General features: G+C 49.1%; 1 long non-coding RNA gene across 1 annotated transcript; it reads left to right on the forward strand.

The window, feature by feature from the left end:
- The first annotated feature begins 4,762 nt into the window (after window positions 1–4,762).
- Window positions 4,763–115,051, forward strand: LOC119962228. The gene is made up of 3 exons (XR_005459831.1): window positions 4,763–5,103; window positions 65,651–65,689; window positions 114,408–115,051. It is a non-coding gene; the product is annotated as an uncharacterized LOC119962228 (long non-coding RNA).
- The last annotated feature ends 29,128 nt before the right edge of the window (window positions 115,052–144,179 follow it).

Genomic DNA, 144,179 nt, shown 5'->3' on the forward strand with positions numbered 1-144,179 from the left:
TGAGACTAATGTCGGTAGTAGGGAAGATGCTGGGGTCCATTATCAAGGATTTCATAGCACAGCATTTGGAAAGCAGTGGTGTAATCAGACAAAGACAACATGGATTTACAAAGGGAAATCATACTTGTCAAATCTACTAGAATTCTTTGAAGATGTAACTGGTAGAGTTGACCAGGGAGAACCAGTGGATGTGGTTTATTTAGACTTTCAGGAGGCTTTTGACAAGGACTCACATAGCAGATTAATATGTAAAGTTAAAGCACATGGGATTTCAGGTAGTATCGTGAGATGGATAGGAATATGGTTGGCAGACAGTGACTAATGGGGTATCACAGGGGTCTGTGCTCAGACCCCAACTGTTCACATTATATATTAATGATTTGGAATAGGGACCAAATGAATTATCTCCACATTTACAGGTGATACAAAGTTGGGTGGGAGGGTGAGCTGTGAGGAGGATGCAGAGATGCTTCAGTGGGATTTGGACAGGCTGAGTGAGTGGGCACACGCATGGCAGATGCAGTATAATGTGGATAAATGTGAGGTTATCCACTTCGGTAGCAAAAGTAGGCAGGCAGATTATTATTTGAATGGGTGTAAATTGAGAGAGGTGGATACTCAGCGAGACCTTGGTGTCCTCGTGCATCAGTCGCTGAAAGTAAGCGCGCAGGTACAGCCGGCAGGAAAGAAGGTAAATGGTATGTTGGCCTTCATAGCCAGAGGATTTGAGTACAGGCATAGAGATGTTTTACTGCAATTGTACAGGGCCTTGGTGAGGCCACACCTGGAGTATTGTGGGCAGTTTTGGTGTCCCTATCTGAGGAAGGATGTTCTTGCTATGGAGGGAGTGCAGCGAAGGTTTACCAGGCTGATTCCTGGGATGGCGGGACTGTCATATGAGGAGAGACTAAGTCAGTTAGGATTATATTGATTGGAGTTCAGAAGAGTGAGAGGGGATCTTATAGCAAATTATAAAATTCTAACAGGATTAGACAGGGTAGATTCAGAAATACTTTCTGATGTTTATGTATTTGTGTGTGTTCATGGATGTGTGTTTGTGTGCATGTGTGTGTGTGCATGCGTGTGTGTGTTTGCCAATTGTGAAAGGAATATATATGAAGGACATGTTTGCATCAGATTGCGGAAGGAAATGCATGTGGAGAGTGCCAGGGCATTGGGGAGGGGTGTGTGGAGCCAGGTTTCCTCTGCACCACCCAGAGTTTAATAGTTTCAGACAGACTGTGTATTTGTGCGTGTGCACAGCAAATGGAGAGATTGGCGTTGAGCTACTACCTGTTAGATCATGCAGACGCAGATGAGCATTGCTGTACCAGGCAGCTGTCAGGTCATTTATCTTTTCTGGACAAAGTTGTTTTCTTTGCATCTCATTTTTCTCAAACCTCAGAGAATCAAAGCAGCAATGCGCAGGCATCAATAGATGGAAAAGATAGGGCAGCACGGTGGCCTAGTGGTTAGCACAGCTGCCTCACGGCGCTGAGGTCCCAGGTTCGATCCCGGCTCTGGGTCACTGTCCGTGTGGAGTTTGCACATTCTCCCCGTGTCTGTGTGGGTTTCGTCCCCACAACCCAAAAATGTGCAGAGTAGGTGGATTGGCCACTCTAAATTGCCCCTTAATTGGAAAAAATAATTGGGTAATCTAAATTTAAAAAAAAATAGATGGAAAAGATATTCCCAGATTCGGCCGATCTTTCTTTGGTTGAACCTTGAATTGATCTGCAATTTTATAATGGATCTCGGGATTATCAACGAGGCAAAGCGGAGTATGAAATTGCTTCCAACACTGCAATGTTTAATCAGCGATAAGATCTGGCCAGCTCTCACATTATTAGCAATCAATATTTTGTCGCTCTCTACTTCTCTTCCTTCCCCTCTTTATTCCAGTGTCTCTCGCAAATAAAGCTCAGGAGGCTGCCCTCTGATTGCCCACCAATGTCCCATTCTTCATCTGTTTGTGCACAAAGTGAATGTTGGCAGATTATTCTTTATCATAGAGTCAGAGAATTTACAATGCAGAAAGAGGCCATTTGCCGAGTCGGAACCGGCCCTTGGAAAGAGAACCCTACTTAAACCCACACCTCCACCCTATCCCCGCAACCCAATAATCCCACCAATTTTTTTTTGGTCACCGCTAAGTCTCATTATGACCTCCAGGGATCACTGGACAGTGATCGGGAGCTGGAACCCTGGCTGATTTCCCCTCTCTCTCTAACCCAGGGGTCACTGGACAGTGATCGGGAGCTGGAACCCTGGCTGATTTCCCCTCTCTCTCTAACCCAGTGATCACTGGACAGTGATCGGGAGCCGGAGCCCTGGCTGATTTCCCCTCTCTCTCTAACCCAGGGGTCACTGGACAGTGATCAGGAGCAGGAACCCTGGCTGATTTCCTCTCTCTCTAACCCAGGGATCACTGGACAGTGATCAGGAGCAGGAACCCTGGCTGATTTCCTCTCTCTCTCTAACCCAGGGGTCACAGGACAGTGATCAGGAGCAGGAACCCTGGCTGATTTCATCTCTCTCTCTAACCCAGGGGTCACAGGACAGTGATCAGAAGCAGGAACCCTGGCTGATTTCATCTCTCTCTCTAACCCAGGGATCACTGGACAGTGATCAGGAGCAGGAACCCTGGCTGATTTCCCCTCTCTAACCCCATACTGAGGGTATCTGTAATCTCTGTGCAAAACCTGCCTCCGATTGGCTGACTCACCACACATGGAGCATTGAACCTGGTATCTTGTGGTTTCTACTGACTGTTGTGTTATACTTCTTCATGTAGCATAAGCTGCTTCCTTGATGTATGCTCTGACAAAGGAAGCTCCTGACTCGGAGATAGGTTTAATGAACCTATCATTTATTGAACAGTTAACAATTCCCCTACTTGAGTTCGACTCTCCTGCTAATCCATCTATAGTAACTCAGTCTAACTAACCAGTCTGCTCTAATCCATGCGGTGGGTGTGATGCTTCTGATCTGCCCCTGTCCTACTCTCTAAATGTCTGTCTAAAGAAAGAGACAGAGCATGTCTGCCCTGTCCTTTTATATGGGTTGTGAAGTGCCCCCTTGTGGTAGTGTCACCTCTGGGTGTCCTGACTGCCCATTGGTCGTGTCCTATTCTAAGTGTTCATGAGCTGCATGTTTGCATATCCCTCTAGTGTTTACTTAGTTGTAGTGTATTTACATTAACCCCTTGTGTATTTACAGTGATGCATATCACCACACTGACTCGGATCTATGTTTTTTAATTCACTATTTAGAGAATTGATTGAGGCTGAATGTGCTGAGGGTTGGGTCTAATATTCTGTCCTAACTGTAGGAGAGACTGTAGGGAATGAAGCTTTACCTTCCTCTCTTCACCCCAACCTTCACGGTGCCTTCATCTGATTGGGTTTTCCATTTATAAACCCACTCCTCCCCTTTCTCCTTCCCTTGGTCTCTCTCAAATGTCTGCCCCCCCCCCCCCCCCCCCCTCCTCTCCACTCTTCAGCAATGTTGTTATTCAGCTTTCCTAATCCCTCCTCATGGGCGAGATTCTCTGCAAATGCGGAGAATCGTAAAGGCTGCCGTGGGACAGGCCGTGACCCACGGCAGCCTTCACGGCCACTTCCGGGGCCGATTCCCCCCCCCCCCCCCCCGGGCGGGGCTAGGAGCGCGGCCCCATGCGTCACGGCGGCCCATCGGCCTCGGAGAATCGCTGCGAATCGCGGTGATTCGTGGCATGGGTCGGGCGTGGGGGGGGGGGGGGGGAGAATAGCGGGAGGGCATGAAAAATGTCGGGAGGGCCTCCCGCTATTCTCCCACCCGGCGTGGGGGGCGGAGAATCGCGCCCCATGGCTTTTATAATATAATAATGTCACAAGTAGGCTGACATTAACACTGCAATGAAGTTACTGTGAAAAGCCCCTAGTCACCACACTCCGGCGCCTGTTTGGGTACACAGAGGGAGAATTCAGAATGTCCAATTCACCTAACAGCACGTCTTTCAGGACTTGTGGGAGGAAACCGGAGCACCCGGAGGAAACCCACGCAGACACGGGGAGAACGTGCAGACTCCGCACAGACAGTGACCCAAGCCGGGAATAGAACCTGGGACCCTGGCGCTGTGAAGCAACAGTGCTAACTACTGTGCTACTGTGCCACCCACCTGCCCCGCTGAGGGTCAGTAATGGGTATGTTTATTGATGGGTAGAACGTCAATTTGGGAATCTTTGTTATTTGTTGTTCTCCTGTCAATTCTTTCTCTCTGATTCTCTGTCTCACTCTCACTCTGATCCTTTCTCTTTCTGTCTGTCTCTCCAGTTCCCTCTCTGTCTCACTCTTTCCCTTTCTGTCTCTCTCACTCGTTTCTTCACTCTTTCTGTCTAAGCACCCCGCTCTCTCTATCTATCTGTATCGTTTTTACTTTCTTAATCTCTGTCCATCCTCTTTTTTTTGCCTGTGTCTGTCTCCACTTTCCTCTCTCTGTTTCTCTCTCCCCCCCTCTCTCTCCAAGTGTTTCTCTCTCTCCATATTGACCTTGCTGGGATATTTCTGAGTGCTGAATGCTCTCACAGCAGGAGGCTGGCAATGTAAATATTTAGCTCCATGTAAGGGGAAATGGAGTGAAGTTCAGTTCAATGTTCACTGACCCCTGAAAACATTTCCAAACGCAACAATGAAGTAGTAATTTGTGTGAACGGTGTGGGATCTGTGGGTGCAGTAATCGCACAGACTGTGCGCAGGGGCTATGTGGCTGTGACGGGCTGCCCCAGGTTTGGATGCAGTGCCCAGCTGAAACGAGACACAGTGCCAATCCAGTGTGAATGCTTTAACTGCTGTGCACTGATTTGCACAGGCCTGGACTCGAAGAGAGGTTTGAGGGATCACTGAATCGAGAGCTGGGAGGTGTTAGAAGAATTCCTAAATACTCTTGAGGCTTATAAATTCAAGTGAATGGATTTACAAAGCCCCAGCTGAGACCTGCGACAGACCTGACACCCTGCAAATGCTGATTGCTCCTAACTTGGAATGGATTGAAATTGAAATAGATCGGACTGACTTTTTAAAAACACACAACACGCACAGCAAGATTCCTCAAATAAAAGTGAAGTAAGTGACCAGATAGTCTGCTTTTGCAATGTTTCTGGAAGGGTAAATCTTAGTTCCGGGACTCAGGGGAGGACTCCCCTTCTTTCCTATAACGTTGTGACCTCTTACAATTGCTCTCCACTATTGTCCAGCTGGGAAGGACTTTGCTCTTAACTTGTTCTGTTCTTATCGCTCATCGTAGCCACAGAATCACTTTCAATGGCTTCACTCCCTGTTCCCTCTGCTGTCCTGCTAGAATCTATCGTTTGCCCCTCCCCATTTCTAACCTACTTGCTGCCCCTTGGTGACATCATCTGAAAACACAACATCGCTTTCGCTCTCTCTGATTGATTGATTTATTGTCCCATGTACCGAAGTACAGTGAAAAGTATTTTTCTGCGGACGAGGGAACGTACACAGTACGTACATAGTAGACAAAGAGAATAATCAACAGAATACACTGACAAATGGTACATCGACAAACAGTGATTGGTTACAGTGCGGAACAAGGGGTCAAACAAAGCAAATACATGAACAAGAGCAGCATAGGGCATCGTGAATAGTGTTCTTACAGGGAACAGATCAGTCCGAGGGGGAGTCTTTGAGGAGTCTTGTAGCTGTGGGGGAAGAAGCTGTTCCTATGTCTGGATGTGTGGGTCTTCAGACTTCTGTACCTTCTGCCTGATGGAAGGGTCTGGAAGAGGGCAATGCCTGGGTGGGAGGGGTCTCTGATAATGCTGTCTGCCTTCCTGAGGCAGCGGGAGGTGGAGACAGAATCAATGTGGGGGTGGCAAGCTTGTGTGATGTGTTGGGCTGAGTTCACCACACTCTGCAGTTTCTTGCGATCTTGGACCGAGCAGTTGCCGTACCAGGCTGTGATGCAGCCGGATAGGATGCTCTCTATCGCACATCTGTAGCAGTTTGTGAGAGTTGATGCATACGTGCCGAATTTCTTTAGCATGTAGGAAGTAGAGATGTTGTTACGCTTTCTTGATTGTTGCATCAAAGTTGCTGACATCCAGCTCTACCTCACCGCCACCTCTCGAATCCTGCACTCAACTGCATTTGTTACACGGCTCGTCTGACATCCAGTGCCATTCCCTGTCCCTCAACGCTGACTCCATCCTTCCCCTTGGCCACTGGGTCAGGCTGAACCAGACTGTTTACAAACTCAGTGTCAAATTTAATCCTGATCAGAGTTTCTGACTGCATACAGATGTTTTAAAGAATAGAATCATGGAACTCCCACAGTGAAGAAGGAGGCCATTCGGCCCATTGAATCTGCACCGACCCTCCGAAAGAGTACCCCGCCCAGGCTCACTCCCCACCCTAACTCCGTAACCTCACCTAACTTTCACATCTTTGGACTGTGGGAGGAAACCGGAGCACCCGGAGGAAACCCACGCACACACGGGGAGAACGTGCAGACTCCGCACAGTCACCCGATGCTGGAATTGAACCTGGGTCCCTGGCGCTGTGAGGCAGCAGTGCTAACCATTGTGCCGCCCTGCCGCCCATATCCTCTCAATCACCACGATCGCCCACCTTCTTCCACAATCGCAACATTGGCCACCTCCGCTCCATTCAGTCCATCTGCTTCTGAAACTCTCGCCCATAGATATGTCACCTCCGGAATTTATCCTTCCAATGCTCTCTTGGTCAAGCTCCAATCTTCCAGTCACCATGAAATCCACCTCTTCCAAAACATAGAAGGACCTGGGGGGGATTCAATAGGGTGAATTCTGAGTGGATGTTTCCGCTTGTGGGAGAGACTGGAACCAGCGGACATAGTTTAAGAAGAAAAGGTGTGAGATGAGCAGGAATCTTTTTTCTCAAAGGGCAGTTAGTCTGTTGAACAAAGAACAAAGAAAAGTACAGCACAGGAACAGGCCCTTCGGCCCTCCAAGCCTGTACCGACCATGCTGCCCGACTAAACTAAACTCTTCCACACTTCCGTGGTCCGTATCCCTCTATTCCCATTCTATTCATGTATTTGTCAAGATGCCCCTTAATCGTCACTATCATCCTTGCTTCCACCACCTCCTCCGGCAGCGAGTTCCAGGCACCTACTACCCTCTGTGTAAAAAACCTGCCTCGTACATCTCCTCTAAACCTTGCCCCAAACACCTTAAACCTATGCCCCCTAGAAATTGACCCCTCTACCCTGGGAAAAAGCCTCTGACTATCCACTCTGTCTATGCCCCTCATAATTTTGTAAATCTCTATCAGGTCGCCCCTCAACCTCCGTCGTTCCTGTGAGAACAAACCAAGTTTATTCAACCGCTCCTCATAACTAATGCCCTCCATTCCAGGCAACATCCCGGTAAATCTCTTCTGCACCCTCCCCAAAGCCTCCACATCCTTCTGGTAGTGTGGCGACCAGAATTGAACACTATACTCCAAGTGTGGCCTAACTAAGGTTCTATACAGCTGCAACATGACTTGCCAATTTTCATACTCAATGCCCCGGCCAATGAAGGCAAGCATGCCGTATGCCTTCTTGACTACCTTCTCCACCTGTGTTGCCCCTTTCAGTGACCTGCGGTCCTGTCTTCCCCAGAGAGCTGGGCAGTCTACGGGTCACTGAATTTAGTCCAGACAGATTTTTGATGGACAAGTGAGTCAAGAGTTATGGAGGAGGAAGACAGCAAGGTTGAGTTCAGACCACAAACCCATCTTAACTTTAACTTCAGTAGAAACAAAAATCTTGGCAATGGAGGAGTAACTGGCCCAAGATTGACATTGAACCAAAAGAGACATTTGGAGGAGTTACACGAAGCTTGGGTTAAAATGCTGTGTTTGAGGAAGTGTCTGAAAGGAAGACGAACGGCCGAGTGAGGGAATTCCAAATCTGAGGGCCCAGACAGCGAAAATACAGTCACCAGTTGTGAAGAAAAGGGAGGGGTAATGCATGAGGTCAGGGCTGGAGGAATGTAGCAATCTCAGAGTTAGAGAACGAGAAACGTTTACAGAAGTTATATATATATATATATAGATATGTATCAGACAACAGCAAGTGATTCAGAAGGCAAATGGAATGTTGGTGTTTATTGCAAACAGAAAGGAATATAACAGCGGCTGTACAGGGCTTTGGGAAGACCACAACAGAACACTGAGAACAGTTTTGATCATCTTATATGGAAAAATATATAATTGCGTGAGAAGTCGGTCAGAGAAGGTTCACTCGACTCATTCCCGTGATGAGGAAAAGATTGAACAGTTTAGGCCTGTAGATAGATAGAGAAATACAGCACAGAACAGGCCCTTCGGCCCACGATCTTGTGCCAAACTTTTGTCCTAGGTTAATCATCGAATTTTGGACACTAAGGGCAATTTATCATGGCCAATCCACCCAACCTGCACATCTTTGGACTGTGGGAGGAAACCGGAGCACCCGGAGGAAACCCACACAGACACGGGGAGGATGTGCAGACTCCACACAGACAGTGACCCAAGTCGAAATCGAACTTGGGACCCTGGAGCTGTGAAGCAATTGTGCTATGCACAATGTTACCGTGCTGCCCTTAAAAAGAAGTTAATCTACACTCCATTATTCTACACTAATCCATGTACCTATCCAATAGCCGCTTGAAGGTCCCTAACGTTTCCGACTCAACTACTTCCACAGGCAGTGCATTCCATGCCCCCACTACTCTCGGGGTAAAGAACCTACCTCTGACATCCCCTCTATATCTTCCACCATTTATCTTAAATTTATGTCCCCTTGTAATGGTGTGTTCCACCTGGGGAAAAAGTCTCTGACTGTCTACTCTCTATTCCCCTGATCATCTTATAAACCTCTATCAAGTCGCCCCTCATCCTTCTCCGTTCTAATGAGAAAAGGCCTAGCACCCTCAACCTTTCCTCGTAAGACCTACTCTCCATTCCAGGTAACACCCTGGTAAATCTCCTTTGCACCTTTTCTAAAGCTTCCACATCCTTCCTAAAATTAGGTGACCAGAACTGCACACAGTACTCCAAATGTGGCCTGACCAAGGTTTTGTACAGCTGCATCATCACCTCACGGCTCATAAATTCAATCCCTCTGCTAATGAACGTTAGCACACCATAGGCCTTCTTCACAGCTCTATCCACTTGAGTGGCAACTTTCAAAGATCTATGAACATAGACCCCAAGATCTCTCTGCTCCTCTACATTGCCAAGAACCCTACCGTTAACCTTGTATTCCGCATTCATATTTGTCCTTCCAAAATGGACAACCTCACACTTGTCAGGGTTAAACTCCATCTGCCACTTCTCAGCCCAGCTCTGCATCCTATCTATGTCTCTTTGAAGCCGACAACAGCCCTCCTCACTATCCACAACTCCACCAATCTTCGTATCATCTGCAAATTTACTGACCCACCCTTCAACTCCCTCATCCAAGTCGTTAATGAAAATCACAAACAGCAGAGGACCCAGAACTGATCCCTGCGGTACGCCACTGGTACCTAGGCTCCAGGCTGAATATTTGCCATCCACCACCACTCTCTGTCTTCTATCGGTTAGCCAGTTTGTTATCCAACTGGCCAAATTTCCCACCATCCCATGCCGCCTTACCTTCTGCATAAGCCTACCATGGGGAACCTTATCAAATGCCTTACTAAAATCCATGTACACAACATCCACTGTTTTACCTTCATCCACATGGTTGGTCACCTCCTCAAAGAAGTCAATAAGACTTGTAAGGCAAGACCTACCCCTCACAAATCCGTGCTCACTATCCCTAATCAAGCTGTGTCTTTCCAGATGCTCAGAAATCCTATCCCTCAGTACCCTTTCCATTACTTTGCCTACCACCAAAGTAAGACTAACTGGCCTGTAATTCCCAGGGTTATCCCTATTCCCTTTTTTGAACAGGGGCACGACATTTGCCACTCTCCAATCCTCTGGTACCATCCATGTTGACAGCAAGGACGAACAGATCATTGCCAATGGCTCTGCAATTTCATTTCTTGCTTCCCATAGAATCCTTGGATATATCCCGTCAGGCCCGGGGGACTTGTCTATCCTCAAGTTTTTCAAAATGTCCAACACATCTTCCTTCCCAACAAGTATCTCCTCGAGCTTACCAGTCTGTTTCACACTGTCCTCTCCAACAATATGGCCCCTCTCGTTTGTAAATGGGATAAAAAACGGCTATTGGATAGGTACTTGGATTAGGGTAGAATAAGGGAGTGTAGGTTAACTTCTTAAGGGCAGCACGGTAGCATTGTGGATAGCACAATTGCTTCACAGCTCCAGGGTCCCAAGTTCGATTTCGACTTGGGTCACTGTCTGTGTGGAGTCTGCACATCCTCCCCGTGACTGCGTGGGTTTCCTCCGGGTACTCCGGTTTCCTCCCACAGTCCAAAGATGTGCAGGTTGGGTGGATTGGCCATGACAAATTGTCCAAAATTCTATGATTAACCTAGGACAAAAGTTCGGCGCAACATCGTGGGCCGAAGGGCCTGCTCTGTGCTGTATTTCTCTATCTCTATCTAAATACTGAAGAAAAATACTTGTTCAAGACCTCTCCTATCTCTTCAGACTCAATACACAATCTCCCGCTACTGTCCTTGATCGGACCTACCCTCGCTCTAGTCATTCTCATATTTCTCACATATGTGTAAAAGGCCTTGGGGTTTTCCTTGATCCTACCCGCCAAAGATTTTTCATGCCCTCTCTTAGCTCTCCTAATCCCTTTCTTCAGTTCCCTCCTGGCTACCTTGTATCCCTCCAGCGCCCTGTCTGAACCTTGTTTCCTCAGCCTTACATAAGTCTCCTTCTTCCTCTTAACAAGACATTCAACCTCTCTTGTCAACCATGGTTCCCTCACTCGACCATCTCTTCCCTGTCTGACAGGGACATACATATCAAAAACACGCAGTACCCGTTCCTTGAACAAGTTCCACATTTCACTTGTGTCCTTCCCTGACAGCCTATGTTCCCAACTTCTGCACTTCAATTCTTGTCTGACAGCATTGTATTTACCCTTCCCCCAATTGTAAACCTTGCCCTGTTGCACGCAACTATCCCTCTCCATTACTAAAGTGAAAGTCACAGAATTGTGGTCACTATCTCCAAAATGCTCCCCCACTAACAAATCTGTCACCTGCCCTGGTTCATTACCAAGTACTAAATCCAATATGGCCTCCCCTCTGGTCGGACAATCTACATACTGTGTTAGAAAAGCTTCCTGGACACACTGCACAAACACTACCCCATCCAGACTATTTGATGTAAAGAGTTTCCACTCAATGTTTGGGAAGTTGAAGTCACCCATGACTACTACCCTGTGACTTCTGCACCTTTCTGCAAAATCTGTTTCCCAATCTGTTCCTCCACATCTCTGCTGCTATTGGGGGGCCTATAGAAATCTCCCAACAAGGTGACTGCTCCTTTCCTATTTCTGACTTCAACCCATATTACCTCAGTAGGCAGATCCCCCTCGAACTACCTTTCTGCAGCTGTTATACTATCTCTAATTAACAATGCCCCCCCCCCCCCACCTCTTTTACCATCCTCCCTAATCTTGTTGAAACATCTATAACCAGGGACCTCCAACAACCATTTCTGCCCCTCTTCTATCCAAGTTTCCGTGATGGCCACCACATCGTAGTCCCAAGTACCGATCCATGCCTTAAGTTCACCCACCTTATTCCTGATGCTTCTTGCATTAAAGTATACACACTTCAACCCCTCTCCTTGCCTGCAAGTACTCTCCTTTGCCAATTTTACCTTCCCCACTGCATCACTACGCGCTTTGGCGTCCTGAATATCGGCTTCCTTAGTTGCTGGACTACAGATCCGGTTCCCATTCCCCTGCCAAATTAGTTTAAACCCTCCCGAAGAGTACTAGGTGCCCCTCTGGTTCAGATGCAACCCGTCCTGCTTGTACAGGTCCCACCTTCCCCAGAATGCGCTCCAACTATCCAAATACCTGAAGCCCTCCCTCCTATACCATTCCTGCAGCCACGTGTTCAACTGCACTCTCTCCCTATTCCTAGCCTCGCTATCACGTGGCACCGGCAACAAACCAGAGATGACAACTCTGTCTATCCTGGCCTTTAACTTCCAGCCTAACTCCCTAAACTTGTTTATTACCTCCACACCCCTTTTCCTACCTACGTCGTTGGTACCAATGTGCACCACGACTTCTGGCTGCTCACCCTCCCCCTTCAGGATCCTGAAGAGACGATCCGAGACATCCCTGGCCCTGGCACCCGGGAGGCAACATACCTTCCGGGAGTCGCTCTCACAACCACAGAATCTCCTATCTATTCCCCTAACCATTGAATCTCCTATTACTATTGCTTTTCTATTCTCCCCCCTTCCCTTCTGAGCCCCAGAGCCAGACTCAGTGCCAGAGACCTGGCCGCTGGGGCCTTCCCCCGGTAGGTCATCCCCCCCAACAGCATCCAAAACGGTATACTTGTTTTGAAGGGGAACGGCCACGAGGGATCCCTGCACTGTCTGCCTGTTAGTTTTCTTTTCCCTGACTGTAACCCAGCTACTCTTGTCCTGTACCTTGGGTGTGGCTACCTCCCTGTAACTCTTCTCGATAACCCCCTCTGCCTCCCGGATTATCCGAAGTTCATCCAGCTCCAGCTCCAGTTTCCTAACACGGTGTCTGAGGAGCTGGAGTTGGGTGCACTTCCCGCAGGTATAGTCAGCGGGGACACCCGTTGTACTCGTTGGAGTTTCGAAGAACAAGGGGCTGATTTAGCACAGGGCTAAATCGCTGGCTTTTAAAGCAGGCAAAGGCAGGCCAGCAGCGCGGGTTCAATTCCCGTACCAGCCTCCCCTAACAGGCGCCGGAATGTGGCGACTAGGGGCTTTTCACAGTAACTTCATTTGAAGTTGTGACAATGAGCGATTTTCATTTCAAGAGGTGATCTTATTGAGACATATAAGATCCTGAGGGGATTTGATAGGATGGATACGAACAGGTGTTTCCACTTGTGGGGGAGACTAGAAGCGAGGGACACAAAGAGGTTTAAGATGGAGATGAGGAGAACTGGATAAGATACGCCTCTATCCCGGCATGAGTCCCATGTCCTGCACTACTAGGGAATTCCGCTTGCCGGACCTCCTCAGTGCAGAAGGAGATTGGGACGTAATTTTTAAACATTCTCGTCATTCCCGACACATCCCCCAAATTCCCCCCACAAGCCCCAACTCCCAACCTCGAGTGTGCAGGTTCCTGACCAGGGAGGGTCGTGTTTAGAGTCTTGTCCTCATCGCCAATTCTCCATGGTTATGGGATCTGGTAGAGGTCCAGCCCTAACATTGTTTAACGTGGGGACCTGGGGGCAATGTCATTGTCGCCACAATGCTGATGGGTTAATGGTCAGATTTCAATGACGAGGGGGAGGAACCGTAACTGTCTGCTGCTTTTGCTGCCAGTGAGGCAGACGCCTTCGCCTGTTCCACTGTTGGAGAAGACTTGGGACAGGATATTGCCTGCACCACACACTGCCCTCATCACCCTCGGTGGCCTTACCAGGAGCAAGGAATCTCTGATGGTATTGTAGCAGAGATCAGCAGAGTGCACAAGCCTCTCCAGCACATCAAGGAGCGACCCTGGGAGAAGTGATTGGCAGTGAATCCGGGGTGATAGCTGAGGAGGATTCGATGTGGATTAGGATACGGGCAGCAAGGAACTAGACCAGCTGAAGGAAAGAAATCGGCAGGATACTTGTGGGCAGGACGGAATGGAGTTGCAGCTTGTTCCTGTACCCAGGCCAATCCTTCACTCAAGATTTAAGGAGCAGCTGGTTCCAGATTAAACTGAAGTCCGACGAATAATTACCCTGGCCTTTAACCCAACACATCGGGATTCCAGAACAAACCTCCTGCTGGGGTACAACTTCACTTGGAATTGATTCATGTTTGAAGGAGGTTACCAGCTCTGCACTGCCGTTTCCGCACAGGTCCTTATAAGTCGCAGCACCACAGCCCGAGCACAAACTGATCCACATCCTTGTAAGGAAACCAGACAGCTTGGTTCATTATTAATCTGGAATAGGAACTCAAGCAACAGAATCTGACAGAGCAATGGATAAAATAGAACCAGAGAACAAACAGTGACTCTGCACAGTTACACAGTGAGTGGTTCTCCCCCTGAATAAACAGTGACACTGTGCAGTTACACAGTGAGTTACCCTCACCCTGAATAAACAGTGACTCTGTACAGTTACACAGTGAGTGACCCTCACCCTGCTGAATAAACAGTGACTCTGTACAGTTACACAGTGAGTGATCCTCACCCTGCTGAATAAACAGTGACTGTACAGTTACACAGTGAGTGACCCTCACCCTGCTGAATAAACAGTGACTCTGTACAGTTACACAGTGAGTGATCCTCACCCTGAATAAACAGTGACTCTGTACAGTTACACAGTGAGTGATCCTCACCCTGCTGAATAAACAGTGACTCTGTACAGTTACACAGTGAGTGATCCTCACCCTGTTGAATAAACAGTGACTCTGTACAGATACACAGTGAGTGACCCTCACCCTGCTGAATAAACAGTGACTCTGTACAGTTACACAGTGAGTGATCCTCACCCTGCTGAATAAACAGTGACTCTGTACAGTTACACAGTGAGTGATCCTCACCCTGAATAAACAGTGACTCTGTACAGATACACAGTGAGTGATCCTCACCCTGCTGAATAAACAGTGACTCTGTACAGATACACAGTGAGTGATCCTCACCCTGCTGAATAAACAGTGACTCTGTACAGTTACACAGTGAGTGATCCTCACCCTGAATAAACAGTGACTCTGTACAGATACACAGTGAGTGATCCTCACCCTGCTGAATAAACAGTGACTCTGTACAGATACACAGTGAGTGACCCTCACCCTGCTGAATAAACAGTGACTCTGTACAGTTACACAGTGAGTGATCCTCACCCTGAATAAACAGTGACTCTGTACAGTTACACAGTGAGTGATCCTCACCCTGAATAAACAGTGACACTGTACAGTTACACAGTGAGTGATCCTCACCCTGAATAAACAGTGACTCTGTACAGTTACACAGTGAGTGGTTTTCCCCCTGAATAAACAGTGACACTGTACAGTTACACAGTGAGTGACCCTCACCCTGCTGAATAAACAGTGACTCTGTACAGTTACAGTAAGAAGTCTTACAACACCAGGTTAAAGTCCGACAGGTTTGTTTCAAACACGAGCTTTCGGAGCACGGCTCCTTCTTCAGGTGAATGGAGAATTCACCTGAAGAAGGAGCCGTGCTCCGAAAGCTCGTGTTTGAAACAAACCTGTCGGACTTTAACCTGGTGTTGTAAGACTTCTTACTGTGCTCACCCCAGTCCAACGCCGGCATCTCCTCATCTGTACAGTTACACAGTGAGTGATCCTCACCCTGAATAAACAGTGACTCTGTACAGTTACACAGTGAGTGATCCTCACCCTGAATAAACAGTGACTCTGTACAGTTACACAGTGAGTGATCCTCACCCTGCTGAATAAACAACGACTCTGTACAGTTACACAGTGAGCGACCCTCACCCTGCTGAATAAACAGTGACTCTGTACAGTTACACAGTGAGTGATCCTCACCCTGCTGAATAAACAGTGACTCTGTACAGTTACACAGTGAGTGATCCTCACCCTGAATAAACAGTGACACTGTACAGTTACACAGTGAGTGATCCTCACCCTGCTGAATAAACAGTGACTCTGTACAGTTACACAGTGATGATCCTCACCCTGAATAAACAGTGACTCTGTACAGTTACACAGTGAGTGATCCTCACCCTGAATAAACAGTGACTCTGTACAGTTACACAGGGAGTGATCGTCACCCTGCTGAATAAACAGACTCTGTACAGTTACACAGTGAGTGATCCTCACCCTGCTGAATAAACAGTGACTCTGTACAGTTACACAGTGAGTGATCCTCACCCTGCTGAATAAACAGTGACTCTGTACAGTTACACAGTGAGTGATCCTCACCCTGCTGAATAAACAGTGACTCTGTACAGTTACACAGTGAGTGGTCCTCACCCTGCTGAATAAACAGTGACTCTGTACAGTTACACAGTGAGTGATCCTCACCCTGCTGAATAAACAGTGACACTGTACAGTTACACAGTCAGTGACCCTCACCCTGCTGAATAAACAGTGACTCTGTCCAGTTACACAGTGAGTGATCCTCACCCTGAATAAACAGTGACTCTGTACAGTTACACAGTGAGTGATCCTCACCCTGAATAAACAGTGACTCTGTACAGTTACACAGTGAGTGATCGTCACCCTGCTGAATAAACAGTGACTCTGTACAGTTACACAGTGAGCGACCCTCACCCTGCTGAATAAACAGTGACTCTGTACAGTTACACAGTGAGTGATCCTCACCCTGCTGAATAAACAGTGACTCTGTACAGTTACACAGTGAGTGATCCTCATCCTGAATAAACAGTGACTCTGTACAGTTACACAGTGAGTGATCCTCACCCTGCTGAATAAACAGTGACTCTGTACAGTTACACAGTGAGTGACCCTCACCCTGCTGAATAAACAGTGACTCTGTACAGATACACAGTGAGTGATCCTCACCTTGAATAAACAGTGACTCTGTTGGCCATGCTAAATTGCCCCTTAATTGGGAATTAATAATTGGGTGCTCTAAATTTATTAAAAGAAAAGGGATAAGGTCCTGAAAGCAGACTATCGGGAGTTTGGAAGGTCTCAAAGTTAGTGATCTCAGGACTACCAGTGCCACATGCTAGTCCCTCAGTACTGACCCTTTGACAGTGCAGCACTCCCTCAGTACTGACCCTCTGACAGTGCGGCACTCCCTCAGTACTGACCCTCTGACAGTGCAGCGCTCCCTCAGTACTGATCCTCTGACAGTGCAGCATTCCCTCAGTACTGACCCTCTGACAGTGCAGCACTCCCTCAGTACTGACCCTCTGACAGTGCAGCACTCCCTCAGGACTGACCCTCTGACAGTGCAGCACTCCCTCAGTACTGACCCTCTGACAGTGCGGCACTCCCTCAGTACTGACCTTCTGACAGTGCAGCACTCCCTCAGTACTGACCCTCTGACAGTGCAGCACTCCCTCAGTACTGACCCTCTGACAGTGCGGCACTCCCTCAGTACTGACCCTCTGACAGTGCGGCACTCCCTCAGTACTGACCCTCTGACAGTGCAGCACTCCCTCAGTACTGACCCTCTGACAGTGAGGCACTCCCTCAGTACTGACCCTCTGACAGTGCAACACTCACTCAGTACTGACCCTCTGACAGTGCAGCACTCCCTCAGTACTGACCCTCTGACAGTGCAGCACTCCCTCAGTACTGACCCTCTGACAGTGCAGCACTCCGTCAGTACTGACCCTCTGACAGTGCAGCACACCCTCAGTACTGACCCTCTGACAGTGCAACACTCACTCAGTACTGACCCTCTGACAGTGCAGCACTCCCTCAGTACTGACCCTCTGACAGTGCGGCACTCCCTCAGTACTGACCCTCTGACAGGGCAGCATTCCCTCAGTACTGACCCTCAGTATGATACACTCAGTAAGTGTATGATGAACCCACGAGCTTCGCTCTCCTGGACTAGAGTTACCATCGAGTTACGGCAAACCCTTCTCAAGGGAACTGGAGAGGATAATTAATGCTGGTCCTTCAGTAATGTCCACACCCCAAGAATGAATAATAATTTCAACAGCCTAATTGATGTTGTACTCCTGTTGTGGCGAGTCCTGTTTCTCAGCATCTCCTTTTGCCCCCAACCTGGGTGAGTTAGCTGTGTCACAAGAGCAGCTGGTTTTACTCCTGGACAGTGAGATCCCAGGATGGAATCCTGGTGTGGGAATCCTGGGTGGGATCCTCCAACCCGCTCGCCGGCCAATGGGGTTTCCCCTTGTGGGCACCCCAACGCCGTCGGGTAATCCCCTGGTGTGAGCGCGCTGCCGGCAGAACGGTGAATCCCGCTGACGGACAATCCAGCCCCCTATCTTTTATCTTTTGTTCAGAGGTGTGGAGTAACAGAGTTGAAGGATTGCCAATTAACCTTTAACAAGACGATGAAACACTTGTTAAGCACTATCAGATTGTCGATAACACAATACGCCTTGACTTGCATTGCACCTTCACAGATATGTACAGGTTTATAACAGTTACACCAGTTACAAAATCTTTCTCGTGCTCTAATGTTCACAGTGAGTACACAGTCCATGAAAACCAACAGGTGACATATGGTCAGATGCACATCACTCTGAAACTAAGTGACGTCCGTCAACACATAACTTCTGTGCTGGTCTGACTGGAACTCTGACTTTCACTCTATTGTCCACTCACTACACTCAATCAACTCATTTGAAATCCTCTCCTACACCACTCTTTCTGTCGCATATTTTCTGTTCCGGCTTGGGTCACTGTCTGTGCGGAGATTCTCCCCGTGTTCTCCCCGTGTGTGCGGGGGTTTCCTCCGGGTGCTCCGGTTTCCTCCCACAGTCCAAAGATGTGCAGATTAGGTGGAGTGGCCATGATCAATTGCCCTTTGCATCCAAAATGGTTGGGTGGGGTTACTGGGTTGTGGGGATAGGATGGGGGTGTGGGCTTGGGTAGGGTGCCCTTTCCAAGGGCCGGTGCAGACTTGATGGGCTGAATGGCCGCCTTCTACACTGTAAATTCTATGATTCTATGATACGTCCATCAAGGATCCACTTCCAGGATTTCAGTCTCTCCTCTTAGTATCCCTTGGCCCTGGATCTCTACGTGCATCATAGCTTCCACACGATCTCTCAGGCGGCCAGCTACGCTGACATAACACCACTGCATCACAGGCTGGATTAAGGGGTCTCCAATCTTTGTGTTATTTCAGATGTCTGGCTTCTCATTAGCTGGCTTCATCTGGTCCTCACCTATCAGATCTGCCTTTAACTGAGAGCCTTTCTCTCTGCTGCCTTGTTTAACGTCGGCGGACAGTACCTTCTTCACGTTCTGGTTCCTGTCCCTTTGACTTCAGTCGTACTGGGGCTTCTCATTCCCTGGTGTCTGACTGACCTTCAGTTTCTGGCGCTTGTTTTTTGACCCTTACTCCATCGTGCTGTCTGTACTGGCAGCCTCTGCGAACAACGTCTTGATTCTTGGGTTAACTGGTCCCAACTGAAAACATTGAATCTAGTTTTCAGTGTGGGCCACCTGTTGTTAAGCAGCAGCTTAGGGTTTTCCCCCATCTATAATTGCTTTTACATCACAAACCCTGAATGAGAAGGCAGGTACAGTTTTAAGTGAAACTAAAAACTACAGACAGGCAGGCACCTTTGTTTAACATGAAGCTGAGCTGAAGTTTTAACCCTTTATTCGCTCACACGGCCAGGAACATAAATTAACTATCCACTGAAGCATACTTTATTTCTAAATCACAAACAAGTAAATATAAATTGTCAGTAACAAGTCTATTTCCTAACCCGTGGCACAGGGGAATGGAGTCAATGGCTAATTATAAGAATGAATTCATCTACAATAGATGAAGACCTCGCCAACATTGAGGGCATTTAAAAGTTTATTGGATAAGCATATGGATGATAATGGCATAGTGTAGGTTAGATGGCCTTTAGTTTTTGACTTCCCATGTCGGTGCAACATCGTGGGCCGAAGGGCCTGTACTGCGCTGTATCGTTCTATGTTCTATGTTCTAAGACATGAGGTAAGGGGAAGGCTCCAGTTCTGAAAAGCTTGGAATCAGAAGTTATTTGAAGCGGTGAACAAGCTTCCATGTCTTCCGCTCCTGCCTGGCTTTGCTGATTTCTTGCCCCAATACCTCCTCTATCTCCTGCAGTGCACTCTGATTGTCGAGGAGTGCTGATGGCTTTCAAAACAGTCTGATTACGGAGCAGAGTGCGGAGGAAACTCCAGGTTTCCTGTTTCAAGATGATTGCGGCCCAAGGAATGTGAGGAATTCTTGAGGCAGGAAAATGCTGCGATTAAGGTTTAATTAAAGTGAAAAGAAACGTAAACAAACAGAGCGAGGGCTGTGATCTGAAACCCTGCTTCTGCACACACATTCACACTTGCCCCAGTCCTTGGCATTGGCAAAGGAGAGCAGTGTGAAATAGCAGGAGGATTCCCAGGATATTTAACAATGTGACATGAAATGAAATGAAAATCGCTTATTGTCACGAGTAGGTTTCAATGAAGTTACTGTGAAAAGCCCCTAGTCGCCACATTCCGGCGCCTGTCCGGGGAGGCTGGTACGGGAATCGAACCGTGCTGCTGGCCTGCTTGGTCTGCTTTAAAAGCCAGCGATTTAGCTCAGTGAGCTAAACCAACATTCCACACTTACCGGACACGAGTATCCAACTGAATGTTAGTTCAGGGGCCAGAGTAGGGGTTGACCCTAAACCTCCTGGTTTAATGGCTGCCATGGAGCTCTCGTGGTTCAGTAACTCATTTGTCTGTCTGTGAACCAGAAGGTCTGGGTTGCAAAGAACAAAGAAAAGTACAGCACAGGAACAGGCCCTTCGGCCCTCCAAACGCATTCCGACCATGCTGCCCATCTAACCTAAAACCTTCTACCCTTCCTGGGTCCGTATCCCTCTATTCCCATCCTATTCATGTATTTGTCAAGATGCCCCTTAAACATGACTATCGTCCCTGCTTCCACCACCTCCTCCGGCAGCGAGTTCCAGGCACCCACTACCCTCTGTGTAAAAAAACTTGCCTCATACATTTCCTCTAAACCTTGCCCCTCGCACCTTAAACTTATGCCCCCGAGTAATTGACCCCTCTACCCTGGGAAAAAGCCTCTGACTATCCACTCTGTCCATGCCCCTCATAATTCTGTCGACCTTTATCAGACTGGACATAGAAAACTAAATGGCAGAATTTAGTAGGGCAGCACGGTATTACAGTGGTTAGCACAGTTGCTTCACAGCTCCAGGGTCCCAGGTTTGATTCCCAGATCGTGTCACTGTCTGCGCGGAGTCTGCACGTTCTCCCCGTGTCTGCGTGGGTTTCCTCCGGGTGCTCCGGTTTCCTCCCACAGTCCAAAGACGTGCAAGTTAGGTGAATTGGCCGTGATAAATTGCCCCGTAGTGTCAAAAAGTTAGGTGGGGTTATTGGGTTACAGGGTTGAGGTGGAGGTGCGGGCTTAAGTAGAGTGCTCTTTCCAAGGGCTAATGCAGACTCGATGAGCCGAATGGCCTCCTTCTGCACTGTAAATTGTATGATTTTATAATGTTAAAGTGAGACTGCGGGGGCGGCGAGGATGGGGTGTACACAAATCACTGAAGGTCATGGGATAAATTGGGAGGCTGTGAAAAATGATAACTTATATTATTAAGAGAGAGAGGGTAATCAAAGCAGTAAAATTACAGTAAACCCTTTCAAAATCACTGGTTAAGTCCAGTTGAAAGATTGCGTTAAAGGCTGGACTATTAACACCACTGGAGGCCCTCTCAAGGGACCTCTCACTGGGATACAGTTCCACACACACTGACTCTCACTGGGATACAGTTCCACACACACTGACTCTCACTGGGATACAGTTCCACACACAGTGACTCTCACTGGGACACAGTTCCACACACACTGACTCTCACTGGGATACAGTTCCACACACATTGACTCTCACTGGGATACAGTTCCACACACACTGACTCTCACTGGGATACAGTTCCAGACACACTGACTCTCACTGGGGTACAGTTCCACACACACTGACTCTCACTGGGATACAGTTCCACACACACTGACTCTCACTGGGATACAGTTCCACACACATTGACTCTCACTGGGACACAGTTCCACACACACTGACTCTCACTGGGATACAGTTCCACACACATTGACTCTCACTGGGATACAGTTCCACACACATTGACTCTCACTGGGATACAGTTCCACACACACTGACTCTCACTGGGATACAGTTCCACACACATTGACTCTCACTGGGACACAGTTCCACACACACTGACTCTCACTGGGGTACAGTTCCACACACACTGACTCTCACTGGGATACAGTTCCACACACACTGACTCTCATTGGGATACAGTTCCACACACACTGACTCTCACTGGGATACAGTTCCACACACATTGACTCTCACTGGGATACAGTTCCACACACACTGACTCTCACTGGGATACAGTTCCACACACATTGACTCTCACTGGGACACAGTTCCACACACATTGACTCTCACTGGGATACAGTTCCACACACAGTGACTCTCACTGGGACACAGTTCCACACACACTGACTCTCACTGGGATACAGTTCCACACACATTGACTCTCACTGGGATACAGTTCCACACACACTGACTCTCACTGGGATACAGTTCCACACACATTGACTCTCACTGGGACACAGTTCCACACACACTGACTCTCACTGGGATACAGTTCCACACATACTGACTCTCACTGGGATACAGTTCCACACACACTGACTCTCACTGGGGTACAGTTCCACACACACTGACTGGGGTACAGTTCCACACACACTGACTCTCACTAGGATACAGTTCCACACACACTGACTCTCACTGGGATACAGTTGCACACACACTGACTCTCACTGGGATACAGTTCCACACACACTGACTCTCACTGGGATACAGTTCCACACACACTGACTCTCACTGGGTACAGTTCCACACACTCTGACTCTCACTGGGATACAGTTCCACACACTCTGACTCTCACTGGGGTACAGTTCCACACACACTGACTCTCACTGGGATACAGTTCCACACACACTGACTCTCACTGGGATACAGTTCCTCACACACTGACTCTCACTGGGACACAGTTCCACACACTCTGACTCTCACTGGGATACAGTTCCACACACACTGAGTCTCACTGGGATACAGTTCCACACACACTGACTCTCACTGGGGTACAGTTCCACACACACTGACTCTCACTGGGGCACAGTTCCACACACACTGACTCTCACTGGGATACAGTTCCACACACACTGACTCTCACTGGGATACAGTTCCACACACACTGACTCTCACTGGGGTATGGTTTCTCTGTTACTCCCTCCCTTACTCTGGTTACTTGACCTTCAGTCCCTGCACTCTGGCTGTACAATTATTGTTTCAAATGTCAATTTTCCTCCTTTTCTGCTGCTGTTTCTGCCTGTTTGACTTTGTCTCTCTTCCAAGCTCTCCTTCACTACGTTGCTCCTGGATTTTATCTCTGTTCTTGTTTGTTTGTCTCACTTTCTGTTTCCTTCTCTGAACGATCTCCCTGCCTCTCCCTTGCCCTCTCTCCGTTGCTTTATTCATACCCATATATAGTGTTTTGTTGTAAAATCTCTCTCCGGGTGCCAGTATGCAGCTCACTTCCAGTAATCCTGGTGTGAGAGGCTGCATCACAGCAGAGACAACTCAGGAGGGAGGGAAGCTCTCACTGCACAGACGGAGAACCCTTTAAACCAGTGGCTGGGATCAAGGTAGGGTAGAAGCTGCTGGTCGGTGAGTGTACACCATGGCTGATCTGAGCTCTGTTCTCAGCATATCGGTGATCTTTCAGGTTTAGTTGGTGCAGGTGAGGTAAGAGTTCGGGGATGTCTGTCCGCAGCCTTTTTGTTCTGTCAGTCTGCGTGTGCAGTCTCGCAAGTGATTGTCTCAGTTTGGGATTGGATTTGGGAGATGGTTTTATTCATCGTGCTCTTTTGCAGGGTGGACTCCAGCACTGCCCCCTCTCCCCAGCAGCCTTCCCTTCATTGCTTGTCAGCTTTGGAGAGTGTGGGGCAGTTCCAGCGTCCACAGCTCATGGACACAGGATTGGGACTGGATTCATGGCTCACTTTGAAGGACACAATCCCTTACGCTTCCCGGTGGAACTACAGGAACGGATTAATTGGACACTGAGGGAATCAAGGTCATTGGGGAAGTTGAGTTGGGATCGATGATCTTACTGAAAACTGGAATTGGGTCAAGGGGATTACTAGCCCCTTTCTGCTGCTATTTTCCCTCTTCTTGTGCTTCCATCCTCCCTGTGCTGCACGGCATAACATGTTACCCAACCACTCCTGGATGAAGGGGATTGGGAGAGACCGAGGAGGTGGTTCCCCAGCCTGTCCACTCAAGTAATTGTGACCACTTGTGGAATTGCACTGGCCATTCAGCCGGTTATCAGTCAGGAAGCTGCCCGATTGCCCCCAAAATAACCATGGTGCAGCACCCAAATATCACACAGTCAGGTCAAGCACCTGGGTCACAAACTGACCTTTTGCGTCTGGCAGCTGGGATCAATTGTAGACGAGGTGAAGGGCAGGACAATCTCCTCACTCTAACACCAACAAAGACCTGACAGAATGGGAGTCTTTGGAGAAAAGCACAAAGTCACTCTGAATTGAATAGTTCCAATCAGAGAGACAAAGGGTTCAAAAAGGGGAAAGATCACTTTGTAGCACACGTCATATTCCAGATACTGGGCTACAGAGACAGTGTAGAGGGAGCTTTCCTCTGTATCTAACCCCGTGCTGTACCTGTCCTGGGAGTGTTTGATGGGGACAGTGTAGAGGGAGCTTTACTCTGTATCTAACCCCGTGCTGTACCTGTCCTGGGAGTGTTTGATGGGGACAATGTAGAGGGAGCTTTACTCTGTATCTAACCCCATGCTGTAACTGTCCTGGGGGTGTTTGATGGGGACAGTGTAGAGGGAGCTTTACACTGTATCTTACCCCGTGCTGTACCTGTCCTGGGAGTGTTTGATGGGGACAGTGTAGAGGGAGCTTTTTTCTGTATCTAACCCCGTGCTGTACCTGTCCTGGGGGTGTTTGATGGGGACAGTGTAGAGGGAGCTTTACTCTGTATCTTACCCCGTGCTGTACCTGTCCTGGGAGTGTTTGATGGGGACAGTGTAGAGGGAGCTTTACTCTGTATCTAACCCCGTGCTGTACCTGTCCTGGGAGTGTTTGATGGGGACAGTGTAGAGGGAGCTTTACTCTGTATCTAACCACGTGCTGTACCTGTCCTGGGAGCGTTTGATGGGGACAGTGTAGAGGGAGCTTTACTCTGTATCTAACCCCGTGCTGTATCTGTCCTGGGAGTGTTTGATGGGTACAGTGTAGAGGGGACTTTACTCTGTATATAACCCCGTGCTGTACCTGTCCTGGGAGTGTTTGATGGGGACAGTGTAGAGGGAGCTTTACTCTGTATCTAACCCCGTGCTGTACCTGTCCTGGGAGTGTTTGATGGGGACAGTGTAGAGGGAGCTTTACTCTGTATCTAACCCTGTGCTGTACCTGTCCTGGGAGTGTTTGATGGGGACAGTGTAGAGGGAGCTTTACTCTGTATCTAACCCCGTGCTGTACCTGTCCTGGGAGTGTTTGATGGGGACAGTGTAGAGGGAGCTTTACTCTGTATCTAACCCTGTGCTGTACCTGTCCTGGGAGTGTTTGATGGGGACAGTGTAGAGGGAGCTTTACTCTGTATCTAACCCCGTGCTGTACCTGTTTTGGGAGTGTTTGATGGGTCAGTGCTGAAAGTACAGTAAAAAGTATTTTTCTGCGGCCGAGGGAACGTACACAGTACGTACATAGTCGACAAAGAGAATAATCAAGAGAGAACATTGACAAATGGCACATCGACAAACAGTGATTGGTTACAGTGCGGAACAAGGGGCCAAACAAAGCAAATACATGAGCAGAGCAGCATAGGGTCCGTGAATAGTGTTCTTAGAGGGAACAGATCAGTCCGAGGGGGAGTCATTGAGGAGTCTTAGAACATAGAACATAGAACAGTACAGCACAGAACAGGCCCTTCGGCCCTCAATGTTGTGCCGAGCCATGATCACCCTACTCAAACCCACGTATCCACCCCATACCCGTAACCCAACCCGCCCCCTTAACCTTACTTTTTTTTTAGGACACTACGGGCAATTTAGCGTGGCCAATCCACCTAACCCGCACATCTTTGGACTGTGGGAGGAAACCGGAGCACCCGGAGGAAACCCACGCACACACGGGGAGGACGTGCAGACTCCGCACAGACAGTGACCCAGCGGGGAATCGAACCTGGGACCCTGGAGCTGTGAAGCATTTATGCTAACCACCATGCTACTGTGCTGCCCCAGTAGCTTGTAGTTGTGGTGAAGAAGCTGTTCCTATGTCTGGATTTGTGGGTCTTCAGACTTCCGTACCTTCTGCCTGATGGAAGGGTCTGGAAGAAGGCAATGCCTGGGTTGGAGGGGTCTCTGATAATGCTGTCTGCCTTCCTGAGGCAGCGGGAGGTGTAGACAGAATCAATGTGAGGGTGGCAAGCTTGTGTGATGCGTTGGGCTGAGTTCACCACACTCTGCAGTTTCTTGCAATCTTGGAGCGAGCAGTTGCCATACCAGGCTGAGATGCAGCCGGATAGGATGCTCTCTATCGCACATCTGTCGAAGTTTGTGAGAGTCGATACAGACATGCCAAATTTCTTTAGCTTCCATAGGAAGTAGAGACATTGTTGGGCTTTCTTGGCTGTTGCATCAACGTTAGTGGACCAGGACAGACTGTTGGTGATGGTGACCCCCAGGAACTTAAAGCTATCGACCATCCCCACTTCGGAGCCATAGATGTTGATGGGAGTGTGTGTCGTGCTGCGCTTCCTGAAGTCGATGATCAGTTCCTTGGTCTTTCCGACATTTAGAGAGAGGTTGTCTTCGGTACACCATGCAGCCAAGTGATCTATCTCCCTCCTGTAGTCTGATTCGTTGTTTGAGATACGGCCCACCACAGTCATATCATCTGCAAATTTATAGATTGAGTTGGAGTTGAATCTTACCACACAGTTATGTGTGTACAGGAAGTACAATAGAGGACTGAGCACACATCCTTGCGGGGCCCCGGTGTTGGGGACTATTGTGGAGGAGGTGCTGTTGCTGATCCTGACAGATTGTGGTCTGTTGGTGAGGAAGGATCCAGCTGCACAGGGAGGGGTCAAGCCCAAGGTTGCAGAGTTTGGTTATTAGTCTTGTCAGGATAATGGTGTTGAAGGCGGAGCTGTAGTCTATGAACAGGAGTCTGACATAGCTGTTCATCGACTACAGGCTAAACCAGCTGTCCTCGTTGAGGCTGGTTTAGCACAGTGGGCTAAACAGCTGGCTTGTAATGCAGAACAAGGCCAGCAGCGCGGGTTCAATTCCTGTACCAGCCTCCCTGAACAAGTGGCGGAATGTGGCGACTAGGGGCTTTTCACAGTAACTTCATTGAAGCCTACTCGTGACACAAGTGATTATTATAATTATTATTATTGTTGTTGTCGAGGTGTTCGAGTGTTGATTGTAGGGCCAGGGAGATAGCGTCTGCTGTAGACCGGTTGTGGTGATGGGCAAACTGCAGCGTATCGAGACCGTCTGGGAGGCTGGCAGTGATCCGTCTCATGACGAGCTGCTCGAAGCATTTCATGATAACAGACGTCAGGGCCAGCGGTCGGTAGTCGTTGAGGCAGGCTACCTTGTTCTTCTTTGGTGCTGGTATTATGGTGGCCTTCTTGAAGGAGGTGGGGACTTCAGAGCAGAGGAGTAAGGTGTTGAATCCACTCGCCAGCTGGTCTGTGCAGGCTCCGAGTGCTCACCCAGGGACTCCATCGGGGCCCGTCGCTTTCCGCGGATTCACTTTGAAGAAGACAGCTCTTCCCCCTGAGGCTGTAATAGTGGGTATGGCAGCTCTTCCCCCTGAGGCTGTAATAGTGGGTATGGCAGCTCTTCCCCCTGAGGCTGTAATAGTGGGTATGGCAGCTCTTCCCTCTGAGGCTGTAATAGTGGGTATGGCAGCTCTTCCCTCTCAGGCTGTAATAGTGGGTATGGCAGCTCTTCCTCCTGAGGCTGTAATAGTGGGTATGGCAGCTCTTCCCCCTGAGGCTGTAATAGTGGGTATGGCAGCTCTTCCCCCTGAGGCTGTAATAGTGGGTATGGCAGCTCTTCCCTCTGAGGCTGTAATAGTGGGTATGGCAGCTCTTCCCCCTGAGGCTGTAATAGTGGGTATGGCAGCTCTTCCCTCTGAGGCTGTAATAGTGGGTATGGCAGCTCTTCCCCCTGAGGCTGTAATAGTGGGTATGGCAGCTCTTCCCCCTGAGGCTGTAATAGTGGGTATGGCAGCTCTTCCCCCTGAGGCTGTGATAGTGGGTATGGCAGCTCTTCCCCCTGAGGCTGTAATAGTGGGTATGGCAGCTCTTCCCTCTGAGGCTGTGATAGTGGGTATGGGTGTGCCCAGGGCTATTGGGGTGGGTGGCACTGATACATTGGCTGACTGCTCAAATCGGGCATAGAACTTGTTCAGATCATCGGGTAGAGATGCCCCAGCCTCAGATATTCCGCCTGGCCCTGCTCTGTAGCTGTGATCTCGTGTAAGCCCTGCCAGAGACGGGTTAGTGTCGTTGGCCTGGGACTCTAGTTTGATCCGGTATTGTCTTTTTGCATCCCTGATGGCTTTCCATACGTCTTACCTGGATTTCTCATATAGGTCAGGGTCGTTGGACCTGAAACGCCTCCGTCCGGAACTTTAGCAAGGAGTGAACTTTTCACTCTGTATCTAATCCTGTGCTGTCTGGAAGGAGATTTACTCTTGATTTCACCCTGGTTGTACCTGGCCGGGGGGGGTATTTGATGCCTATATTAGATGCCATTCCCAGCACCGTGATTCCTTTCCCTGATAAAAGACATATCGGGTCTGAGCACATCCAGAATATTTGACACAGCAGATAAACAAGTGAAGCAGCATGTTGAGGAATGCAGCAGGGAACTGGACTTGATCACGTTGCTCAGCACGCTGAATGTTCTCTGTGGCCCACCCTCAGCAGGCTGTGGGTACTTACCGATCAGTAACAAGGAATTGCCACGCCAGTCACGCCTGTTACGGCCATTTGAAGGGGTTTTGAAAAAGTCAGAAGCAGATGTACACCCTGCTAGTCAGGGTAACATTCACCACAATCCCATTACATACATCAGGTATTCAGCACAAACTCTTTGACCCAACCACACCATGCTGCTGCTGGGGCTCCACCCCCTCCACCTTTCCTCACCTATCATGGTCACCCCTTATTCCCCTCTCCTGTATGTCGCTTAATAATAATCTTTATCAGTGTCACAAGTAGGCTTACATTAACACTGCAATGAAGTTACTGTGAAAATCCCCTAGTCGCCACACTCCGGCGCCTGTTCGGGTACACGGAGGGAGAATTCAGAATGTCCAATTCATCTAACAACACGTCTTTCAGGACTTGTGGGAGGAAACCGGAGCACCCGGAGGGAACCCACGCAGACACGGGGAGAACGTGGAGATTCCGCACAGACAGTGACCCAAGCCGGGAATCGAACCTGGGACCCTGGCGCTGTGAAGCAACAGTGCTAACCACTGTGCTACCGTGCCGCTTGTCTAAGTTTCCCTTAAATGTATCGTTATTATTTTCTCCAACCACTCTCTGTGGCAGCGCGATCCACTCTTTGGGTCAAGAGTCTTTCCCCTGTGTTTCCAGATGAATTTTTTGGTGACTATCTGTGCACCCAGATACTGGGCCTGGTTTTCCGGCTCGTGTGAATTTGTGAAGAATGGCCACTTGAAACGAGGCACTGGGTTGCTGTGATTGCCCCTGAAACCTCATTGGCTGCAGGGGGGGCGGGGGGGGGGGGGGATGTTCTTTTTCCCTAGGGTGCAAGCGATGGAACTTTAACACAACGTTCCTCTCCCATTATCAGCAGCTTCACCCCAGCTGGTGCATTTCTTACTGAGACGTTGAACTGCTCCAGGAATATGCTCCTTCTCCTTCACATACCCCAGTGCTCCCAATTTTAATATTGAATAATGCAACTCATGGTTTGGTCACAGTAGATCATCTTGCTCACTCCCAATGTATAGGATCCCAGAGGATCAAACCCCTTCCAATTAATCAACATCGTATAGAATTCTCCATCGACCAAACATCTTCCATTCGTTTAATTTTTCTAGTCATGGTGCTTCACATGAACAATTATCCAACAATTGTTGTGGCCGAGCCCCATCAAGGTCCGGCTGGATTCTCCGTTTCAGGGACTATGTCCCCCACGCCGTCGTCAAAACTGCGTCTTTTACGCCAGAAAAACTGGCATCAAAAGGCCACCGATTCACCGTCTTGCTGGGGACGAGCAGGCAGCTGTCGTGGAGCTCACAGCTCCAACAGCCGATACGGCCCCCGCACTTCTGAGTCAGGGTCTGCGCACGCGCACGGTGGCAGCCTCCAGCGGCCGCGTGTGCTCCATGGCGGATTCAGCCCGCGGACCTGGACCGTGGAAATAGTGCCCCTGATCGTCCGCTCGCCCGACAAGGACCACCTGCACGAAAAATCCCCGGCCCAAATGAGCCCCCCCCCCCCCCCATCCTCCGACCGGCCCTCCCCCAACAGTGGCATCCCAGGACTGAGTCTGCAGCCTGAGAAGCATAGAATTTCCAGTGCAGAAGGAAGCCATTCAGCCCATCAAGTCTGCACCAGCCCTCACAAAGAGCATGTTACTCAAGCCACGTATCTAGATGTTTAGATGTTTTCAGAAGAATAGGGTGGGAGGTAAAAGAGGAGGGGGAGTGACACTGTTAATTAGGGAGCGCACCACAGCTGCAGAAAATGAGGTAGTTGAGGAGAGTTTGTCTACTGAGTCAGTATGGGTGGAAGTCAGAAACAAGAAAGGAGCAGTCACTTTATTGGGAGTTTTCTATAGACCCCCCCAATAGCAGCAGAGAGATGGAGGAACAGATTGGGCGGCAGATCTTGGAAAGGTGCAGAAGTAACAGAGTTGTTGTCATGGGTGACTTCGACTTCCCTAATATTGACTGGAACCTCCTTACTGCAAATGGTTTGGATGGAGCAGATTTGTCAGGTGTGTACAGGAAGGATTCCTGACTCAATATGTAGATAGGCCAACTCGGGTGGAGGCCATATTGGACTTGGTGCTCGGCAACGAACCAGGCCAGGTGTCAGATGTCTCGGTGGGAGAGCATTTCGGTGACAGTGACCACAACTCCTTGACCTTTACCATAGTCATGGAGAGGGATAGGAACACACAGTATGGAAAGGTATTTAATTGGGGGAGGGGAAATTATACTGCTATTAGACAGGAGCTGAGGAACATAAAGTGGGAACAATTGTTCTTGGGGAAATACACAACAGTAATGTGGGGATTGTTTAAGGAGCACTTGCTGTGAGTGCTGAATAGTTTTGTCCCACTGAGACGAGGAAGGAATGGTAAGGTGAAGGAGCCTTGGATGTGGAGCTTCTAGTCACGAGGAAGAAGGAAGCTTACGTAAGGTTAAGGAAGCAAGTATCTGACTCGGCTCTAGAGGGTTACAAGGTAGCCAGGAAGGAACTCAAAAATGGACTGAGGCGAACTAGAAGGGGGCATGAAAAGCCCTGGTGGGAAGGATTAGGGAAAACCCCAAGGTGTTCTACACTTATGTTAGAAATAAGAGGATGATCAGAGTGAGAGTAGGGCCGATCAGGGATAGTGGAGGGAACTTGTGCCTAGAGTCCGAAGAGATGGGGGAGGCCCTAAATGAATACTTTGCTTCAGTATTCACTAGAGAGAGGGACCTTGTTGCTCATGAAACAGTGTGAACCAGGTTAATAGACTCGAACAGGTTGATATTAAGAAGGAGGATGTGGGGGAAATTTTGAAAAGTTGAACATGTATAGTAAGACGTTAAATAAAATCGTGTTGCATCTCATCAAGTGTAAGAAGTCTGTCTCTCACTACACTGCATCAAGTGCAGTCCACGTCGACCCAGCCTGCCCAACACATCAGGACCCTGGCGCTGTGAAGCCACAGTGCTAAACACAGTGCTACCGTGCTGCCCCATTGATGAAGGTCAGGCAGTGGATGTGGTGTATATGGATTTCAGTAAGGCATTTGATAAGGTTCTCCATGGTAGGCTCATTCAGAAAGTTAGGGGCATGGGATACAGGGAAATCTGGCTGTCTGGATACAGAATTGGCTGGCCGAAAGAAGACAGCGAGTGGTAGTGGATGGAAAGTATTCCTCCTGGAGGTCGGTGACCAGTGGTGTCCCGCAGGGATCTGTTCTGGGACCTCTGCTCTTTGTGGTTTTTATAAATGACTTGGATGAGGAAGTGGAAGGGTGGGTTAATACGTTTGCCGATGACATGAAGGTTGGGGGAGTTGTAGATAGTGTTGAGGGTTGTTGCAGGTTACAACAGGACATTGACAGGATGCAGAGCTGGGCTGAGAAGTGGCAGATGGAGTTCAACCTTGATAAATGTGAAGTGATTCATTTTGGAAGGTTGAATTTGAATACTGAATACAGGGTTAAAGGCAGGATTCTTGGAAGTTTGGAGGAACAGAGGGATCTTGGGGTCCACGTACATTTTTCCCTCAAAGTTGCCACCCAGGTTGATAGGGTTGTTACGAAGGCGTATGGTATGTTGGCTTTCATTAACAGGGGGATTGCGTTTAAGAGCTGCGAGGTTTTGCTGCAGCTTTATAAAACCCTAGTTAGACCACACTTGGAATATTGTGTCAAGTCCTGGTCACCTCATTATAGGAAGGACAGGGGTGAAGGACTTAGATAACAGAATTTTGGATGGCCTGAGGTTTATGGAGGGTAGAATGTGGGAGAACAGCCAGGAAAGCATTGGATTAATCAAATTCTGAGCTAACAAATGCTTTGGATGTGAGTTTCAGCAGCAGATAAACTGAATGGTGTAGTCAGGCAGCGCAATGGAGTTAGGAGTTGGCAATGTGAGTGAATATGTGATCAGAGGATTATCTCAGCTTCAAATATGACATTGAAGTTACAAACAGTCTGATACGGCCTTGTATAGTCACCGGGGAGAGGGAAGGGACCAGGGGCAATGGATTCCCTCTTCCCACGATTTAGGTGGGTGGCTAATGAAGGTTTGGTATCCCCTCGCTCTCTAGTGGGTGGAGAGAGAAAGACAATTGGCTGAGAGACACCAATCCAGATCCAGCATGAGGCAGCATGAAGAGACGGTGCCCAGGTCCACCTTAGCCACATGCCAATTGGTGGTGTTACTTTGAACCTCACACCAGCCGTCTGGCCAATTAGGTAGCCAACCCCTCTGCCACTCTTTATTTGGGGGAAAGGTTTGCTTACCAAGCCCGACATGTCAGACAAGCAGGCCGATAATTTCATGCTCGTGGAGAGGTTGGTGGGGAAGGTGGTAAGGTAGAGCTGGGTGTTGTCAGCGTTCACGTGGAGAGTGATGTGTTGTTTCTGGATGGTGTCACTCGGAGGGAGCGTATAAAGGTGGTGTGAGGAGAGAGGTCATTGCCGGGGACCCAATGAAGCAAACTCTTGGCTTTGACACACACTGTGCAGACTCCCACTGGACAAAATCTCTTCACATCCATTTGCATTTTACAGAATCCCAGGATGCCAATCTCCTCCTATTCACTCCTTTTTCATTTAATTTGGATTTTGTTTATTGTCATGTGTACCGAGGTACAGTGAACAGTATTTTTCTGCGAGCAGCTCAACAGATCATTGAGTACATGGGAAGAAAAGGAAATAAAAGAAAATACATAATAGGGCAACACAAGGACCACAATGTAACTACATAGACACCGGCATCGGGTGAAGCATACAGGGTGTAGTGTTAATGAGGTCAGTCCATAAGAGGGCCGTTTAGGAGTCTGGTAACAGCGGGGAAGAAGCTGTTTTTGAGTCTGTTCGTGCGTGTTCTCAGACTTCTGTATCTCCTACCCGATGGAAGAAGTTGGAAGAGTGAGTAAGCCGGGTGGGAGGGGTCTTTGATTATGCTGCCCACTTTCCCCAGGCAGCGGGAGCTGTAGATGGAGTCAATGGATGGGAGGCAGGTTCGTGTGATGGACTGGGCGGTATTCACGACTCTCTGAAGTTCCTTGCGGCCCTGGGCCGAGCAGTTGCCATACCAGGCTGTGATGCAGCCCAATAGGATGCTTTCTATGGTGCATCTGTAAAAGTTGGCAAGAGTTAATGTGGACATGCCGAATTTCCTTAGTTTCCTGAGGAAGTATAGGCGCTGTTGTGCTTTCTTGGTGGTAGCGTCAACGTGGGTGGACCAGGACAGATTTTTGGTGATGTGCACCCCTAGGAATTTGAAACTGCTAACCATCTCCACCTCGGCCCCGTTGATGCTGACAGGGGTGTGTACAATACTTTGCTTCCTGAAGTCAGTGACCAGCTCTTTAGTTTTGCTGGCATTGAGGGAGAGATTGTTGTTGCTGCACCACTCCACTAGGTTCTCTATCTCCCTCCTGTATTCTGACTCGTCGTTATTCGAGATCCGGCCCACTATGGTCGTATCGTCAGCAAACTTGTAGATGAAGTTGGAACCAAGTTTTGCCATGCAGTCATGTGTGTACAGGGAGTAGAGTAGGGGGCTAAGTACGCAGCCTTGCGGGGCCCAGGTATTGAGGACTATTGTGGAGAAGGTGTTGTTGTTCATTCTTACTGATTGTGGTCTGTGGGTCAGAAAATCGAAGATCCAGTTGCAGAGGGAGGAGCCAAGTCCTAGGTTTTGGAGCTGAAAAGATCAAAGCTGTCAATGTGTACAATTGCCAGCTTCCCATGTCGAAAACTATGAGTGAGTGATCCAGTTTACAGAAATCTAAGATCTGCTGCTCAGTGCGATTCAGCACTGGGGAGGGTAGAGGGCAGAGATGGCAATTTGAACCCCTTCCTCAAACCAAAAAGATGGTCATTTTCTCAAGAGGATTAATGGGAGCGATCTTTCCTCTTATACCTTGCTGGTATCTGATCATTTGGCCTCATTCTCTGTTGAAGTTGTTGGACAGTTATTCCAGTGAGCCTAGCCGGGTATAACTATGTCAGACTGAGCCTGATTCTCAGAAACGGAGAGGTGGCTTTATATTTTATTCCTCATTCTCAGGGTGTAGGCATCTCTGCCAAAGTCGGCATTTATTGCCCATCCCTAGTTTTCCTGAGAAAAATGGGGTATGGTCGCGGAATGGTTCTGTTTCTGGGCTACAAAACCAGATCGAGACTAATGATGCACAGACGTGAGCAATCAACGTCAACATGGTTTTATGAAAGGGAAATCATGTTTGACTAATTTAGATATCAGATATAAATTTGCCTTTTGAACAGGGAGAAAGTTGTTTCCAGTATTATAGACAAGTCACAAGGCCAGACGCTTGTCAGAATTTGTATTTCTGTTCCCAGGTCCATTTTTACACATGGACAGCTTTATGTCGCTTGTCAAGGTCTTGGTGAAAGAGTAACCAGAAATCCTGGATGTGATGAGGTGCCGTCAATAGATTCTAATTCGACGGCAATTTTCTTTGCAGGTCTCTTGGCACTATTCAGCGTAAAAAAGTAAAAGGCCGCTTTCAGGCGGGTTTACGGAGTGTTTCCCGACCGTTACAGCGCCGGGAGTCACTCTACTATTCACCGGCACTTTGCCGGGTGTTTGGCTCTCTGGGAGTTATCATAGAATTTCATAGAATTTACAGTGCAGAAGGAGGCCATTCGGCCCATCGAGTCTGCACCGGCTCTTGGAAAGAGCACCCTACCCAAGGTCCACACCTCCACCCTATCCCCATAACCCAGTAACCCCACCCAACACTAAGGGCAATTTTGGACACTAAGGGCAATTTAGCATGGCCAGTCCACCTAACCTGCACATCTTTGGACTGTGGGAGGAAACCGGAGCACCCGGAGGAAACCCACGCAGACACGGGGAGGATGTGCAGACTCCGCACAGACAGTGACCCAAGCTGGGAATCGAACCTGGGACCCTGGAGCTGTGAAGCAATTGTGCTAACCACTGTGCTACCCCAATCTCTACAAACCCTTTCGGTTCCCCCCCCCCACTCCTCCAACCTTCGCGAGGCCCCGAGAACCCCCCCCTCACTCCGCTCTCCAACCTGGCACCTGGATTCCATGGCACTGCTGGCCTGGCTCCCTGGAGATGCCAGTGGCAGTGCCCAGGTGCCAGGGGAGTGCCATGGTACACCCTTCCCTGTCCCCGACCACGTGGTGGTCGCAATGGTCTGCGAGCCCCCCCCCCCCCCGCCCCCCCCCCCCCCCCACCGCCCCAAGGTGTCAGCATGCCTGATGTTGACTGATGCCCTGGTGAAGTCTAACAAACGCGGCCGTTGATTCCCGACACATACGGCGTCTGGTTTTAGAAATGTGCCCAACGACCCATTTAAATATGCTGATCTGGATCATGCTCAGCGAGGGCGAGATCCAGATCATGCCGAGTGGAGCAAGTCAGGTGACTCACGATTGGCTTGTTAGCCATGGGCGGCACTGTACCACAGTGGTTAGCTCCAGGGTCCCAGGTTCGATTCCCGGCTTGGGTCACTGTCTGTGCGGAGTCTGCACGTTCTCCCCGTGTCTGCGTGGGTTTCCTCCGGGTGCTCCGGTTTCCTCCCACAGCCCAAAAAATGTGCAGGTTAGGTGGGTTGGCCATGATAAATTGCCCTTAATATCCAAAAAGGTTAGGTGGGTTTACTGGGTTTCGGGGATGGAGTGGAGGTGTGGGTTTGAATCGGGTGCTCTTTCCAAGGGCCGGTGCAGACTCGATGGGCCGAGTGGCCTCCTTCTGCTCTGTAAATCCTGTGATTCTATGATTTGGGGCTTTCGCGCGATTCACCCGTTGCCCCCGGCACAATGTGGTCGCTGAATCGTGCCCTCTGTTTGTATTAAATTGGAGATGAGGTGAAATGTTCTCTCTCAGAGGGTCGTGAATCTCGGAAACTCTCTTCCTGAAAAGGTGGTGGAAGCACAGAGTCTGCGAATATTTTTAAGGCAGAGTGTTGTGTGTTCCGATTCATTCTGAGTTGGAACAGGGTCACTTTAAGAGTTCAAACACGTGACACACTCACAATATCATCGGCAGTTTTGGGTGGGCTAACAGTGAATCTTCACCAGCACCTGTGTGACAACCCCTTCCCAATAAAGCTCTTGCTTGTACCTTTGTGGCCTGCAAGCTTCTCTTTTAAAATACCAAAAGAAAAGTGGCGACGAGGTGGTCGGAATCCACACAGCAGACACCCGGAGGAGAACAGCAGAAATCTGGTGGATTGAAGAAAATCATTGATGCACACTGCAGACATACAGCAAGGATTAAGAAGATGAAAACATCGATGCAGCAAAGCTGGCAATGGAGAGATGGCAAATAATAACAGCAGCCATTGAACGGACCAAAGTTGATGCTCAGACTTCAGAGAAAGCGGCAGCAGAAAAGGAAGCGTTGCCACGTGCTCTGATGGAAAATTCCGGAACAGTCCTCAAGTGCTCCCTCTACTTAATTGCGAGCAGGGGAAAGGAACAGGGTTGGCTCAGGATTACCTTGTTTGAAAAGAAGAAACGGGGTTATGTTACAAACTTCATCTCACATTTGTGCTAATACAAGCCCTTCCCATAGAAAAATGGTGGCAGCTTTTGGCACCGTAGGGCTGTATAATGAAAGCATAGAGAGTTGGAGCCTGGGACCCTGGTGCTCTGTGCCCGGCGGTGCTAACCACTGTGCTACCGTGCTGCCCATTTGGATGTGGCTGTGGATCAGGAGCATCATTCGACTACGACTCCGGATTCGAACTGGTATTCCGCTGCGTCTCGAGGTTTAGGGCTCGGGTGCAGTTCCTGGTGCGGTTCAGATTTTGGGTGCTATTCTTGATCGAGTTCAGTTTTTGGGAGCAGCTGTTGATCTGGTTCATATTTCTAATGCTGTTCCGGATCAGCATCTGATTTTGGGAACAGTTCCTGATCTGGTTCAGATTTCCGGTGTGATTCCTGATCAGGTTCAGATTATGTGGCACAGTGGTTAGCACTGTTGCTTCACAGCTCCAGGGTCCCGGGTTCCATTCCCGGCTTGGGTCGCTGTCTGTGCGGAGTCTGCACGCTCGCCCCGTGTGTGCGTCGGTTTCCTCCGGGTGCTCAGGTTTCCTCCCACAGTCCAAAGATGTGCGGGTTAGGTGGATTGGCCGTGATAAATTGCCCTTAGTGTCCAAAATTGCCCTTAGTGTTGGGTGGGGTTACTGGGTTATGGGGATAGGGTGGAGGTGTGGGCTTGGGTTGGGTGCTCTTTCCAAGAGCCAGTGCAGACTCGATGGGCCGAATGGACTCCTTCTGCACTGTAAATTCTATATACTGAGAGATTGGAATACTTGTCCAGGCGAACACAAGTTCTGAATTTCCTGAGCACGCTGGGGCGGGCAGGGGGCTTGGGGGAGCTTTCAACATCCTGTGAAGTCTGATGCAACCAGAAAATCCAGGCTCGGAAACCTGTGATGGGACTGTGGAGATATTGCAGCATAACCTCTGGCCTAAACCTTTGAGAGGCCCAGGTTCCATAAACAGAACCAACGAGAAGGTGAGTCGTCAATCACACAGTTCATACTGAATACTGTGAATTTGGAGATGCCTTGAATGACACAATTGGAGACAGACTTGTGTGTGGGCTAAGAAGCGAAGCAATCCAAAAAAGACTGTTAACAGAAAGCAATTTAAACCTGAAGAAGACTTTAGAAGTCGTGATCTCTATGGAACTAGCAGCTAAGGAAGCGTACCGATTGAGCTTGAGCATTAAAATCCATAAAATATCAGCTGAACCCCGAACACCGGCACAGGTTCGCAATTCCCATCGATGCGCAAAAACTGGGCATACAGCACACAGATGATTACTGAATCCCCCCGGCAGAGGTGCTATTTGGTCTGACCTCAGGACACCCCTGGTCTCAGTGCTATTTGGTCTGGCCCAGTGATGACATATTTTGATGGACGTGGCTGACAGCCAATCGACTTCTTTGATTTCCTTGGGCTTGACTGGCTCTCGATGATGATTGGTCCTGGTGTTCCGGAATGTTCTACCAAACTCAGGCAGGCTCCATTTTGTAGACACATCCTGTACATAGTAACCATATCTTGCACATGGTACACACGTCGTGTAGATGGTACACATGTCCTGCAGATATTACACACATCCTGTAGATTATACATACGTCCTGTGCATTACAACCCGGGGCTGTTTAGCACACTGGACTAAATCGCTGGCTTTTAAAGCAGACCAAGGCAGGCCAACAGCATGGTTCGATTCCCGTAACAGCCTCCCTGAACAGGCGCCGGAATGTGGCGACTAGGGGCTTTTCACAGTAACTTCATTTGAAGCCTACTCGTGACAATAAGCGATTTTCATTTTTCATTTCATTTTCAATCACCCCTCCTAACCTTTTTTGGTCATTAAGGGCAATTTAGCATGGCCAATCCATCTAACCTGCACGTCTTTGGACTGTGGGAGGAAACCGCAGCACCCGGAGGAAACTCACGCAGACACAGGGAGAACGTGCAGACTCCGCACAGAGTGACCCAGCGGGGAATCGAGCCTGGTGCCCTGGCGCTGTGAAACCACAGTGCTATCCACTTGTGCTACCGTGCTGCCCTTAGTACACACATCCTGTAAATGGGACACACATCTTGTAGATGGTACACACTTCCTGTAGATGATACATACATCCTATAGATTGTATACACATCCTGTAGATAGTATATGCATCCTGTAGATGGTATACATATCGTCTAGATGGTACACACATCCTGTAGATGTTAGACACATCCTGTAGATAGTGCACACATCCCGTAGATACTATATGCATCCTGTAGATAGTGCACACTGCTGCTACTGTGTGTCGGAGAGGCGGCGTGCCAATCAAGTGGACTGCCTTGTACTGGCTATAACTAATCTGTGTCTCTTTGGGTTGTAATGCAGCAAAACCAGCCAGTGGATACCTTTGAGGGCCATCCAGTCAAATCTGATACAAAGTCTATTTGCCGGAACTTTCCGATCTTCCTCTCCGGTGGGATCTTCCAGCCCCACCGACAGCGCACCCCCGCACTGGGATTCCTAGCGGTGAGGGATGCATTCATCGGAAAACCCCGTTGACAATAGCACGACCAGAATATCCTGCCACCAGCCAATGGCAGACCACCTCCGCGTAACCCACGGCCGGTGGATTGTACAGGAAAGTTTGAAGAGGGAGGACGGGATATGGGAAACCTGTTGAGCTCAGTGAAGCTCCCGTGGTCAGTCTGTCTCATTGTCTATGTTCAGGCTGCAAGAAAACACCTTCAGTTCCAGAGGAGGCGAGAACACTGGAGAGTGAATGTGGATTGTTAGTGATGTCAAACCTTGGCGAACATTCAATCATTCACCCAGCCACTCAGTGTAAACACAAACAGGAAACACACAGCACACACTGTGCAGCAACCTGATTAGATTCCTGATAACAGATAGTACACTGCAAATTCAACTCATCCAAGTTTGCTTTTAAATCCCAAGTCACTGTATGTCAGGAATTGGACATTCTTTACAGTGAATGGGAAGAGGTTTGATCGATTGGGATTGCGTACAATGGCAGTGAATGGGAAGGGATTTGATCCATTGGGATTGTATACAGTGCGAGTGAATGGGAAGGGGTTTGATCCATTAGAATTGTGTACAATGGCAGTGAATGGGAAGGGGTTTGATCCATTGGGATTGTGTACAATGGGAGTGAATGGGAAGGGGTTTGATTCATTGGGATTGTGTACAATGGGAATGAATGGGAAAGCGTTTTTCGATTGGGATTGTGTACAATGGGAGTGAATGTGAAGGGGTTTGATCCATTGGGATTGCGCACATTGGGAGTGAATGGAAAGGGGTTTGATCCATTGGGATTGTGTACAATGGGAGTGAATGGGAAGGGATTTGATCCATTAGGATTGTGTACAATAGGAGTGAATGGGAAGGGGTTTGATTCATTGGGATTGTGTACAATGGGAATGAATGGGAAGGCGTTTGTTCGATTGGGATTGTGTACAACGGGAGTGAATGGGAAGGGGTTTGTCCAGTGAGATTGTGTACAATGGGAATGAATGGGAAGGGGTTTGTCCGATTGGAATTGTGTACAATGGGAGTGAATGGGAAGGGGTTTGTCCGATTGGGATTGTTTACAATGGGAGTGAATGGGAAGGGGTTTGATCCATTGGGATTGTGTACAATGGGAGTGAATGGGAAGGGGTTTGTTCATTGGGATTGTGTACAATGGGAGTGAATGGGAAGGGGTTTGTCTTTTGGGATTGTGTACAATGGGAGTGAATAGGAAGGGGTTTTGTCCATTAGGATTGTGTACAGTGGGAATGAATGGGAAGTGGTTTGATCCATTGGGATTGTGTATAATGGGAGTGAATGGGAAGGGGTTTGATCCATTGGGATTGTGTACAATGGGAATGAATGGGAAGTGGTTTTATCCATTATAATTGTTTACAATGGGAGTGAATGGGAAGGAGTTTGATCCATTGGGATTGTGCACATTGGGAGTGAATGAGAATAGGTTTGTCCGATTGGGATTGTGTACAATGGGAGTGAATGGGAAGGGGTTTGATCCATTAGGATTGTGTACAATGGGAGTGAATGGGAAGGAGTTTGATCCATTGGGATAGTGTACAATGGGAGTGAATGGGAAGGAGTTTGATCCATTGGGATTGTGAACAATGGGAGTGAATGGGAAGGGGTTTGATCCATTAGGATTGTGAACAATGGGAGTGAATGGGAAGGGGTTTGATCCATTAGCATTGTGAACAATGGGAGTGAATGGGAAGGGGTTTGATCCATTAGCATTGTGAACAATGGGAGTGAATGGGAAGGGGTTTGATCCATTGGGATTGTGTACATTGGGAGTAATGGGAATGGGTTTGATCCATTGGGATTGTGTACATTGGGAGTGAATGTGTAGGGGTTTGATCCATTAGCATTGTGAACAATGGGAGTGAATGGGAAGGGATTTGATCCATTAACATTGTGAACAATGGGAGTGGATGGGAAGGGATTCGATCCATTAGGATTGTGAACAATGGGAGTGAATGGGAAGGGGTTTGATCCATTGGGATTGTGTACATTGGGAGTGAATGGGAAGGGATTTGATCCATTAGGATTGTGAACAATGGGAATGAATGGGAAGGGGTTTGATCCATTGGGATTGTGTACATTGGGAGTGAATGGGAATGGGTTTGATTCGTTAGGATTGTGAACAATGGGAGTGAATGGGAAGGGGTTTGATCCATTAGGATTGTGAACAATGGGAATGAATGGGAAGGGGTTTGATCCATTGGGATTGTGAACATTGGGAGTGAATGGGAAGGGGTTTGATTCGTTAGGATTGTGAACAATGGGAGTGAATGGGAAGGGATTTGATCCATTGGGATTGTGTACATTGGGAGTGAATGGGAAGGGATTTGATCCATTGGGATTGTGTACATTGGGAGTGAATGGGAATGGGTTTGATTCGTTAGGATTCTGTTCTTTGGGGTTTGATCTACTTAAGTTCTGTAAATTTTTGCAGGTCCATTTTTATTCATTGGTGAGTGGTATTTATTATAATTTATTAAAGTCAATAACATTGTACAAAGTACAGATGTAAGCAGAAATATCTTGGGCACGTTTCAGCAAACATAACAGAAGGAATGTGAAGTATGCCAACCAAGCCCTTCAGGGCATGTAGTTAAGATAAGGCAGAGAGAGCTTGCAGTGCCTGCCCAGTGTTTACATCTCAGTGGATTCGCAACTCCGATCAGGAGTATGAACTTCTGCTCCTGTCAGAGTCAAATGGAAATATATAATGTGAGGCTCTTTCCAACCCGTGTCTGGTGAAAAGTTGTGATCCTGAGATCAGTGCGAGGCAGAATCTTCGCCAGGGCAGTCTGATATATCTGTGGACCATGCCTGTTTCTGGTGAGTTTACACCATACCTCAATCTTTTAGTAGCTTCAATATGTAACACTCTCCTCTCACTCCTCCTTGCACTGAACCTGTGGTGGGAGAGCTTCTGACAACATCACCAATGATGAGTTGTAGCTGGCTGCAAGGAGTTGTGTCAGAACTGACCCACCTTTTAATCCGCCCCTCGTTTCTCCTTCATTTTCTCTCCATCCCTGACTTCCCCTCATTCTGCCCTTGCCTGGGATTCTCTGCTTGTCTTCTGAATGGTAAATCCACCAATTTTACCCTCACCATTTAGTTGCCTCTCTGGCCTTCAAGCTTTCTCTCTGTCCCGGGTTTTGCTATAAGTGCAATTCCACCGTGGGACAGGGAATCGGAATCATCTATACATTCTTTCTATCCACCCACTTCCCGATGTTTATCTGTCCATTGAACTCAGTGCTCCTTGGCAAACCGAGGTTTCTGACCCTGATCATTGCCCAGTGGAAGTGTGAGAACATCCAGTGACTATTCCATCTGGTTAAATAGCCTTTTGACAGCATTCTCTTTCCCAGCAATTCAGGGCTGACACCAATCCATTAACACGTTGTTAGTGAAATCTCGGTCACTACCTTTCAATTCCAGATTTTATTAATCGAATTTAAATTCCTCCAGTTGCCATGGTGGGATTTGAACCCATGTCCCCGGGACATTACTCTGGGCCGCTGGATTACCAGTCCAGTGACGTGACCAGTACATGACCGTCTCCCCACAGACCACAAAAAAAAACAAAGCACTTGGGTTAACGTCCGGTGAGACAGAATTGGGAAGCTGAGAGGTCACGGGGGCGATTTTGAGCTCGCACTAACTGTGCGTGAGGTCAGCGGCACGTGCGGAAAGTCCTGCGGGAATCGGGAAACGTGATTCTCTCCGGCGTTTCCCGGTTTTCCCCAGCCCTCGCCGCTGACGTCACGAGGTTCACGCCGTCATTTGAACAGATTTCCATTTACTGTAGAAGTATTAACCAGTCCCTCGCCACATGGTATCCGCTCAATTTTGTTTTCTCTAAGAGACTCAATATTTGGAGAGAAAACTGGTCTGTGCAACTGGAGAGTTACACGTTAGCTTTGTGTCTGAGCCGGACACTGCCAGACCCTGGTGAGATCTCCACTCGAGGTTAAAGTTGCAAAGAAACCTGGATCAACCACACTTAGAATAATGTAAGCTGTTCCCCATGTTATAAAAAAGGATATAGATAAAGTCCCAGAGAAAGTGAAAAACAATAATTAAATGAGACCAGAACTGATCGGTTATATTCAAGCGGAGATTGAACAAGCAGAGTCTCTTCCCTTTGGAAAAGAGAAGACTGAAGGGTGACCTGGTGGAGGTCATTTGGATTTTAGAAGGAGTTTAGAATGTAGACACACAGAAGGTGTTTTCATTTGTGCGGGAAGCCAGGACGAGAGGCGGTAGATGCAAGATATTCAGTAATGAATACAGAGGGAATTCCGAGGAAACTTCTTCATCCCGGGAGTGGTGTGAATGTGGAACGCGCTCCCACAGGAAGTGGATGAGGTGAATGGAGCAGAGATACATTGAAGGGGAAGCTGAATGTACCCATGAGGAAGAAAGGAAGAGAAGGATATGTTGTTGGGATAAATGAAGCAGGAGAAATGTAGAGCACAGCACTGACAGTTTATAATAGGGGCAGACTTATTGAATGTTGACACAAAGCAGGAGCTTCAGAAGAATACTGTGATGGTGGGGACGGCTGTGGGGATGGCTGGGGGGACGGATGGGGGGATGGGAGGGGGGGTGGGTGGCAACATTATTCTGGCTATTACTCAGGCCTGACATGTCATTCTGTATGGACTGGTGCATGATGCAATGGAACCCAGTGAAGTTCCAGATCATAGCCCGAAGGTGAAGTTCATCAAAGGTCAAGTACACGGAAACACATTCTGCTCCCTGACATTTGACCTGTCTGTTTTGACTGCAAGTATCCTCTGAGTTTCTGTTTCCTTTTCAATTCATTTCTTCTGAAGGTTGACTGTCCAGTGTAGGCAGAGCTTCACTCTGTACCCAGCCCCGTGCTGTACCTGTCCTGGGAGTGTTTGATGGGGACAGTGTAGAGGGAGCTTTACTCTGTATCTAACCCCGTGCTGTACCTGTCCTGGGAGTGTTTGATGGAGACAGTGTAGAGGGAGCTTTACTCTGTACCCAGTCCCGTGCTGTACCTGTCCTGGGAGTGTTTGATGGGGACAGTGTAGAGGGAGCTTTACTCTGTATCTAACCCCGTGCTGTACCTGTCCTGGGAGTGTTTGATGGGGACAGTGTAGAGGGAGCTTTACTCTGTATCTAACCCCGTGCTGTACCTGTCCTGGGAGTGTTTGATGGGGACAGTGTAGAGGGAGCTTTACTCTGTATCTAACCCCGTTCTGTACCTGTCCTGGGAGTGTTTGATGGGGACAGTGTAGAGGGAGCTTTACTCTGTATCTAACCCCATGCTGTACCTGTCCTGGGAGTGTTTGATGGGGACAGTGTAGATGGAGCTTTACTCTGTATCTAACCCCGTGCTGTACCTGTCCTGGGAGTGTTTGATGGGGACAGTGTAGATGGAGCTTTACTCTGTATCTAACCCCGTGCTGTACCTGTCCTGGGAGTGTTTGATGGGGACAGTGTAGAGGGAGCTTTACTCTGTATCTAACCCCGTGCTGTATCTGTCCTGGGAGTGTTTGATGGGGACAGTGTAGAGCAGGGGTGGGAAAACTATGGCCCGCGGGCCGCATGCGGCCCGTCAAATGTATTTATGCGGCCCACCAAGTCATTAAAAAAAAAAAAAAAAATTTTTTTTAAAATTGTTTTTTTAAAAAAATGTTTTTTTTAAGGTTAATGGGGGGGGCTGTTGGGTTACTTACTGGTATAGGGTGGATACATTGACTTGAGTAGGGTGATCATTGCTCGGCACAACGTCGAGGGCCGAAGGGCCTGTTCTGTGCTGTACTGTTCTATGTTCTATATGAGGCGCCCAGAATCATAACCGGGTGAAGTAATTATTTTACTTAATATACTATGCGGCCCTTTAAAATTGTGAATTTCTGAATGTGGCCCTTGCACGGAAAAGTTTGCCCACCCCTGGTGTAGGGGGAGCTTTACTCTGTATCTAACCCCGTGCCCTGTACATGTCCTGGGAGTGTTTGATGGGGACAGTGCCGAGGGAGCTTTACTCTGTATCTAACCCCGTGCTGTACCTGTCCTGGGAGTGTTTGATGGGGACAGTGTAGAGGGAGCTTTACTCTGTATCTAACCCTGTGCTGTACCTGTCCTGGGAGTGTTTGATGGGGACAGTGTAGAGGGAGCTTTACTCTGCATCTACCCCCGTGCTGTACCTGTCCTGGGAGTGTTTGATGGGGACAAAGTAGAGGGAGCTTTACTCTGTATCTAACCTCGTGCTGTACCTGTCCTGGGAGTGTTTGATGGGGACAGTGTAGAGGGAGCTTTACTCTGTATCTAACCCCGTGCTGTACCTGTCCTGGGAGTGTTTGATGGGGACAGTGTAGAGGGAGCTTTACTCTGTATCTAACCCCGTGCCCTGTACCTGTCCTGGGAGTGTTTGATGGGGGACAGTGCAGAGGGAGCTTTACTCTGTATCTAACCCCGTGCTGTACCTGTCCTGGGAGTGTTTGATGGGGACAGTGTAGAGGGAGCTTTACTCTGTATCTAACCCCGTGCTGTACCTGTCCTGGGAGTGTTTGATGGAGACAGTGTCGAGGGAGCTTTACTCTGTATCTAACCCCGTGCCGTACCTGTCCTGGGAGTAGAATGGGGAAAATCCGCATGGATCAATGGTGACCTGTGGGGCTATTTTATGACATATATGTCGACACATATGGAAAATGATGATTGAATGTGTCGCATTATCATTGGGTGACACCGATGTAACCCTCACTCAAATCAATGTCATTTTACTGGATGGATTTCAGTTTTTTTCAAGGTCAGTTGCATGTGTTAAGCTTGATCCTGTGCGGTCGATCAGTGTATATTTCTGAGTCAGGTCTATCCAAATATTGAATGTTGTGTTCCAAATTGGTTTGTAACTTTCCCCTGTCTGCTGATATGGCCCTGATCATGTCTTTGAAACGTCAAATCACATTCTTCACCTCCACAGAGCGAGCCGTCAACATATCACACCAACAACTTGGAGCTGATAGGATCCTGTTGCCTGGTGGAGACGGCTAGGCAGATTGGCCATAGCTCCAGACATCCTCGCATTGATGCCTCCCCCACAGGACACATTAACGGACTGAGAGAGGGGGGCAGACCACTTACATTAATATGGCGCCTTTTACTGCAGCAGGTGTCCCAAAACATTGACAGCCAATTGGGTTGTTTGCCGCAGTTGGAGATCCTGCAGCTAATGTGCATAGAGCAAGTTCCCCAAAACAGTTATGCTGGTGGACAGATCGTCTCTATCAGCGATGCTGCCTGTAGGATCTATATTGTCCGGGTGAGAACTCTTGTTTTCTACTTCTAAATAGTTCCATGGGAACCTTTATATTTATCTGAGTGGGAAATAGGAGCCTTGTTTCAATGTCTTCTTGAAAGAGGGTGACTGGGACAATGTGCAAAATAATGAATGAACGCAATGAAAATCGCTTATTGTCACAAGTAGGCTTCAAATGAAGTTACTGTGAAAAGCCCCTAGTCGCCACATTACGGCACCTGTTCAGGGAGGCTGATACAGGAATTGAACCGTGCTGTTGGTCTGCCTTGGTCTGCTTTCAAAGCCAGCAATTTAGCCCTGTGCTAAACAGCCTCAGTACTGACACTCTGACAGGGCGGCACTCCCTCAGTACTGATCCTCTGACAGTGCGGCACTCCCTCAGTACTGACCCTCTGACAGTGCAGCACTCCCTCAGTACTGACCCTCTGACAGGGCGGCACTCCCTCAGGACTGACCCTCTGACAGTGCAGCTCTCCCTCAGTACTGACCCTCTGACAGTGCAGCACTCCCTCCATACTGACCCTCTGACAGTGCAGCACTCCCTCAGTACTGACCCTCTGACAGTGCAGCTCTCCCTCAGTACTGACCCTCTGACAGTGCGGCACTCCCTCAGTACTGACCCTCTGACAATGCAGCACTCCCTCAGTACTGACCCTCTGACGGTGCAGCACTCCCTCAGTACTGACCCTCTGACGGTGCAGCACGCCCTCAGTACTGACCCTCCGACAGTGCAGCACTCCCTCAGCACTGACCCTCTGACAGTGCAGCACTCCCTCAGTACTGACCCTCTGACAGTGCGGCACTCCCTCAGTACTGACCCTCTGACAGTGCAGCACTCCCTCAGTACTGACCCTCTGACAGTGCGGCACTCCCTCAGCACTGACCCTCTGACAGTGCGGCACTCCCTCAGTACTGACCCTCTGACAGAGCGGCACTCCCTCAGTACTGACCCTCTGACAGTGCAGCACTCCCTCAGTACTGACCCTCTGACAGTGCAGCACTCCCTCAGTACTGACCCTCTGACAGTGCGGCACTCCCTCAGTACTGACCCTCTGACAGTGCGGCACTCCCTCAGTACTGACCCTCCGACAGTGCAGCACTCCCTCAGTACTGACCCTCCGACAGTGCAGCACTCCCTCAGTACTGGAAATGTGAAATATTCACAGTCACTTCATTGCAGTGTTAATGTCAGCCTTCTTAATAATAGTAATAATAATAATCTTTATTTGTGTCACAAGTAGACTTACATTAACACTGCAATGAACTTACTGTGAAAAGCCCCTAGTCGCCACATTCCGGCGCCTGTTCGGGCACACAGAGGGAGAATTCAGAATGTCCAATTCACCTAACAACACGTCTTTCGGGACTTGTGGGAGGAAACCGGAGCACCCGGAGGAAACCCACACAGACATGGGGAGAACGTGCAGACTCCGCACAGACAGTGACCCAAGACGGGAATCGAACCTGGGACCCTGGCGCTGTGAAGCAACAGTGCTAACCACTTGTGACATGTGAAGATTATTATTAATGATTATTATTAAATAGAGGCGTAGAGTATAAAAGGAAGGAAGTGATGCTACACCTCTGCAATCATTGGTCAGACCATATTTGGAGTATTGTGTTCAGTTCTGGGCACCATATTTAAGGAGGGATGTGGAGAGAGTGCAAAGGAGATTTTCTGGAATGATACCAGGAATGAGGAATTTTAGATACAAGGAAAGGTTGTAGAAATTGCCCTTGTTCTCCTTGTAGCAAAGACGATTAAACTAATTTTTAAAAAGAAATTTGGAGTACCCAATTTATTCTTTCCAATTAAGGGGCAATTTAGCATGGCCAATCCACCTACCCTGCATATCATTGGGTTGTGGGGATGAGGCCCACGCAGACAGGGGGAGAATGTGCAAACTCCACATGCAAACATCCAGAGCTGGGATTGAACCTGGGACCTCAGCGCCATGAGGCAGCAGTGCTAACCACTGCACGAACATACTGCCCCTGATTTGGAGTTGGGGACCAAGGGCAATGTGTCTAAGTTTGCAGATGACCCTAAGATGAGTGGTAAAGCAAAAAGTGCAGAGGATTGGCAGAGATTGGTGGAGTTGCAGATAGCGAGGAGGACTGTCAGAGCAAAATATAGATAGATTGGAGGGTTGTGCAGAGAAATGGCAGATGGAGTTCAATCCAGGCAAATGCGAGGTGATGCATTTTGGAAGATCAAATTCAAGAGCGGACTATATGGTCAATGGAAGAGTCCTGGGGAAAATTGATGTACAGAGAGATCTGGGAGTTCAGGTCCATTGTACCCTGAAGGTGGCAACGCAGGTTGATAGAGTGGTCAAGAAGGCATACAGCATGCTTGCCTTCATCGGACGGGGTATTGAGTACAAGAGTTGGCAGGTCATGTTACAGTTGTATCGGACTTTGGTTAGGCCACATTTGGAATACTGCGTGCAGTTCTGGTTGCCACATTACCAGAAGGATGTGGATGCTTTGGAGAGGGTGCAGAGGAGGTTCACCAGGATGTTGCCTGGTATGGAGGGGGCTAGCTATGAAGAAAGGTTGAGTAGATTAGGATTGTTTTCAGTGGAAAGACGGAGGTTGAGGGGGGACCTGATTGAGGTCTACAAAATTATGAGAGGTATGGACAGGGTGGATAGCAACAAGCTTTTCCCAAGAGTTGGGGTGTCAGTTACAAGGGGTCACGATTTCAAGGTGAGAGGGGGAAAGTTTAAGGGAGATGTGCGTGGTAAGTTTTTTTTTACACAGAGGGTGGTGGGTGCCTGGAACGCTTTACCAGCGGAGGTGGTAGAGGAGGGCACGATAGCATCATTTAAGAGGCATCTAGACGTGTATATGAACGGGCGGGAACAGAGGGAAATAGGACCTGGAAAATAGGAGACAGGTTTAGATAAAGGATCTGGATCGGCGCAGGCTGGGAGGGCCGAAGGGCCTGTTCCTGTGCTGTAATTTTCTTTGATCTTTGTTCTTTGATACCGGAAGTCTGCAGAGGGATTTGGGTAGATTAAGTGAATGGGCTAGGGTCTGGCAGATGGAATACAATGTTGACAAATGTGAGGTTATCCATTTTGGTGGGAATAACAGCAAAAGGGATTATTATTTAAATGATAAAATATTAAAACACGCTGCTGTGCAGAGAGACCTGGGTGTGCTGGTGCATGAGTTGCAAAACATTGGTTTACAGGTGCAGCAGGTGATTAAGAAGGCAAATGGAATTTTGTCCTTCATTGCTAGAGGGATGGAGTTTAAGACTAGGGAGGTTATGTTGCAATTGTATAAGGTGTTAGTGAGGCCACACCTGGAGTATTGTGTTCAGTTTGGGTCTCCTTACCTGAGAAAGGACGTACTGGCACTGGAGGGAGTGCAGAGGAGATTCACTAGGTTAATCCCAGATCTGAAGGGGTTGGATTATGAGGAGAGGCTGAGTAGACTGGGACTGTACTCGTTGGAATTTAGAAGGATGAGGGGGGATCTTATAGAAACATATACAATTATGAAGGGAATAGATAGGATAGATGCGGGCAGGTTGTTTCCACTGGTGGGTGACAGCAGAACTAGGGGACATAGCCTCAAAATAAGGGGAAGTAGATTTTGGGCTGAGTTTAGGAGGAACTTCTTTACCCAAAGGGTTGTGAATCTATGGAATTCCTTGCCCAGTGAAGCAGTTGAGGCTCCTTCATTACATGTTTTTAAGGTAAAGATAGATAGTTTTTTGCAGAATAAAGGGATTAAGGGTTGTGGTGTTCGGGCCGGAAAGTGGAGCTGAGTCCACAAAAGATCAGCCATGATCTCATTGAACGGCGGAGCAGGCACGAGGGGCCAGATGGCCGACTCCTGCTCCTAGTTCTTATGTTCTTATGATTAAGAGGCGACCTTATTGAGGTGTCCAAAATTCTGAACAATTTTGACAGGGTAAAGAAGGATATTCTGTTTCCACCAGTTGGTAAGTCAATGATGACGTGTCACAATTTCAAGATGGTCAGCGAGGGAGCTCGGAGTGTGGTAGTGTGGTGACCAGAATTGAACACTATACTCCAAGTGTGGCCAAATTAAGGTTCTAGACAGCTGCAACATGACTTGCCAATTTTTATACTCAACGCCCCGGCCAATGAAGGCAAGCATGCCGTATGTCTTCTTGACTACCTTCTCCACCTGTGTTGCCCCTTTCAGTGACCTGTGAAAGATGTGCTGTTAGGTGAATTGGACATTCTGAATTCTCCCTCAGTGAACCGAACAGGCGCCGGAAGGTGGCGACCAGGGACTTTCACAGTAACTTCATTGCAGTTTTAGTGTAAGCCTACTTGTGACAATAAAGATTATTATTATTATTATTGGAGATTTATTTCTGCTGTTTCTTCAGGCATTGCTTCTGTGATACTTCTTCTTGTCTGCCAACCCGCATTTCTCTCACCTCTGTTGGGCAAGGGGAGATTTGAAATTGTCTACGTGGATTTCTTTGCAGTAGACCAGGGTAAGGGTCCAGGCCCACAGGGCAGGACCCCGGGGGAAGGGTCCAGTCCCACAGTGCAGGAGACTAGGGAAAGGGCCCAATCCCACAGGGCAGGAACCCAGGGGAAGGGCCCAATCCCACAGGGCAGGAACCCAGGGGAAGGGCCCAATCCCACAGGGCAGGAACCCAGGGGAAGGACCCAATCCCATAGGGCAGGACCATGGGGGGAAGGGCCCAATCCCACAGGGCAGGACCCCGGGGGAAGGGCCCAATCCCACAGGGCAGGAACCCAGGGGAAGGGCCCAATCCCACAGGGCAGGACCCCAGGGGAAGGACCCAATCCCACAGGGCAGGAACCCAGGGGAAGGACCCAATCCCACAGGGCAGGAACCCAGGGGAAGGACCCAATTCCACAGGGCAGGACCCCGGGGGAAGGACCCAGTCTCACAGGGCAGGACCCCAGAGGAAGGGCCCAATCCCACAGGGTGGGACCCCAGGGGAAGGACCCAGTCCCACAGGGCAGGACCCTGGGGGAAGGACCCAGTCCCACAGGGCAGGACCGCAGGGGAAGGACCCAGTCCCACAGGGCAGGGCCCCAGGGGGAGGCCCCAGTCCCACAGGGCAGGACCCTGGGGGAAGGACCCAGTCCCACAGGGCAGGACCCCAGGGGAAGGACCCAGTCCCACAGGGCAGGGCCCCAGGGGAAGGTCTCATTCCCACAGTTCTGTGGTCTGATAGAGGAATGAGTTTGTTCAGAATATGTTGGGTCGAGTTTTGGTTTCACTGTACTGTGAATGTGGAGAGGTGAAAGAGCGAGTTGAATGGGGGAGTTTGGGGCTCAGCGGGAACAAGGCGTGGGGGGGGGGGGGAGAAATGAGCAGGGTGGTGCCAATAAAACAAGTGAGAAAGAAAGGTTAATGTACTGAGGCCTCTTCAGGTGCATTGGAAGATTTGAGTTGGTGATGGGTCAATGGTTTGATGCAGGCTCTGTGTGGCATCAGCTGATCTCAGTGGGGTACAGGAGGGGGGGTGAAGCTTCGAACCCTCAGGTATGATGCCCACTGCCCGCTGCTCTCCAGAAGATAGAGTGGTGAGTTGGTTGGAACTCACTCCCACAACCAGGTGAATAGTGGGGATTCAAGGAGATCGATCACAAGAGGGGAAAAAAAAATTTTTGTGGATAGTGTGGGAGGAGCCTCAGGTGCAGCAAAAACGCTAGCACAGGCCAGATGGGCTGAATGGTCTATTTTGGTCTGAAAAATTCTAAAGATCCCACAGGGATGTAGTTTGTGGTTTATAGCAATGATTTTGACATGAGTGTTTGAGGGTGGATCAGTACGTTCGTAGATGATACGAAAATTTGTGGGGTGGTGAATAGTGAGGAGGATAGCCTTCCATTACAGGAGGATATAGACGGGCTGGTCAGATGGGCTGATCAGTGGCCAATGGAATTCAATCGGGATAAGTGTGAGGTGATTCACTTGGGCCGGGCAAACAAGGCAAAGGGAATACAGGATAAACGGCAGGGCCCTGGGAAGCCCCGAGGATTAGAGGGACCTTGGTGGGCAGGTACACCCGTCCCTTAAGGTAGCAGAGCAGGTGGATACAGTGGTGAAGAAGGCCTGTGGTAGACTTGCCTTTATTAGCCGAGGAATAGAGTTTAAGAGCAGGGAGGTTATGCTGGAACTGTATAGAATGTTGGTTAGACCACAGTTAGAGTATTGTGGGCAGTTCTGGAATCCACATTATAGGAGGGATGTGATAGCGCTGGAAAGGGAGCAGAGGGGATTTACCAGGATGTTGCCTGGGCTGGAGAGTGTTAGTTATGAAGAGAGATTGGAAAGACTGGGGCTGTTTTCCTTGGAGCAGAGGAGTCTGAGGGGGGACAGGATTGAGATGGATAACATTCTGAGGGGCATAGATAGAGTAGACAGGAAGAAACCTTACCCTTGGGGGAGAGGTCAATAACCAGGGGGCAGAGATTTACGGTGAGGGGCAGGAGGTTTCGAGGGGATGTGAGGGAAAACCTTTCACCCAGAGGGTGGTGGGAGTCTGGAACTTGCTGCTTGAAAGGGGGGTGGGGGCAGAGACCCTCATAATATTCAAGAAGTATTGAGATGTGGACTTGCGATGCCAGGGCAGGCACGGCTCTGGGTCAAGTGCTGGAAAATGGGATTAGGATAATTAGGTGGTTGTTTTTGACTAGCTCAGATGCGATGGGCTGAAGGGCCTTTCCTGTTCTGTAGATCTCTGTGACTCGATAGTAGTTCAGATACCCAACCTGCTCTCATTATCAAGGCTTACATTTAACTTAGAGCCATTTCAGAGAAACACGACAGTGACTTCTTTCAGTTGGGAATCACAAGCTTCCAGAGAGATGAATCTGATTGAATATTTTGAAGAGGTGACTGTGGTGGTGAACAGTGAAAAACCTATGGATGGACAGAACTTCCCCGGTTTCCGGTCTCGGCAACACTGGGAATCGAGGCGATAAAAATCCACTGGCGGGAAAAGAAGGTCCGCTCAGCACTTTAACAGCGGGGTCAGGGTGGGGTCAGTGAAGGGTCATGGTAGGTTCACTGCGGGGTCAGGGAGGGGGCACGGCAGGTTCAGGGCGGGGTCACGGCAGGTTCATTGCGGGTTCAGGACGGGGTCATGGCAGGTTCAGGGCGGGGTCACGGCAGGTTCATTGCGGGGTCATAGTGGGTTCAGGACGGGGTCATGGCAGGTTCAGGACGGGGTCATGTCAGGTTCAGGACGGGGTCATGGCAGGTTCAGGGCGGGGTCATGGCAGGTTCAGGGCGGGGTCATGGCAGGTTCAGGGCGGGGTCATGGCAGGTTCAGGGCAGGGCCATGGCAGGTTCAAGGTGGGGTCATAGTGGGTTCAGGACGGGGTCATGGCAGGTTCAGGGCGGGGTCATGGCAGGTTCAGGACGGGGTCATGGCAGGTTCAGGGCGGGGTCATGGCAGGTTCAGGGTCGGATCATAGTGGGTTCAAGGCGGGGTTATGGCAGGTTCAGGGCGGGGTCATGGCAGGTTCAGGGTGGGGTCATGGCAGGTTCAAGGTGGGGTCATGGAAGGTTCAGGACAGGGTCATGGCAGGTTGATGGTGGGTCGCATTTCCCACTTGGGATCGTCGGGATCAGAATTTGCATGTCATGCGTGCTCATTAACGGTGTTACGGACTGGAAGCTTGCGCTACCCGGCCAGCGGGAAATCAGACCGTTCTGTTTCACAATCTGCAAATGTGGCGTGCACCCAAAGCGGGAGATTCCTTTCACGTTCCTGCCGCTAGACTCTGCCTTCACCATATTGCTCTACGCCTCGTGCAGCAGATAGAATGTGCACCCAGGCAGGAAGGGTGAAGGTCGGGAGGCAGGGTCCAGGGGGTGGGGAGTGGGTGTCTGGCAAAGGGTAACTCTGCAAGGGGGGTGGGTCCTGGACTATAGCGAGGTGACCTCCTGCCTCACCGCCAGGAGATGCGACGTGAACCTCGCGGCTACATGATTAACTGGCAGAACATTGCACGATTCGGCACGTTTGCACGCCACGTCCTGCGGGAAGAACCCCCTATCCTCCCGCCGCCCACTATGGGACTTAGTGCTGGAATGGGCCGACCATTCCACCCCTTGCCAAGTTACAGGTTGCATCGAGCCGCAGAGTGTGTTATGTTGCGCTGGGCAGCCTTCAGAAACAGACAATGTACTTAACTTGCACCGAAAAACAGTGCCAAACTCGCCCTCACAGCCTTCACTAAATCAAGAGAGTGAGCTCAAAAATATGCTGCAAACATTTACATAAGACATGGCTGCTCTCCCAGTACCTCCAGAAACTATTTTCTTGTGTTGTCTCGCCTTTTATGGTCGGGTTTTGACCATTACTTAGCTGGGTGAGTGGCTCAGAAGGAAAAAAGGTTATATTTGTTTGTTAATTAAAAAGTATTTTGGCTGTATCGTCAGAAAGCTCACAGGCCAAGTGCGTCTGAGCATGTCACAGTCTGCGTACACAGGCACATGCGATAAAGAGTCGGATTAACCCGCTATTAATCTCGCTACTTTCATTGCCCTTCAATGATGAGTTAATAAGTCTCAGCCAGTGCGGCAGTCTCAGTGATAGGGCATCACGGTAGCACAGTGGTTAGCACAGTTGCTTCACGGCACCAGGGTCCCGGGTTCGATTCCCCGCTGGGTCACTGTCTGTGCGGAGTCTGCACGTTCTCCCCGTGTGTGCGTGGGTTTCCTCCGGGTGCTCCGGTTTCCTCCCACAGTCCAAAGACGGGCAGGTTAGGTGGATTGACCATGATCAATTGGTCCTTAGTGTCCAAAAAAGGTTAGGTGGGGTTATTGGGTTACAGGGATAGGGTGGAGATGTGGGCTTGGGTAGGGTGCTCTTTCCAAGAGCTGATGCAGACTCGATGGGCCGAATGGCCTCCTCTGCCACTGTAAATTCTATGATTCTGTGAATGGTTTTGGATGTCCGAGCGAAGCACCATGCACTTGTTGCTTTGGTTCACACATCACAAAAGGAGGCTGAAAAATAAATAACTTGCATTTATATGGCGCCTTTTGTAACCTCAGGCCACCCCAAAGCTTTTCAGCCAATCAAGTTCTTTTGGAGCCCTTCCCAACAGCACTGTGGGTGTGCCTACGCCACATGGACTGCAGGGGCTCAAGAAGGCAGCTCGCCACCCCCTACTCCAGAAAGGGTCTTGTGAGCCTCTCACAAGAATGATCCCTGGAATGAAGAGCTTGTCGTATGAGGAATGGTTGAGGATTCTGGGTCTGTACTTGTTGGAGTTTAGAAGGATGAGAGGGGATCTTATTGAAACTTACAGGATACTGCGAGGCCTGGATAGAGTGGACGTGGAGAGGATGTTTCCACTTGTAGGAAAATCTAGAACCAGAGGGCACAATCTCAGACTAAAGGGACGATCCTTTGAAACAGAGATGAGGAGGAGTTTCTTCAGCCAGAGGGTGGTGAATCTGTGGAACTCTTTGCCGCAGAAGGCTGTGGAGGCCAAATCACTGAGTGTCTTTAAGACAGAGACAGATAGGTTCTTGATTACTAAGGTTGTACTGCATGGAGGGCCAGTGCTTCCTGGAGAGACAGGGGAACCAGCAGCATCAAGAATATCCTGAGTTTTCCTGTGATCCTGAAGCACCATCATTCTGTGATCAAGCAAGAATAGGACTGGGACATTAACTTCTCCTGGGTCTGAGAACAGAGAGGTTTGACACCATTGCCTTGTTAATGTTTCAATGAGTTGAGGTTTTGAAGAGCTGGATGTGGGACAATGACTCAGAGGTGAGTGAGCTAGCATTGAACTCCTGCTGACACGGAGACCTTGGATGAAGCAACTGCAGCTGAAACCTTTAGTCTCCCAGCACAGTTCTTATGAAACTGATCACATCATAGGGTCATTACGGCACAGAAGGAGGCCATTCAACCCATCAGGTTTGTGGTAGCTCTTTGTAGAGTAGTCCAGTGCCTATCCATGTTCCATTTGAAGTCATTCATCGTCTCTAACAGGACGGCCAGGATTCCTCCAAACGGCGGCTAAATGTTGACGCCGGCGTAATCACCGGGGTGTTTCACGCCGGCATCAACGGGTCTCTTGGCCCAGCGATTCCGCTGCCCACAGGGAGCCAGCATGGCTCTGGAGTGCTCCACGCGGCTCCGGCTGCCGATACGCGGCCGCCCGTCCACGCCTGCGTGCGGTGGCCGCTTCCGCGCCGGCCCCGCGCGCTATGGCGGACCCCCACGCAGTGGGCCGGTGTGGAAGAAGGTAGCTCCCCCCCCCCACAGAACACGCGCGCCCGCCGATTGGTGGCTCCCGATCGCGGACCTGGCGGTCGTGGTGCCCTCCCCCCACCCCCCCCGGAGACAGACCCCCCCCCCCCCCCGCCCCCCACCAGTATGGCCACCCCAGCCGCGACGCCGAGCTCCCGCCGTGTGGAACCATACGTGAACCACGCCGGCGGGATCTCGGCCGGTCGACTGCGGAGAATCGCCGCGATGGCCCCTTTCAACGGCCCCCGCCCCACGTCGGGCACCGCAACGTGCAACTGACGCCGTATCTCCGTTTGCCAGAGGTTCGCGTCCCGGCGTCAGACCCAATCGCGGTCTCCTGCCCCATTCTCCGCCCCCACCCCCACGTCGGGCACAATTTCGCCGCGGAAGCTCGGAGGATCACAGCCGACATCTCTAACTGGCTTGAAAGGACATTGGAGCGGGAGAGGGAGGATCCAGTCATTGTGGTCCACATTGGGACAAACAACAGAGGCAAGACGAGGAAATAGGACCCGTTTAGGGATTATCAGGAACTAGGAACAAAATTAACGAACATTGGCGGAATTCTCCAACCCCCCACAGGGTCGGAGAATCGCCCGGGGCCGGAGTAAATCCCGCTGCCGCCATGGCCGGAATTCTCTGCCACCTGGGAATCGGCGGGGGCGGGAATCACGCTGTGCCGGTTGGCGGGCCCCCCAGTGTCGATTCTCCGGCCCGCGATGGGCCGAAGTCCCGCTGCTGTCAGGCCTCTCCTGCCGACGTGGTTTAAACCGCCTCTGGCGCCGGCGGGAGCAGGCGGTGCGAGTGGGCCCCGGGGTCCTGAGGGGAGTGTGGGCCGATCTGACCCCTGGGGAGTGCCCCCACGGTGGCCTGGCCCGCGATCGTGGCCCACCGATCGGCGGGGGGGCCTGTGCCGTGGGGGCACTCTTTTTTTTCCGCCGCCGCCACCATGGCCTCCACCATGGAGGAGGCCGAAGAGACCCCGTCCACCGCGCATGCGCCGGGGTGACGTCAACGGCCGCTGACGCTCCGGTGCATGCGCGGACGAAGGCCTTTCGGCCAGCCCCGACGCTGGTTGGCGGGGCGCCAAAGGCCGTTGGCGCCGGTCGGCGGAGTGGGACTCCGGCGCGGGCCTAGCCCCTAAAGCTGTGGAGAATTCCGCACCTTTGGGGAGGCCCAACGCAGGAGTGGTTCTCGCCACTCCGGTACACCGGGACTCCCCACCCCGGGTAGGGGAGAATCCCGGCCCAGGTCTTCAAGGGTTATAATCTCCGGATTACTACCTGAGCCACGTGGAAATTGGCATAGGGACGAGAAAATTAGCGCAGTAAGCACGTGGCTAAAGGAATGGTGCAGGAAAGAGGGATTCCATTTCATGGAGCATTGGCATCAGTATTGGGACAGGAGGGAGCAGTACCTTTGGGACGGTCTCCACCTGAACCGATCTGGGACTAGTGTTCTAGCAGAAAGGATAAATAGGGGTGGTCACCAGGACTTTAAACTAGAAAATGAGGAGTTGGGGTGTAAAGCTACAAGGAATACAATAATAATAGTCTTTATTATTGTCACAAGTAGGCTTATATCAACACTGCAACAAAGCCACTAAGCTAATGGGAACCAAAGCAGCAGGTTTGTGTGTGAGGAGAACAAAGAACAAAGAAAATTACAGCCCAGGAACAGGCCCTTCGGCCCTCCCAGCCTGCGCCGATCCAGATCCTTTATCTAAACCTCTCGCCTATTTTCCAAGGATCTACTTCCCTCTGTTCCTGCCCATTCATATACACGTCTAGATGCCTCTTAAATGATTGTACCCGCCTCTACCACCTCCGCTGGCAAAGCGTTCCAGGTACCCACCACCCTCTGCGTAAAAAACTTTCCACGCACATCTCCCTTAAACTTTCCCCCTCTCACCTTGAAATCGTGACCCCTTGTAACTGACACCCCCACTCTTGGAAAAAGTTTGTTGCTATCCACCCTGTCCATACCTCTCATAATTTTGTAGACCTCAATCAGGTCCCCCCTCAACCTCCGTCTTTCCAACGAAAACAATCCTAATCTACTCAACCTTTCTTCATAGCTAGCACCCTCCATACCAGGCAACATCCTGGTGAACCTCCTCTGCACCCTCTCTAAGGCATCCACATCCTTCTGGTAATGTGGCGACCAGAACTGCCCACAGTATTCCAAATGTGGCCTAACCAAAGTCATATACAACTGTAACATGACCTGCTGACTCTTGTACTCAATACCCCGTCCAATGAAGGCAAGCATGCTGTATGCCTTCTTGACCACTCTATCGACCTGCGTTGCCACCTTCAGGGTACAATGGACCTGAACTCCCAGATCTCTCTGTACATCAATTTTCCCCAGGACTCTTCCATTGACCGTATAGTCCGCTCTTGAATTAGATCTTCCAAAATGCATCACCTCGCATTTGCCTGGATTGAACTCCATCTGCCATTTCTCTGCCCACCTCTCCAATCTATCTATATTTTGCTGTATTCTCTGACAGTCCTCCTCGCTATCTGCAACTCCACCAATCTTAGTATCATCTGCAAACTTGCTCATCAGACCACCTATACCTTCCTCCAGGTCATTTATGTATATCACAAACACAACCGAGCACGGATCCCTGTGGAACACCACTAGTCACCTTTCTCCATTTTGAGACACTCCCTTCCACCACTACTCTCTGTCTCCTGTTGCCCAGCCAGTTCTTTATCCATCTAGCTAGTACACCCTGAACCCCATACAACTTCACTTTTTCCATCAACCTGCCATGGGAAACTTTATCAAACGTCTTACTGAAGTCCATGTATGTGACATCTACAGCCCTTCCCTCATCAATTAACTTTGTCACTTCCTCAAAGAAGGTCGAAGTTAATAGGATGAAGAGGCAGGGGTCAGTCTCACCACTACGGAGGGGAAAGGAAATGTAAAATATCAAAATGTGAGGAGACTGTGGGGATGAAAGTTGGGAATGAGGCTGTGTGTTGTCAGAGATTAATAAAGGTCAGAATGTGTGACATATGTGGTGCACAAGAAAATCCTGCAAGGGAAAGATAAATAAGTCGGACATATTTAAAAACCTTGCACCAATGAACGGGATTTTCGGAATAATGTCAATGAGCCGACAGCACAGAGACAAATGGGTATGATTTGGTGGGGATCACGGAAACATGGGAGTTGAATGTCCAAGGATACTCAGTATTCCGAAAGGATAGACAGGATGGAACTGGAGGTGGAGTTGCTTTACTGGAGTTGTTTTATTGGCGCAAGCGGGGAGGGCTGAAGGGCCTGTTCCTGTGCTGTATTGTTCTTGAGATTATTCTTGAAATGATATTGGCATTAAGGGCCAAAATGCTGAATTGATCTGGGTGGAAATAACAAACAAGGGAAAAAAACTCCTTGGTCGGGGTAATTTACAGACCCCTGAGCAATACTTCCAAATTTGGGCATAGAATAAACCAAGAAACAATGAGGGCTTGTGAGACGGCACAACGGTAATCATGGGGGATTTTAAGATGCATATTGACTGCATTAACCACATTGGCAAGGGTAGCCCCAAGGGGGATTTCAGAGAGTGCATGAGGGATTGCTTCTCAGAGCAATATATTATGGAGCTAATCAGGGAGTTGGTTCTTTAATGAAGAAGGGTTCATAAATAGTCTTGTGGTTCAGGATCCTCTTGGAAAGAGTGATCACAACATGCAAGAATTTGAAATTCAGATTGAGCGAGAGAGGACACAGTGCCATACTAGAATTTTAGCGTTGGGCAGAGGTAATTATACAGGTCTGGGAAACGAGTTGGAAATAAAATGTGGAAAAGTGTCAGGTTACGCACTTTGGAAGGACGAATTTAGGCATAGTCGATTTTCTAAATGGGGAAATGCTTTGGAAAGCAGAAGCACAAAGGGACTTGGGAGTCCTTGTTCACGGTTCTCTTAAGGTTAACGTGCAGGTTCAGTCAGCAATTAGGAAGGCAAATGCAATGTTTGCATTCATGTCGAGAGGGCTAGAATACAAGACCAGGGGTGTACTTCTGAGGCTGTATAAGGCTCTGATCAGACCCCATTTGGAGTATTGTGAGCAGTTTTGGGCCCCGTATCTAAGGAAGGATGTGCTGGCCTTGGAAAGGGTCCAGAGGAGGTTCACAAGAAAGATCCCTGGAATGAAGAATTTGTCATAAGAGGAACGTTTGAGGACTCTGGGTCTGTACTTGTTGGAGTTTAGAAGGATGAGGGGGGATCTTATTGAAACTTACAGGATACTGCGAGGCCTGGATAGAGTGGATGTGGAGAGGATGTTTCCACTTGGAGGAAAAACTAGAAGCAGAGGACACAATCTCAGACTAAAGGGACGATCCTTTAAAACAGAGATGGGGAGGAATTTCTTCAGCCAGAGGGTGGTGAATCTGTGGAACTCTTTACCACAGAAGGCTGCGGAGGCCAAATCACTGAGTGTCTTTAAGACAGAGATAGATAGGTTCTTGATCAATAAGGGGATCAGGGGTTATGGGGAGAAGGCAGGAGAATGGGGATGAGAAAATATCAGCAATGATTGAATGGCAGAGCAGACTCGATGGGCCGAGTGGCCTAATTCTGCTCCTATGTCTTATGGTCTTATGGCCCAAGTAGACTGGGGACAGATAATTGAGGGGAGGACAGTTGAGGAATAATGGCCAATGTTTAGGGAGATATTAAATACTTCTTCAGCAGGGGCTGGTTTAGCACAGGGCTAAATCGCTGGCTTTGAAAGCTGACCAAGGCAGGCCAGCAGCACGGTTCAATTCCTGTACCAGCCTCCCCCGAACAGGCGCCGGAATGTGGCGACTAGGGGCTTTTCACAGTAACTTCATTTGAAGCCTACTCGTGATAATAAGCGATTTTCATTTTTTGAGTCACTTAAAGTATATTCCTGAGAGAAAGAGGAAATGTAAAAGGGAGAAAAACATTCCACGGCCAAACAAGGAAGTCAAGGAGGGCATACAGGCAAAAACTAGGACATACCATATTGCAAAAGCTCGTGGTAAGCTGGAGGTTTGGGAGAAGTTTAAGGTTCAGCAAAAGGCTAGTAAAAATAAAATCAAAAGCAAATGAACTACGAAAGGAAACTAGCAGAAAACATCAACACTGATACCAAAAGCTTCAATAAGTATATAAAGAGAATAGCTAAAGTAAATGTTGGCTCTTTAGAGGACGATATTAGTGAGGTAATAATCGGCAATACAAGAAATGGTGGAGGCACATACCAGTATTTTGCCTCTATCTTCATGGCACAAGACAGTAAACATTTCCAAAAACTACAGTTGACGCAGAGGAACTTGGTGCAATAGCCATTATTTGGGAATGGTATTGAATACATTAATGGGATTAAAGGCAGATAAGTCTGCAGGATCTGATGTCCTGCACCCGAGGGTATTAAAGGTGGTGGCAGCAGAGAGTGCGAATGCATTGGTTATGAAATTTCAGAATTCCCTGGATTCTGGAAAGGTTCCGGTGGATTGGAAACACTCTAATGTGACGCTCCTATTCAAAAAGAGAGAGAGGAAAAAGTGCGAAACTATAGACCGGTTAGCTTTATCTCCGTGGTGGGGAAGTTTCTGGAATCAATCATTACTGGGCGGGATTCTCCTGCAATTGGCGCGATGGTCCGGTGCCGGTGCCATGAAGGGCGCACACCAATCCGGCGTCGGCCCAACCGGGAGCTGCGGAATCCTCCGCACTTCTGGGGACTAAGCCGGCGCCAGAGGGGTTGGCGCAGAACCACCGGCATGGTTCCGCGCATGCGCAGACCGGCCGGCATGTTCCTGCGTATGCGCAGACCGGCCGGAATGTTCCTGCGTATGCGCAGACCGGCCGGCATGTTCCTGCGTATGCGCAGACCGGCCGGCATGTTCCTGCGTATGCGCAGACCGGCCGGCATGTTCCTGTGTATGCGCAGACTGGCCGGCATGTTCCTGCGTATGCGCAGGGGGGTTCTTCTCCACTTCGGCCATGGCAGAGCCATACAGAGGCCGGCACGGAAGGAAGGAATGCACCCACGGCACAATCCCGCCCGCAGATCGGTGGGCCCCAATCGCGGGCCAGGCCACCGTGGGGCCCGGCCCGGGGCCTGATCCCCCCGCGCCCCCTGAGGACTCCGCTAGGCGGCCTACCAGCCAGGTCCCGCCATGTGGGACCATGTCCATTTCACACCGGCGGGACTGGCCAGGAACTGACGGCCACTTGGCCCATCACGGCCCGGTGAATTACCGGGGGCCCGGCGTGGCATAAACCCCGCCCCTTCCCAAAAACTGCCGCCGGCGAATATGGCAGCCGACATTGAAGCGGCGGAATTCACGCCGCCCCCTGGGGATTCTCCAACCCGGCGGAAGATACTGTGAGGAAGATACTAAGCTAGACAGGGATGTGTGCGGTGAGGAAGATACTAAGCTAGGCAGGGATGTGGCTGTGAGGGTGATACTAAGCTAGGCAAGGAAGAAGTGTCCCCAAGGCACAGGCCCGCCTGCAGGTCGGTGCCCCCCCCCCCCCCCCCCCCCGAGGACCGCACCAGCCAACTTACCTGCCAGTTCCCGCCATGTGGAACCATGTCCAATCCACGCCGGTGGGACTGGTCAAAAACGGGCGGATGCTCGGCATGTCGGGGCCCGGAGAATTGCCGTGGGGGGGGGTTGGCCACTGCCAATGGCCCCCGACCAGTGTGGCGTGGTCCCCACCCGAAAATCGGCGCCGGAGAATACGGCAGCCGGCATCGGAGCGGCGGGGCAGGATTCACCCCCCCCCCCCCCCCCCCCCCCCCCCCCGGGGATTATCCGACCCGGCGGGGGTGTCGGAGAATCCCACCCAGAGAGTGGGCAAGAACATGGCAGATGGAATATAACATGGAAAAATGTGAAGTCATCCATTTTGGTGGAAGGAACAGATTATTTCCTAAATGGTAATAAATTAGAAAGTGTCGATGTACAAAGGGACCTGGGTCCTTGTCCATACGTCACTGAAGACTAACACGAAGGTGCAGCGGGCTGTTGGGAAGGCTAATGGAATGTTGGCCGACATCACAAGAGGATTTGAGTACAGGAGTAGTGACGTCTCGCTTCAATTGTATAGGAGCTTGGCTAGACCGCGCCTGGAGCTCTGTCAGCAGATTTGGTCCCCTTGCCTCAGAAAGGTTATTATTGGCGGAGAGCGAGTGGAACGAAGGTTCACCAGACTTCTTCCAGGGATGGCGGGAGTGACTTATGACGAGAGATTTGACAAACGGGGCCTGTGTGCTCGAGAGTTTCAGGAATGAGAAGCAATCTCATTGAAACCTACAAAATACTTAAGGAACCGAGAAGGTATTTTTCCCTTGGTCGGGAAGTCTAGAACCAGGGGGCACAATTTCAAAATAAGGAAGAAGTCACTTAGGAGATAGATGAAGAGAACTTTCTTTACACGGAGGGTTGTGAAACTTTGGAATTCTCTGCAGAGGGCTGTGGAAGCTGAGTTTTGTGTCTGTTTAAAGCAGAGATCGATAGATTTCTGATTAAGAATAATATAAAGGGTTAGGGTATAAAAGGCATTGATTGAAGTGTCCAATTAGCCATGGACGTATTGAATGATTGATCAGGCTCGATGGGCTGAATGGCCTCCTGTTCCTATGCTCTCACTTGTAGTATAAGTTGTTGTGATTGTTTGAAATTTGTCATTCCTTTGTTTCTCTTGATGGGGCAAGATGAAATGCTTCAGCAACATAGCTATCTTCTTCAGCAATATTCAAGATCACTCTTTACTTAAAGAAAAAAACTAGTCTTTCTGCAGCACCTATCACGTCCTGAGGTGGTCTCAAAGTGCTTTACAGCAAACAAAGCCGCTTTTGAGATACAGTCACGACTGCAATATGGAAGCTACAACAACACGCCGCAAACTGCAAATGAGAGGTGACCAGTTCATCTGTTGTGGTGATGTCAGTTCAGACATTTCGATAAGCCCGAGTTTCAACTCCCTGAGGATCTGGAACAAGGAACTCGGGAGAGATTAGGGGGCTCAGGAGAGGCTGAAAGGAGAATTGACCGGGGCGGGACTATTGATCAGGAGATTGGGAGTTTAAGATGTATGTTCATTATCCAGCTCACCTTACGTCTCCCTTTCCTTTTGCAGGTCACGACCTTGTGTGTGCCTCCGGTGAACTATGAACTGGTGAGTTGCCTCAAGGATTTATGTGTCAGTATTGGAATGATGGGAGATGATGAGCAACAATCGATTGTCATGAGATTCCTGGATGTTATCTCAGTGCTGTGTCCTTTGGGGGGGGGGGGTCCAAAATAGAGCACAGATGCTTCCAAATGTCCCAACAATTTTTCAAAACTGAATTTTCATGTTTTATTTTCCAATTTGACAAGCTATGAAAGCAGACGGAAACATCTGCTTTGTCTGCATCGCGTGTGTCTTGACGCAGAAAGCCTTCCAAAGTCTACATCTCCCAATGTGAATGAACTTGACCGTGCGTGGCTCATCTGATGAATGTGTCTCTTCATTGTGCCCCACTTTGGGTTAAATATGTTTGTGAAATACAGAGGTAATTGCTGAGGTTATTTTATGTTGCTCCTTGGGATGTGGGTGTCACTGGTTATTACCAACAGTTATGACCCTGACAAGGTGGGAGAGAACCACCTTCTTGAATTGCCGCTGAATTTGATGCACTGAGTCGCTGGAGAGGTGGAAGTGGCCAGCAATGCTGAGAGACTGCAATCAATGTCAGTTCATCCCGGGCAAGGAGCGCAGGTTTCCATCCTGAAAAGACATCAGGGAAACCGGTTGTGAAGACAATCGACAGCATCACGATCAGCTTCACAAAAACCAACTTCTTTTGAGATGTTTTATCCTAGAATTTACAGTACAGAGGGAGGCCATTCCGTCCTCCGAGTCTTCTCCGGCCCTTGGAAAGAGCACCCCACTTAAGGCGTCACCTCCACCCCATCCCCATAACCCAGTAACCCCACCTAAATTGAATTCAAATTTTCAAACGGCACAGTGAGATCCCGCCTTTCCTGGGGTTGTCACCTTCTGCACTCTTTAACATCTCTGCTCCCCCAACTACCCCTCCCCCCCGGGTCACTCTCCCCTGGGGGGGGGGGGGGGGGGGGGGGAGGGGCGAGTGGCAGAGGGGGAGGCATTTTCGTGGAGGCCTTTGATTGTACCTGGGACTGGGCAATAAACAATGTCTTCTTCCCAGCGGTGCACACACCCTGGAGAATTTTTCCAGTGACGAGTTGGTGGGAATGATTTGCCTGCTGCATTGCAGACATGAACTTGATGGGCCGAGCGATCTCCTTGTGTGCTGGAACAACTCTGAGTTTGTAAGTTTGTCATTAGATTACAGAGATTTATTCTAATTAAAACCAGATCTCCGCCCCCCCCCCCCCCCCCCCCCCCCGCCCCCCCGAGTTCCTCATTCGTCCAAAAGCCACCTTTAAGCGATGAAAAAGAAGCTGCTGTTTGGTTTGAGTTATCCTGTTAAACCAAAATCTACCTCCTGTTTCCTGCCTTACTCGCTCTGTGCTCTCCGTGGCCCCATTGCCCCATCTGTCAGTGTTTTCCCTTTCCAGAACTCACAGATTCCTGTTCTACGTTCCAACTCAGGCACAGTTTGTTACGCCGCTCAGACACTCGTTAGGGAAGGCGTCACATTCTATCATCTCCAGTCTCAGCCTGGACAACAAGCAAAGGCCACTCACCAAAATCCGGAACCCAGGGTGATGTCCCAACATCCCAGAGTTGGCAAGTGAGGAGTGAAATCTCTGATGAAGACTCTGGTGAGGATTTGGAATGTGCCAGCCACGCTGACACCCCCATGCACCACCCCCCCCCACCCAACCACTAAGATCAATGGGGGCTAAATTGGAAAGCATATTAGTCGTTAACAAGGCGGGCAACACGGCAGCTTTATTCTGCCATATTTTAGCATCGAACCCACTGTAAATCATGCTCTGATGAACTGGATGTATTGGTCGGCATTGGTCAATGCTGTGAGTGGCCCTCACCGTTTAAAGCTAACCTGCTCCTCCTGTGGGGCAGCTGCATTGTGGAGAGAGGGAATCTGTTCTCTAAACAGTGAGGAACGGGAGAGAGGGGAGGGGGAGAGGAGGAGGGGAGGATAGGGGGAGAGGGGGGAGTGGAGGGGAGGAGAGGGGGAGAGGGGAGAGGAGGGGGAGGGGGTAGGAGGGAGAGGAGGAGAGGGAGACAAGGAGAGGGTAGAGGGGGAGAGGAGGAGAGGGGGAGAAGGAGGTAATAGAGTTAGGGAGGGTTGAGGCTTTGATTTTATTTCAGGCTCTGGAGGGTTTTCAACTTCACTGGGCACATTGTATCCATTGAGAGGCGTGAGGAAAGCTGGTTTATTGCAAAGTAAACTATTTACATCGAATACTCCATGTCGCAGCCGGGACGACACATGCTCAGAACTCCTCTGGGCCGCCTTTTATGACGAAAACATTAACTCCGCTGATGGGTCCCACCGCTCAGTGAGGAAGCTCATATTCCACCACAGGCTCACAGGGAAGCTAATTGGTCCCCCCCCCCCCCCCCCCCCCCCCCCCCACCCCACCATAGGGTAGTGCGGGTTATAACATCTCTCACTCATCGGAGGAGGGTGGAGCGAAGCGATCTGTGCCTCATCGCCCGCGGCTGCTCCGTCAGAAACTCCGATGCCTGGTCTGTATCTCGGAGTCCGAATCCTCGATCTCCCACATCTCTGTAAGGGTCCCCCAGGGGGTAACGCCCTTTTTAATATTGGTGCCGTGGCTGTCTGACTTGAAACTGGTACCTCCGGAGGAGCTCCACGTTGAGTTGGTCTCCTGTGTCAGAGGTGGCCGACATGCTTCTTAATCAAAGAACAAAGAACAAAGAAAAGTACAGCACAGGAACAGGCCCTTCGGACCTCCAAGCCCGTGCCGACCATGCTGCCCGTCTAAACTAAAATCTTCCACACTTCGGAGTCCGTATCCCTCTATTCCCATCCTATTCATGTATTTGTCAAGATGCCCCTTAAACGTCACTATCGTCCCTGCTTCCACCACCTCCTCCGGCAGCGAGTTCCAGCAGCCACTACCCTCTGTGTAGAAAACTTCCCTCGTACATCTCCTCTAAACCTTGCCCCTCGCACCTTAAACCTATGCTCCCTAGTAATTGACCCCTCTACCCTGGGAAAAAGTCTCTGACTATCCACCCTGTCTATGCCCCTTATAATTTTGTAGACCTCTATCAGGTCGCCCCTCAACCTCTGTCATTCCAGTGAGAACAAACCGAGTTTATTCAACCACTCCTCATAGCTAATGCCCTCCATACCAGGCAACATCCTGGTAAATCTCTTCTGCACCCTCTCTAAAGCCGCCACATCCTTCTGGGAGTGTGGCGACCAGAATTGAACACTATACTCCAAGTGTGGCCTAACTAAGGTTCTATACAGCTGCAACATGACTTGCCAATTCTTATACTCAATGCCCCGGCCAATGAAGGCCAGCATGCCATATGCCTTCTTGACTACCTTCTCCACCTGTGTTGCCCCTTTCAGTGACCTGTGGACCTGTACACCGGAGCCTCACTCGGTTCTGCGCTCCAACCTGGTATGAAACTGGGCCTGTCTGTCCCTCTACCGTTCCTGGGAACCCACATATCACCATCTCCGAAGTTTCTAATGTAAACTGCGACACCTGGTCCGGACTGTCTGTTCTGCATCCGGCTCTCTGGGCATTGCCCCTGCTGCTCCTGACTGCGGTCTAATACCTGGGAACACGAGGCTGAGGCGGGTGCAGAGTCTTTGGCCCTTTAACTGCTCAGCCGGCGCTACAGTGGTCGCGGCATGTGGGGTGGTACGGTAACAGAATAAGAAGCTGGCCGGTAGTCAGGCGTGCGTGGTGGGCAGGAGCTTCTGCTGCTCCTGGCAAATGTCTCACTGCAGCCAGCCGCCCCATCTCCGCACCCAGGCCCACCCAGGCCCACTGCAGCCAGCCGCCCCATCTCCGCACCCAGGCCCAGCCAGGCCCACTGCAGCCAGCCGCCCCATCTCCGCACCCAGGCCCACCCAGGCCCACCCAGGCCCACTGCAGCCAGCCGCCCCATCTCCGCACCCAGGCCCACCCAGGCCCACTGCAGCCAGCCGCCCCCTCTCCGCACCCAGGCCCACCCAGGCCCACTGCAGCCAGCCGCCCCATCTCCGCACCCAGGCCCACTCCAGCCAGCCGGCCATCTCCGCACCCAGGCCCAGCCAGGCCCACTGCAGCCAGCCGCCCCATCTCCGCACCCAGGCCCACCCAGGCCCACCCAGGCCCACTGCAGCCAGCCGCCCCATCTCCGCACCCAGGCCCACCCAGGCCCACTGCAGCCAGCCGCCCCATCTCCGCACCCAGGCCCACCCAGGCCCACTGCAGCCAGCCGCCCCATCTCCGCACCCAGGCCCACTGCAGCCAGCCGCCCCATCTCCGCACCCAGGCCCACCCAGGCCCACTGCAGCCAGCCGCCCCATCTCCGCACCCAGGCCCACCCAGGCCCACTGCAGCCAGCCGCCCCATCTCCGCACCCAGGCCCACTGCAGCCAGCCGCCCCATCTCCGCACCCAGGCCCACCCAGGCCCACTGCAGCCAGCCGCCCCATCTCCGCACCCAGGCCCAGCCAGGCCCACTGCAGCCAGCCGCCCCATCTCCGCACCCAGGCCCACCCAGGCCCACTGCAGCCAGCCGCCCCATCTCCGCACCCAGGCCCACCCACCAGATGTAACTTCGGGCGAGCATTTTCATTTTTGACACGCCCGAATGCCCATTTGGTAGATCTCTCAGTATAAAGTCCGGATCCTCGTGCGGGCCCACAACGCGACTGCTCCAGAACACGATGCCGTCTTCAAAGCTCAACTCAGATATTATTGTCGAAAAAGCCGTTAACTCGCTGGGCAGTTCCCGGTGTTGACAAGCGTACAGTGCAGTACGGCAGGGTCTGTTTGTGTCCACTCACATATTTAGGCCATCGTGTCTGGCAACGTATCCATGAAGTTCAGCGTGGCTACAACGTTGTCAGCTCTGGGGGGTGTCGGGGTTCGTGTCGGCAGCGGAGGCTTCCTCACTGCATCTGTGTTTGCGATCTGTGTGCTGATCGGTGCTCGAACCTGTATTCATACATCACTAACAAAAAGGGTCCATCTCTGGGTACGTGCAGACACGATGGCGGGATAGCCTTATTCTCCTTGAAACGTTCCAACAATGGCTTGTGTTCCGTAAGTATTGGAAAGCGACGCCCAGACACAAACCTATTGTCTGTGAAAAATACGGCCTTCCTTCTCGATTTGGGCAGAGTTCCTCTTTGCCGTGGCCAGTGCCCTGAAGGTGAAGGCAATCGGCCGCTCCCGACCATCATGGGTATCAACACGGTGCCAATGTCACACAGTGAGGCATCCACGTGATCACCGGTGGTTCGGCGGGATGGCAGTGCGTCAACCGGCCGGGTGAAGTCAGTTTTGTCATTACTTGAGTAAACGCCTCTTCCAGTAGCGCACCAACGGCCATGGTTGATGTTTCTTTCGCAGGACATCTGGGGGAGAGAGAGCAAGGTAGCGAGTCCAGGGATGAATTTTCCATCGTATTTCCGAGCTGCGAGGAGCCCTCCTGGGCCCTGCTGACCCCTTTCTAAACGGAGATTCACTCTGGACTTTCTCCAGGAAAACCCAGAGTGATTTGAGACCATTTTCCCGTGGGCGTGGTGTCATGTGAGAGTACCTTTAAGAAATGGGTGTTTATAAATGGGTATGTATATAAACATCTGTAGTGAGAGTACCTTTAAGAAATGACCGCTTCCTAAAACAAAAAGTAGGAATCAATATCTTTTGACTAAAATGGATGTGTCTGCTAGGTTTCCAGAGGCCATTCCAGTACGCAATACTACAGTTAAAAAGATTGTGGAGTTACTTAAATTCTTAAATTATTTACTAGATATGGACTACCCACAGAAATACAATCGGATCAAGGATCAAATTTTACCTGAAGGTTATTCAAAGAAGTTATGATAGCTGAGGAATAAAACAATTTAAATCAACTGCATTCCATCCAGAATCGCAGGGAGCGTTAGAAAGGTGGCATCAGACATTAAAGACAATGTTGAGGGCTTATTGTCAAGATTATCCAGAGGATTGGGATAAAGGAATTCCATTCGTACTGTTTGCAATTAGGGATGCACCAAATGAGTCAACCAAATTTAGTCCTTTTGAACTAATTTTTGGTCATGAGGTAAGAGGACCACTTAAATAGATTAAGGAAAAATTGGTGAGTGAGAAATCGGAAATTATATGATTGGATTACATGTCAAACTTTAGGGAACGATTAAATAGAGCAGGTGAATTGGCGAGACAACTTTTCAAAGTTGCACAAAATGTGATGAAATGGGTAGCGGACAAGAAATCGAAAGTTCGTAGTTTTGCCAGGGGGGATAAAGTTTTAGTGTTGTTACCAGTGGTAGGGGAACCATTAAAAGCTAGACCTTATCAGATTGAAAGGAAATTAAGCGAGATGAATTATGTGATTATAAACACCAGATAGAAGGATGAATCACCGAGTGTGTCATGTGAATATGCTTAAAAGGTACTTTGAAAGGGAAGGAGAGAAAAAGGAGGTTTTAATGATTCTAACTCAAAGTGACAAACCAAATCCAGATGACTGTGAATTTGACATACCTCAAATTAAATTGGAAAATGAGGATGTTCTTAAAAATTGGTATAAATTGTTGAGTTACCATCCAGAGGAAAAACAAACTGACTGAAAGAGTTATTGATATCACATGGGGAAGTTTGTAGAGATAAATTGGGAAGTACTAAAATGGCTATATATGTAGATGTGGGAAATGCTGTTCCAGTCAAACAACATCCATACAGACTTAACTCTTTAAAATTGGCACAGGTTAACAAAGAGATTGAGAGTATGCTTAAAAATGGCATAATTGAAGTGGGTTTCAGCCAATGGAGCTCACCCATAGTGATGGTAACTAAACCAGACGGTACCCAACGGTTGTGTGTGGACTATAGAAAGGTTAATGAAGTTACAAGAATGGACTCTTATCCTATCCCACGTTTGGAGGATTGCATTGAGAAAGTGGGACAAGCAGCTTTTATTTCCAAACTGGATTTACTGAAAGGTTACTGGCAGGTACCTTTATCTGAAAGGGCGAAGGGGATTTCAGCTTTTGTGACTCCAGATGGTATATACCAATTCAAGGTTATGCTATTTGGCATAAAAAACGCCCCAACCACATTTCAACAGTTAACTAACAAAAGTTGTTTCAGGATTATCCTGAAATGGAGTTATTGAGTTATTCGATCACCTTCAGGGGGCGGGTTTGGTGATAAACCGAGCCAAAAGTGAGTTTGGAAAAGCCCAAGTCACTTTCCTTGGCCATACAATCGGGCAGGGTTGAATGGTCCCACGGGATGTGAAAACAAAAGTTATTGGGGAGTTTCCGATACCCTCGACACAACGGGAAATAATGCGGTTTCTTGGTATGAGTGGATTTTACCGGAAATTTGCACCGAATTTTCGCAGTGTGGTCGCTCCACTGGCCGACTTGCTCAAGAAGCGTCACAAATTCCAATGGACAGCTGAGTGTCAACATGCATTTGACGGCCTGAAGGCTGTGTTAACCACTGCTCCTGCGTTAGTCATCCCAAATTATACCAAACCATTCAAAGTGGTTGTTGATGCGAGTGATGTGGGCGTAGGTGCGGTGCTTCTACAAGACGACGATGAAGGGCTAGAGCGGCCTGTTGGTTATTTTTCAAAGAAATTGAATTCTCACCAGAAAAAGTATTCCATGATTGAAAAGGAGACTTTGAGTTTGGTGCTGGCTTTGCAACATTTTCACATTTATGTGACCAATCCGTCTGACACCATTACAAATACTGATCATAAACCATTGATCATTATGGAGCGATTCCGGAATAACAATGCAAGGCTGTTTCGCTGGAGTTTATTGTTGTAGACATTTCATTTAAAAATAGTACCTGTGGCGAGACGAGAAAACGTGATAGCCGATGCTTTGTCACGAATGTGATGAACGGAAGTAGTTTCCGTTGGAGGAAGAGCGGAAAAATAATTGACTATATTATTACACCTGTTTGGGTGTGTTGTGTTGAGTTTTTATAACAAAAAGGTATATTTACTGTGTGCATTTCTTAAAGGATAGTCAAAAGGTGAAAAATGAAACCATCTTGAAGTTGATGGGTTTTTTTTTCTTGGGGGGAGGTGTCATGTGAGAGTACCTTTAAGAAATGGGTGTTTATAAATGGGTGTGCATATAAATATCTGTAGTGAGAGTACCTTTAAGAAATGGGTGTTTATAAATGGGTGTGCATATAAATATCTGTAGTGAGAGTACCTTTAAGAAATGGGTGTTTATAAATGGGTGTGCATATAAATATCTGTAGTGAGAGTACCTTTAAGAAATGGGTGTTTATTACTGCAGTAATGTCAGAGAGTGGGTGGAGCTGGGCTGTCTGTCAGCTTTTTACTTTCGTTTTCAGAGCTGGATAGCTGCAGTCACAGCCAGAAGGTGCATTAGAGTCTCTCTCTGTCATCTAAAAACTGTAAATCGATCCTGATGATTTAAAACTAATAACAGTAGTGACTTTAACCTGATGTGCTTCTGGTAAAAGGTGTTTTAAGTCTAATGGATGTTAAAAGGAAAGCTTAAATGATTACTTAGTGTTGTCTTCTTTGGGGGTTGTATTTGAATTAATGGTTGCTAAGTTGTTCACTGTATGTTTTAAAAAGGTTAACTTGAGTTCATAGAATAAACATTGTTTTGCTTTAAAATATACTTTTCCAATTCTGCTGTACCACACCTGTAGAGTGGGCCTTGTGCTCCCCATACCACAATCTATTAAAGGTTGTGGGTAAGGTGAACTCCATGATACGCTTTGGGGTTATCTAAACCCTGGCCCATAACAGTGGGGACGTAGCCACATTATCAGAGAATTTCACCCAGTGTGTGTGGAACTGTATCCCAGTGAGAGACAGTGTGAGTGGAACTGTATCCCAGTGAGAGTCAGTGTGTGTGGAACTGTACCCCAGTGAGAGTCAGTGTGTGTGGTACTGTATCCCAGTGAGAGTCAGAGTGTGTGGAACTGTATCCCAGTGAGAGTCAGTGTGTGTGGAACTGTATCCAAGTGAGAGTCAGTGTGTGTGGAACTGTATCCCAGTGAGAGTCAGTGTGTGTGGAACTGTATCCCAGTGAGAGTCAGTGTGTGTGGAACTGTATCCCAGTGAGAGTCAGTGTGTGTGAAATTGTTTCCCAGTGAGAGACAGTGTGTGTGGAACTGTATCCCAGTGAGAGTCAGCGTGTGTGGAACTGTACCCAAGTGAGAGTCAGTGTGTGTGGGACCCGTACCGCAGTGAGAGTCAGTGTATGTGGAACTGTTTCCCAGTGAGAGTCAGTGTGTGTGGAACTGTATCCCAGTGAGAGTCAGTGTGTGTGGGCCCATGGCACCCTTGGCATGGCCGTGGTACTGCCGTGCCAATCGGTGCCATGGTTATAAAAAGCGAGTTGTTCCCGCCGTTTTTACGAATGGCCAGACCAGGTGTGTTTGCCGTTCGTAAAAACAGCGTAAAGGGCTGGGACTTTGGCCCATCTATCAGCTGTGAATCGCTGCCGGCCATAAAAAAACGGCGGCAGCGATTCGTGTCGGGAGTTGGGCGGGGGGGGGGAATAGCGGGAGGGCGGGAAAAATGTCGGGAAGGCCCTCCCGCTATTCTCCGACCCGTCGTGGGGGGCGGAGAATCGCGCAAAGTGTGTGTGGAACTGTTTCCCAGTGAGAGACAGTGTGTGTGTAACTGTATCCCAGTGAGAGTCAGTGTGTGTGGAACTGTATCCCAGTGAGAGTCAGTGTGTGTGGACCTGTATCCCAGTGAGAGTCAGTGTGTGTGGAACTGTACCCCAGTGAGAGTCAGTGTGTGTGGAACTGTATCCCAGTGAGAGTCAGTGTGTGTGGAACTGTATCCCAGTGAGAGACAGTGTGTGTGGAACTGTATCCCAGTGAGAGTCAGTGTGTGTGGAACTGTATCCCAGTGAGAGTCAGTGTGTGTGGAACTGTATCCCAGTGAGAGTCAGTGTGTGTGGAACTGTATCCCTGTAAGTGCCAGTGTTTGTGGAACTGTATCACAGTGAGAATCAGTGTGTGTGGAACTGTATCACAGTGAGAATCAGTGTGTGTGGAACTGTATCCCAGTGAGAGTCAGTGTGTGTGGAACTGTATCCCAGTGAGAATCAGTGTGTGTGGAACTGTATCCCAGTGACAGTCAGTGTATGTGGAACTGTATCCCAGTGAGAGTCAGTGTGTATGGAACTGTATCCCAGTGAGAGTCAGTGTGTGTGGAACTGTACCCCAGTGAGAGTCAGTGTGTGTGGAACTGTACCCCAGTGAGACTCAGTGTGTGTGGAACTGTACCCCAGTGAGACTCAGTGTGTGTGGAACTGTACCCCAGTGAGAGTCAGTGTGTGTGGAACTGTATCCCAGTGAGACTCAGTGTGTGTGGAACTGTACCCCAGTGAGAGTCAGTGTATGTGGAACTGTACCCCAGTGAGAGTCAGCATGTGTGGAACTGTATCCCAGTGAGAGTCAGTGTGTGTGGAACTGTATCCCAGTGAGAGTCAGTGTTTGTGGAACTGTATCCCAGTGAGAGTCAGTGTGTGTGGAACTGTATCCCAGTGAGAATCAGTGTGTGTGGAACTGTATCCCAGTGAGAGTCAGTGTGTGTGGAACTGTATCCCAGTGAGAATCAGTGTGTGTGGAACTGTATCCCAGTGAGAGTCAGTGTGTGTGGAACTGTACCCCAGTGAGAGTCAGTGTGTGTGGAACTGTACCCCAGTGAGAGTCAGCGTGTGTGGAACTGTATCCCAGTGAGAGTCAGTGTGTGTGGAACTGTGTCCCAGTGAGAGTCAGTGTGTGTGGAACTGTATCCCAGTGAGAGTCAGTGTGTGTGGAACTGTGTCCCAGTGAGAGTCAGTGTGTGTGGAACTGTATCCCAGTGAGAGTCAGTGTGTGTGGAACTGTGTCCCAGTGAGAGTCAGTGTGTGTGGAACTGTATCCCAGTGAGAGTCAGTGTGTGTGGAACTGTGTCCCAGTGAGAGTCAGTGTGTGTGGAACTGTATCCCAGTGAGAGTCAGTGTGTGTGGAACTGTGTCCCAGTGAGAGTCAGTGTGTGTGGAACTGTATCCCAGTGAGAGTCAGTGTGTGTGGAACTGTGTCCCAGTGAGAGTCAGTGTGTGTGGAACTGTATCCCAGTGAGAGTCAGCGTGTGTGGAACTGTACCCCAGTGAGAGTCAGTGTGTGTGGAACTGTATCCCAGTGAGAATCAGTGTGTGTGGAACTGTATCCCAGTGAGAATCAGTGCGAAAGTCTCTCCATTTTGATTGATGATTGACAGATTCTCCTGACTTGTGAAATGCCTCCGTAGATTGTGTAGATTTGAGACACAGGTCCTTGGACTTACAGGAGTTAGTTTTATGTTTCCATTGTGTGCTGCTTTGCCGATCTGCACAATGTGGTCCCTGCTAACAATCTCACACGTTGACTTCTCAATTGAGCGTGACTTGGAGCAGTGTTTGATTTGGATTCTTTCAGGATGCAGAGTTAATGGGGCAAATTGTAACAGCAATGCTGGTCAGGCTGCTCCTGGATCAAATATTCACTCATCACTGTGTTGCTCGTTGTGCTAAGTGTGCTTTACACTTAATTTTCTCTGTTTAATCACCTTGCTCTAGAGTCGCCAGGTATCTTTATGATTCCACCACGAGGTTCAAGTTCAAGTGCTGATCAATAACTCAATACACCAGTTAGTAAGTTTCAAATCAAAACACATTTATTATATACACAGCCAATCGCTACTCATGCATAAAATACTACTCACTAGACTATCTCTAACACTAAAAGGCCAATACTTAGCTTTGGAAGCTGGCCCACCAGGTCAGGGGAACAATGGCCTTTCGTTCGATTCTGAGTCTGCAGGTTCCAGCTGGTATGGACTAAGGGTTAGGAGCGCCTATCTCGTAGCGTGCGTTGACCGGACACTTACTTGGTTGCTGCAGCTGCTAGGCAAGTCTCTCCGAGTTGAGAGTCACGGTCAAGAGTTCTTTGGGAGCTGCCAAGAAGCTGTTAGGCCGGTCTCTCCTCGCTGAGAGCCAAGTGCCAAGAAGAACGAATTGAACTTGGGGACTCTATTTTATAGTCCCCAGGGGCTTTGCGCCCTTTTGGGCGGACGCCGTACCTGGTTCCAATTGATTGAACCATGTTCCGATCAATTGATTTGATTTCCCCAATACTGGAGCTGTTCCCTGATCGCTGGGCAGTTCCTATATGTCTTCCTTTGTCTTGGCTCCCGCTGACGCCGAGGAGTCTGGCTTGGCCTCCATTATCGAGGGGCTGGTTTAGCTCACCAGGCTAAATCGCTGGCTTTTAAAGCAGGCCAGCAGCACGGTTCCATTCCCATACCAGCCTCCCCGGACAGGCGCCGGAATGTGGCGACTAGGGGCTTTTCACAGTAACTTCATTGAAGCCTACTCGTGACAATAAGCCATTTTCATTTCATTTTTTAAATGTTTCCAATTGTTCCCGGGGATCGCTCATCAGTATGTAGATGGTTGTTAGTTTCAGTACTGTCTGGGTTTCTGCAAGTTCTAATATACAGGAGACTTTGCACCTGCTTGTTTTCCTGCGTTTGGCCATTTCTCCCAGCATTCTTAGCGGATCTCCATTTTAAAGCAGGGAAGTGGCCAACTCAGGTGGCTACAACTCGCTGGCTTTTCCATTCGCTTCCTTCCACTCACTTATTGGCCGAAATTAATCAAACAGCGATTTCTACGAATCATTGCTCACCACGGTCCTTGATTGATTCGTACTCCTGTTGTGCTCTATTCCAAAAATCCCCTCACAAAGATGAAGTCAGTTCCTGGCCAGCACAGATGTTTCTGCAATCTCCGATGAGGGCTAATTGCTTCCGGCCCAATAATGTTCCAAAGAGCAAATTTCAATCACTTCCATCTCATATTTTCCCAAATGGGTGGGTTAGTTCAGACCAGTTCTCAAATGATAAACATCACTCCTTACAGTCACAGAGAGAGTAACCCTTACCCTGCTGAATAAACAGTGACTCTGTACAGTTACACAGTGAGTGATCCTCACCCTGCTGAATAAACTGTGACTCTGTACAGTTACACAGTGAGTGATCCTCACCCTGAATAAACAGTGACTCTGTACAGTTACACAGTGAGTGATCCTCACCCTGCTGAATAAACTGTGACTCTGTACAGTTACACAGTGAGTGATCCTCACCCTGAATAAACAGTGACTCTGTACAGTTACACAGTGAGTGATCCTCACCCTGCTGAATAAACAGTGACTCTGTACAGTTACACAGTGAGTGATCCTCACCCTGAAAAAACAGTGACTCTGTACAGTTACACAGTGAGTGATCCTCACCCTGCTGAATAAACAGTGACTCTGTACAGTTACACAGTGAGTGACCCTCACCCTGCTGAATAAACAGTGACTCTGTACAGTTACACAGTGAGTGATCCTCACCCTGCTGAATAAACAGTGACTCTGTACAGTTACACAGTGAGTGATCCTCACCCTGAATAAACAGTGAATCTGTAGTTACACAGTGAGTGATCCTCACCCTGAATAAACAGTGACTCTGTACAGTTACACAGTGAGTGATCCTCACCCTGCTGAATAAACAGTGACTCTGTACAGTTGCACAGTGAGTGACCCTCACCCTGCTGAATAAACAGTGACTCTGTACAGTTACACAGTGAGTGATCCTCACCCTGCTGAATAAACAGTGACTGTACAGTTACACAGCGAGTGATCCTCACCCTGAATAAACAGTGACTCTGTACAGTTGCACAGTGAGTGACCCTCACCCTGCTGAATAAACAGTGACTCTATACAGTTACACAGTGAGTGATCCTCACCCTGCTGAATAAACAGTGACTCTGTACAGTTGCACAGTGAGTGACCCTCACCCTGCTGAATAAACAGTGACTCTGTACAGTTACACAGTGAGTGACCCTCACCCTGCTGAATAAACAGTCCTTCTGTACAGTTACACAGTGAGTGCTCCTCACCCTGAATAAACAGTGACTCTGTACAGTTACACAGTGAGTGACCCTAACCCTGAATAAACAGTGACTCTGTACAGTTACACAGTGCGTGATCCTCACCCTGAATAAACAGTGACTCTGTACAGTTACACAGTGAGTGATCCTCGCCCTGCTGAATAAACAGTGACTCTGTACAGTTACACAGTGAGTGATCCTCACCCTGAATAAACAGTGACTCTGTACAGTTACACAGTGAGTGATCCTCACCCTGCTGAATAAACAGTGACTCTGTACAGTTACACAGTGAGTGATCCTCACCCTGCTGAATAAACAGTGACTCTGTACAATTACACAGCGAGTGACCCTCACCCTGAATAAACAGTGACTCTGTACAGTTACACAGTGAGTGATCCTCACCCTGCTGAATAAACAGTGACTCTGTACAATTACACAGCGAGTGACCCTCACCCTGAATAAACAGTGACTCTGTACAGTTACACAGTGAGTGACCCTCACCCTGCTGAATAAACAGTGACTGTACAGTTACACAGTGAGTGATCCTCACCCTGCTGAATAAACTGTGACTCTGTACAGTTACACAGTGAGTGATCCTCACCCTGAATAAACAGTGACTCTGTACAGTTACACAGTGAGTGATCCTCACCCTGCTGAATAAACAGTGACTCTGTACAGTTACACAGTGAGTGATCCTCACCCTGAATAAACAGTGACTCTGTACAGTTACACAGTGAGTGATCCTCACCCTGAATAAACAGTGACTCTGTACAGTTACACAGTGAGTGATCCTCACCCTGCTGAATAAACTGTGACTCTGTACAGTTACACAGTGAGTGATCCTCACCCTGAATAAACAGTGACTCTGTACAGTTACACAGTGAGTGATCCTCACCCTGCTGAATAAACAGTGACTCTGTACAGTTACACAGTGAGTGATCCTCACCCTGAAAAAACAGTGACTCTGTACAGTTACACAGTGAGTGATCCTCACCCTGCTGAATAAACAGTGACTCTGTACAGTTACACAGTGAGTGACCCTCACCCTGCTGAATAAACAGTGACTCTGTACAGTTACACAGTGAGTGATCCTCACCCTGCTGAATAAACAGTGACTCTGTACAGTTACACAGTGAGTGATCCTCACCCTGAATAAACAGTGAATCTGTACAGTTACACAGTGAGTGATCCTCACCCTGAATAAACAGTGACTCTGTACAGTTACACAGTGAGTGATCCTCACCCTGCTGAATAAACAGTGACTCTGTACAGTTGCACAGTGAGTGACCCTCACCCTGCTGAATAAACAGTGACTCTATACAGTTACACAGTGAGTGATCCTCACCCTGCTGAATAAACAGTGACTGTACAGTTACACAGTGAGTGATCCTCACCCTGAATAAACAGTGACTCTGTACAGTTACACAGTGAGTGACCCTCACCCTGCTGAATAAACAGTGACTCTATACAGTTACACAGTGAGTGATCCTCACCCTGCTGAATAAACAGTGACTCTGTACAGTTGCACAGTGAGTGACCCTCACCCTGCTGAATTAACAGTCCTTCTGTACAGTTACACAGTGAGTGATCCTCACCCTGAATAAACAGTGACTCTGTACAGTTACACAGTGAGTGCTCCTCACCCTGAATAAACAGTGACTCTGTACAGTTACACAGTGAGTGACCCTAACCCTGAATAAACAGTGCCTCTGTACAGTTACACAGTGAGTGACCCTCACCCTGCTGAATAAACAGTGACTCTGTACAGTTACACAGTGAGTGACCCTCACCCTGCTGAATAAACAGTGACTCTGTACAGTTACACAGTGAGTGACCCTCACCCTGAATAAACAGTGACTCTGTACAGTTACACAGTGAGTGATCCTCACCCTGCTGAATAAACAGTGACTCTGTACAGTTACACAGTGAGTGATCCTCACCCTGCTGAATAAACAGTGACTCTGTACAGTTACACAGTAAGTGACCCTCACCCTGCTGAATAAACAGTCCTTCTGTACAGTTACACAGTGAGTGATCCTCACCCTGAATAAACAGTGACTCTGTACAGTTACACAGTGAGTGACCCTCACCCTGAATAAACAGTGACTCTGTACAGTTACACAGTGAGTGATCCTCACCCTGCTGAATAAACAGTGACTCTGTACAGTTACACAGTGAGTGACCCTCACCCTGCTGAATAAACAGTGACTCTGTACAGTTACACAGTGAGTGACCCTCACCCTGCTGAATAAACAGTGATTCTGTACAGTTACACAGTGAGTGACCCTCACCCTGCTGAATAAACAGTGATTCTGTACAATTACACAGTGAGTGATCCTCACCCTGAATAAACAGTGACTCTGTACAGTTACACAGTGAGTGATCCTCACCCTGCTGAATAAACAGTGACTCTGTACAGTTACACAGTGAGTGATCCTCACCCTGAAAAAACAGTGACTCTGTACAGTTACACAGTGAGTGATCCTCACCCTGCTGAATAAACAGTGACTCTGTACAATTACGCAGTGAGTGATCCTCACCCTGAATAAACAATGACTCTGTACAGTTACACAGTGAGTGATCCTCACCCTGCTGAATAAACAGTGACTCTGTACAGTTACACAGTGAGTGATCCTCACCCTGAATAAACAGTGACTCTGTGCAGTTACACAGTGAGTGACCCTCACCCTGCTGAATAAACAGTGACTCTGTACAGTTACACAGTGAGTTATCTTCACCCTGCTGAATAAACAGTGACTCTGTACAGTTACACAGTGAGTGGTTCTCATCCTGAATAAACAGTGACTCTGTACAGTTACACAGTGAGTGACCCTCACCCTGCTGAATAAACAGTGACTCTGTACAGTTACACAGTGAGTGATCCTCACCCTGCTGAATAAACAGTGACTCTGTACAGTTACACAGTGAGTGACCCTCACCCTGCTGAATAAACAGTCCTTCTGTACAGTTACACAGTGAGTGACCCTCACCCTGAATAAACAGTGACTCTGGACAGTTACACAGTGAGTGATCCTCACCCTGCTGAATAAACAGTGACTCTGTACAGTTACACAGTGAGTGATCCTCACCCTGAATAAACAGTGACTCTGTACAGTTACACAGTGAGTGATCCTCACCCTGCTGAATAAACAGTGACTCTGTACAGTTACACAGTGCGTGATCCTCACCCTGAATAAACAGTGACTCTGTACAGTTACACAGTGAGTGATCCTCGCCCTGCTGAATAAACAGTGACTCTGTACAGTTACACAGTGAGTGATCCTCACCCTGCTGAATAAACAGTGACTCTGTACAATTACACAGCGAGTGACCCTCACCCTGAATAAACAGTGACTCTGTACAGTTACACAGTGAGAGATCCTCACCCTGCTGAATATACAGTGACTCTGTACAGTTACACAGTGAGTGATCCTCACCCTGAATAAACAGTGACTCTGTGCAGTTACACAGTGAGTGACCCTCACCCTGCTGAATAAACAGTGACTCTGTACAGTTACACAGTGAGTTATCCTCACCCTGCTGAATAAACAGTGACTCTGTACAGTTACACAGTGAGTGACCCTCACCCTGCTGAATAAACAGTGACTCTGTACAGTTACTCAGTGAGTGATCCTCACCCTGCTGAATAAACAGTGACTGTACAGTTACACAGCGAGTGATCCTCACCCTGAATAAACAGTGACTCTACAGTTACACAGTGAGTGATCCTCACCCTGAATAAACAGTGACTCTGTACAGTTACACAGTGAGTGATCCTCATCCTGCTGAATAAACAGTGACTCTGTACAGTTACACAGTGAGTGATCCTCACCCTGCTGAATAAACAGTGACTCTGTACAGTTACACAGTGAGTGATCCTCACCCTGAATAAACAGTGACTCTGTACAGTTACACAGTGAGTGATCCTCACCCTGAATAAACAGTGACTCTGTACAGTTGCACAGTGAGTGACCCTCACCCTGCTGAATAAACAGTGACTCTATACTGTTACACAGTGAGTGATCCTCACCCTGCTGAATAAACAGTGACTCTGTACAGTTGCACAGTGAGTGACCCTCACCCTGCTGAATAAACAGTGACTCTGTACAGTTACACAGTAAGTGACCCTCACCCTGCTGAATAAACAGTCCTTCTGTACAGTTACACAGTGAGTGATCCTCACCCTGAATAAACAGTGACTCTGTACAGTTACACAGTGAGTGACCCTCACCCTGAATAAACAGTGACTCTGTACAGTTACACAGTGAGTGATCCTCACCCTGCTGAATAAACAGTGACTCTGTACAGTTACACAGTGAGTGACCCTCACCCTGCTGAATAAACAGTGACTCTGTACAGTTACACAGTGAGTGATCCTCACCCTGCTGAATAAACAGTGACTCTGTACAGTTACACAGTGAGTGACCCTCACCCTGCTGAATAAACAGTGATTCTGTACAGTTACACAGTGAGTGATCATCACCCTGAATAAACAGTGACTCTGTACAATTACACAGTGAGTGATCCTCACCCTGAATAAACAGTGACTCTGTACAGTTACACAGTGAGTGACCCTCACCCTGCTGAATAAACAGTGACTCTGTACAGTTACACAGTGAGTTATCTTCACCCTGCTGAATAAACAGTGACTCTGTACAGTTACACAGTGAGTGATTCTCATCCTGAATAAACAGTGACTCTGTACAGTTACACAGTGAGTGACCCTCACCCTGCTGAATAAACAGTGACTCTGTACAGTTACACAGTGAGTGATCCTCACCCTGCTGAATAAACAGTGACTCTGTAAGTTACACAGTGAGTGACCCTCACCCTGCTGAATAAAAAGTCCTTCTGTACAGTTACACAGTGAGTGACCCTCACCCTGAATAAACAGTGACTCTGTACAGTTACACAGTGAGTGACCCTCACCCTGCTGAATAAACAGTGACTCTGTACAGTTACACAGTGAGTGATCCTCACCCTGCTGAATAAACAGTGACTGTACAGTTACACAGCGAGTGATCCTCACCCTGAATAAACAGTGACTCTGTACAGTTACACAGTGAGTGATCCTCACCCTGAATAAACAGTGACTCTGTACAGTTACACAGTGAGTGATCCTCACCCTGCTGAATAAACAGTGACTCTGTACAGTTACACAGTGAGTGATCCTCACCCTGCTGAATAAACAGTGACTCTGTACAGTTACACAGTGAGTGATCCTCACCCTGAATAAACAGTGACTCTGTACAGTTACACAGTGAGTGATCCTCACCCTGAATAAACAGTGACTCTGTACAGTTGCACAGTGAGTGACCCTCACCCTGCTGAATAAACAGTGACTCTATACAGTTACACAGTGAGTGATCCTCACCCTGCTGAATAAACAGTGACTCTGTACAGTTGCACAGTGAGTGATCCTCACCCTGCTGAATAAACAGTGACTCTGTACAGTTACACAGTGAGTGATCCTCACCCTGTTGAATAAACAGTGACTGTACAGTTACACAGTGAGTGATCCTCACCCTGAATAAACAGTGACTCTGTACAGTTACACAGTAAGTGACCCTCACCCTGCTGAATAAACAGTCCTTCTGTACAGTTACACAGTGAGTGATCCTCACCCTGAATAAACAGTGACTCTGTACAGTTACACAGTGAGTGACCCTCACCCTGAATAAACAGTGACTCTGTACATTTACACAGTGAGTGATCCTCACCCTGCTGAATAAACAGTGACTCTGTACAGTTACACAGTGAGTGACCCTCACCCTGCTGAATAAACAGTGACTCTGTACAGTTACACAGTGAGTGATCCTCACCCTGCTGAATAAACAGTGACTCTGTACAGTTACACAGTGAGTGACCCTCACCCTGCTGAATAAACAGTGATTCTGTACAGTTACACAGTGAGTGATCCTCACCCTGAATAAACAGTGACTCTGTACAATTACACAGTGAGTGATCCTCACCCTGAATAAACAGTGACTCTGTACAGTTACACAGTGAGTGACCCTCACCCTGCTGAATAAACAGTGACTCTGTACAGTTACACAGTGAGTGATCCTCACCCTGCTGAATAAACAGTGACTCTGTACAGTTACACAGTGAGTGATTCTCATCCTGAATAAACAGTGACTCTGTACAGTTACACAGTGAGTGACCCTCACCCTGCTGAATAAACAGTGACTCTGTACAGTTACACAGTGAGTGATCCTCACCCTGCTGAATAAACAGTGACTCTGTACAGTTACACAGTGAGTGACCCTCACCCTGCTGAATAAACAGTCCTTCTGTACAGTTACACGGTGAGTGACCCTCACCCTGAATAAACAGTGACTCTGGACAGTTACACAGTGAGTGATCCTCACCCTGCTGAATAAACAGTGACTCTGTACAGTTACACAGTGAGTGATCCTCACCCTGAATAAACAGTGACTCTGTACAGTTACACAGTGAGTGATCCTCACCCTGCTGAATAAACAGTGACTCTGTACAGTTACACAGTGCGTGATCCTCACCCTGAATAAACAGTGACTCTGTACAGTTACACAGTGAGTGATCCTCGCCCTGCTGAATAAACAGTGACTCTGTACAGTTACACAGTGAGTGATCCTCACCCTGCTGAATAAACAGTGACTCTGTACAATTACACAGCGAGTGACCCTCACCCTGAATAAACAGTGACTCTGTACAGTTACACAGTGAGTGACCCTCACCCTGCTGAATAAACAGTGACTCTGTACAGTTACACAGTGAGTTATCCTCACCCTGCTGAATAAACAGTGACTCTGTACAGTTACACAGTGAGTGATCCTCATCCTGCTGAATAAACAGTGACTCTGTACAGTTACACAGTGAGTGATCCTCACCCTGAATAAACAGTGACTCTGTACAGTTACACAGTGAGTGATCCTCACCCTGCTGAATAAACAGTAACTCTGTACAGTTACACAGTGAGTGGCCCTCACCCTGCTGAATAAACAGTGACTCTGTACAGTTACACAGTGAGTGGCCCTCACCCTGCTGAATAAACAGTGACTCTGTACAGTTACACAGTGAGTGACCCTCACCCTGAATAAACAGTGACTCTGTACAGTTACACAGTGAGTGACCCTCACCCTGAATAAACAGTGACTCTGTACAGTTACACAGTGAGTGACCCTCACCCTGAATAAACAGTGACTCTGTACAGTTACACAGTGAGTGACCCTCACCCTGAATAAACAGTGACTCTGTACAGTTACACAGTGAGTGACCCTCACCCTGAATAAACAGTGACTCTGTATAGTTAGACAGTGAGTGATCCTCACCCTGAATAAACACTGACTCACTGAGCAGAAACTCAACTGGACTCATAAGACAATAAAACCATAAGGCATAGGAGCAGAATTAGCCCTCCCACCCCATCGAGTCTCCCCCGCTATTCAAGAACAACTGCAACATCATCATCAAACCAGCAGACAAGGGACGGGCCACCATCATACTGAACAGAACGGACAACTCAACAACCAGGAACACTACAGTTACCCACAGATCCAACCAAAGACCACAACCACCAACTCAACAGACTAATCATGAGCATAAGACCATAAGACATAGGAGCAGAATTAGGCCACCGGCCCTATCTCTGTGTTAAAGACACAGTGATTTGGCCTCCACAACCTTCTGCGGCAAAGTGTTCCACAGATTCACCACCCTCTGGCTGAAGAAATTCCTCCTCATCTCTGTTTTTAAGGATTGTCCCTTTAGTCTGAGATGGTGCCCTCTGGTTCTAGTTCTTCATGTGAGTGGAAACATCCTCTCCATGTCCTCTCTATCCAGGCCTCCCAGAATCCTGTAAGTTTCAATAAAATCCCCCCTCATTCATCTAAACTCCAACGGGTACAGACCCAGAGTCCTCAACCGTTCCTTAAACGACAAGCTCTTCATTCCAGGGATCATTCTTGTGAACCTCGTCTGGACCCTTTCCAAGGCCCCAGCACATCCTTCCTTAGATACGGGGCCCAAAACTGCTCACAATACTCCAAATGGGGTCTGACCAGAGCCTTATACAGCCTCAGAAGCACATCCCTGGTTTCAGATACTTCCTGCCTTGTCATGAATGCTAACATTGCATTTCCCTTCCTCACTGTCGATTGAACCTGCACATTAACCTTAAGAGAATCGTGAACAAGGACTCCCAAGTCCCTTTGTGCTTCTGACTTCCTAAGCCTCTCCCCATTTAGATAATAGTCTCTGCCTCCATTCCTCCTTCCAAAATGCATAACCTCACACTATTCCACATTGTACTCCATCTGCCACCTCATTGCCCACTCTCCTAGCTTGTCCAAGTCCTTCTGAAGCCTTCCTGCTTCCTCAATAGTTGTAGTTCCAGCACCGACCCCCGAGACACTAGTCACTGTCTGCTATACTGAAAAAGACCCCTTTATCCCCTACTTTAGGCCTTCTGCCAGCCAGCCAATCCTCTATCCATGCCAGTATCGTACCCTGAACACCCTGGGCTCTTAACTTATTTAACATTCTCCTATGTGGCACCTTGTCAAAAGCCTTTTGGAAATCTAAATAGATCAAGTCCACTGGTTCTCCTTTGTCTAACTTCCTTGTTACCTCCTCAAAGTACTCTAACAGGTGGACGAGGGTAAAGCAGTTGATGTGGTGTATATGGATTTCAGTAAAGCGTTTGATAAGGTTCCCCACGGTCGGCTATTGCAGAAAATACGGAGGCTGGGGATTGAGGGTGATTTAGAGATGTGGATCAGAAATTGGCTAGTTGAAAGAAGACAGAGAGTGGTGGTTGATGGGAAATGTTCAGAATGGAGTTCAGTTACGAGTGGCGTACCACAAGGATCTGTTCTGGGGCCGTTGCTGTTTGTCATTTTTATAAATGACCTAGAGGAGGGAGCAGAAGGATGGGTAAGTAAATTTGCAGACGACACTAAAGTCGGTGGAGTTGTAGACAGTGCGGAAGGATGTTGCAGGTTACAGAGGGACATAGATAAGCTGCAGAGCTGGGCTGAGAGGTGGCAAATGGAGTTTAATGTGGAGAAGTGTGGGTGATTCACTTTGGAAAGAATAACAGGAATGCGGAATATTTGGCTAATGGTAAAATTCTTGGTAGTGTGGATGAGCAGAGGGATCTCGGTGTCCATGTACATAGATCCCTGAAAGTTGCCACCCAGGTTGATAGGGTTGTGAAGAAGGCCTATGGTGTGATGGCCTTTATTGGTAGAGGGATTGAGTTCCGGAGCCATGAGGTCATGTTGCAGTTGTACAAAACTCTAGTACGGCCGCATTTGGAGTATTGCGTACAGTTCTGGTCGCCCCATTATAGGAAGGACGTAGAAGCTTTGGAACGGGTGCAGAGGAGATTTACCAGGATGTTGCCTGGTATGGAGGGAAAATCTTATGAGGAAAGGCTGATGGACTTGAGGTTGTTTTCGTTAGAGAGAAGAAGGTTAAGAGGTGACCTAATAGAGGCATACAAAATGATCAGAGGGTTAGATAGGGTGGACAGCGAGAGCCTTCTCCTGCGGATGGAGGTGGCTATCACGAGGGGACATAGCCTTAAATTGAAGGGTAATAGATATAGGACAGAGGTCAGAGGTGGGTTTTTTACGCAAAGAGTGGTGAGGCCGTGGAATGCCCTATCTGCAACAGTAGTGAACTCGCCAACATTGAGGGCATTTAAAAGTTTATTGGATAAGCATATGGATGATAAGGGCATAGTGTAGGTTAGATGGCCTTTAGTTTTTTTTTTCCATGTCGGTGCAACATTGAGGGCCGAAGGGCCTGTACTGCGCTGTATCGTTCTATGTTCTATGTTCTATTTGTCAGACATGACCTCCTGTTGACAAAGCCGGGCTGACTCAGTCCTATTTTAGCATGCACTTCCAAGTACTCCGCGATCTCATCCTTAATAATGGACTCTAAAATCTTACCAATGACCAAAGTCAGGCTAATCGGCCTATAATTTCCCATCTTCTGCCTCCCTCCCTTCTTAAACAGGGGTGTTAAAATTAGCCACTTTCCAGTCCTCTGGGACCCTTCCTGCCTCCAGTGATTCCTGAAAGATCATCACTAATGCCAAAGCAACATTGTGTGTAGCAAATGTATTCACCATAATGCATGCATGACACCATAACCTGTAATCTGTGGCCTGGAAGTGGTGATATCAACCGTGGATATCTAAGGAAATAAGGGAGAGTATCAAATTGAAGGAAAAAGCATATAAAGTGGCAAAGATTACTGGGAGATTAGAGGACTGGGAAATCTTTAGGGGGCAACAGAAAGCTACTAAAAAAGCTATAAAGAAGAGTAAGATAGAGTATGAGAGTAAACTTGCTCAGAATATAAAAACAGACAGTAAAAGTTTTTACAAATATATAAGACAAAAAAGAGTGGCTAAGGTAAATATTGGTCCTTTAGAGGATGAGAAGGGAGTTTTAATAATGGGAGATGAGGAAATGGCTGAGGAACTGAACAGGTTTTTTGGGTCGGTCTTCACAGTGGAAGACACAAATAACATGCCAGTGACTGATAGAAATGAGGCTATGACAGGTGAGGACCTTGAGAGTCTTGTTATCACTAAGGAGGGAGTGATGGGCAAGCTAATGGGGCTAAAGGTAGACAAGTCTCCTGGCCCTGATGGAATGCACCCCAGAGTGCTAAAAGAGATGGCTAGGGAAATTGCAGATGCACTAGTGGTAATTTACCAAAATTCACTAGACTCTGGGGTGGTCCCGGTGGATTGGAAATTAGCAAACGTGACGCCACTGTTTAAAAAAGGAGGTAGGCAGAAAGCAGGAAATTATAGGCCAGTGAGCTTAACTTCGGTAGTAGGGAAGATGCTGGAATCTATCATCAAGGAAGAAATTGCGAGGCATCTGGATAGAAATTGTCCCATTGGGCAGACGCAGCATGGGTTTGTAAAAGGCAGGTCATGCCTAACTAATTTAGTGGAATTTTTTGAGGACATTACCAGTGCAGTAGATAACGGGGAGCCGATGGATGTGGTATATCTGGATTTCCAGAAAGCCTTTGACAAGGTGCCACACAAAAGGTTGCTGCATAAGATAAAGATGCATGGCATTAAGGGTAAAGTAGTAGCATGGATAGAGGATTGGTTAATTAATAGAAAGCAAAGAGTTGGGATAAATGGGTGTTTCTCTGGTTGGCAATCAGTAGCTAGTGGTGTCCCTCAGGGATCCGTGTTGGGCCCACAATTGTTCACAATTTACATAGATGATTTGGAGTTGGGGACCAAGGGCAATGTGTCCAAGTTTGCAGATGACACTAAGATGAGTGGTAAAGCGAAAAGTGCAGAGGATACTGGAAGTCTGCAGAGGGATTTGGATAGGTTAAGTGAATGGGCTCGGGTCTGGCAGATGGAATACAATGTTGACAAATGTGAGGTTATCCATTTTGGTAGGAATAACAGCAAACGGGACTATTATTTAAACGATAAAATATTAAAGCATGTCGCTGTTCAGAGAGACTTGGGTGTGCTAGTGCATGAGTCACAGAAGGTTGGTTTACAAGTGCAACAGGTGATTAAGAAGGCAAATGGAATTTTGTCCTTCATTGCTAGAGGGATGGAGTTTAAGACTAGGGAGGTTATGTTGCAATTGTATAAAGTGTTAGTGCGGCCACACCTGGAGTATTGTGTTCAGTTTTGGTCTCCTTACTTGAGAAAGGACTTACTGGCGCTGGAGGGTGTGCAGAGGAGATTCACTAGGTTAATCCCAGAGCTGAAGGGGTTGGATTATGAGGAGAGGTTGAGTAGACTGGGACTGTACTCGTTGGAATTTAGAAGGATGAGGGGGGATCTTATAGAAACATTTAAAATTATGAAGGGAATAGATAGGATAGATGCGGGCAGGTTGTTTCCACTGGCGGGTGAAAGCAGAACTAGGGGACATAGCCTCAAAATAAGGGGAAGTAGATTTAGGACTGAGTTTAGGAGGAACTTCTTCACCCAAAGGGTTGTGAATCTATGGAATTCCTTGCCCAGTGAAGCAGTTGAGGCTCCTTCATTACATGTTTTTAAGGTAAAGATAGATAGTTTTTTGAAGAATAAGGGATTAAGGGTTATGGTGTTCGGGCCGGAAAGTGGAGCTGAGTCCACAAAAGATCAGCCATGATCTAATTGAATGGCGGAGCAGGCTCGAGGGGCCAGATGGCCTACTCCTGCTCCTAGTTCTTATGTTCTTATGTTCTTATATGAACTGCTTCCAGGTACTGTACTGCAACCCCGGAATGGCTCCGCCTCTGGCTCCGCCCACACTGGGGCCATATGTAGGTCGGCCTCTTGTGGGCGGCATTCACCTGTACTACTGACTCTGATTAGGCAAGTTCGTGACTAATAAAGCCTACTGTTCACTCACTCTCTCTGCCTCACTGTGAATTGAAGGTATATCAATTTATTAGTCATGGACAGCACTATGGAAGCCGCTCTATAGCCAGACAGGCTCGAACTCGACGCCCGCACGTCTGAAGCCAAGGAAATATTCAAACATTGGCTCCGATGCTTCGAGGCCTACCTCACCTCCTCCACAACGCCTCCCACAGAGACTCTCAAGCTGCGACTCCTCCACGCCCGGGTGAGCCATCGAATCTCGGTAATGATCGAGAAAGTGGCCACGTACGAGGCGGCGGTCGCAACTCTCAAGGCACACTTCATGAAGCCCGTAAATGAGGTGTTCGCCTGACACCTCCTCACTACTCGCCGTCAGCACGCCGGAGAATCGCTGGATGAGTATCTCGAATCCCTGACCCTACTCGAGAGGAACTGCAGCTATCGACATGTGACGCCAGAGGAACATATGAACTCACAAATCCGGGACACCAACGTGGCGGGGGTCCGCTGGAACTATATCAGGCAGCGCCTGCTGGAAAATGGGACCTCCGACCTGCGGGAAACGGTAAAGCTAGCGACCTCACTAGAGGTGGCCTATCAGAACCTCAGCGCGTTCCCCGCTGGTCTGGCAAACCCCTCATGGACACACCCGTCGCAACCCCCGTCGGACTCGACTACGTCGCAGGCCTGTGACCCGCGTCTGCCAGCCCAGCCCGGGGAACCGCAGCGCTACTTCTATGGCCAGGATCAACACCCCCAGCAGCGCTGCCCAGCCCGCACATCAACGTGTAGCGATTGTGGGAAAAAGGGGCACTTCGCTAGGGTCTGTCTGGGCCGGCCTAAGGCCCAGAAATCGGAAATACACCAGGCCCGACCCATGGACTAGCAGCCCCACAGACCCCGCAATGCGGCTGCGTGCCTGCCCGGAACGCCCCCGTCAGATGCGTCATCAGCATCGTGCGGCTCGTGGAGGCCGCCATCTTCGTTGCCGGCCCCAATACCGACCGACACGTGCGACTCATGGGGGCCACCATCTTGGCCACTGGCCCCGGCACCGGCCGACACGGGCGACCGGTGGGGCGTCCATCTTGGTCGCCACCTTCGCCCCAGCCTGGGGGCCGCCATCTTGTGACTCCACCAACCATACAGACTATCCGCAGCTGGGCGCAGTCGCCCTCGACCAGCCGCAGCCAAAACAGCTGAAGAACTCCATGATGGTCGTCCGGGTCAATGGGCACGAAACCCTCTGCTTCTTCGACTCCGGGAGCACGAGAGCTTTGTCCACCCCGACACGGTAAGGCGCTGCTCCCTCCACACTGACCCAGCCTCCCAAACAATCTCCCTTACCTCCGGGTCCCATTCGGTTCAGATCCGGGGGTACTGTATCGCCAATCTCGCGATGCAGGGCGCAGAGTACGCTTGCTTTAAGCTCTACGTCCTCCCCCACCTCTGCGCCCCCCTACTGCTCATATTGGGCTTTCAATGTAACCACCGAAGCCTGACCCTACAGATCGGCGGACCCTTGCCCCCCCCCCCCCCCCCCCCTCACGGTGTGCAGCCTGGCGACCCTCAAGGTCTCCCCCCCTTCACTCTTTGGGAACCTCACTCCGGACTGTAAGCCCATTGCCAGCAGGAGCAGGCGGTACAGTTCGCTGGACATGACGTTTATCAAGTCGGAGGTTCAGCGATTGTTGAGTGAAGGGATCATCGAGGCCAGCAACAGCCCCTGGAGAGCGCAAGCGGTGATCGTCCGGACCGGGGAGAAGAATCGGATGGTTGTGGACTACAGCCAGACAATTAACCGATTCACACAACTGGATGCGTACCCCCTCCCCCGCATAGCGGAGATGGTCAACCAGATCGCGCAGTACCGTGTGTTCTCAATGGTCGATCTGAAGTCAGCCTACCACCAGCTCCCAATCCGCCCGGAAGATCGCCAATCCGCCCGGAAGAACGCCAATCCGCCTGGAAGAACGCCAATCCGCCTGGAAGATCTCCAATCCGCCCGGAAGAGCGCCAATCCACCCGGAAGATCTCCAATCCGCCCGGAAGATCGCCAATCCGCCTGGAAGATCTCCAATCCGCCTGGAAGATCTCCAATCCGCCCGGAAGATCGCCAATCCGCCCGGAAGAACGCCAATCCGCCTGGAAGAACGCCAATCCGCCTGGAAGATCTCCAATCCGCCCGGAAGAGCGCCAATCCACCCGGAAGATCTCCAATCCGCCCGGAAGATCGCCAATCCGCCTGGAAGATCTCCAATCCGCCCGGAAGATCGCCAATCCGCCCGGAAGAACGCCAATCCGCCTGGAAGAACGCCAATCCGCCTGGAAGATCTCCAATCCGCCTGGAAGATCTCCAATCCGCCCGGAAGAGCGTCAATCCGCCTGGAAGATCTCCAATCCGCCCGGAAGAGCGTCAATCCACCCGGAAGATCGCCAATCCGCCCGGAAGAGCGTCAATCCGCCCGGAAGAGCGCCAATCCGCCCGGAAGAACGCCAATCCGCCCGGAAGATCGCCAATCCACCCGGAAGAGCGCCAATCCGCCCGGAAGAACGCCAATCCGCCCGGCAGATCGCCAATCCGCCCGGAAGAACGCCAATCCGCCCGGAAGATCTCCAATCCGCCCGGAAGATCGCCAATCCGCCCGGAAGAACGCCAATCCGCCTGGAAGAACGCCAATCCGCCTGGAAGATCTCCAATCCGCCTGGAAGATCTCCAATCCGCCCGGAAGAGCGTCAATCCGCCTGGAAGATCTCCAATCCGCCCGGAAGAGCGTCAATCCGCCCGGAAGATCGCCAATCCGCCCGGAAGAGCGCCAATCCACCCGGAAGAGCGCCAATCCGCCCGGAAGAACGCCAATCCGCCCGGAAGATCGCCAATCCACCCGGAAGAGCGCCAATCCGCCCGGAAGAACGCCAATCCGCCCGGCAGATCGCCAATCCGCCCGGAAGAACGCCAATCCGCCCGGAAGAGCGCCAATCCGCCCGGAAGATCGCCAATCCGCCCGGAAGAACGCCAATCCGCCCGGAAGAGCGCCAATCCGCCCGGAAGAGCGCCAATCCGCCCGGAAGAGCGCCAATCCGCCCGGAAGATCGCCAATCCGCCCGGAAGATCGCCAATCCGCCCGGAAGAGCGCCAATCCGCCCGGAAGATCACCAATCCGCCCGGAAGAGCGCCAATCCGCCCGGCAGAGCGGCAATACGCCCGGAAGAGCGCCAATCCGCCCGGAAGATCGCCAATCCGCCCGGAAGAGCACCAATCCGCCCGGAAGATCGCCAATCCGCCCGGCAGAGCGCCAATCTGCCCGGAAGATCGCCAATCCTCCCGGAAGAGCGCCAATCTGCCCGGAAGAGCGCCAATCCGCTCGGAAGAGCACCAATCCGCTCGGAAGAGCGCCAATCCGCCCGGAAGATCGCCAATCCGCCCGGCAGAGCGCCAATCCGCCCGGAAGAGCGCCAATCCACCCGGAAGAGCGCCAATCCGCTCGGAAGAGCACCAATCCGCCCGGAAGAGTGCCAATCCGCTCGGAAGAGCACCAATCCGCCCGGAAGAGCGCCAGTCCGCTTGGAAGAGCGCAAGTCCGCCCGGCAGAGCCCCAATCCGCCCGGAAGATCGCCAATCCGCTCGGAAGATTGCCAATCCGCTCGGAAGAGCGCCAATCCACCCGGAAGATCGCCAATCCACCCAGAAGATCGCCAATCCGCTCGGAAGTGCGCCACTACACTGCTTTCGAGGCAGCCGGCCGACTCTTCCACTTCCTCAGGGTCCCCTTCGGCGTCACTAACGGAGTCTCGATCTTTCAGAGAACGATGGGCCGAATGGTAGACCAGTACAGTTTGCGGGCTACATACCCGTACTTGGACAATGTTACCATCTGAGGCCATGACCAGCAGGACCATGACGCCAACCTCCAGCGGTTCCTCCAGGCCGTCCAATCCCTCAATCTTACATACAACAAAGAAAAATGCGTCTTCTGTACTACCCAACTGGCCATTCTCAGCTACGTCGTGGAGAACGGAGTCCTAGGGCCCGAATCCGACCGTATGCGCCCCCTCCCCACAGCCTCAAGGCCCTAAAACGATGCCTGGGGCTGTTCTCCGACTACGCCCAGTGGGCCCCCAACTATGCGGACAAAGCCCGCCCACTGATTCAGACCACCACTTTTCCCCTGACGGATGAGGCCCGCGCGGCCTTCAGCCGCATCAAGGCTGATATCACCAAGGCCGCAATGCACACAGTGGACGAGTCCATCCCTTTTCAGGTAGAGAGCGACGCGTCCGACGTCGCCCTGGCCATCACACTCAACCAGGCGGGCAGGCCAGTAGCATTCTTCTCTAGGACCCTCTCCGCTTCCGAAATCCGACACCTATCGGTCGAGAAGGAAGCACAAGCCATAGTGGAAGCCGTGCGGCACTGGAGGCACTACCTAGCCAGGAGGAGGTTCACCCTTGTCACCGACCAGCGGTCAGTTGCCTTCATGTTTGACAACGCACAATGGGGCAAAATAAAAAACAATAAAATCTTGAGGTGGAGGATCGGACTCTCCACCTACAACTACAATATCAAGTATCGTCCTGGGAAGCTCAACAAGACCCCAGATGCCCTGTCCCGCAGCACATGCACCAGCGCGCAAGATGACCGACTTCAGGCTATCCACAATGACCTCTGCCACCCTGGGGTCACCGAGGAGGTCAAGGCCATGACCAGGGACTGCCAAGTCTGCTTGGAGTGCAAACCGCACATCTACCGGCCAGACAAGGCCCACCTGGTAAAGGCCTCCCGGCCCTTTGAGAGCCTAAGCATTGACTTCAAAGGGCCCCTCCCCTCCACTAACCGGAATATATACTTTCTCACCGTCATTGATGAGTTCTCCCACTTCCCCTTCGCCGTCCCCTGCCGTGACATGACCTCAGCCACCGTAATAAAGGCTCTGCACAGCATCTTCACATTGTTCGGTTCCCCTGCCTACGTCCCCAGTGACCGGAACACATCGTTTATGAGCGATGAGCTACAGCAGTACCTGCTCAACAAAGGCATTGCCTCGAGCAGGTCTACGAGCAATAACCCGCAGGGAAACGGGCAGGTGGAGAGGGAGCACGCGACGGTATGGAAGGCCGTTCTTCTGGCCCTTGGGTCTAGAAGTCTCCCAATCCCCCGCTGGCAGGAGGTCCTCCCTGACACCCTCCACTCCATCAGATCGCTCCTCTGCACGGCCACGAACGAGACCCCTCACAATCGTTTGTTTATCTTCCCCAGCAAGTCCATCTCCGGGGTCTCGCTTCCATCGTGGCTGAAAACTCTGGGCTCAGTCCTTCCCTGCCAGTTTCACGGCAGCCTTCACGACTCACCGCATTTGCGGAGAATCGCGCCCCTTATGTACGTGGGAGTAAAAAGAAAATTCCTTCGCCCTCGGCTGCCTAAATCTCCATGGATCCACCCCCACCCCATCTGCTCCATGAACCCCTTTCAGCTCCTTTGCCATTGCTGGCACCCTGCCCATTCTCGAGCATGACCGGTCCAGGCCAGGATCAATAACCGTATTAAAATCCCCACCCATAATCATCTTATGCGAGTCCAGGTCTGGAATCTTCCCTAGCACCCTCTTTATAAAATCCCCGTCAAGCCAATTTGGTGCGTATACGTTGATCAGCACTGCCTCATCCCTGCAGCTTAGCATTAACCATGAGATATCGACCTCCCACATCCGAGACTATTCTGCCCACCTCAAATGTCACCCGCTTGTTAATCAGAATCGCAGCCCCTCTAGTCTTTGTGTCCAGCCCCAAGTGGTGAAAATCCTGACTCATCCAGCCTTTATTCAACCTGACCTGGTCCACTACTTTAAGGTGTGTCTCCTGCAGCATTACCACGCCCGCCTTCAGTCCCCTCAGGTGCACAAACACACGTTCCCTCTTTACCGGCCCATTTAGCCCCCGAACATTCCAGGTGATCAGCCTAGTTGGGGGGGGGGGCGGGGCAAACTGCCGCCCTCCCCACCCCCCCGCCCCGATCAGCCATCCCCTTTCCTGGGCCCGCCTACAGCCCCTGTGTCGCACCTCCTCTGGTCTGCCCCACGGCGGCCCCCACCCCCGACCTCCTCAGTGTCCCTGCTTCGAAGTTCCTCCCTCGTCAGCAGAACCCATCCCCCCTCCCCCTCTCAGCAACATGACTCCAAAACCCTACCAATGTAGTAAACTAAGCGTATACAACGCCCCCCCCCCCCCCCCCACTGAGCTAGCTTGGTGGCCCCCGCCCCGGCGCCAAGAAGTCTCCCACCTATTGTTCCCTCGCTCCCCTCACCCCCGCCCATACAAACAAATTCCCTCATCTAACAATCCCCAGACAAACACCCAACAGCAAGAAAACACAAAAACAGAAGCACCCCCCACCGAAACTCAAACTCCATCCCACAAAAGTGCACATCAGTAAAAACACAAAAAGGACATCCACTGAAAAAAAACCCCCAAAACGAAAAATCGGCTCCCACCCCCCCCCGCCCCCGCTTTCCCTAAAAAAAGCTCCAAAAACAGACCCAATACAATAAGAGACGGCAGAACCAATTTCAAAACCAGGAAAACAAACCCATCAAAAGCCAAGGGAGAGAAAAGAAAAAACACAGAAAAACAGAAAAAAGGGGCCCAATATCGGCCAACAAGTTGTCTCTAAGTCCGAGAGTTCTCAGACCCCCACCAGTCCCCACCAGCAAAGTCCAGCGCCTCCTCGGGCGGCTCAGAATAGTGATGCTGGTCCTCAGGCGTGACCCAAAGACCCGCCGGGTACAGCAGACCCAACTTCACCTGCTTCTTAAAGAAAATAGCCTTGATTTGGTTAAAGCCCGCCCTCTTCCTCACCACCTCCACGCTCAGGTCCTGGTACACCCGCAGGATGCTGTTGTCCCACTTACACCTCCGCGTGCACTTGGCCCACAGAAGAATACATTCCTTGTCCAAGAAACTATGGAATCTCACCACCATCGCCCTGCTCACGACTTCCTAGCAAGCGCCCGATACGCCCTGTCCACCTCCAGCGGTCAGGGAAATGCCCCCTACCCCCAGCAGCTTTTCGAACATACCCGCCACGTATGCCCCAGCGTCAGCTCCCTCAGCTCTCTCCGGGAGCCTGACAATTCTTAGGTTCTGCCGGCGGGACTGGTTCTCAAGGTCCTCCCCCTTCTCCAGGAGCCTTTTCTGCCATTCCCGCAGCATCCCCACCTCCAGCTCCACCGCTGCCTTTAATGCTCCGCTTGTTCCAGCAGCGCCTTCTCCACCTTCTGCATCGCCCGGTCCTGGGCATCCAGTCTGCTCTCCAGCCAATCGATCGATTCTTTAATCGTGTCCAAACATTCTTGCTGCTGCCTGGCAAAGCCACCCTGAATGGCCTGCATCACTGGGTCCGCTGGTCGCTGCGCTGTCACCCCAGGGGTCCGATCCTCAGCCATACTGTCTCCCGCTGCAGCTCTAACGCAGCTCATGACTGATTTCTTGTTTCTGCCCTTTCGTGCACTTCTGGTCCTTTCCTCCACACACCGACATGTAGAAACGGTGCCCAATTGCCTCAGCCTTCGAGTTTGCCGTATAAAACTGGATAAAAATCCGGGGGAGAGGTCTAACAGTCCGACCAGAGCGGGAGCCACCAAATGTGTGACTGACTCCTCCATAGCCGCCACCGGAAGTCTTCTCTGCCAGATTTTTGTCAGGGTTCAACCTGTCTGTGCTGTTGAACCCTAACTCTTGGATCGCTCCCAGCTCATTGCGTGAAATGAGCCACTTCATTAACTGTGTTGCTATGTTTGTAACTGACCCGTCTGGTACTGTCTGACAGAGTCTGCAGCGAACAGCAGATCAGAGTTTGCGACAAGGGAAAACTGCTGTGAGAACATTCTCTACAAATTGAGCCGGGGGGTGGGGGGTAATTTTCAGTTGATGGTGAATGTGTTCTGGGGAAGAGGGTGGGTCTGCTGGTGCAGGATTCAGTTGATTGCAATCTCAGTTTGTGTTACTGAAATGTATTGGGTTCTTCAAGAGCAGGGGCAGCTATGCTGTGGGATGGTGCCGGTGATAATTACCCCCATCGACCCGTGCAAATATTCAAAGAGGCTGCCAATCAAAAGACGGTGATTAGGCCAAGTTTATGATTTAATTAGCTCCCGATTTGATGAGGAAGTGGATAGTGGGAGGACAAAAGAGTTCCATTGTGTTGAACTCGTGGGAAATATATTTCCTGGGCAGCATGGGAGCATAGTGGTTAACACTGTGGCTTCGCAGTGCCAGAGATCAGGTTCGATTCCAGGCTTTGGCCCAAAAGACCATAAGACATGGGGAGCAGAATTAGGCCACTCGGCCCATCGAGTCTGATCCGCCATTCAACCATGGCTGATATTTTCTCATCCCTATTCTCTTGCCTTCTCCCCATTGCCCCTGATCCCTTATTAATCAAGAACCTATCCATCTCTGTCTTAAAGACACTCAGTGAATTTGCCTCTACAGCACGGGCAGCACGGTAGCACTGTGGATAGCACAATCGCTTCACAGCTCTAGGGTCCCAGGTTCGATTCCGGCTTTCACTGTCTGTGCGGAGTCTGCACATCCTCCCCGTGTGTCAGTGGGTTTCCTCCGGGTGCTCCGGTTTCCTCCCACTGTCCAAAGATGTGCAGGTTAGGGTGGATTGGCCCTGGATAAATTGCCCTTAGTGTCCAAAATTGCCCTTAGTGTTGGGTGGGGTTACTGGGTTATGGGGATAGGGTGGAGTTGTTGACCTTGGGTAGGGTGCTCTTTCCAAGAGCCGGTGCAGACTCGATGGGCTGAATGGCCTCCTTCTGCACTGTAAATTCTATGATAATATAGCCTTCTGCGGCAAAGAGTTCCACAGATTCTCCACCCTCCGGCTGAAGAAATTACTCCTCATCTCTGTTTTAAAGAATCGTCCCTTTAGTCTGAGATGGTGTCCTCTGCTTCTAATTTTTCCTACAAGTGGAAACATCCTCTCCACATCCACTCTATCCAGGCCTCGCAGTATCCTGCAAGTTTCAATAAGATCCCCCCTCATCCTTCTAAACTCCCAACGAGTACAGACCCAGAGTCCTCAAACGTTCCTCATACGACAAGCTCTTCATTCCAGGGATCATTCTTGTGAACCTCCTCTGGACCCTCTCCAAGGCCCCAGCACATCCTTCATAATAACATCAGGCTCCAATAGGTCAGAGTCGGTGATGATGTGATGAAGGGAACCTCTGGTGAGGAAAGGGTCCCACTGTCTGTGCGGAGTCTGCACGTTCTCCCCGTGTCTGCGTGGGTTTCCTCCGGGTGCTCCGGTTTCCTCTCACAAGTCCCGAAAAACGTGCTGTTAGGTAATTTGAACATCCTGAATTCTCCCTCCGTGTACCCAAACAGGTGCCGGAATGTGGCGACTAGGGGCTTTCACAGTAACTTCACTGCAGTGTTAATGTAAGCCTTGTGACAATAATGAAGATTATTATTATAAATTAGGGTCAAAACTTACATGACTGCTAGGCACATTGCTAAATTGGGGAGGGGTCTTTCCTCAGGCATCTCACGCGAGTGTACCTCAAAAGAGGCTCATGAGGCACCCCACGTGAGTGTATGCCTGAGTTTAATCGAGAAAGGAGGCTTATTTCAGACCCTGATTGGTAAATTGTTTAACCCCAGTGTGACCCTACGATGGGCCTTGAGCAGGGAAACCAGGGTTTCTGGTTATATAAACACGGGCATTGATGCGGCCCTGATTTGATTGGCCCAAAGAAGAATTTAAAGTGATCCATGAGTGTCTCATGAATCATAACAACATCAGGCTCCAATAGGTCAGAGTCGGTGATGATGTGAGGAAGGGGATCTCTGGAGAGGAGAGGGTCCCACAGAATGTGGGGAGACTGAGGGAGGGGAGGAGCCCCTCGGTTTGAGGAGAGTGAGGGAGGGGAGAAGCCCCTCAGTTTGAGGGGAGTGAGGGAGGGGAGTGAGGGAGGGGAGGGGTCCCTCAGTTTGAGGGGAGTGAGGGAGGGGAGGAGTCTCAAAGTTTGAGGGCAGTGAGGGAGGGGAGGAGCCGCTCAGTTTGAGGGGAGTGAGGGAGGGGAGGGGTCCCTCAGTTTCAGGGGAGTGAGGGAGGGGAGGGGTCCCTCAGTTTGAGGGGAGTGAGGGAGGGGAGGGGCCCCTCAGTTTGAGGGGAGTGAGTGAGGGAGGAGTCCCTCAGTTTGAGGGGAGTGAGGGAGGAGAGGAGTTGCTCAGTTTGAGGGGAGTGAGGGAGGGGAGGGGTCCCTCAGTTTGAGGGGAGTGAGGGAGGGGAGGGGACCCTCAGTTTGAGGGCAGTGAGGGAGGGGAGGGGTCCCTCAGTTTGAGGGGAGTGAGGGAGGGGAGTGAGGGAGGGGAGGGGTCTCACAGTTTGAGGGGAGTGAGGGAGGGGAGGGGTCCCTCAGTTTGAGGGGAGTGAGGGAGGGGAGGGGCCCCTCAGTTTGAGGGGAGTGAGGGAGGGGAGGGGTCCCTCAGTATGAGGGGAGTGAGGGAGGGGAGGGGTCCCTCAGTTTGAGGGGAGTGAGGGAGGGGAGGGGTCTCACAGTTTGAGGTGAGTGAGGGAGTGGAGGGGTCCCTCAGTTTGAGGGGAGTGAGGGAGGGGAGGAGTCCCTCAGTTTGAGGGGAGTGAGGGAGGGGAGGGGTCCCTCAGTTTGAGGGGAGTGAGGGAGGGGAGGAGTCCCTCAGTTTGAGGGGAGTGAGGGAGGGGAGGGGTCCCTCAGTATGAGGGGAGTGAGGGAGGGGAGGGGTCCCTCAGTTTGATGAGAGTGAGGGAGGGGAGGGGTCCCTCAGTATGAGGGGAGTGAGGGAGGGGAGGGGTCCCTCAGTTTGATGAGAGTGAGGGAGGGGAGGAGTTCCTCAGTTTGAGGGGAGTGAGGGAGGAAGGTCCCTCAGTTTGAGGGGAGTGAGGGAGGGGAGGGGACCCTCCGTTTGAGGGGAGTGAGGGAGGGGAGGGGTCCCTCAGTTTGAGGGGAGTGAGGGAGGGGAGGGGTCCCTCAGTTTGAGGGGAGTGAGGGAGGGGAGGGGTCCCTCAGTTTGAGGGTAGTGAGGGAACAGCAATGCCACTATTACCTTGAAGTTGAAGTTTGAGAGGATGAAGGAACTGGCAAACTGGCAGGGACATGTTTACCTGGAGGCGAGAGTTGGACGAGTTTGAAGTCTCTCTCCCAGAAGCATGAACTAAAATGTCAAATTCAACTGAAAATTGCTCAGAAACAATTGTCTTCTGACTCTTGAGCTGGTGTTAATCAAGAGCTAATCAGGGACGGTTATCTGAACAAAGATCAGGACAGACACAGCTTCAAATGTTGCAGAGTTCCAGCAGTTTCCCATCAGTTAGCAATGATCCAAAAGGCAATCCAGTAGGGTGGTCCTCGCTCAATGACATTTATTTTCTATATCGAAGATATTCCCCGAAGTATGGTGTCTGGAGAGGTGCAGTCTGCAGGATACACATTGAGATGATCAGATTGTTCTGGGCAGCATGGTGGCACAGTAATTAGCACTGTTGCTTCGCAGCTGCAGGGACCCGGGTTTGATTCCCGGCTTGGGTCACTGTCTGTGCGGAAAGCCCCGAACGACGTGCTGTTGGGTGAATTGGACATTCTGAATTCTCTCCCCATATACCCGAACATGCGCTGAAAATTGGCAATAAGGGGTTTTTCACAGTAACTTCATTGTCGTCTTAATGTAAACCTACTTGTGACAATAAAGATTATTATTATTCAATCTCTCCCAGGGTCAGTGAAGGTATCATTACAGAGAGAGAATTGTCGAGGCATTTAATCCCATTCCAGTTACCTCCTCGAGATCTCCCTGCACAATAAATAAAAAGTCCGAGTGACAGCTATTCCCAAAGATTTAGAATTAACCTCAAACCACACTCTCTATAATTAATCCCAATCCCACCCACTGTAATTAACCCCACTCCCACTGTAATTAACCCCAATCCCACTGTAATTAACCCCAAACTACCCACTGTAATTAACCCCAATCCCATCCACTGTAATTAACCCAATCCCACTGTAATTAACCCCAATCCCAACCACTGTAATTAACCCAATCCCACTGTAATTAACCCCAATCCCAACCACTGTAATTAACCCAATCCCACTGTAATTAACCCCAATCCCAACCACTGTAATTAACCCAATCCCACTGTAATTAACCCCACACCCACTGTAATTAACCCCAATCCCACTGTAATTAACCCCAAACCCACCCACTGTAATTAACCCCAAACCCACCCACTGTAATTAACCCCAATCCCACCCACTGTAATTAACCCCAATCCCACTGTAATTAACCCCAATCCCACTGTAATTAACCCCAATCCCACTGTAATTATCCCCAATCTCATCCACTGTAATTAACCCCAATCCCAACCACTGTAATTAACCTCAAACCCACTGTAATTAACCCCAAACCCACCCACAGTAATTAACCCCAATCCCACCCACTGTAATTGACCCCAATCCCACTGTAATTAACCCAAATCCCACACATCGTAATTAACCCCAATCCCACTGTTCTTATCCCCAATCCCACCCACTGTAATTAACCCCAATCCCAACCACTGTAATTAACCCTAATCCCACTGTAATTAACCCCAATCTCACACACTGTAATTAACCCCAATACCACTGTAATTAACCCCATTCCCACCCACTGTAATTAACTCCAGTCCCACTGTAATTTACCCCAATCCCACTGTAATTAACCCCAAACCCACCCACTGTAATTAACCCCAATTCCACCTACTATAATTAACCCCAATCGCACAGTAATTAACCCCAATCTCACCCACTTTAATTAACCCCAATCGCACCCACTGTAACTAACCCCAATCCCACTGTAATTAACCCCAAACCCACCCACTGTAATTTACCCCAAACACACCCACTGTAATTATCCCCAATCTCACCCACTGTAATTAACCCCAATCCCAACAACTGTAATTAACCACAAACCCACTGTAATTAACCCCAAACCCACCCACAGTTATTAACCCCAATCCCACCCATTGTAATTAACCCCAATCCCCATTGTAATTAACCCCAATTCCACTGTAAATAACCCCAATCCCACACACTGTAATTAACCCCAATCCCAACCTCTGAAATTAACCCCAATCCCACCCACTGTAATTAACTACAAACCCACCCACTGTAATTAACCCCAATCCCAACCACTGTAATTAACCCCAATCCCAACCACTGTAATTAACCCCAAACCCACTCACTGTAATTAACCCAAATCCCACCCACTGTAATTGACCCCAATCCCACTGTAATTAACCCCAATCCCAACCACTGTTATTAACCCTAATCCCACCCATGTTATAAACCCCAATCCCACTGTAATTTACCCCAAACCCACCCACTGTAATTAATCCCAATACCACTGTAATTAACCCCAAACCCACTGTAATTAACCCCAATCCCACACACTGTAATTAACCCCAATCCCACTGTAATTAACCCCAATCCCACTGTAATTAACCCCAAACCCACCCACTGTAATTAACCCCAAACACACCCACTGTAATTATCCCCAATCTCATCCACTGTAATTAACCCCAATCCCAACCACTGTAATTAAACTCAAACCCACTGTAATTAACCCCAAAACCACCCTCAGTAATTAACCCCAATCCCACCCACTCTAATTAACCTCAATCACACCCACTGTAATTAACCCCAACCCCACCCACTGTAATTAACAGCAATCCCAACCACTGTAATTAACCCCAATCCCACCGTAATTCACCCCAATCGCACTTTATTTAACCCCAATCCCACCCACTGTAATTAACCCCAATCCCACCCACTGTAATTAACCCCAATCCCACCCACTGTAATTAACCCCAATCCCACTGTAATTAACCACAATCCCACTGTAATTAACCCAAATCCCACCCACTGTAATTAACCCCAATCCCAACCTCTGTAATTAACCCCAATCCCAACCACTGTAATTAACCCCAATCCCACCCTCTGTAATTAACCCCAATCCCACCAACTGTAATTAACCCCAAACCCACCCACTGTAATTAACCCCAATCCCAACATCTGTCATTAACCCCAATCCCACTGTAATTAACCCCAATCCCACCCACTGTAATTAACCCCAAACCCACCCACTGTAATTCACCCCAATCCCAACATCTGTCATTAACCCCAATCCCACTGTAATTAACCCCAATCCCACCCACTGTAATTAACCCCAAACCCACCCACTTTAAATAACCCCAATCCCGACCACTGTAATTAACCCCAATCCCACTGTAATTAACCCCAAACCCACCCACTGTAATTAACCCCAATCCCAACCACTGTAATTAACCCCAATCCCACTGTAATTAACCCCAATCCCACCCACTGTAATTAAACCCAATCCCAACCACTATAATTAACCCTAATCCCATCCATGTTATTAACCCAAATCCCACCCACTGTAATTAACCCCAATCCCACTGTAATTAACCCCAATCCCACTGTAATTAAACCCAAACCCACCCACTGTACTTAACCCCAAACACACCCACTGTAATTATCCCCAATCTCACCCACTGTAATTAACCCCAATCCCAACCACTGTAGTTAACCTCAAACCCACTGTAATTAACCCCAAACCCACCCACAGTAATTAACCCCAATCCCACCCACTGTAATTAACCTCAATCACACCCACTGTAATTAACCCCAATCCCACCCACTGTAATTAACCCCAATCCCAACCACTGTAATTAACCCCAATCCCACCCACTGTAATTAACCCCAATCCCACCCACTGTAATTAACCCAATCCCACCCACTGTAATTAACCCCAATCCCACTGTAATTAACCCAATCCCACCCACTGTAATTAACCCCAATCCCACCCACTGTAATTAACCCCAATCCCACTGTAATTAACCCCAATCGCACACACTGTAATTAACCCCAATCCCAACCTCTGTAATTAACCCCAATCCCACTGTAATTAACCCCAATCCCACCCACTGTAATTAACCTCAATCCCAACCACTGCAATTAACCCCAATCCCACTGTAATTAACCCCAAACCCACCCACTGTAATTAACCCCAATCCCACCCACTGTAATTGACCCCAATCCCACTGTAATTAACCCCATTCCCACCCACTGTAATTAACCCCAATTCCATTGTAATTAACCCCAAACCCACCCATTGTAATTAACCCCAATCCCAACCACTGTAATTAACCCCAATCCCAACTTCTGTAATTAACCCCAATCCCACTGTAATTAACCCCAATCCCACCCATTGTAATTAACCCCTATCCCACTGTAATTAACCCCAATCCCACTGTAATTAACCCCAATCCCACCCACTGTAATTAACCCCAATCCCACTGTAATCAACCCCAATGCCAACCACTATAATTAACCCCTATCCCACTGTAATTAACCCCAATCCCAACCACTGTAATTAACCCCAATCCCAACCACTGTAATTAACCCCAATCCCACTGTAATTCACCCCAATCGCACTGTAATTAACCCCAATCCCACCCACTGTAATTAACCCCAATCCCACCCACTGTAATTAACCCCAATCCCACCCACTGTAATTAACCCCAATCCCACCCACTGTAATTGACCCCAATCCCACTGTAATTAACCGCAATCCGACTGTAATTAACCCCAATCCCACACACTGTAATTAACCCCAATCCCAACCTCTGTAATTATCCCCAATCCCACCCACTGTAATTAACCCCAATCCCACCCTCTGTAATTAACCCCAATCCCAACCACTTTAATTAACCACAATCCCACTGTAATTAACCCCAAACCCACCCACTGTAATTAACCCCAATCCCACCGGCTGTAATTGACCCCAATCCCACTGTAATTAACCCCAATCCCAACCACTGTAATTAACCCCAATCCCACTGTAATTAACCCCAAACCCACACACTGAAATTAACCCCAATCCCAACCACTGCAATTAACCCCAATCCCACTGTAATTAACCCCAATCCCACCCACTGTAATTAACCCCAATCCCAACCACTGTAATTAACCTTAATCCCACCCATGTTATTAACCCCAATCCCACTGTAATTAACCCCAATCCCACTGTAATTAACCCCAAACCCACCCACTGTAATTAACCCCAAACACACCCACTGTAATTAACCCCAATCCCAACCACTGTAATTAACCCAAACCCACTGTAATTAACCCCAATCCCACTGTAATTAACCCCAAACCCACCCACTGTAATTAACCCCAAACACACCCACTGTAATTATCCCCAATCTCATCCACTGTAATTAACCCCAATCCCAACCACTGTAATTAAACTCAAACCCACTGTAATTAACCCCAAAACCACCCTCAGTAATTAACCCCAATCCCACCCACTCTAATTAACCTCAATCACACCCACTGTAATTAACCCCAACCCCACCCACTGTAATTAACAGCAATCCCAACCACTGTAATTAACCCCAATCCCACCGTAATTCACCCCAATCGCACTTTATTTAACCCCAATCCCACCCACTGTAATTAACCCCAATCCCACCACTGTAATTAACCCAAATCCCACCCACTGTAATTAACCCCAATCCCAACCTCTGTAATTAACCCCAATCCCAACCACTGTAATTAACCCCAATCCCACCCTCTGTAATTAACCCCAATCCCACCAACTGTAATTAACCCCAAACCCACCCACTGTAATTAACCCCAATCCCAACATCTGTCATTAACCCCAATCCCACTGTAATTAACCCCAATCCCACCCACTGTAATTAACCCCAAACCCACCCACTGTAATTCACCCCAATCCCAACATCTGTCATTAACCCCAATCCCACTGTAATTAACCCCAATCCCACCCACTGTAATTAACCCCAAACCCACCCACTTTAAATAACCCCAATCCCGACCACTGTAATTAACCCCAATCCCACTGTAATTAACCCCAAACCCACCCACTGTAATTAACCCCAATCCCAACCACTGTAATTAACCCCAATCCCACTGTAATTAACCCCAATCCCACCCACTGTAATTAAACCCAATCCCAACCACTATAATTAACCCTAATCCCATCCATGTTATTAACCCAAATCCCACCCACTGTAATTAACCCCAATCCCACTGTAATTAACCCCAATCCCACTGTAATTAAACCCAAACCCACCCACTGTACTTAACCCCAAACACACCCACTGTAATTATCCCCAATCTCACCCACTGTAATTAACCCCAATCCCAACCACTGTAGTTAACCTCAAACCCACTGTAATTAACCCCAAACCCACCCACAGTAATTAACCCCAATCCCACCCACTGTAATTAACCTCAATCACACCCACTGTAATTAACCCCAATCCCACCCACTGTAATTAACCCCAATCCCACTGTAATTAACCCCAATCCCACCCACTGTAATTAACCCCAATCCCACCCACTGTAATTAACCCAATCCCACCCACTGTAATTAACCCAATCCCACTGTAATTAACCCAATCCCACCCACTGTAATTAACCCCAATCCCACCCACTGTAATTAACCCCAATCCCACTGTAATTAACCCCAATCGCACACACTGTAATTAACCCCAATCCCAACCTCTGTAATTAACCCCAATCCCACTGTAATTAACCCCAATCCCACCCACTGTAATTAACCTCAATCCCAACCACTGCAATTAACCCCAATCCCACTGTAATTAACCCCAAACCCACCCACTGTAATTAACCCCAATCCCACCCACTGTAATTGACCCCAATCCCACTGTAATTAACCCCATTCCCACCCACTGTAATTAACCCCAATTCCATTGTAATTAACCCCAAACCCACCCATTGTAATTAACCCCAATCCCAACCACTGTAATTAACCCCAATCCCAACCTCTGTAATTAACCCCAATCCCACTGTAATTAACCCCAATCCCACCCATTGTAATTAACCCCTATCCCACTGTAATTAACCCCAATCCCACTGTAATTAACCCCAATCCCACCCACTGTAATTAACCCCAATCCCACTGTAATCAACCCCAATGCCAACCACTATAATTAACCCCTATCCCACTGTAATTAACCCCAATCCCAACCACTGTAATTAACCCCAATCCCAACCACTGTAATTAACCCCAATCCCACTGTAATTCACCCCAATCGCACTGTAATTAACCCCAATCCCACCCACTGTAATTAACCCCAATCCCACCCACTGTAATTAACCCCAAACCCACCCACTGTAATTAACCCCAATCCCAACCACTGTAATTAACCCCAATCCCACTGTAATTAACCCCAATCCCACCCACTGTAATTAAACCCAATCCCAACCACTATAATTAACCCTAATCCCATCCATGTTATTAACCCAAATCCCACCCACTGTAATTAACCCCAATCCCACTGTAATTAACCCCAATCCCACTGTAATTAAACCCAAACCCACCCACTGTACTTAACCCCAAACACACCCACTGTAATTATCCCCAATCTCACCCACTGTAATTAACCCCAATCCCAACCACTGTAGTTAACCTCAAACCCACTGTAATTAACCCCAAACCCACCCACAGTAATTAACCCCAATCCCACCCACTGTAATTAACCTCAATCACACCCACTGTAATTAACCCCAATCCCACCACTGTATTAACCAAATCCCAACCACTGTATTAACCCAAATCCCCCCATTAATTAACCCCAATCCCACTCCCACTGTAATTAACCCAAGTCCCACCCAACTGTACTTTCCCAATCCCACTGTTAATTAACCCAATCCCACCCACTGTATTAACCCCAATCCCACCCACTGTAATTAACCCCAATCCCACTGTAATTAACCCCAATCGCACACACTGTAATTAACCCCAATCCCAACCTCTGTAATTAACCCCAATCCCACTGTAATTAACCCCAATCCCACCCACTGTAATTAACCTCAATCCCAACCACTGCAATTAACCCCAATCCCACTGTAATTAACCCCAAACCCACCCACTGTAATTAACCCCAATCCCACTGTAATTAACCCCAATCCCACTGTAATTAACCCAATCCCACCCACTGTAATTAACCCCAATTCCATTGTAATTAACCCCAACCCACCCATTGTAATTAACCCCAATCCCAACCACTGTAATTAACCCCAATCCCAACCTCTGTAATTAACCCCAATCCCACTGTAATTAACCCCAATCCCACCCATTGTAATTAACCCCTATCCCACTGTAATTAACCCCAATCCCACTGTAATTAACCCCAATCCCACCCACTGTAATTAACCCCAATCCCACTGTAATCAACCCCAATGCCAACCACTATAATTAACCCCTATCCCACTGTAATTAACCCCAATCCCAACCACTGTAATTAACCCCAATCCCAACCACTGTAATTAACCCCAATCCCACTGTAATTCACCCCAATCGCACTGTAATTAACCCCAATCCCACCCACTGTAATTAACCCCAATCCCACCCACTGTAATTAACCCCAATCCCACCCACTGTAATTAACCCCAATCCCACCCACTGTAATTGACCCCAATCCCACTGTAATTAACCGCAATCCGACTGTAATTAACCCCAATCCCACACACTGTAATTAACCCCAATCCCAACCTCTGTAATTATCCCCAATCCCACCCACTGTAATTAACCCCAATCCCACCCTCTGTAATTAACCCCAATCCCAACCACTTTAATTAACCACAATCCCACTGTAATTAACCCCAAACCCACCCACTGTAATTAACCCCAATCCCACCGGCTGTAATTGACCCCAATCCCACTGTAATTAACCCCAATCCCAACCACTGTAATTAACCCCAATCCCACTGTAATTAACCCCAAACCCACACACTGAAATTAACCCCAATCCCAACCACTGCAATTAACCCCAATCCCACTGTAATTAACCCCAATCCCACCCACTGTAATTAACCCCAATCCCAACCACTGTAATTAACCTTAATCCCACCCATGTTATTAACCCCAATCCCACTGTAATTAACCCCAATCCCACTGTAATTAACCCCAAACCCACCCACTGTAATTAACCCCAAACACACCCACTGTAATTAACCCCAATCCCAACCACTGTAATTAACCTCAAACCCACTGTAATTAACCCCAAACCCACCCACAGTAATTAACCCCAATCCCACCCACTGTAATTAACCTCAATCACACCCACTGTAATTAACCCCATTCCCACCCACTGTAATTAACCCCAATTCCATTGTAATTAACCCCAAACCCACCCATTGTAATTAACCCCAATCCCAACCACTGTAATTAACCCCAATCCCAACCACTGTAATTAACCCCAATCCCACTGTAATTAACCCCAATCCCACCCACTGTAATTAACCCCAATCCCACTGTAATTAACCCCACTCCCACTGTAATTAACCCCAATGCCAACCACTATAATTAACCCCTATCCCACTGTAATTAACCCCAATCCCACTGTAATTAACCCCAATCCCACCCACTGTAATTAACCCCAATCCCAACCACTGTAATTAACCCCAATCCCAACCACTGTAATTAACCCCAATACAACTGTAATTAACCCCAATCCCACACCCTGTAATTAACCCCAATACAACTGTAATTAACCCCAATCCCACCCACTGTAATTAACCCCAATCCCACCCACTTTAATTAACCCCTATCCCACCCACTGTAATTAACCCCAATCCCAACCACTGTAATTAACCCCAATCCCACCCACTGTAATTTACCCCAATCCCACTGTAATTAACCCCAATTCCATTGTAATTAACCCCAAACCCACCCATTATAATTAACCCCAATCCCAACCACTGTAATGAACCCCAATCCCACTGTAATTAACCCCAATCCCACTGTAATTAACCCCAATCCCACCCACTGTAATTAACCCCAATCCCAAACACTGTAATTAACCCCAATCCCAACCACTGTAATTAACCCAAATCCCACTGTAATTAACCCCAATCCCACCCACTGTAATTAACCCCAATCCCACCCACTGTAATTAACCCCACTCCCACCCACTGTAATTAACCCCAATCGCACTGTAATTAACCCCAATCCCACTGTAATTAACCCCCATCCCAACCACTGTAATTAACCCCAATCCCAACCACTGTAATTAACCACAATCCCACCCACTGTAATTAACCCCAATCACACCCACTGTAATTATCCCCAATCCCAACCACTGTAATTAACCCCAAACCCCACCCACTGTAATTAACCCTAATCCCAACCACTGTAATTATCCCCAATCCCACTGTTTTCCCCCCAATCCCACCCACTGTAATTAACCCCAATCCCACTGTTTTTCCACCAATCCCACCCACTGTAATTAACCCCAATCCCACCCACTGTAATTAACCCTAAACCACTCAGTGGAATTAAATCCCCGTGCTGTTCACCATGATTACCAGCAGAAGGCTGTGAAGGGTGGAGGACACAAGAATAAAACGGACTAATCAACAACACCTTTGTACAAAAACACCCAACAATAGTTAGCACAGTTGCTTCACAGCGCCAGGGTCCCAGTTTCGATTCCCCGCTGGGTCACTGTCTGTGCGGAGTCTGCTCGTTCTCCCCATGTCTGCGTGGGTTTCCTCCGGGTGCTCCGGTTTCCTCCCACAGATGTGCAGTTCTCAAATTTCCTGGAATCTTTGTGCTTTTCCAATTCTGACAGCTTTCTCAGCCCCTGTCTTAACCGCTTCATCATTGGCCAACATACCACGGGCCACCTGGGACCCAGACACTGGAATTCCATCTATAACCCTCTCTGTCTCCCGACCCCACCTCTCTCCCTTTGAGGCGCTTCTTAAAACCGAACTCAGTGGCCAAGCATTTGATCACCTGTCGTCAACATGTGACTCAATGGCAAATTAAATCTGGTCGAATTATTGTGAAGCACTTTAGGACTTGTCCCCTGTAACTTTGGAGTGCACGTTGGGACTATCTTGATCCAACTTTACTCTGGTTTCAGTTGATCTTTTGCAAATTTAGGCTTGATGTCTGATGTGGCAAGAATAGCTCTTCACAGAGCTAACTTCCTTAACCTTGACGGGCCCTGCCTTAATTCAGAGAGATGTCGATGGGGAGGGACCCGTGAATCCAGTTAGCATCTAAATCCATCTGACGATGACTCAACTTCTCCACAGCTGAGGTCATCGCACATTCTTAAGACACTGCTTTGGGGCCAAGATGTAAGTTATAACTGTAGACAGGAGTAAAGAATGTGGATCTTGGCGATATTATGGTGCAGAAACCATGACCCTTTATATCAGAATGCTACTGTTGGAAACTTTTATTGTGTCTTTTTGTACTGAGGTGTCGTTGATTGGTCTGTTTTATTCTTGTGCCCTCCACCCTTCACAGCCTCGTGGTGGCTACCCGATCTCTGTGACAGTTACCAACTCATGGCCTGAACCTTTGGGCGTCAAACTCCCCTTGGTGCAGCCATGGGGCTGCTGCTTGGCTGTGAACACATCTGCTTTCCATTTGGAGGCCCGTCTGCTGGAGACAATCTGTTATTAATCCGGCTTCTTGCCAGCGTGTGGACAGGAAGGGATGGTCGAGCTCCACCCTGCAGAGGCAGCAGCAGGGAAAGAAAGCTAACAGTGTGTGCTTGCGCCGCTGCTGTCGCTGGACGTCACACCCGACTCGTTCCTTCCCTTCCTCCTGGGCAGCTGAGCAATTCTCCAGACGCTGCTGTCAGGTCACGTCTTGGGGTTAGGGAGCTGGAGTGATACAAATCAGGGTTCTTAAGCGACAGGAAAGGGACAATACCGCTGATCTCCCCTGGATGTGACACAGTGTCTCCAGGTAAAGTGAAATAGAAATCAAGTCGGGTCCAGTCAATGAGACCGTTGTCTATTCAACAAAGAAAATTTACCCCCACAGATATTCTTCTTATAGGATTACCGGTTATTACAGGTTATTGGGGCCACTTGTGAATCAAGCCCCATTTTTAAATCCAATATTCTATTTGTATATTTTCATTATAAATCCTTGTTGCCACATTCATGATTAAGTTTGTCTTTGTAAAGTTGTTACACTTTAATTCCATGCTCGTGTCGGTGTTCTTACTGAGTTCGATCTTGAGCTCCATTGCCTTTAATGCAGCGGGTTTGATAGCCTTAGTTATGTGTTAACTCCAGCGCCACTTTGAAAGGGGTTAATCTTCGAACGCCCAAAGCTGCTCATTGTACAAAATAGATGATGCAATACAACTGTCATCCATCATCATAAAATCCAATCTGATTCACTACCGCCCTTCAGAGAAGGAAATCTGCCGTCCTTACCCATAGGACCACAAGACATAGGAGCAGAATTACGCCACTCGGCCCATCGAGTCTGCTCCGCCATTCAATCATGGCTGATATTTTTCTCATCCCCATTCTCCTGCCTTCTCCCCATAACCCCTGATCCCCTTATTAATCAAGAACCTATCTATCTCTGTCTTAAAGACACTCAGTGATTTGGCCTCCACAGCCTTCTGCGGCAAAGAGTTCCACAGATTCACCTCCCTCTGGCTGAAGAAATTCCTCCTTATCTCTTGTTTTAAAGGATCGTTCCTTTAGTCTGAGATTGTGCCCTCTGGTTCTAGTTTTTCCTACAAGTGGAAACATCCTCTCCATGTCCACTCTATCCCTGAAGAAGGAGCCGTGCTCCGAAAGCTCGTGTTTGAAACAAACCTGTTGGACTTTAACCTGGTGTTGTAAGACTTCTTACTGCACTCTATCCCAGGCCTCGCAGTATCCTGTAAGTTTCAATAAGATCCCCCCTCATCCTTCTAAACTCCAACGAGTACAGACCCAGAGTCCTCGAACATTCCTCATACGGCAAGCTCTTAATTCAGTGATTATTCTTGTGAACCTCCCGGTCTGACTCCAGACCCACAGCAATGTGGGCGACTCTTAACTGTCTCTGAAATGGCCGAGCGTGACACTCAGTTCAAGGCCAATTAGGGATGGCCAATAAATGCTGGCCTCGCCAGCGACGGCCATGAACAAATAATTAAATAAATATCAGATTTCGAAGATCCCAGTGGTCATTGTGGGTGAGAACTCGTTCCAGTGAGTCCAGTGCACACTGGCTGGGCAATGGGTCCAAAGGGAGCCTTCTGAGATAGGTTTGGACTTGCACTTGGGCGGTTAAGGTAGAGGAGCAGGAATGTTCCTTCAGGACCCCGCAAACACAGACTAGGCCACAGCTGTTCGAGAAACCCTTGCCCACCCTCGCCAGCGCAAACAACGGCCGCCATTAGATTGGATTTGTTTATTGTCACGTGTACCGAGGGAGTGTGAAAAGTATTTTTCTGCGTGCAGCTCAAACAGATCATTCAGTACATGAAAAGAAAATAAAATAAAAGAAAATACATAATAAGGCAACACAAGGTATACAATGCAACGACATAAGCATTGGCATCGGATGAAGCATACAGGGTGTAGTGTTAATGAGGTCAGTCCATAAGAGGGTCATTTAGGAGTCTGGTGACAGTGGGGAAGACGCCGTTTTTGAATCTGTTCGTGCGAGTTCTCAGCCTTCTGTATCTCCTGCCCGATGGAAGAAGTTGGAAAAGTGAGTAAGCCGGGTGGGAGGGATCTTTGATTATGCTGCCCGCTTTCCCCCGGCAGCGGGAGGTGTAGATGGAGTCAATGGATGGGAGGCAGATTTGTGTGATGGACTGGGCGGTATTCACGACTCTCTGAAGTTTCTTGCGGCCCTGGGCTGAGCAGTTGCCATACCAGGCTGTGATGCAGCCCGATAGGATGCTTTCTATGGTGCATCTGTAAATGTTGGTAAGAGTTAATGTGGACATGCTGAATTTCCTTAGTTTCCTGAGGTGGTCCTTTCTTGGTGGTAGCGTCGACGTGAGTGGACCAGGACAGATTGTTAGTGATAGGAATTTGAGGCTGCTAACCATCTCCACCTCGGCACCATTGATGCAGAAAGGGGTGTATACAGCAGTAGTTTGCTTCCGGAAGTCAATGACTGTTACATCCACCCGACAGGGCAGATGGGGTTTTGTTTTTATGTCATTACCGAAAGATTGGACTCCCTCAATACTGCAATGGGGTGCCAGCTCTGATTTTTGTCCTCAGGATCCCGGAGCGGGACTTGGGCCTGTAACCTTCGAACTAGGGTCCAGCTGAGTTGCAGATGAGGACTTAGCTACAGATCTTTCTATTCTTTAATACAAACTATTTATAAGAGCCGTCAGTTAGCCAATCCCACGCGAATTGGCTGGGATCTCAAAATTGCATCAGATTGCACTAATTGGTCACCCAAAAATCTGATTCTACCTAATCAGCCACGGACCACAGCGAGATAGCAAGAGTCAACAGGGTCTGAGAAAGGTTTATTTTTCCCTTATTCTTTCATCGAATGTGGGTGTCGGCAGCAATGTCAGCATTTGTTGCCCATTCCTAATTGCCCTTGAACTGAGTGTCTGGCTCGGCCATTTCAGAGTCAGCCACATCGCTGTGGGTCTGGAGTCACGTGTAGGCCAGACCAGGTAAGGGCGGCAGATTTCCCGTTCCCTAAAGGATATTAGATGGGTTTTTACGACAGTCGACAACACTGGCATGGGCATCATGTTTTTATGGGACTCACATTTCACTATCTGCCGTGGACTGGTTTAAACCCAGGTGCCCAGAGCATTACTCTGTGCCTCTGGATTACTAATTCAGTGCCAATACCGCTGCACCCCCGCCTCCCCTAATAATAAAGTGCAATAATAAAGATACCTATGTTGAGAATGGGGGCGAATGGACGATTGAATCATAGAATCCTTACAGTGCAGAAGGAGGTCATTCGGCCCATCGAGTCTGCACCAACCCTCCAAAAGAGCCCCCTACCTCAGCCCACTCCCTGCCCTATCCCTGCAACCCCACCTAACCTTTGGACACTAGGGGGCAATTTAGCACGGCCAATCCACCTAACCCGCACGTCTTTGGACTGTGGGAGGAAACCGGAGCACCCGGAGGAAACCCACGCAGGCACAGTCACCCAAGGCCGGAATTGAACCCGGGTCCCTGGAGCTGTGAAGCAGCAGTGCTAACCACTGTGCCACCGTGCCGCCCACAGTGACGCAGAATACTTTTTGATTGCCAATCAGAAGTTTCTGAAAACAAAGTTAAGACTATTTTTTCCCCTGAATGCGATTGGCCATAATTAGTTCCAGACTCATTGCATTCCATGATTTCCCAGCCGCAGGGAGCTGGGAACAGTTCAGCACTGCCTTCATGGAAGACTGAAATCCTCCTTTGGCTTACCTCTTGGAACAGATGAGAAAGGAATCATCCAGAGAAGCTCCAGAGAGTCCCCACTGGCTCCCCGTTTATTACTTTGTACTTTGGCTCCATTCCCCTCCATGGTGACCAATAAACAACTAATGCAATGCAAAAGGAGATAGGCACGTTTAAGTATCTAAGGCTACAGCAGGCCAAAGAGGATAGCCTGAGCCAAATCGAGGCAATGCAAACTATGCCAAACCAACAGAAAGCAGCAAGAAGCAAACAAGCCGAGCCACATCAATCCAACGCCAGTGAGAGACTCCTGACCAGATTTGAGGAGATCGCAGAGGAGTCATAACAGCGCCGTATTCTTCAGCAATTGTGCTACGTCATGACTAGAACTGTCGTTCCTCGGTGTGGTGTAACTACAACTCACTTCATCCCCCCCCCCCCCCCCCCCCCCCCCCCCCGAGCTGTGGAGTCTCTTCTCCTGAGAAGTTTTTAAAAATCCTGAGGCCAATTTGGAATCAAATTCTGGGTTTGATCTCCTTTCAGTGCACCGAAGAGCAATCGAGCTGCCTGGATGGTTGGGTGATGGTGAATAATGGGGGACCCAGCACAGATCCCTGTGGTATGCCACTGGACACTGGCTTCCAATCACTAAAGCAAGTCACTGAAGACCTATATTGGGGTTATTGGCCGCGATTCTGCCACCATGTTGCTCCCAGCACGGAGCTGTGTGCAATGGGTGAATCGCTTAGCGTGGCCGTGAAACCTCGCGCAAGCCACCCGATTCGCGGCGCCTGGCGATCACATCCTAGTTGGGTGTGATCCAGATAATCATATTTAAATATGCCGACATTGCATTCACCTAGCACCTGGGAGTCACCCACTGCGCTGTTGAGGCTTCCGCCTTTCAAGGATTAGTACTGGTCTCCCCAAGTGAAGCCAAGATGTGAGGGCTACTCGGGGGGGGGGTGTCAATGGCCATTGGAGGCCCTCGGGTGGTGGGGGTCAGTGCAGGGTGGTCCTCGCACTCGCCAGCACCAAGGCACCATGACAGTGTCAATTGGCAACCCTGGCAAAGCCAGGTTGACACTGTCTGGGTGTTCGGTTGGCACTGCTAGAGTGTCGGGGCACTGCCTGGGTGCCAGGCTGCCAGTTCTCGGCTGCCATGTTGACACTGTCTCGGGTAGGGACCTGAGGATGGTCGGGGGGGGGGGGGGGGGGGGGGGGGGGGGGGGGTAAATAGGGGGGGGGGAGGTGAAGGGAGGTATGAAAGGGTCTCCCACAGGTTGGGAGGCTTAAGGGTGGGGGTCCTGAAAGGGGGAATGAGGGAGCCTGGAGACCAGGGGGCCCCTCAGGCGACCCCGTAGTGGTGTGTCCTGACCTGGGGGAGGGTAATCCCCAATCTACTCAGAGTGGCATTGCCCATGGGTGGGGGGGGGGGGGGGGGGGGGGGGGGGGGGGGGGGGGGAGAAAGGGACTTAAAGTTCAGTGCACCCTTTCTCCAAATGGTGACCCGATCTCTGAGGAGCTGGTCTCGCCGACGGGTTCAACTCGCGACTGCTGATAACATTTCTATATGTGGGCTGGACTGTGGAGTACCTCCCCAAATCCCAAAGAAATGACTGAGTGTGGGGACTGGATCTCACCCAAAATGCCAGCGGGCAACACCCTGCCAAACCCGCCCAAAATCACTCTTAGAAATGTTTCGGTTGAATCGCGCCCACTGTACTTATTCGGATTGTAATGTATTTTGGGATTGCTGTGGTACTGGGTTCCTTCAGCCTCCCGGGCCTGTTCTGTCACCCAGTGAGATCAGTACAGTCCTACAGCTAAACCACATCGAGCTGTCGCAGCTCCATATTCTCCTGCAGCTCTGCCTGGCAAAATCCGATTGATTTGAGATTGAAAAGACGAATTGAGCCAGCATCTCCGGATCTTTCTGGGAGGGGGAGGTCCACATTTCCAACGCTCTTTGTGTGAATCAGTGTTTCCTGGTTCCTCTCTGCAATGACCTGGCTCTGGCTGCTTGTCCGAGCCTCTCCCACAGAGAATGGTTTCTCTCTCTCTCTATTCCTTTTAAGATCCTTAAACCCCAATCAAATCACCCCTTGACCTCATGTACGCAAGAGAATGTAGTCTCTCCTTATTACCTAATGCTTGAACAAGTGATGCAGTTAGATTCCAGTGAACATACTCCTGCCAAGGTCAATATATCCTTTGTGAGGTGTGGAGGCCAGAACTGTAACATTGCTCCCAACCAGGGCTTTATACAGCTCTAACAAAAGTTTCTCCCTTTATGTTCAAAATGTAACAATTCATCAGCCTGTTTGATTATTTTTTTGGACCTGACTATCATATTTTAGTGATTTGTGCACGTGAATCACTACATCTCTTTGGATCTCCAATGTTCCGAGCTCTCCATCACTTTACTTCGATCCAGTTTTGGGTCCAGGATGGATGACCTCACCCTGTGTGGAAACCCATCTCTAATAATCTTACTACTAATTTTCATTAGTGTCACAAATAGGCTGACATTAACACTGCAATGAAGTTACTGTGCAAAGCCCCTAGTCGCCACATTCTTCGCCTGTTTCGGGTACACAGAGGGAGAATTCAGAATGTCCAATTCGCCTAACAAGCATGTCTTTCAAAACCTGTGGGGGGAAACCGGAGCACCCGGAGGAAACCCACGCAGACACGGGGAGAACGTGCAGACTCCGCACAGACAGTGACCCAAACTGGGAATCGAACCTGGGACCCTGGCGCTGTGAAGCAGCAGTGCTAACCACTGTGCTGCCATGCCGTCACAGTTTAGACCATTCGGCAAATTTATCAATGTTTAATTGACATTTAATTATTCTGGCTGCACCACTTACTATACCGCCAATCTGTTTACCATGTGGATATATTGTACATCAGTGTTATCCCGACACTCTGTTTTCAACTATCCACTACTCGCAAAAGTTCTCAACAATTAACCTTCAATCTCAGGAACCTTAACCCTACTGAGCATTATCTAGCATGCAAATGTGTTAAATGCCTCTTAGAGTTCATCAAAACAGTATGTTAGATATTCTGCAACTTACCGTTCTTGACACCTCCTCATCAAACATTGAGCTTGTCGTATTTTGGGTTTATTGTGTATTTTGGGTTTATTGTGTATTTCGGGGATAATTGTGTATTTCAGGGTTTATTGTGTATTTCGGGTTTATTGTGTGTTTCGGGTTTATTGTGAATTTTGGGTTTATTGTGTATTTGAGGTTTATTGTGTATTTTGGGTATATTGTGTATTTTGGGTTTATTTGTATTTTGGGTTTATTGTGTATTTCGGGGATAATTGTGTATTTCAGGGTTTATTGTGTATTTCGGGTTTATTGTGTGTTTCGGGTTTATTGTGCATTTTGGGTTATTGTGTATTTTGGGGTTTATTGTGTATTTCAGGGTTTATTGTGTATTTTGGGTTATTGTGTATTTTGGGGTTTATTGTGTATTTCGGGGTTTATTGTGTATTTCGGGTTATTGTGTATTTCAGGGTTTATTGTGTATTTCAGGGTTTATTGTGTATTTCGGGTTTATTGTGTATTTCGAGTTTATTGAGTATTTTAGGGTTTATTGTGTATTTCAGTGTTTATTGTGTATTTCAGGGTTCATTGTGTATTTGGGGTTTATTGTGTATTTGAGGTTTATTGTGTATTTTGGGGTTTATTGTGTATTTCGGGGTTTATTGTGTATTTCAGGGTTTATTGCGTATTTTGGGTTTATTGTGTATTTCAGGGATTATTGTGTATTTCAGGGTTTATTGCGTATTTTGGGTTTATTGTGTATTTCAGGGATTATTGTGTATTTTGGGGTTTATTGTGTATTTCGGGTTGATTGTGTATTTCAGGGTTTATTGTATATTTCGGGTTTATTGTGTATTTCAGGCTTTATTGTGTATATTGGGTTTATTGTGCATTTCAGGGTTTATTGTGTATTTCAAGGTTTATTGTGTATTTCAGGGTTTATTGTATATTTCGGGTTTATTGTGTATTTCAGTGTTTATTGTGTATTTTGGGTTATTGTGTATTTCAGGGTTTATTGTATATTTCGGGTTTATTGTGTATTTTGGGTTATTGTGTATTTCAGGGTTTATTGTGTATTTTGGGTTATTGTGTATTTCAGGGTTTATTGTGTATTTCGGGTTTATTGTGTATTTCAGGGTTTATTGTGTATTTTGGGTTATTGTGTATTTCAGGGTTTATTGTGTATTTCGGGTTTATTGTGTATTTCGGGTTTATTGTGTGTTTCGGGTTTATCGTGTATTTTGGGTTTATTGTGTATTTTGGGTTTATTGTGTATTTCGGGGATAATTGTATATTTCAGGGTTTATTGTGTATTTCAGGTTTATTGTGTATTTCGGGGTTTATTGCGTATTTCGGGGTTTATTGTGTATTTCGGGTTATTGTGTATTTCAGGTTTTATTGTGTATTTTAGGGTTTATTGTGTATTTTGGGGTTTATTGTGTATTTCAGGTTTGTGTATTTCAGGGTTTATTGTGTATTTCGGGTTTATTGTGTATTTCAGGTTTGTGTATTTCAGGTTTTATTGTGTATTTTGGGTTTATTGTGTATTTCGGGTTTATTGTGTATTTTGGGGTTTATTGTGTATTTCAGGTTTGTGTATTTCAGGGTTTATTGTGTATTTTGGGTTTATTGTGTATTTCGGGTTTATTGTGTATTTTGGGGTTTATTGTGTATTTTGGGTTTATTGTGTATTTTGGGTTTATTGTGTATTTCGGGTTTATTGTGTATTTTGGGTTTATTGTGTATTTTCGGGTTTATTGTGTATTTTGGGTTTATTGTGTATTTCAGGGTTTATTGTGTATTTCGGGTGTATTGTGTATTTCAGGTTTATTGTGTATTTGGGATTATTGTGTATTTGAGGGTTTATTGTGTATTTCAGGTTTATTGTGTATTTTGGGTTTATTGTGTATTTCAGGTTTATTGTGTATTTTGGGTTTATTGTGTATTTCGGGTTTATTGTGTATTTCATGGTTTATTGTGTACTTCGGGTTTATTGTGTATTTGAGGGTTTATTGTGTATTTTGGGTTTATTGTGTATTTCAGGGTTTATTGTGTATTTCGGGTTTATTCTGTGTTTTGGGTTTATTGTGTATTTCGGGGATTATTGTGTATTTTGTGTTATTGTGTATTTCAGGGCTTATTGTGCATTTCAGGGTTTAGTGTGTATTTCAGGGTTTATAGTGTATTTTGGGTTATTGTGTATTTCGGGTCTATTGTGTATTTCAGGGTTTATTGTGTATTTTGGTTATTGTGTATTTCAGGGTTTATTGTGTATTTCAGGGTTTATTGAGTATTTTGGGTTATTGTGTATTTCAGGGTTTATTGTGTATTTTGGGTTATTGTGTATTTCAGGGTTTATTGTGTATTTCGGGTTTATTGTGTATTTCAGGGTTTATTGTGTATTTTGGGTTATTGTGTATTTCAGGGTTTATTGTGTATTTCGGGTTTATTGTGTATTTCGGGTTTATTGTGTGTTTCGGGTTTATCGTGTATTTTGGGTTTATTGTGTATTTTGGGTTTATTGTGTATTTCGGGGATAATTGTATATTTCAGGGTTTATTGTGTATTTCAGGTTTATTGTGTATTTCGGGGTTTATTGCGTATTTCGGGGTTTATTGTGTATTTCGGGTTATTGTGTATTTCAGGTTTTATTGTGTATTTTAGGGTTTATTGTGTATTTCAGTGTTTATTGTGTATTTCAAGGTTTATTGTGTATTTCAGGGTTTATTGTGTATTTTGGGGTTTATTGTGTATTTCAGGTTTGTGTATTTCAGGTTTTATTGTGTATTTTGGGTTTATTGTGTATTTCGGGTTTATTGTGTATTTTGGGGTTTATTGTGTATTTCAGGTTTGTGTATTTCAGGGTTTATTGTGTATTTTGGGTTTATTGTGTATTTTCGGGTTTATTGTGTATTTTGGGTTTATTGTGTATTTTGGGGTTTATTGTGTATTTTGGGTTTATTGTGTATTTTGGGTTTATTGTGTATTTCGGGTTTATTGTGTATTTTGGGTTTATTGTGTATTTTCGGGTTTATTGTGTATTTTGGGTTTATTGTGTATTTTGGGTTTATTGTCTATTTCGGGTCTATTGTGTATTTCAGGTTTATTGTGTATTTTGGGATTATTGTGTATTTGAGGGTTTATTGTGTATTTCAGGTTTATTGTGTATTTTGGGTTTATTGTGTATTTCAGGTTTATTGTGTATTTTGGGTTTATTGTGTATTTCGGGTTTATTGTGTATTTCATGGTTTATTGTGTACTTCGGGTTTATTGTGTATTGAGGGTTTATTGTGTATTTTGGGTTTATTGTGTATTTCAGGGTTTATTGTGTATTTCGGGTTTATTCTGTGTTTTGGGTTTATTGTGTATTTCGGGGATTATTGTGTATTTTGTGTTATTGTGTATTTCAGGGCTTATTGTGCATTTCAGGGTTTAGTGTGTATTTCAGGGTTTATAGTGTATTTTGGGTTATTGTGTATTTCGGGTCTATTGTGTATTTCAGGGTTTATTGTGTATTTTGGTTATTGTGTATTTCAGGGTTTATTGTGTATTTCAGGGTTTATTGAGTATTTTGGGTTATTGTGTATTTCGGGTCTATTGTGTATTTCAGGGTTTATTGTGTATTTTGGGTTTATTGTGTATTTCAGGGTTTATTGTGTATTTTGGGTTTATTGTGTATTTGAGGGTTTATTGTGTATTTCAGGTTTATTGTGTATTTTGGGTTTATTTTGTATTTCGGGTTTATTGTGTATTTTGGGGTTTATTGTGTATTTCAGGTTTGTGTATTTCAGGGTTTATTGTGTATTTTGGGTTTATTGTGTATTTCGGGTTTATTGCGTATTTTGGGTTTATTGTGTATTTTGGGGTTTATTGTGTATTTTGGGTTTATTGTGTATTTTGGGTTTATTGTGTATTTCGGGTTTATTGTGTATTTTGGGTTTATTGTGTATTTTCGGGTTATTGCGTATTTTGGGTTTATTGTGTATTTTGGGTTTATTGTCTACTTCGGGTCTATTGTGTATTTCAGGTTTATTGTGTATTTTGGGATTATTGTGTATTTGAGGGTTTATTGTGTATTTCAGGTTTATTGTGTATTTTGGGTTTATTGTGTATTTCAGGTTTATTGTGTATTTTGGGTTTATTGTGTATTTCGGGTTTATTGTGTATTTCATGGTTTATTGTGTACTTCGGGTTTATTGTGTATTTGAGGGTTTATTGTGTATTTTGGGTTTATTGTGTATTTCAGGGTTTATTGTGTATTTCGGGTTTATTGTGTATTTCAGGTTTATTGTGTATTTTGGGTTTATTGTGTATTTTGGGTTTATTTTGTATTTCGGGGTTTATTGTGTATTTCGGGGTTTATTGTGTATTTTGGGTTTATTGTGTATTTCAGTGTTTATTGTGTATTTCGGGATTTATTGTGTATTTCAGGGTTTATTGTGTATTTTGGGTTTATTGTGCATTTCAGAGTTTATTGTGTATTTTGGTGTTATTGTGTATTTGAGGGTTTATTGTGTATTTTGGGTTATTGTGTATTTTGGGTCTATTGTGTATTTCAGGGTTTATTGTGTATTTCAGGGTTTATTGTGTATTTCGGGGTTTATTGTGTATTTCAGGTTGATTGTGTATTTCAGGGTTTATTGTATATTGTGGGTGTATTGTGTATTTCAGGCTTTATTGTGTATATTGGGTTTATTGTGCATTTCAGGGTTTATTGTGTATTTCAGGGTTTATTGTGTATTTCAGGGTTTATTGTGATTTTGAGGGCTTATTGTGTATTTCAGGGTTTATTGTGTATTTCAAGGTTTATTGTGTATTTCGGGGTGTATTGTATATTTCAGGGTTTATTGTGTATTTCGGGTTTATTGTGTGTTTCAGGGTTTATTGTGTATTTAGTGTTTATTGTGTATTTTGGGTTTATTGTGTATTTCGGGTTTATTGTGTATTTCAGGGTTTATTGTGTATTTCGGGGTTTATTGTGTATTTCGGGGTTTATTGTGTATTTCGGGGTGTATTGTATATTTTGGGTTTATTGTGTATTTCAGCCTTTATTGTGTATTTCAGGGTTTATTGTGCATTTCAGGGTTTATTGTGTATTTCGGGTTTATTGCGCATTTCAGGGTGTATTGTGTATTTCGGGTTTATTTGTATTTCAGGGTTTATTGTGTATTTCGGGTTTATTGTGCATTTCAGGGTTTATTGTGTATTTCAGGGTGCATTGTGTATTTCGGGTTTATTGTGTATTTCAGGGTTTATTGTGTATTTCAGGGTGTATTGTGTATTTCAGGGTTTATTGTGTATTTCAGGGTTTATTGTGTATTTCAGGGTTTATTGTGTATTTCAGGGTGTATTGTGTATTTCAGGGTTTATTGTGTATTTCGGGTTTATTGTGTATTTCAGGGTGTATTGTGTATTTCGGGTTTATTGTGTATCTCAGGGTTTATTGTGTATTTCAGGGTTTATTGTGTATTTCAGGGTTTATTGTGTATTTCAGGGTTTATTGTGTATTTCAGGGTGTATTGTGTATTTCAGGGTTTATTGTGTATTTCGGGTTTATTGTATATTTCAGGGTGTATTGTGTATTTCGGGTTTATTGGGTATTTCAGGGTTTATTGTGTATTTCAGGGTGTATTGTGTATTTCAGGGTTTATTGTGTATTTCAGGGTTTATTGTGTATTTCAGGGTTTATTGTGTATTTCAGGGTGTATTGTGTATTTCAGGGTTTATTGTGTATTTCGGGTTTATTGTGTATTTCAGTGTTTATTGTGTATTTCGGGTTTATTGTGTATTTCAGGGTTTATTGTGTATTACGGGTTTATTGTGTATTTCGGGTTTATTGTGTATTTCAGGGTTTATTGTGTATTACGGGTTTATTGTGTATTTTGGGTTTATTGTGTATTTCAGGGTTTATTGTGTATTACGGGTTTATTGTGTATTTTGGGTTTATTGTGTATTTTGGTGTACATTGTCTATTGGATTGGATTGGTTGATTGTCCTGTGTACTGAGGTACAAAGTATTGGTCTGCGTGCGGCTCCGACCTATCATTCCGTACATGAAATTAAATACATAATCGGGCAAACATAAAATACACAATGTAAATATATAGACACAGGCATTGGGTGAAACACACGGAGTGTAGTACTGCTCAGTAGAGAAGATGTTTGAAGAGATCAGGGGCGTGATTCTCAGACCCCCCGCTGGATCGGAGAATCGCCAGGGGCCGGTGTGAATCGCTCCCCCGCCGGCCTCCGAATTATCTGACCCCACAAAAGCCGCTGGGGCTTGAATCGTGCCGCCCGCCTCGGAGAATGGCGTGGACCAGCGTGACGCGATGGACCCCGGGGAAGCCCGAATTCGCCCGGCCGGATGGGCCGAAATTAAACCACCTATATAACGGCGTCAACCAGTGCTGATGGTTGATGCCGTACAGCGCGGAGGTAGGTCACGGCGTGGGGTGGCCGCAGAAGAAGTGACGGCGTGGCTGCAGTCTGTGCGTGGGGGCTGTGTGTGTGTGCCGGGGAGGGGGGGCGAGTGCCGGGGAGGGGGCGAGTGCCGGGGAGGGTGCGAGTGCCGGGGAGGGTGCGAGTGCCGGGGTGAGGAGGCGAGTGCCGGGGAGGGTGCGAGTGCCGGGGTGAGGGGGCGAGTGCCGGGGAGGGGGCGAGTGCCGGGGAGGGGGCGAGTGACGGTGAGGGGGCGAGTGCCGGGGTGAGGGGGCGAGTGCCGGGGAGGGGGCGAGTGCCGGGGAGGGTGCGAGTGCCGGGGAGGGTGCGAGTGCCGGGGTGAGGGGGCGAGTGCCGGGGTGAGGGTGCGAGTGCCGGGGAGGGGGCGAGTGCCGGGGTGAGGGGGCGACTGCCGGTGAGGGGGCGAGTGCCGGGGAGGGGGCGAGTGCCGGGGTGAGGGGGCGAGTGCCGGGGTGAGGGTGCGAGTGCCGGGGAGGGGGCGAGTGCTGGGGTGAGGGGGCGAGTGCCGGGGTGAGGGGGCGAGTGCCGGGGAGGGTGCGAGTGCCGGGGAGGGGGGCGAGTGCCAGGGTGAGGGGGCGAGTGCCGGGGTGAGGGGGCGAGTGCCGGGGTGAGGGGGCGAGTGCCGGGGAGGGTGCGAGTGCCGGGGAGGGGGCGAGTGCCGGGGTGAGGGGGCGAGTGCCGGGGTGAGGGGGCGATTGCGGAGTGAGGGGGCGAGTGCCGGGGTGAGGGTTGCGAGTGCCGGGTGAGGGGCAAGTGCCGGGGAGGGGGCGAGTGCCGGGGTGAGGGGGCGAGTGCCGGGGTGAGGGGGCGAGTGACGGGGTGAGGGGGCGAGTGCCAGGGGGGGGTGCGAGTGCCGGGGAGGGGCGAGTGCCGGGGTTGAGGGGGCGAGTGCCGGGGAGGGGGGGTGTTCCGGGAGGGGGAGAGGCGAGGGCCGGGGAGAGGCGCTGAGGGCGAGTACCAAGGGGGTGGGGGGGGCGGGGGAGAGGGCGAAGTGCCGGGGGGGGGGTGAGGGGGCGAGTGCCGGGGAGGGTGCGAGTGCCGGGGTGAGGGGGCGAGTGCCGGGGTGAGGGGGAGCGTGCCGGGGTGAGGGGGCGAGTGCCGGGTGAGGGGGCGAGTGCCGGGGAGGGGGCGAGTGCGGTGAGGGGGCGAGTGCGGTGAGGGGGCGAGTGCGGTGAGGGGGCGAGTGCGGTGAGGGGGCGAGTGCGGAGCGGGGGCGAGTGCGGGGAGGGGGCGAGTGCCGGGGTGAGGGGGCGAGTGCCGGGGTGATGGGGGCGAGTGCCGGGGAGGGTGCGAGTGCCGGGGAGGGGGCGAGTGCTGGGGTGAGGGGGCGAGTGCCGGGTTGAGGGGGCGATTGCCGGAGTGAGGGGGGCGAGTGCGGGGTGAGGGGGCGATTGCCGGAGTGAGGGGGCGAAGTGCCGGGGTGAGGGGGCGAGTGCCGGGGTGAGGGTGCGAGTGCCGAGGAGGGTGCGAGTGCCGGGGAGGGGGCGAGTGCCGGTGAGGGGGCGAGTGCCGGGGTGAGGGGGCGAGTGCCGGTGAGGGGGCGAGTGCCGGGGAGGGGGCGAGTGCCGGGGAGGGGGGAGAGGCGAGGGCCGGGGAGGGGTGAGTGCCGGGGGGGGAGCGGGTGCCGGGGTGAGGGGGCGAGTGCCGGGGAGGGGGCGAGTGCCGGGGAGGGGGCGATTGCCGGGGAGGGGTGAGTGCCGGGGGGGGAGCGGGTGAGGTCGTCCGCCTGGCCAGGTGCCAGCATCCAACAGTCGCGCCCATGCAGCCCATGGGGGGGGGGGTACGGGCAATGATGCCATGTCGTTGTCCCCCCCCCATCTCCTGCCGGCCGTCATGTTTGCTGATCACCCAGCGCTGATGGCCGCCGTAGTGGCAGCCGCACTGCTTCATGTTGCCCTGTGGGAGCAGGAGGAGGAGTGTGCCAGCGATGAGGCGGAGGCTGCCACAGAGGGGCAGGCGGCAGCCGCCCAGGCTGGAGGGCCGCTCGCCTGACAGGACGAGGAGGAGGAGGAGGAGGAGGAGGAAGGGGAGGAGGAGGTCGTGGCGCCACGGCGACGGAGATGCCCGAGGAGGCGCTGTATGTATCGGCCACGCTCGTCGTACCAGGGCCTCACGGACCGGGCATGCAGGAGGAGATTGCGGATGACCGTGGCACACAACTGCCACCTGCTGGCACACCTGGCACCGCGTGGCACTGGAGGACGACACCCTCTACCCGTGGCCGTCATGGTTACTGTGGCCTTGAACGTTTATGCCACTGGGCCATTCCAGGTGCCGAGTGGGGACCTGTCCGGCATCTCGCAGGCATCGGTGCACCGGTGCGTCCGGGCAGTGACAGACGCCCTTTATGCCATTGCGGACCGCTACATCCGGTTCCCTGTGGACCGGGTCAGCCAGGATGCCTGGGCCGTGGATGCCGCTGCCGTGGCCGGGTTTCCCATGGTCCAGGACGCGATCGATGGGCTGCACATCGCTGTGCAGCCACCTGCAGATACCAGGGCCGTGTTCACCAATAGGAAGGGGACCTACTCCATGAACATTCAGGTGGTCTGTGACCACCGCATGATCATCCTGCACGTCTGTGCCCGGTACCCGGGCAGTGCACATGACTCATTTTGTATTGGAGCAATCTTTACCCGTTGCAGTTGTAGCTGATGGCGCCTATACGGAGGCCACAGAATGACGTGGAGAACGGCTACAATGATGTCCATGCAGCGACCAGGGGTGTGATAGAGAGGTGCTTTTCAGGTGCCTCGTCCGCTCTGGAGGGGCCCTCCAGTACCCGCCAGATAGGGTCGGCCGCATCATTGTGGTATGATGTGTCCTGCTCACATTGTCGCTGGTGGAAGCGTGTCTATTGCAGGCCATGGAGGATGATGACGACCCGCCCTGCGATGAGCTCCTGGCTCTACATCGTTAGACAATGTCTGACCCATGGCCACAGTACCACCCTCCACCCGGACTGTCCCTGCATGCGGCCGTGACACTGCAGCGCATGGTCCCGTCCTCTGCCCGGAGGGATGGTGAGGGCGACCCAAGGGGAGGGGGGGGCACACTCACCAGGGGCCGACGTAAGACCACCCCTCACAGACACATTGGCACTCAATGCACACGACACCTCCGCAAGCTTCGGACAGAGCACAAAGGCAGATTCTGTAGGTGTGAAAGTGATTTTAATAACAAACAGTCCATACACGTGCCCTAGCCCCTATAACTCGTCTGTGCCCTTTACCCATGCCAACTTACTGTGTCTAATTGTTTGCCCTTACGGGCCCTTTGACTACGTCTAGGTGGTTCCCCAGACGGTACAGCAGAACTGGAGGTGGACTGGAGGTGCGATTCCTGCCCTGTGGCTCGGGATCTCTTTGGTGGCCGTTTCCTGGGGCGGCCCGGCCTGGATGGGACAGGCTGCAGTTTGGGCGACTGGGATGGCGAGTGGCCAACCTGTTCTGCCCGCTGCCCACCAGATGCACCTGGGACGGAAGGGGGGGGAGGGGGAAGAGTCCGAGGTGTTCCGGGACCTCCTCTACAGGGGGACCTGGAACGGGCCCCAGCATCTCCTCCTCCCTCGGGGTGCCCGATGGCCACCGGGCCTCTACATGGGGCGGGGGTGCAAACGGACCGGCTCCTCGACGCCCCTGCTGAGACTGCGCCATGGCCTGCTGGGACTGGGCCACTGCCTGCTGGGACTGGGCCATAGCCTGCTGGGACTGGGCCATGGCCTGCTGAGACTGGGCCACTGCCTGCTGGGACTGGGCCATAGCCTGCTGAGACTGGGCCATAGTCTGCTGAGACTGGGCCATGGCCTGCTGAGACTGGGCCATTGCCTGCAGAGACTGGGCCATTGCCTGCTGAGACTGGGCCATTGCCTGCAGAGACTGGGCCACTGCCTGCAGACACTGGGCCATTGCCTGCTGAGACTGGGCCATGGCCTGCTGAGACTGGGCCATGGCCTGCTGAGACTGGGCCATTGCCTGCAGAGACTGGGCCACGGCCTGCTGAGACTGGGCCACTGCCTGCTGAGACTGGGCCACTGCCTGCAGACACTGGGCCATTGCCTGCTGAGACTGGGCCACTGCCTGCTGGGACTGGGCCACTGCCTGCTGAGACTGAGCCACGGCCTGCTGAGACTGGGCCATAGCCTGCTGAGACTGGGCCATGGCCTGCTGAGACTGGGCCATGGCCTGCTGAGACTGGGCCATAGCCTGCTGGGACTGGGCCATGGCCTGCAGAGACTGAGCCACTGCCTGCAGAGACTGGGCCACTGCCTGCTGAGACTGGGCCATTGCCTGCTGAGACTGGGCCATAGCCTGCTGAGACTGAGCCACGGCCTGCAGAGACTGGGCCATGGCCTGCTGAGACTGGGCCATGGCCTGCTGAGACTGGGCCATTGCCTGCTGGGACTGGGCCATGGCCTGCTGAGACTGGGCCATGGCCTGCTGAGACTGGGCCATGGCCTGCTGAGACTGGGCCATGGCCTGCAGAGACTGGGCCATGGCCTGCAGAGACTGGGCCTGCTGAGACTGGGCCATTGCCTGCTGAGACTGGGCCTGCTGAGACTGGGCCACGGCCTGCTGAGACTGGGCCACTGCCTGCTGAGACTGGGCCACTGCCTGCAGACACTGGGCCATTGCCTGCTGAGACTGGGCCACTGCCTGCAGACACTGGGCCATTGCCTGCTGAGACTGGGCCATGGCCTGCTGAGACTGGGCCATAGCCTGCTGAGACTGGGCCATGGCCTGCTGAGACTGGGCCATGGCCTGCTGAGACTGGGCCATAGCCTGCTGAGACTGGGCCATGGCCTGCTGAGACTGGACCATGGCCTGCAGAGACTGGGCCATGGCCTGCTGAGACTGGGCCATGGCCTGCAGAGACTGAGCCACTGCCTGCAGAGACTGGGCCACTGCCTGCTGAGACTGGGCCATTGCCTGCTGAGACTGGGCCATGGCCTACTGAGACTGGGCCATGGCCTGCTGAGACTGGGCCATAGCCTGCTGAGACTGGGCCATGGCCTGCAGAGACTGAGCCACTGCCTGCAGAGACTGGGCCATGGCCTGCTGAGACTGGGCCATGGCCTGCTGAGACTGGGCCATGGCCTGCAGAGACTGAGCCACTGCCTGCAGAGACTGGGCCACTGCCTGCTGAGACTGGGCCATTGCCTGCTGAGACTGGGCCATAGCCTGCTGAGACTGAGCCACGGCCTGCAGAGACTGGGCCATGGCCTGCTGAGACTGGGCCATGGCCTGCTGAGACTGGGCCATTGCCTGCTGAGACTGGGCCATGGCCTGCTGAGACTGGGCCAAGGCCTGCTGAGACTGGGCCACGGCCTGCTGAGACTGGGCCAAGGCCTGCTGGGACTGGGCCATGGCCTGCTGAGACTGGGCCATGGCCTGCTGAGACTGGGCCATGGCTTGCTGAGACTGGGCCATGGCCTGCTGAGACTGGGCCATGGCCTGCAGAGACTGGGCCTGCTGAGACTGGGCCATTGCCTGCTGAGACTGGGCCTGCTGAGACTGGGCCACGGCCTGCTGAGACTGGGCCACTGCCTGCTGAGACTGGGCCACTGCCTGCAGACACTGGGCCATTGCCTGCTGAGACTGGGCCATGGCCTGCTGAGACTGGGCCATAACCTGCTGAGACTGGGCCATGGCCTGCTGAGACTGGGCTATGGCCTGCTGAGACTGGGCCATAGCCTGCTGAGACTGGGCCATGGCCTGCAGAGACTGAGCCACTGCCTGCAGAGACTGGGCCACTGCCTGCTGGGACTGGGCCATAGCCTGCTGAGACTGGGCCACTGCCTGCAGAGACTGGGCCATGGCCTGCTGAGACTGGGCCATGGCCTGCTGAGACTGGGCCACGGCGTTGAGCGCCTCTGCCATCTGCTGCTGGCTCTGGCTCATGGCTTCCTGTGAGAGGGCAGCTATGTCCTGGGCCACAGACGCCGCCTGCACGGAACACCCCAGGCCTCGCATCCTGCTCCCAATGTCTGACACCGTCGCACCCATTGCCTCCACCTGCGTCTGCAGCCGCTGCAAGCCAGCCGTCACCCCCTTCGATCGTCCCTGGTTCGGTGACTACATCAGGTCTATCGGTGGGTGTGATAACTCCAGGAACCCGGGACCCGTCTGGGCGGCAGATGTTTGCTTGCGCCAGGATGCCCTCTGACCTCCCGGACCCTCAGCTGCTCCTACCTCCACCTGCTGTACCGGTACGGCGGTGTTGGGCACCAGTGAGTGTACCAGAAGCCTCATCACTAAAGTGCCCAACCGAGGTGAGTGGCTCTGGGATGGTGGAGGGTGTTGGAGGCAGCAGTGACGTTGTGTCGTGAGCATCGTCCGACCCAGAGTCCATGGTCCCCTGGGGGGGCGGTTCGTGTCCACCCGTCCGCTGTGTGTCAGTATCCTGTATTTTGGTGTCATGTGTGTCGGTGTCCTGGGTAGGGGTGTCCTGGGGAGGGCTATCCTGGGTAGGGCTGTCCTGGGTAGGGGTGTCCTGGGGAGGGCTATCCTGGGTAGGGCTGTCCTGGGTAGGGGTGTCCTGGGTAGGGCTGCCCTGGGTAGGGGTGTCCTGGGTAGGGCTGTCCTGGGTAGGGCTGCCCTGGGTAGGGGTGCCCTGGGTAGGGCTGTCCTGGGTAGGGCTGCCCTGGGTAGGGGTGTCCTGGGTAGGGCTGTCCTGGGTAGGGCTGTCCTGGGTAGGGCTGCCCTGGGTAGGGCTGTCCTGGGTAGGGCTGTCCTGGGTAGGGCTGTCCTGGGTAGGGGTGCCCTGGGTAGGGGTGCCCTGGGTAGGGCTGTCCTGGGTAGGGGTGCCCTGGGTAGGGCTGTCCTGGGTAGGGCTGCCCTGGGTAGGGCTGTCCTGGGTAGGGCTGTCCTGGGTAGGGCTGTCCTGGGTAGGGCTGTCCTGGGTAGGGGTGTCCTGGGTAGGGCTGTCCTGGGTAGGGCTGCCCTGGGTAGGGGTGCCCTGGGTAGGGCTGTCCTGGGTAGGGCTGCCCTGGGTAGGGCTGCCCTGGGTAGGGCTGTCCTGGGTAGGGCTGTCCTGGGTAGGGCTGTCCTGGGTAGGGCTGCCCTGTGTAGGGCTGTCCTGGGTAGGGCTGTCCTGGGTAGGGGTGCCCTGGGTAGGAGTGTCCTGGGTAGGGGTGTCCTGGGTAGGGCTGTCCTGGGTAGGGCTGTCCTGGGGAGGGCTATCCTGTGTCGGGGTGCCCTGGGTAGGAGTGTCCTGGGTAGGGCTGTCCTGGGTAGGGCTGCCCTGGGTAGGGCTGTCCTGGGTAGGGCTGTCCTGGGTAGGGCTGCCCTGGGTAGGGCTGTCCTGGGTAGGGCTGTCTTGGCTCGGCTGCGATGTGGGCCTGGGGCCTGTCACACGCACGAGACGGGGGCGCCGTCTCCCTGTTGCACCGGGCCTGTCCTGCGGGCGGTCGGCATCCGCGGGGACGTGTGCCTTGACATTTGGTCCTGCAACACACAATACAGCAGCAGCATGGTTAGACAGGCGGGCGGTGATCGGGGGATATGGTTGAGGAAGGATATTGGGTGAGCGATATGCAGCTCCTGAAAAAGGTGTTCCCTTACCAGGGCAGAACGACCACCTGTGATCCCCAGAAGATCACACCATCTCTCCAAGTGAGTTCATTGCAACATTGATGTTCAGTCTCATTCTCTTGGCCTTGTCATGATGTCAATCGTTCTGTATCATCCTTCGTACCTTGAATAGGACAAGATCCCAACGGGTCCCCTTCCGATTATAATCGGCTGCAATTGGACACGTGTCCAGACAGATTATTTCTTGGGGCAGAGGTGGAGCTGGAGGGTCCTTTTGAAGGGGGAGCCTTCTCAATACGTCAACATTTTCCAATCTGGATGACTGTCCTGTGCTGAAACGTGCAGCGGTAGGCCGTGAGCGACAAGGACCAACACTGTACCCTAGCTGAGGCTATTGGAGGGATTGGCTGACCTTCTTTCAACAACACTAAGAAAGGCCTGTGTTCCGTTATTATGACAAACCAGCGCCTGTAGATGTAATGGTGGAATTTCACACCGAATATAACCGCCACCCCTTCCTTTTCTATCCGGGTGAAGTTCACTTCTGCCTCAGATAAGTGAAAGCAATGGGGCGTTCCAAACCATCTTCCATTGTGCGGGACAACATCGCCAGAATCCCATACAGCGAAGCGTCGCACATCAGCACAATGCCTTTCTGGAATCGGAATGGACTCGAGGAGATTCGAGGACTGCTGGCCTATTTCACCATTTTGAAAGCTTTTTCTTGTGGCTCCGTGCAGTGGCACCGTTGGTGTTTGTTTAAGCATTGGTGCAATGGGGCCAAAGCTGTGGCCAGATTAGGGATCAATCTTCCACAGTGGATTATCAGACCAAGATTTCACCTCGGAGATGTTCTTCACAGCTGCAACTTCGCAAGTGGCCTTAACCTTCTCATTGAGGGAGTGTTACATAAGAACATAAGAACTAGGAGCAGGAGTCGGCCATCTGGCCCCTCGAGCCTGCTCCGCCATTCAATTAGATCATGGCTGATCTTTTGTGGACTCGGCTCCACTTTCCGGCCCGAACACCATAACCCTTAATCCCTTTATTCTTCAAAAAACTATCTATCTTTACCTTAAAAACATTTAATGAAGGAGCCTCAACTGCTTCACTGGGCAAGGAATTCCATAGATTCACAACCCTTTGGGTGAAGAAGTTCCTCCTAAACTCAGTCCTAAATCTACTTCCCCTTATTTTGAGGCTATGCCCCCTCGTTCTGCTGTCACCCGCCAGTGGAAACAACCTGCCCACATCTATCCTATCTATTCCCTTCATAATTTTATATGTTGCTATAAGATCCCCCCTCATCCTTCTAAATTCCAACGAGTACAGTCCCAGTCTACTTAACCTCTCCTCATAATCCAACCCCTTCAGCTCTCGGATTAACCTAGTGAATCTCTTCTGCACACCCTCCAGTGCCAGTACGTCCTTTCTCAAGTAAGGAGACCAAAACTGAACACAATACTCGAGGTGTGGCCGCACTAACACCTTATACAATTGCAACATAACCTCCCTAGTCTTAAACTCCATCTGTTAGCTGGATGCATCTATCCTGAACCCCAAGCAGGTTACTTCTGGAAGGTATAATTTTCCCATTTAAGGCGAATCCCACATCTCAAAAACGTTTTAACACTTCCTCCTGTCTCGGCATGCGTTTCTCCTGGTGGTCCCTGTAACCAAGACATTGTCACGGTACAGTTGCGATCCCCTGGAGAAGGTTTCCCATTGCGTGCTGGAAGACAGCGCAGTCTGATGCTATTCCGAATGGTAACCGGATTAATTGATTCAACATCTTGTGAATATTTATTTTTGTGACTCCTCATCCAACTCTAGCTGGAGGTAGGCGTGGGTGAGGTCCAGTTTTGAATAGGTGCAGCCTCCTGTCAGCTTGGCAAAGATGTCGCCGATCCTGGGGATGGGGTATCTACCCACCTAGGGAGGCCTGATTTATTGTCAATTTTTAATACTCAAAGATGTTGTTGTGAGGGCCACGAAGAATCCAGCTCGAGTCTTCAGGATACAAAGAAATAACATTTATTTACAATAACATATATATACACAACAGCAGTAACTTCCCTTGCAGCTCACTCCTCTCTGCTGGTTCCAAACTGGCCAGCTTTATTTACGCAGGGAGTCTTCTAATGATTTCTCCGCCCCCCTCATTGGGGAAGCTCATACTCCCACAGGATTGTGGGATTGTCATTAGTCCCCAGACAATGGTAAGCAGGCAGGTTATAACAGATATCTATTGGGGAGAAAGCAGGATTAGGCTATTGAGTTGGATGATCAGCCATGATGGTGATGAATGGCGGAGCAGGCTCGAAGGGCCAAAAGGCCTCCTCCTGCTCCTATCTTCTATGTTTCTATGTAGATTCTGATGGATCGGTTTGGACCTGTCCGGTTTGAGGAAGGGGACATGGGGGCAGCACACTCCGAGAATTGGACTGGTCTGATGATGACCAACTCCTCGAGGTGCGTCAGCTCGGTTTCCACCCTCGGTTGCAGGCCGCACAATACTGGCTTGGCTCTAAATAATTTGGGTGTTGAATCTTGGTTTACATAGACCTTTGCCTTCACACTTCTGGTATGGCTGAGTTTGCTGCAGAAGATGTCTCTATATCGGTGCAGGACATCCTGGTGGACACTGTTCGAAATTTAAAAAACCTCCAGCCAATTTAATCTGATGTATTTCAACCTGTCCATTCCCAAGAAGGGCAGCATAGTGGTTAGCACTGTTGATTCACAGCGCCACGATCCCGGGTTTGATTCCCGGCTTGGGTCACTGTCTATGCGGAGTCTGCACGTTCTCCCCGTGTCTGCGTGGGTTTCCTCCGGGTGCTCCGGGTTTCCTCCCAAAAGTCCCGAAAGACGTGCTGTTAGGTGGGTGGACATGCTAAATTGCCCTTAGTGTTCAAAAAATGTTAGATGGGGTTACTGGGCTATGGGGATAGGGCGGAGGTGTGGGCTTAAGTAGGGTGCTCTTTCCAAGGGCCGGTTCAGATTCAGCGGGCTGAATGGCCTCCTTGTGCACTGCACTTTTGGCTGCAGGAGGACATCAATGAGCTGGTCAGATGGGCAGAGCAGCGCCAAATGGAATTCCACCCGGGAAAGTGTGAGGTAATGTACCTGGGGAGGGCTAACAAGATAAAGGATTACACTCTGATCGGACCCTGGATAGTGCTGAAGATCAGAGGGACTTTGGAGGGCAGGTCCGCAGATCCCTGAAGGAGGCTGGACAGGAAGATAAGGCGGTTCAAAGGGCATTTGGGATATTTGGCCTTTATTAGCCGGGGCGTAGAACACAAGAACAGGGAGGTCATACTGGAACTGTATAAAATGCTGGTTTGGCCACAGCTGGAGCGCTGTGTGCATTTTGTACTGTGCACAGTAGGGGCTGGTTGAGCACAGGGCTAAATCGCTGGCTTTTAAAGCAGACCAGTGCGGGCCAGCAGGACGGTTCAATTACCGTACCAGCCTCCCCAAACAGGCGCCGGAATGTGGCGACTAGGGGCTTTTCACAGTAACTTCATTTGAAGCCTACTTGTGACAATAAGCGATTTTCATTTCATTTTCAGTTCTGGTCACCACATTATGGGAAGGATGTGATTGCAGTGGAGAGGGTTGTTATGGGCCAGGGTTTAGAGAACCCCAAAGTGTATCATGGAGTTCACCTGAACCACAACTTTTAATAGAATGTGGTATGGGGAGCACACGGCCCACTCTACAGGTGTGGTACAGCAGAAATGGAAAGTATTTTTTAAAGCAAAACAATGTTTATTCTATGAACTGAAGTTAACCTTTCTAAAACATACAGTGAACAGCTTAGCAACCATTAATTCAAATACAACCCCCAAAGAATACAACACTAAGTAATCCTTTAAGCTTTCCTTTTTATATCCATAAGACTTAAAACACCTTATACCAGAAGCACATTAGGTTAAAGTCACTACTGTTATTAGTTTTAAATCACCAAGATCGATTTACAGTCTTTAGATTACAGAGAGAGACACGAATACACCTTCTGGCTGTGACTGCAGCTATTCAGCTCTGAAAACAAAATTAAAACTGAACCTGCAGCAAACAGCCTAAATCGAAAGTAAAAAAACTGACAGCCCAGCTCCACCCACTCTCTGACATCACTGCAGTAATAAACACCCATTTCTTAAAGGTATTCTCACTACAGATATTTATCTATACACGCATTTATAAACACCCATTTCTGAAAGGTACTCTCACATGACACCTCCCCCCAAGAAAAATAAATAAATCATCAACTTCAAGATGGTTTCATTTTTCACCTTTTCACTATCCTTGAAGAAATGCACACATTAGATATACTTTTTTGTTTCAAAAAACAACACATGCAAACAGTATTTTTTTTTTCCTCCAACTGAAATCCTTCTTGGTTGACAGTCTCTTTGAACAGGAAGGTCTCTGCACGATCCGTCTATTTCTCTGCGCCTCGGCATTTCTCTTTGAAGTCGGATACTTTAGTTCAATCTGATCAGTCCCTTGTAATTCTCCAACACAGGAGCATTGGTTATCACTGCTTTCAGGCCGTCACATGCCTGTTGACACTCCGCTATCCACTGAAATTTGTTACGCTTCTTCAGCAAGTCCATCAGTGGAGCAATCACGCGGCAAATGTTTTGCACAAATGTTCGATAAAATCCACGCATGCCAAGAACTCGCATTATTTCCCTTCGTCTTGAGGGTATCGGAAACTCCTTAATAACTGTAGGTTTCACATCCCGTGTGACCATTCGACCCTGTCCGATTGTACGGCCAAGGAAAGTGGCCTAGGCTTTTCCAAATTCACTTTTGGCTAGGTTAATCACCAAACCCACCTCCTGAAGTCGATCAAATAACTCCGTCAGATGTTTTAAATGTTCTTTCCATGTCTGGCTGAAAATTACCAGATCATCGATGTATACCGCACAATTGGGTAATCCTGAAACAACTTTGTTAGTTAACCGTTGAAATATGGCTGGGGAGTTTTTCATGCCAAATGGCATAACTTTGAATTGGTATATACCATCTGGAGTCACAAAAGCTGAAATCTCCTTCACCCTTTCGGATATAGGTACCTGCCAGTAACCTTTAAGTAAATCCAGTTTGGAAATAAAAGCGGATTGTCACACTTTCCCAATGCAATCCTCCAAACATGAGATAGGATAAGAGTCCATTCTTGTAACTGCATTAACCTTTCTATAGTCCACACACAACTGTTGGATACCGTCTGGTTTGGGTACCATCACGATGGGTGAGCTCCATTGGCTGCAACCCACTTTAATTATGCCATTTTTATGTATACTCTCAATCTCTTTGTTAACCTGTGCCAATTTTAAAAGGTTATGTCTGTATGGATATTATTTCATTGGAACAGCATTTCCCACATCTACATCATGTATAGCCATTTTAGTACTTCCCAATTTACCTCTACAAACTTTCCCATGTGATATCAATAACTCTTTCAGGTCAGTCCGTTTTTCCTCTGGAAGGTAACTCAACAATTTATCCCAATTTTTAAGAACATCCTCATTTTCCAATTTAGTTTGACATATGTCAAATTCACAGTCATCTGGATTTGGTTCGTCACTTTGAGCTAGAATCATTAAAACCTCCTTTTTCTTTCCTTCCCTTTCAAAGCACCTTTTAATCATATTCACATGACACACTCGGTGAGTATTCCTTCTATCCGGTGTTTTTACCATGTAATTCACCTCACTTAATTTCCTTTCAATCTGATAAGGTCTAGCTTTTAATGGTTCCCCTACCACTGGTAACAACACTAAAACTTTATCTCCACTGGTAAAACTACGAAATTTGGATTTCTTGTCCGCTACCTATTTCATCACATTTTGTGCAACTTTTAAATTTTGTCTCGCCAATTCACCTGCTCTATTTAATCATTCCCTAAAATTTGACACATAATCCAATAATGTAATTTCCGATTTCTTACTCACCAATTTTTCCTTAATCAATTTAAGTGGTCCTCTTACCTCATGACCAAAAATTAGTTCAAAAGGACTAAATTTAGTTGACTCATTAGGTGCATCCCTAATTGCAAACTGTACGAATGGAATTCCTTTATCCCAATCCTCTGGATAATCATGACAATAAGCCCTCAACATTGTCTTTAATGTCTGATGCCACCTTTCTAACACTCCCTGCAATTCTGGAAATGAAATGAAATGAAAATCGCTTATTGTCACGAGTAGGCTTCAATGAAGTTACTGTGAAAAGCCCCTAGTCGCCACATTCCGGTGCCTGTCCGGGGAGGCTGGTACGGGAATCGAACCGTGCTGCTGGCCTGCATGGTCTGCTTTAAAAGCCAGCGATTTAGCCCAGTGAGCTAAACCAGCCCCAGGATGATATGCAGTTGATTTTAATTGTTTTATTCCTAAGCTATCCATAACTTCTTTGAATAACCTCGAGATAAAATTGGATCCTTAATCCGATTATATTTCTGTGGGTCGTCCATATCTAGTAAAGAATTTCAGTAACTCCTCCACAATCTTTTTAGCTGTAATATTACATACAGGAATGGCCTCTGAAACCTAGTAGACACATCCATTATAGTCAAAAGATTTTGATTCCCACTTTTTGTTTTAGGAAGCGGTCCTACGCAATCAATTAGGACCCTTGTAAAAGGTTCCTCAAATGCTAGAATGGGTATTAAGGGTGCTGGTTTTATCACTGCTTGTAGTTTCCCTGTCACTTGACATGTGTGACATGATTGACAAAATTTAACTGCGTCTTTATGTAGTCCAGGCTAACAAAAATGTTTCTGGATTTTAGCTTGAGTTTTCCTTATTCCCAAATGACCTCCCACTGGGACCTCATGTGCAACTCGCAACACCTCCTTTCTATACCCTACCGGCAATACTACCTGATGAACTTCTGCCCACTTTTCATCCTCCTGCATATGTAAAGGTCTCCATTTTCTGATCAAGACATTACTTTTACGGTAATAACACTCTGGTATACACGCAGATTCCTCTTCCATATATGCTTTCTGATATATCCGTTATATTTCTCCATCATTTTGTTGTAACTCTGCCAGTTTTCCTGAACTAAAAATACCCACCACATCCTCCACCTGTTCTTGTTCTTTTTCAACCATCGTGTCAAAAAATGTTTCTGATAATTGCTCTTCAACGTCATCTTCACTCTTTGATTTATCCTCTTGTTTTAACCTGTGACTTTGCGACCTCGTCACTACACAATCTGGAAAAATCCCAGGATATTCATCCTTCAACACTTCAGTTGTCTGATTTTCCACTGGCTTATCAACCACAGTAGGCATCACTCCCACCAGCGATCCAGCTGTATCATTCCCCAAGATAAACTGTATTCCTGGACAAGATAGTTTCTATATTACTCCTACTACCACTTCACCACTCTCCACTAGACTTTCCAACCTTACCTTACATAATGGAACTCTACTCCTCTCACCCTGAATTCCACATATCACCACCTTTTCTGGCAACATTCGTCACAAACTACATAACTCCTCATCTCTTACCATTAAAGATTGACTAGCTCCCGTATCACTTAAAATTGTAAGAAGTCTTACAACACCAGGTTAAAGTCCAACAGGTTTGTTTCAAACACGAGCTTTCGGAGCATGGCTCCTTCTTCAGGTGAAATTGTGACTTCTTTACCTGCTCCTCCTGATTAAACTTTACCCACACAAGTAAATTCTTTTAAGATATCTGGCACCTTATCAATCACATCTTGATCAGGCTGTACAATCTTTTGCACCTCCTTCGCTTCACTTGGGCTTTCCTTTCCCACTTTAACAAACCTCCCTGTCTTATCCTGTTTTACCACATCAGCCTTCCCAGTGCTTTTCTTCAACCACCAACACTGTGACTTTACATGGCCTAGTTTATTACAGTGAAAACATTTGAAACTTTTCATTTCTTTTCCACCGTCCTGGATTTCTTTTTTAATCTGAGGTACACTCGCCTTATTATCTCCCATCAGATCACCTTTACCTTTACCACTTGAGTATTTCTCATGTCCCCAGTTTCTATCCCTCACAGGCTGAAACTGATGTCGGAAACCAAGCTTTGATTTCTGAACTAATTCATAATCATCTGCCATTTCTGCTGCTAATCTCGCAGTTTTAACCCTCTTATTTTACACATGAGTTCTCACTACATCAGGAATTGATCTATTTTCAAAGCCCTTATCCACCTATCAAAATTACTCTGGTTGAGCCTTTCAAATTGCATGTATGTTTGACCAATCTCTTTCCTTAAATGTCTCAACCTTTGTCTGTAAGCATCAGGCACTAGTTCATATGCACCTAAGATGGATTTTTTCACCTCCTCATACGACCCAATATGGGGCTGTTTAGCACAGGGCTAAATCGCTGGCTTTGAAAGCAGACCAAGCAGGCCAGCAGCACGGTTCAATTCCCGTAACAGCCTCCCCGAACAGGCGCTGGAATGTGGCGACTAGGGGCTTTTCACAGTAACTTCATTTGAAGCCTACTTGTGACAATAAGCGATTTTCATTTCATTTTCATACCTCCTCCGGTAGTGATGCAAACATTTCACTAGCCCTGCCTATCAGCTTTGTTTGAATCAGTAATACGCACATGTCCTGTGGCCATTTTATTTGTTTAGCCACCTTCTCAAAGGAAATGAAAAAGGCTTCCACCTCGTTCTCGTCAAACTTTGGCAATGCTTGGACATATTTAAATAGATTCCCACCAAGCCTTCGACTATGACGCTCTTTCTCACTGTCCTCATCACTATCATCCAACTGTATGTTTCCCTTTACGCTTGCCAATTTTAACTGACTGTCATGTTTCATGGCCATTTTCTGAAG

This window comes from Scyliorhinus canicula, chromosome 2 (assembly GCF_902713615.1).
Source record: "Scyliorhinus canicula chromosome 2, sScyCan1.1, whole genome shotgun sequence".
Classification (NCBI taxonomy): Eukaryota; Metazoa; Chordata; class Chondrichthyes; order Carcharhiniformes; family Scyliorhinidae; genus Scyliorhinus; species Scyliorhinus canicula.